The sequence below is a fragment of the Schistocerca piceifrons genome, chromosome 4 (assembly GCF_021461385.2).
Source record: "Schistocerca piceifrons isolate TAMUIC-IGC-003096 chromosome 4, iqSchPice1.1, whole genome shotgun sequence".
Classification (NCBI taxonomy): domain Eukaryota; kingdom Metazoa; phylum Arthropoda; class Insecta; order Orthoptera; family Acrididae; genus Schistocerca; species Schistocerca piceifrons.
In genome coordinates this window covers 295,820,774-295,964,952 of record NC_060141.1, presented here as the reverse complement: position 1 = coordinate 295,964,952, position 144,179 = coordinate 295,820,774, and the positions used below count along the sequence as shown (strand labels likewise).

Sequence of the window (144,179 nt, the reverse complement as noted above, 5' to 3'; positions counted from 1 at the left end):
CTGTGAGAGAGCAGAATGGAGCACTCCGCGGAACTCACGGACTTCGAACGTGGTGATTAGGTGTCACTTGTGCCACACGTCTGTTGTACGTGAGATTTCCACACTCCCAAACATCCCTAGATCCACTGTTTCCGATGTCGTAGTGGAATGGAAACGTGAAGGGACACGTACAGCACAAATGCGTACAGGCGGACCTCGTCTGTTGACTGACAGAGGCCGCCGACAGTTGTAGAGGGTCGTATGTGTAATAAGCAGACATCTATCAAGAGCATCACACAGGAATTCCAAACTGCATCAGGATCCACTGCAACTACTATGACAGTTAGGCGGGAGGTGAGAAAACTTGTATTTAATGGTCGAGCGGCTGCTCGTAAGCCAGTAAATACCAAACGGCGCCTCGCTTGGTGTAAGGAGCGTAAACATTGGACTATTGAACAGCGGAAAACAGTTATGTGGAGTGACGAATCACGGTACACAATGTGGCAATCCGATGGCAAGGTGTAGGTATGGTGAATGCCCGGTGAAATTCATCTGAGAGCGTGTGTAGTGCCAACTGTAAAATTCGGAGGCAGTGGTGTTATGGTGTGGTGGTGTTTTTCATGGAGGGGACTTGCATCCCTTGTTGTCTTGCGTGGCACTATCACAGCACAGTCCTACATTGTTGTTTTAAGCATCTTCTTCCTTCCCACTGTTGAAGAGCAATTTGGGAATGGCGATTGCATTTTTCAACACGATCGAGCACCTGTTCATAATGCACGGCCTGTGGCGTCATGGTTACACAACAATAACATACCTGTAATGGACTGGCCTGCACAGAGTCCTGACCTGAATCCTAGGGAACACCTTTGGGATGTTTTGGAACGCCGACTTCGTGCCAGGCCACACCGACCGACGTCGATACCCCTACTCTGTGCAGCACTCCGTGAAGAACGAGCTGCCATTCCTCAAGAAACCTTCCAGCACCTGATTGAATGTGTGCCTATGAGAGTGGAAGCTGTAATAAAGGCTAAGGGTGGCCAACATCACACTGAATTCTAGCATTACCGATGGAGGGCGCCACGAACTTGTAAGTCGTTTTCAGCCAGGTATCGGGGTACTTTTGATCACATAGTATATATGTATATATAAAGGGGAATTTTCGGATAACTTGTTACTCCAAGCACTTCTACAATGATTGCAACAGTCTGCTTTCGTCGCTTCATAAGTTACTACAGCCGTAAAAATGATATTCAAATACACCTCATTATGACAAGGAAGTTATTACAGAATTAGAAAACAAGGGACTGAGAGTACATGGAAATAATGTAGATTGAGTCATTTCCCCGTCATTGCACTCTCGAAAGAATGGTTGCCATTCAATTGATAAATTGATAAGGGTTTTGTGATGGAATACCATTCTTGCTATTTATATCTGATATGTTCGGAAATGGTCTATGACCGAAACTAGTAGCATTGTGCAAAATAAAAGACAGATAAAGGTTTTCACAATGAATTTCAATGGTTTTGTGGGTTTGGATCGTAAAATGCCTCTTTCGATTCTTAAATATGTATGTGATTAGCCTTACAAAAATTATACGCTGTTGAAATTAAGTCTGTGTAAGGAAAGCAAACCGTAAAAGAAAAACAGAAGTGAAATGCAGAAACTTGTTCCGACCTGAATGTATGTTTGTACTACGGAGGACACTTGAGCGGCTGGCCCGCCCATTGTTTGGAAAAGCGGTTTCCTGCAAACGGTTCGCCGACAGCAGCGGGCAGCGACCTCGGCCTTGCCACTGTGTGTCCAGCGGCGGCCCTTCCGGAGTCGATATCCGCCGCCTTCCGCCGCTGCCGTGCTGACTAAGCTGATAGCGCGGCCAAGGCCGGCTGCCGCGACGGGCGCCGCCGTCTCGCTTCTGTGCGTGCGACACGACAAATGGAGCCGCGCCTTCTCACCTGAGGTTCTCTACAGTACCGTGGCAACAAATGGAAAGAAATCCGAAAGCCTTGTATAGTACGTCTTTGGAGCGCCGAGCAAGGATCTGTGAATCTAGAAAATTCCCACCCTGATTCGATAGCCTTGCCAGAAAGATGCTACGAAATCAGTGAGAACTTCACAAATTTAGGCGAAGTTCAAGCCGATTTGAAAAACAAAAGCTCAAAGAAATCAAAACGAGCATAAGGTGAGAATCCGAGAAGAGCTTAGCAAAACTGAGACTAAAATTTTGCCAATCAATGAGATGACAAATACTGAGGAGTTCTCGTCTTATAAGAGACGATCAAAAAGTTTCCGTTCGAAGGCTGTACAGTCCAGAGTCGGTATGCCGATCAGGCAAAATCGCCGTGAGCACCAGGTTGAAGATACCCGTTTTATACAACACCGTGTCCTGCTGCGTGGAGAATTCCGTAACTGCATGTCGCCCGTATTTGTCCGACAGGATTCGTCGATTATTCGAGGAGTTTCTTAACGGTCCGAAGGCGTGATAATCGCATGGGGACAGATCAGGAGTGTAGGGCGGGTATACGAGTGTCTCCTACTAAGCGTAACCTCTGCTGGCCTCGCAGATCGACCATCGCGAGGCCCACGAGAAAGAGATCCCGTGGTGCATACGTCACAGTAAGTGGCACTACATGTCCACCAGGGAGCGAGTCACTATATCAGACGAGTTTAATAACTGTTGACTGCGTGTTTAAGGGCATGCTGGATCTCGACAGCACACGAAAAAATTAAGATCTTTAGTGAGTACCTTTTGAATTAAATATTGAATTAAATATTGATTTCCCGTTAGCCTTGCACGGAGCCAAACGTTCGCGAAGTGTGGCGGGTAAACCAATTAGTGCAACGTGACAAGTTCGTTGCAAGGCCCGTATACTTCGTTGGTCCCGACCGGCGTCTTGTGACATCACGATCAGCATTGAACTTGGAACACTATTCCTCAACGGTTTTCGGCAGACATGTAGTATTAGCTCTCACCCTCTGCAGTTTGCCCAAAGAGTGCAGGATTCCATGCACATTTTAAGCAAAACCCCGTGTATCTATTTATCTACTTCTACATCTACATCTATACTTCGCAAGTCATCTTACGGCGTGTGCTAGAGTGTACTTTGTGTACTCATCTCACTTTCCTCTTTTCCTAATTCAGACGCGAATGGTCTGCGGGATGAACGATTGCTGGTAAGCCTGCTTGTGGAATCGTATCTCTCTCATTTTATTTTCATGGTCTTTTCGCGAGATACGCGTAGGAGAAAGCAATACACAGGTTGACTTTTCTGGAACGTGCGTTCTCGGAACTTTAACTGTAAACACATCGGGATGTAGAACGTCTCTCTTGCAGCGTCTGCCACTAATTGGCAAAGTATCTCCATGACGCCTCCGCTCTCACTAAATGAACCTGTAAGAAAATGTGTTGCTCTTGTTTGTACCTGTTGTATTTCCGCTATCAAACCTATCCGGTACGGATTGCAGACTGAAGAGCAATGGTCAAGTAATGGTCAAACAATGGTTTTGTAAGCTACCTCCTTTGTTAATGAACTACATTTACGATGGATCTCAGTCTGGCATCTGCCTTTTCTCCGATTACTTTTATGTCACGGTTGTGCTTCAGATCGCTCCGTGCGCATACTCGTAAGTGTATTATGGAAGTAATGGAAGTAACTCATCCCAGTGTTTGTTATAAGGACGAGTAATCATGTAATAATGGGTACTTGTGTCAACGTATAATCAGTACGTTACATTTTGTAAGACGTATGTCGTTTTCGTACCTCTTTCACCTATTCTACAATCAGTTTATTTAATTTAGAAGCGTAACGTGTTTTTGCCTGTTTTCAGCGTGTCGAGGAATATCGATGCCCAGTGTCCGCTTAAATTGCGTTTTATTTTCTGATCAGCAAACTCCAAATCTGTGCCCGTTCAGTGATGTGCATGACAGTGTGAGTTTACTTGATTTTTAGGAAGGACTGCTTCTCTGCCTTGGTGAGGGAGCACCGGGAAGTTCCATTAGGTTTCGTAGCACAACAGCGGGATGGTCACGCTGAAAAAGAGAAAGAGTACCTCAACGATGCATTCCTGTGCGGCTTACGTGACGAGAGGCGGACAACCGCGTTACCTTTGAGGCACGAAGGGTACAATCGAGAGCGACTTGTGAGTTGGTGAAAAAGAGAAAGAGTACCTCAACGATGCATTCCTGTGCGGCTTACGTGACGAGAGGCGGACAACTGCGTTACCTTTGGAGTCACGAAGGGTACAATCGAGAGCGACTTGTGAGTTGGTGAAAGTGCAGTCAGATATTAGTCTAATTGTATAGAGTTTAGTCAAATTATGTTTGGAATATACAGGTTGAAAGTTCAAACCCACGTCCAGCCATCCTGATTTACGTTGTCAGTGTTTTCTCGAAATCCTTCAGGCAGATGCCGGGATGGTTCCTTTGAACGGACACGGCCGACTTCCTTCCCCATCCTTCCCTAATCCGATGGGACCGACGACCTCGGTGTTTCGTTTCCTCCCCCAAATCAACCAACCAACTAGTCTGATTCCCTTATGTTGAGTGCAACTCTGTGCACCGATTTCCCACGCCGCAAGCTGTTTGAGCAGGTGTCCGTGTTTATGTTTACTGAGTCGTCATGAACGATTTATTTTTTGGCGCTGTGATTCTAGGTCTAGTGTATTGCCCTGTCTGCTCTGTGTGATTCTGGGCAATTGGTGTTAGCCCACTGGCCAGCGTTCTCTTCCAAAATGTGTGCCATAGTTAATGTTGTTACGCTTATATAATGTATCCAACTGTCACGCATAGCTGCATCAGGGGCCTACGCCTTATCTAGTTTTTTTTATTGTGTGTGTTTTGAAATTCTCATGCAATATTTTTCTGAATATTAATATTTGCTTTCACGATGTTTTAGAAACTGGTGAGCTCCCTAGTATCACTATTATCAAACCCTTTAAACATGTTGTGAGCTCCAGCTAATAGTTAGACCATAATGAGTTGTTATTTATATTCCTTCCCGAAAAAAATTACAGCTCCATTTCATTAGCGGATCTTATTTCCTAGGGAGTATCAGATTATTGGAAAGGCTCTGTAAGTGTAATCATGGTTAAACCCCATCTTCTAGTAAACCCCAACTTCTAGTATAATCCATTCAGACACCTTTCTTATTTGTCAACAGCTCTTACTTTGTGGGAGAGTGCTCCGTGTCGTCGGCTTCTTGCCGCTTGAGCCTGGCTTACTTGAGGCCGTGTGGACGGCTCTCGAGAATTTCCTAGCGCGGCTTGCTATTTGTTTGCAGTCGCGCGTCCTGACTGCGCTCAAGCTGAGTTCCTTATGTTATCTTACACTGTAAACGAAATTTTCCTGTCGGCCAAGAAGCCTTTGATTAACTTACTTCGCACTGAAAATTTTCTCTTTATTGTTCAATACATATTGTACTCTTGTTCTAAGTTTTATTGTAAATCTTTTGTTGTAAGTCTTTCGGGTAATTGCTAAATGCCAATTGCTGTCTTTGTTAATATTTATCTTTTGGGAGTCTGCCTAGTATCTCGGATTTGAATTAGCTTTAAGAAATTTATCTGGAACTCTTTTAAGGTGAGTTGAAACGCCCTATCCCGACAATGTTAAATTTAGTGACTTGACTTGCCTGTATTTCAGGAACCACTGTAGCCATTGACATGAAGCTTTTACAGGACATTAAACTGTATGTTCTGAGTCTACCGAACTACAATAATTGCATTTCAGCCACTTCTTTCGGAAATAATTTTTTTTTAATTACACGGTTAACATTTTGTGTACTCTCTTGTACGTTATCCTAAATAATATTAATTATACATAACATTATGTTCTTCTTTTAGTTCAATACACTCAGGATATGTATGTTATTACTCCCTGAAAATTTGAATACTCTACTCGAAGTGGTTTCTGAGATTTAGAGAAAAGTGCAGCAGAAAATGTAAATTTTCAGTAAGGGCTTCTAAAGTTTCAAAAGACTGTAACTCACTTAATATATGCTTGATTTCTTTTTATTTTTAGTCACTCACAAGCACCCTGCACCATCCTGTATATCATCCTCTTAATCTTTTCCGAAGTGTTTTCTTCTTTCCTTCTTTCTGGACTCCTTAGGGGCCAACTGTGCTGCATACTCTGCTTTAACAATGTGAACCTTGCCCATCCGTTCAAGTTCTCTGATGCAGTTTGCTTCAGGATTAATTCCCATATGCTGTAGCACTTTAACCCTACCAATGTTGCCATCATTAAAAGCAATAACAGCATCCCTGACACCCCACTTTAGTGTCTTCATTCCAACAAAAACATTTTTTGGCAAGCGAGTCCGCATAAGGTTATTGAACGACTCACTGGGATTTTGAGTCTGACCATGCAGACACTTCTTCAGTAATTCAGGATTTCCCAGGTCTCCGTAAATAGATTTTATAATATCCATGACTACTGCTGGTATGGAATGTTTATGGCTGTATGAGCTGTTTGAATACTGGGTATTGCGGTAATTGCACCATGAATCAGGCCCATGAGGGCAATGGTGGTGTACTGGTTTTTCATCAACTGACAGTCTGTGGAAGAAGGTAGCCGATACTGCCTGTTTCATTTTCAACAAATCCTCAGTATTATTTCTAATGGCAATCCCATAATACTGCTTTAGTTCAACAATCATTTTGTCCGTCAGCCCGCCTCTTATGGTTTTACCATCAGAAAGTTCTTGTCTCTCAAGCTTTGTTTCAACTTCCTCAACCTGGTGCCCATCCTCTTCTGAACATGACCAACACACTCCCGTTTTGTGATAATCTTCTCACCATGAGGCTGATCGGCTACTACACTGTTATATGCTTTTGAGTCGCCATCACCTAAGAACTTAGTGTAACACACTCCCCTTTCGTTCACAGATCGACTAAAAATTTCAGTAGCTGCAAAGCCCTCCATACCAGCACTTGATCCTTCATAATTTCTGTCTCAGATACGCCATTCTTGATTCCCTGATTTACGCATATAACACTGTTTGGTTACAATCTGGAAATTTACTACCTTTCCAGTATCCAACTGTTCACCGTAGCAATAGAACTCTTAGAACTGTAGCGTCACTTCTGCCAAGTGCCATCAAAAGCTACAGGTATGTCAGTCATACCATCGTTTATTTCAACAGCTTCGTTTGCAACACTCTTCATTGACTCACATACAACAGATTTCACAGCATCTCCAATAAATCCTGCATATTTGTCGAGTTTACAAGGTGGGCGTGGCATATTCATCACAGCACACATTGTTTCTGCTGCAGTGTGTTCTTTGCCAATAGCTCTCAATCCATAAAACTACCTAACATTTACTTCAAAATAATTATCTCTACACTTATCAGAATTCCAAAATGAATGATTATATTTCAATTGGCACAATTAATGTTAAGTTTCGTGGCTAGTCCATTTGCTACCTCATCGTCTTCATATAAACCAACTGGCCCTCCACATATTTCACAATACACACGTTCACCTAACACCCTCGTTAGGATGTGTAAATCTATCGTAATGTAACCTAACATAATACCATTTACATCACTTTCGTTTTGAGAAAACTGTATCACAACGTTTTATTTTAATCTTCGATGCACTAATGGGTGTTTCTCTAGACACTGACGAGTTTGCCTGTATTTCACTGTCTGCAATTTCACACGCCACGTGTTGAACACAATGTTTCCCTTTATTCGAAAATCTGTTACCATGAAACCCACATTTCTTAAAAACACTTCGTTTTGGCGTCATACTTTACTTTTTGAGAGATTTACCAATCTATTAGTCACTTTTCCTCGGGAAAACGTTAACACTTCGATATACAATGCGGTTTATACTATGAAACGATACGGTGCTGTTTTTGACAGTGCTATCAATACAAACACGTAATTAGACCTTTATAACACAGCAATCCACAGCCTTCTATATAAAAAATACCGATTTTATTAGATCTTGAAGTAATGCACGTAAAAATTTTAACATTATCAACCAGTGAAGATTATATTTAAAAAAAATAAAATAGAATACTTCCCATGTGAGTTTATAAGCTATACATATATATATACGAAAATAGCAAATTTTGTAAAGAGATAAAAATCCGAAAATGTGAAGAAATTATTTTCTGTTCTAACTCCCCTTAATTATTTAATTTAAAAATTTTACAAAGGTACAAAGGCGAATACTGTTAAAGTCTTATTTCTTGAATCTGTTTGAGGTTATTATTATTGTAATTCAACAGCTGTCTCACACCTTCATGTCTCTGATGCCAAATTAACATCAATTTTTCTACCTGTTCTTTGAAGAGAATCTGTTTTTACCAAAAAAATATATATAAAAATAAATCCTGTTCTCCAAGGATAAATAATGTTAGATAAAGGAGTCCTGTCCTTCCATGTCATTTACCTGATCTTGATAATTCCTGATTTCATCAGTATTTCATCTTTCCTGTTTTGAAGAATAGTTAAAGAATGGGACAATTTAGAATCACCGTTTCAGTTCGTGTGTGTGTCCGGTTTGTTCTCCCTGAAAGCATTGGTTCCGAAATGATCGATCCTGTTATTAACTACTGAAGCTTTAACTAGCGTAGGTCTAGTTTGCCTCACTCAGTTTGTTTCGTACATGCTCTGCCCCTTTCTTTGCTAAATTATCAGTGTTCACTTTTATATCACTTAGTTTCCTTTAATGGAGCATGTTTCGTGTTTGCATAATTAACATCCCCTACAATGTAGTATCCGTTTCACGGCACAGAGCACGCCCCATGCTGATCTTTCTCCCATTTAATTGTGAACATTTGCGAATGCATACCGGCAATTAGATACAATTTCCCATTCCTCTGTTATCAAATGCCACCTAAAATGGTCAAGAGAATGTTAATAAATATTGTAGTTTACAGTACTTCTTGAAAATTTACCATCTTCCCCGTCTCACTTAGCTGTAATCGGTGGTACAAATCAGAAAGGCACTAATTGTATCTAGGCGCGCAGTCCGGAACCGCGCGACTGCTACGGTCGCAGGTTCGAATCCTGCCTCGGGCATGGATGTGTGTGATGTCCTTAGGTCAGTTAGGTTTAAGTAGTTCTAAGTTCTAGGGGACTGATGACCACAGCTGTTAAGTCTCATAGTGCTCAGAGCCATTTGAACCATTTTTGATCTAATTGTATCCTGAGATCTAGTAATCGTTAGCGTTGTCTGGCAAAGTGTTCGATTAAGATCTCTCTCTTAAATTCTGGCATTAATTGATTCAGTTTTCGCTGGACAGATACAGTACGGCCATTGCACTTGCAGTCGACAAACGATTCGAAATTACAACAGGAAAGATTCGGATGTCGAATCAGGGAAGACACTAATTTACTCATATAGGCCAGGAACGATCAGTTGTTAACTATTCACAACTTTTGTATATTATAACCACCGGACAAATCCAATGATTTACGCTACCATACATCTAATAGGTCGATACTGAGTACTGAGAATCAACTGTCAATCTTTGCACCTAGCACCGATTCTCTGCAGGCCTTTCTGTATTTCGCTAAAATTTTCTAGCATCACCCGCGAAAAAACTCATGAAACTTCTAACGTTATCCACTAGTCATTTACATATACACAGTGAAACATAATGGTCCTACAACATTTCCTTAGGGTACAACTGAAGTTACTTTAACGACCGAACATATCTCTGCATTGAGAATGACTTGCTATATTCTGTTTGCTAGAAACTCTTCAATCCAATCACGCAGTTGGTCCCATAATCCGAACGCCCGTATTCTTTTGATTAGGCTATGCTGTGGAACTGTGCTGAGCGGCTTCTGGAAGTCACACGACACGGCATCAACATGGGCTCCGGTATCTGTTGCTTTCTGGGTCTCGTGGAGAAACAGAGCAAGCTGGGTTTCACACGAACTTCGTTTTCGGAGCCGTTGTTGATTACTTTAGAGATTTTCTGTCTCCATAAATGCCATAATACGTGAGCATAAAATATGTTCGAAATTTCTAGAGAAGACTAATGTCAGAGATACAAGGTTGCAGTTCGTGCGTCTATTCGTTTTTGAAGATGGGAGTGACTTTCCCTTTTTTCCCAATCACTAGGAACGCTTCACTCCTCCTGTTACCTACGATACATCGCTCCAAAAAGATGAGCAAGTTCTTTCACATACTCTATGTAAAATCGTATTGTTATCCCACCATTTCCAGCGGCCTTTCGTCTGTTGAGCGAATTCAATTATTTTTCTATCGCCTGACCACTTATTTCGATGTAAGTCATTTTGACGTTTGCACTAAGGTTTAAAGAGTAATGACAGTACAGTCTTCCTCAGCGAAACAATTTTGGTGCCACGTCGTCATTTTCACCACTCACGCGATTCAGCTTGGTCAATAACGCAACGCGAGTCAAATATAACGCAACGCGTGTCTAATACGTCTTTCGCTGTAACATTTCTGGCGGAAGGTGACTTCGAGGTGGGCTCACTCAGCTGAAAAACTTTTAGGCTCTAGGATGACACGAGTCTTATAAACCAAATTATGAAGTACCACTCCGCTTTGAACGGTGTGGTGACCACTGTCAGTGTGAAGACACGAATCAGTGTGAGTTGGTTTTCTATAAACGGCATGTCCCAACTTACCATCGTAGTTTCTCCTGATGAACACAGCAAGGAAGGTAAGGGAGCCACCGTTTTCTATTTCTGTAACGAGATGAATATTTGAGTGGACTGAAGTCAAATGGTTTAAAATGCTATTTGAATTCTCACTGACATGATGTCAACAAAAATGTCATCTAAAGACTCAAAAAGGGCATCCAGATTTCAATGATATTAACTCCAGGGCACGCTCCTTGGAAACTTTCACAAACAGTCCGGCGTAATAGGTGACAAAAAGTTCCCCATAGCAACTCCAGCTGTCTTTCCATAGAACTGGTCTCTGAAAACCTATGAGCAGAAGGTAATACATGTCGGAATAGGCTAGGTAATTCAACATAAGATCTAACTTCGCACAACCGCGACGAATTGGAGAAACTCAAAATAAACCGAGTACTTTGAAACAAGTGGATAATGGCTGGAAATTATTTTCTACCCTTTCGCTGACATAAAAACATACATGTTATGGCAATCACATAAGTTTGTAACAAGTGTTCAGTCGTCAGTCTCAGTAATGGATAATCCGTTTTCAAAACTGAACGACGGTTTCAAAATCAAGCAATCGTGCGAATTTGTGAGTGAGAGGGCTTCTAGCAGCACGAGTGGAAAACTGTATGAATGGGAGACCGAGAAGTCAATTGTAAGCCAGGGCATGTGTTGGGTAGCGTCAGAAAATACAAGCCTAATTTGTGCTGGTTTCCAAAATGTAAAACGTGACTGAGCCGTGCGGGCTCGTGTACCCGCCAGCATGTATTTTACACCCTGTTTTTAACGTACTTCCACCTCACTACGTTAGTTTAAATTGCTACTGTCACTGAGTTGCTGCTTTGCCTCACCGTGACCGGCACTTGCAGCGCGTATCGATATATCCTCTCTCGTAGTATCTTTGCTCGACTACTATTACTTCCTGGTCGTTGTCTGTCGTAAGCTAGTTCATCGGGTAGCCAGTTGGAACGCGTCTGCAGCGCAGTCCGGACCTGCCACCCGGGAGGTGCAATGCGGCATTAGTGCAGTCGGGTTGGAGCAGTGAGGTCTGCGACGACGTGGCTCGCCCGACCCACGCATCACTTGAGTTGTCCACGTATTTGGTGGATCGTCGGTCGGTCGTCCTAGCGGGCGATGCGTTTTGGCATTCTGCCACAGTCGGTCGGTTGTTGCGGACGAGGGAAGTTATCTCTGCGCGGTGCAGTCGGTTGGGTCCGCTGGCGGTCCCTGCTCAGTGTCAGAGCGTGTGTGGAGCTGTCCGATCGCTACGAGCTTCGTGGTTTACGGACCCAGGACGTCAAAGTTGAGTAGTGGTTTCAACTACCCAAGCCACGTCCATTCATGTTGTGGTGGTTCATTTCGGTGTTTTGCTGTTGGGGAGGTTTTCCTGCGAGCAACACAAAGTGTTCCTACTGCTGAAATTTAGCCACGATGCGGTGCAGTTAACTATTTTGGTTGACTACAATTCGAGTGCACCAGTGGAATTTTCTGCCTAGTGGCCACTAACGCAATTTCAGGCAGCGCTCTTTCGTCACCTGTTGTCGCTGTCCAACATGGTGTGTAATTTTGACAGCTAATACAGACTCCATTGTGGATTATCACGTTTGTAACCTTTTGAGTTTGAGTTCTCATGTACTGATTGATGGGAGGCAAGTCGTTGTATCGGTCGGCCCATGACTGTGCCATGGTTGGGTTCCGACGGATCAAGTGTAGTTGGGCTGACCACCTGTCTCGCCTAAGTGAACGAGGGCAGACCGACCTCCCTGGAGGCTTCTGAGTGCTGTTGTCTTTCTTTCCCACCAGTGTTTAATTATGTTTTCGGCTACTTAAAATTTAAGGCTTGTTATTTTTTCTTTCTTAAAAATTTTTCAAAAGTAATTGCGAGCTTTGTCTGGCAACCTTATTCTTAAAATTATATTTAAAGCTTAAACATTGTGGCCTTCTGCCTTTGAAAGATTATGGTAATCTATTTTAATATTTAGAAACGTAATTGTGGCCTTCAGCCATTGGTATTGCACCTTGCATATGTTTGTTCTATCTGCTTTGCCTTGAGGCTTTCCATTTAGCCGTGATGTTTTTTATTTGCTTTTTTAACTGCATTTTTTATATTGTTGATTTTTAAGGTTTGTTGTTTTTAAACATTGTGGCCTCCTACCGTTAAAAGTCTATGGTAATATATTTTAAAATTTTGAAACTTAATTGTGGCATTCCGCCATTTGTATTTCACCTTACATATATTTGTTCCATCTACTTTGCTTTGAGGCTTTCCACTTAGTTTTCGTAGATTTGTTAAGTTATTTTATTGCTGTTTTATCTGGATTTTTCTTACTGACTTTAAGATTTCTTGGGAGGCCTTCAGCCGTGAAAGAGTTGCATTTGGTAAAGGTTCGGTTATGTGCCACTTTGGTTGTAAATGCGTTATTAAGTTACAATAAATTACAATTAGGTGAAACTGACCCCAACCTTACATGGCCCTTTCCACAACCCTAATTACCTGTTCTGCCCAGCGGGTTTAGCGGGCGTTTCAGTGACTAGTAGTAATTCAGGTCTCCTGCAATAAAGTAAACAAAATAGTAACCATGTTTTTTGAATTAAAGGGAATACTGTGGGAGGACGTGTGCGGCAGGTGTTTCAGAGAAAGTACTGTTAATTAACAGCCTTATGCTGTTAAAGTCAAAGTACATTACGTAAATATATTATTGTATTTGTGTAATATGAGAATGTTGCATGTATAACGTTAACAAAGGTCATGTTTGATATCTCATTTTTTACTTTTTTCAGGTAGGCTATAGCAGAAAGGTGATACAAAATGAATGTGAGTGTGAAACAGGCGTATCGTGACGCTGTAAACATACTGCTGCATTGTGGCGCTTTATTAATAGTTGTAGAGACTTCTCTAAAACAACCGTTTTGCAACAATGGGAAAATCAAAGTCCTTCTCGTTTCCGCTTGTACTAAAAAGACGAAATGGTTGAAGAAATTTTTCATGCAAGAAGTGTTCAGTCTGTAAATTTGCGGCAACTGAACAACAATCTCTTAATGAACAGGTATTTGAAAAATTAGAGCGGTTGAGTGTGCGTTTTCTCATATATCACGTGAAGAATTGGAAGTGAAGGTAAGGCTATATATAGCTCAGTTGAGGAAAAGTTGGTAATCGACGTTATTGAACACTACGGTGTCACGTGCAATTTTGGTACGTATTGTATTGTCACGTTTTCGTGTGGGCACCCCATTAATGAAATAAAGACTACAAACGCGAGAATGTTTTGCACGAGTCGATACCTTACCATCAGCTGTGTTCCTATTCAGTGCGGTGATCCAAGCTTTAAGTCTAGTGACGTGTTGCTTTTCCTATTGCGAGAGGAAACTATTGGGACGGCGTTAGTAGAGATGGTTCTGTGTCAGGAGGCACTCTCCCAGTCCGCTCCTTGCCGGTCTTCCTCGGAAGAATGGTTGTGACTTGTGGTCGCCTGTAGGTGCAGTGAAAAGATTCCGGATTGGTTATTTATTCGCTTAAAAATACAGGTAGTGTCTTGATTCGTAGCTGACATCGTTTGTCAATGCCAGCTGAGGAATCGCGTCGTAAGCGGCCTTCAGCTCGCCCCCAGCAGCTGACACAGCATATTTTGTTCCAGTCGGCTGCTGCACTGGCGATTCGCCACTTAAGTTGGCCCCGGCACCGGCTGTACCGCGACGCCGCGGCAGTGAGTGACGGCGTCTCGTGTATTGAACTGACACACGCCAACTTGGGAGGTGCTCTGGCCCCTCCCGCTCACCACCCTTCTTTGACATCCGTCGTGTAGCCGTGAAGTTCAACGATATTGGCCTGCCGTCCAGGTAGGTGCTATTCAGTCCACCGAAATGTCAGGCATGTAAGTGTCCTGGTCCCAGTGGAAGCAAAGACCTCCAGTTCCTGCAATCTGCGACAGAGGTAGACGGTGGTGTTGAACTCTGCAACTGGTGATTATGGTGACAGACTTGCGCCAGACGTCACTTCGCTGCACTCAGGGAATCGAGTGCGAACGTCATGCTCGCCATCGATCCTTATAAGCTCAGCTGCTGGGGTATTTATGGAGTGAAGGAGTGAGAGCCGTGGTAAAAATTGCTGTTCTGAAGAGCGCGCCGCAGCGCGTTGTGTGAAGCAGTCGCCCTCTGTTTCTGGCGGTGGCGCCGCTGTGGCAATCCCAGCTTTGTTGTCTCCCTCTGGTGGGAAAGGGGAAAGGTTGCCCGTTCACGTGCATTTAAGGGGCGCTATCACCTCGGCGGGGGTCAGTCGGAAGGAGTATGGGTCAGTCACTCGTCACCGGTTGGTGGTCTGTCTCTCGTTCGTATTTGTGCGGCATTCAGTGTCGGTTTGTCGTCCGGTGTTAGTATGTGTTAAGCCGCCAGTCTGCTCGAGTTTGTTCAGGCAATGGGCATTGGCGGTTGGACCGATCGATCGGTTGGTCGGTCGCGCACCTAGATACAAGATGACTTGTCCGCCTTGAGCGTCGGCGCATGTGAGGTCGCCACGGCAGTCCAGAGGGTCGCGCCGTATAGCGAGGGGTAGTGGGGTTCGCGGCCGACACGAGAGCAACAGGAGCCAACCCACGACGTCGATCGGGCCGGTGCGAGCTGCGACGCCGTGAGATGGGAGATCGGCACGCCTTCCCTTCCGGCTGGCAGCGGACGGGTCGGGAGAGCGTTTTGGGGGTGCTGCCCCAGGTCTTAGACAGGCATCGCAGTTTATTAGAAGTTGAGTGATTGGTGATATGTTGTTTCATTTACTTATTAAATCCTACTTGTTTTCTTGGTCAGTCTCTCGCCCCCAGCTTGCTCGTCTGTCTCACGTGCGCATTTGTGAGGCAGTTTCTGTCTGTCTGTCTGCCATCGTTAATAGCTGCCTCTGTCATGTTTGTCGCATTCGGTGTTAACGAATTTATTGCTTCAGGTGGAAACGCCGAATTCCTGAAATATGGTTTTCTTGCCTCATCTTGAGAGGTGGTATATGTGTAATGTAGAGCATGTTTGTACATTTTATGTAAGACTGCATTTCATGGGTTTTTATTTAAATTGTCATTTTAGTATATAAAGTTGCCACCTTTCCACCGTAAGTTTCCTTTTAAAAACAAGTTCTACTTTCGGTGGCAAATTTTAATGTGAGTGTTTTGTACTATTTCCATCCCTCTTACGGAGTTCATAGTTTGTTTGTGAGAGCTGTTAAAATTTTTAAAGTAATCTGGTGTGTTGCAGATTTGCACCAGTGTAGTTTTTCAGAGGTTGTTGTTGAGCGGTCGTGACTACGGTCGTGTTAAAAGGGAGTGGCAAGATCGTTAGCCCGAAAGTTCATACTGTCAAAGAAATTTTTTTTATTTCTGCCTGTGAATAAATTGTAACTTGGTATTTACAGGGTACTTTCTAATTATAATTTTAAATGTCTTTTAAGAAAAGAAAGGGTTTTTAGGAATAAAGTTTCCATTTGTTGAATTCAATTTGTTTTTCATCAGTTACCCACTGGCAACTACTTCCTGGCTCACAGTGTGACAAAAGGTGTTAATATTCTTGATAAATCGCTAGTAAACGAAGTAAATTCTTAAGAAAAGATTTTGAAAGTAAATTCACGGTTCAGAGTGGCTAATGTTTGCCCAACGTCATTCGTCATAACCGTATAGGGCTTGCTATTACGAAGGTATCAGCTGTTTCCCTTCTGCCGTGCTTGCTTAACGAGTTTGTTATAGTAGAGAACTAGTTCGTAAAAGCTCTTGATGCCGTTAGTTGCACTCGTCTTAGCCTTTCTTTCGTCACATAACGAAGCTGATGTGACCCTGTTTGACTACTATGGCCCACTACATTCTATGAAGTCTGCTGTCTGGCTCGCCAGAAAAGCAGCCGATAGGTTACTGTTTTGCCCTCACCCAGTCTCGGTGGCGATATGTTTTCACTGGGGCCGCCTCGTGTTGACATTGCCGTAATGTAGCGGGATAGCTTCCCTCTGCGACTTCGAGAATTTTACCGGTTTACCGCTCTAGACATGGTTGACATGCAACAATATGGAAAGGAGAACTTTTGAGAAGGAGAATTTTCGTATGTGAAGTTACACCCAATGGAAGAAGAAATATGGGTACTCTTTCTAGAACCTGAAGCTCTCAATTCATTAATCTTAACACTTGCACGCTGCTTTATGCCTAACCATTTACTCTCGAAAGGTTGTTGCCAACCTATCGGACGCAGCACAGCACTTGCATTTCGCTTGGTCCCAGTTCTGCCAACAACTTTTTGGCGAGAACCCTGACCTGCTCTCTTTCGCTCGAGTGACCTTATTGACATCGGGTTTTCATCCACGATGAAAATTTCGTCCAATTAGGATGGCACCTGCTGTGAAACATAACTCTGTACATTCGTTCTTCTTCGACAACCAGCTCTGAACTGTGAACAGTACTGAACACAAAGGACGCACCAAAGGTGCCTGTGTATTGTTTTCCAAAGTAGACACCTGGAGCGATTGGGTAGACTTTTAATTGCTACGAAACATTAGCAGTTTTGCAGACACGTGTCTCAAACGCGTTGCTTATTCAAGTCCACATGCCACTCGAAATATTAATTTCCGACTACTGGATTTCAAAGTAGTTTAAAACTCTCCACTGTGAATATAATATACCACCAAATGTTACGGACACCCATTCAACATTCTAGAGTGTATTATTTATTGCGCCTATTGGACCTAAAATACAGGGCTTAATTCGTATTGAATTCGAACATAGTGTACTGTCTTTACGTAATACACCACAACACCTGAATCACCAAAACGAACACGTTCTACAATCTTCCTAGTTGCATTACGTGTTCGTAAATCGCGCCACATGAGGATACGTTCAGCATGAACATATTTTCAAATAATTTCTCGTAGATTCTCGTTGACTCGTATTTCGACTCACCATGGAGATGTCTTTCTTTTATTCACAATAACAGAGAAGTTACTTCTCAGTAGCAGATCCTAACATAATCAACAAATACAATGGAGGTTGGAGGTCCTGCGACTCCTTTCTCTTGTCTCCCTCCCTCCCTCCCACCCCCCCCTTCTCGATCGTTACCGATGCCTGATGTATTTACATGGAACTCACTCCGTTCTTCAAGCGAGGTATTCTGGATGAGTGGTTTCAGGCGAGTGGTCAGTACCCTTTGGGGCAAAGTATACAGCCAGAGTTCACAACACTGATAGCTCCGTAGCTACTGATCTACATCTACATGGCTACTCTGCAATTCACACTTAAGTGCCTGGCGGAGGGTCATCGAATCATTTACATACTACTTCTCTACCATTCCACCCTCGAATGGTGCATGGGAAAAAGGAACACCTAAATCTTTCCGTTCGAGCTCTGATTTCTCTTATTTTAATATGACCATTTCTCCCTTTCTCTTCGAAAGTCTATTCCTTCTCATATTTTCTGATGTTATCAGGCATCTCATTCTATCTGGTGCTGATTCTGCATCATATTTACTACAGCCAACATCCTTAATAAGGTCATATAATTGTAATATATGGCTAATACAATTTTTCCTTTCTATTGTTCCTCCAACAAGGTTGGTGTTGGGATATATGGACGTGATCCAGTAACTTCCCACAACCCATCCCTCAGACACAAAATTGGAGTTAATTCGGGGGAACGAGCAGGCCATTCTATTCGCCAAATATTCTCTTTGAACGAGAGATCCTCTATCTCCGCTGTTCTATGCGTTCGCGCATTGGCATCCATAAAAATGAAGTCAAGGCCAAATGCAGCCCTGAAAAGACGCACATGATGTACAGTATGACAATGTCGATCGATAAGTGTATCGATTTCAAAGATCTGGAGGGCAGTACGCGCATGCAACTTTATGCTTCCACACACCACAAAACCTGGAAAATCAAACCGATCACGTTCGACAGTGTTCCTAGGTTCATTGCGTGTTAGCATTTTCAAGTAACGCTGATAGCTCCGTTTAAGCTTGTTTCTCAAAACTTGTATTAAAGTAATTCCATCTCATTGTTAATGGTTTCAGGAGGCTTGCTAATGAGTCTTTACTTCAGTACTTCATTTCTTCGTTCTCAGTGCAACCGATATTGCGTCTCTCTGGAAGTAAAAATTTTACTTCATTCTGTTAATGTACGCTGGGTGTCCCAAATCTTCAGAGTGAAGTTTTACAGATAGTACGCGAACCTAGATAAGTCGATGGAAGTCTCCTGCAGAAATATTGAGCTATGCTGACTCTCTAGCTGACCATAGTTTCGAAAGTGTTGCCGGTGCAGTATGTTGTACGCGATCTAACACCTAGATTAGGTCCCATCAGTGTTAGATGGGATTCACGTCGGACGATCTGGTTGTCCAAATCATTCACGCTAATTGTCCAGACTGTTCTTCAAACCGATTGCGAACGATTGTGGCACTGTGACATGACATCGTTGTCTAGGAACATGAAGTGGCTGCAGCTGGTCTCCAAGCAGCCGAACATAACCATTTACAATCAATTATCGGTTTGGTTGGACCAACGGACACAGGCCATACAATGTAAACACAGACCATACCAATATGGAGCCACCACCAGCTTGCGCAGTGCCTTATTGTAAACTTAGGTCCTGGCTTCGTGACATCTGCGCCACTCTCGAACCTTACCGTCCTCTGTTATCAACCGAAATCGGAACTCATCTAACCAGGCCACGGTTTTCCAGTCGTCAAGGGGCCGACGGATATGGTTACGAGCTCATGGAGACGCTGCAGGCGATTTCGCGCTGTTAGCAAAGGCTCTCGCTTCGGTCGTATGCTGCCATAGCCGAGTAACTCCAAATTTCGCCGCATTGTCCTAACGTATGCTTTCGATTTACGTTCCACATTGATTGCTACGGTTATTTTACGCAGTGCTGCTTCTATTTTAGCACTGGCAACTCCACTCAAAGGCTGGTGCTCTCGGTCGTTAAGGCCATCGGCCACTGTGTTGTCTGTGGTTGAGAGGTATTTGCCTGAAATTTGATATTCTCCGCTCACTCTTGTCGCTGTGGATCACGGACTATTGAATTCCTTAACGATTTCCGAAATGTATGTCCCATGCGTCTATTCAACTACCATTCCGCGATCAGTCTTTTGAGTCCCGTCGCGCGCCCATATTCAGGTCGGCAGCTTTTTCACATGAATTACAAATGACAGCTCCGGCAATGCACTGCCCTGTTACACGTTGTTTACTCGATATTACTGCCATCTGTGTATGTGCACACCACTGTCACAAGAGTCTTGTCACCTCAGGGTATGAGGAACGTGTTTTAAACCCAGCTTTTTGCAAAACGCTAAGTTTTCCTTTTTTGTTATTGTTTAACCGTATGTTTTTCGACATCTTTGAGTGTCTCGTTTTTATTTCTATAAAATATATGGAATTGTAAGTAAAAAACTGTTTCCGTTGTGATCGGTCAACCTGAAGGTGCTTCATTTAAAGCACGGCCTGCAGCTATACATTTTAAAACCTGGCAACCTATTGTCTGGAAAGTAGTTGGGAAAAGTATTTTTCTTTGATGAACAAGTAATTGTTTTTTCTAAATTTTATTTCCGTGAATATTTGTAATGAATTGCTGTTCTCCGTGATACACGGTCAATAGTGGCTTGGTCGGTTGGTTGGGGGGAGAGGAGCTAACAGTGAGTACGTCGGTCATATCGGATTAGGATACGATGGGAAGGGAGTCGGGCGTGCCTCTCAAAGGAACCATTCTGACATTTGCCTGAAGCAGTTTCGGGCAATTATAGAAAACCCAAGTCAGGATGGCCGGACGTGGGTTTGAACCGTCGTCCTCTCGAATGCAAGGCCAGTGTGGTAACCCCTGCGCCACCTCTCTCGCTATTAGTGGCTTGAACGGAGAAGAAGCTGACCCATCCGTCTCGCAGAATCACAGAATATAGAATATTACAGTAGCAGTCGCAAGTGCTCTTCACACAGTGTATTCTCATTATTGAGCAGTGGGTTCCATAGCAGGCGACCTCCACGTGTTCTCCTGATGACCCAGCGACGTCTTCAGTTAAGATTGCATTGGGCACAGGGTCATAGAGACCGCACAGAGGATCAGCGGTAACGTGTCATCCAGTAGAATTAATGGCTTTCCTAGTTACGCCAGGTCGTTGGTCCCGCACGGATACGTCATCTAGGTGAACGACTGCACGAAACATGCACCGTGTCATAACGTCAGCTGCTAGAGGCATTATTTAGGTTTGGGGAATATTCACTTCAGCTTCCATGGGACATGTGATCGTAATCTAAGACACCGTGATACCTACGTGAACGTTATTTCGGACCACCCGCATCTCTTCACGCTTCATGTCTTCCCGATGCCGATGACATCATACAGCAGGAAAACTGCCAGAATCCTACTACAGTGGTTTGAGGACTGTATTTAACTCATGTTGATGTCGTGGCTATCAGATTCGCCTGATGTAAACACGATTAAACACATCGGCGACGGTATGGGGCGCCAACTCGGCGCCCAAAAACCACCCACCGGTAATTTACGAAAATTGTGTGAACTGAGCGTAGGCACTGGTGCCATATGTCTCCGAAACATACAAGGAACCCCTCGAATCTTTGTTTCGCAGAATCACCGTTGTACTGAGTTGCAATGGGGCACAGGAGCGCTGTTAGTCAGGTGGTCAAGACGTTTTAGCTCACCAGTAAATATATCGCTAATTTACGGGTAAACAATGAAAAAAAGGACATTGTGTATTTTTCGGAAGACAGTTATTTTAAAACTAAACTGTTTCACTAACACAAACGGCAATACGAACTTTTAACATCATGAAGTTTTTCTTTCATACCACATCTTAGTTTGAATCAGTACGCCAGAACTCATTGCAAAATCGTTGTCAACCAACTGGATCGACAGAAATGAGATACAGAACTGTTTTTTTCTCATTGCTGTTTCATTATAGGTTGTGGTTCGTTTTCGCGTAAACTTCATATCGAATGTATCGTACAAGACCATTGCAAGGCTCCGTAAGTTTAACAACAAATGTGTTATGTGTTATGTGTTTCTTGTTACTGTACGTTGCTATTCTCCAGTCCTCTTACAGTAGAGATATTCATTTTCTTTACATATGTTTTTGGATGGAATCGCTCTTTAGCGAAACACGATTTTGTTTTCTATCCCAAACATGTTTAAATGCAGTTGCACCATCTTCTGGGCTTTTATTTTATGGCTGTTAAAGATAATGTTCTTTACTATTTGTATATATATATTTTAGTTTTTAAAATCGTAATTACTGATTTTTGAAGAAACACATAAAATCTCCAACCCAGCTGGGAATCGAACCCAGGCCCTTAAAATTGACATTCCTCGTGCTGACCACTCAGCTACTGTCAGTTTTACTGTTTACCAGCTGTAAAAACAAGATGGCGGACGGTGGAACACTTGTAGGTGAAAAAACAAGATAGCTGACAGTGAAACAGTTGGTGTTTCTAGCGGTTGTTCTGAATCTTTCGTGCGTGTGCGTGTGCGTGTGCGTGTGCGTGTGCGTGTGCGTGTGCGTGTGCGTGTGCGTGTGCGTGTGCGTGTGCGTGTGCGTGTGCGTGTGCGTGTGCGTGTGCGTGTGCGTGTGCGTGTGCGTGTGCGTGTGCGTGTGCGTGTGCGTGTGCGTGTGCGTGTGCGTGTGCGTGTGCGTGTTATGCTAACAGGGGTCAATATTGACTTGAAAATTCTCAAATGCAGCAACAACCCCCCCCCCCCTTCCACAGAAATCTAATAATTGAAGAAAACTGTGTAATACAAAAAGCCATAGTGGAAGGAAAACGAATAATAATGAACACACAGCTCTTTGCAATGGAATTATGTTCGCTGCCCTCAAAGAATTATTACATAACGCCAACCTTTGCCCCCCTCACCCCTTCATCCACAACACAAAAAATGATGAAAAATATCTCTCTCCCCCCTCTCCCTCTTTTCACACACACACACACACACACACACACACACACACACACACACACACACACACACACACACACACACACACCCTTCCACATACAATTAATTAATTTCAGGCATAGCCATAACTATTTTCAAATCGTAATTTTTGCTTAAGTAATTTGTCTAATTTCAGGTGTAAATGATTGAAGATGACAGTGTGAGTCACTGTAAAAACATAATACACCAGGAAAAACACACCATGTGGTAAAAAGCTGATTTCATATTTTTGTGTTTCTTCAAAAATCTGTAATTACGATTTTAAAAGCTAATATTTACATTTATTCAAACAGTAAAAAATATTCTTTATCTTTAAGAACCATAAAATAACAGCCCACTGAAGAAGCTGAAACTGCAGTGAAACATGTCTGAGATCAAAAACAAAATCGTGTTTTCCTAAAGAGTGGACCCCATCCAAAAACTTATGTATCGTTAAAGGAAACTCAAAGGAAAGAGCTTCGACCGAAAGATGATTATATTCATTTTCTCTTGAGCTATTTCTGGACCACTTTTGATTACTTAATGCCTTCCGTCCACGAGAATACTTCAGAAATTTTTATGGTCTACATGTACTTGTCTACCTTAACACAGTAGTTACGTAGTCATTCAGATTTCCCACATCAAACCGCTACAATACATCGGCATAAAGAAGGCAATGTATGCTAATTTAAATTGATTACGTTTCACTGGATACTTTCTCGAGTGGAGACCGAAATGGAAATGCTATGCTTCGTCAATGGAGTCCGTTCCTTTTGCGTGACGAGAAGTGGTCTGCGACTGTTGTATTGCGCGTTGTCCTCCTCATCACAGTTGTCATCTTGATAGCCTCTGAAGACATGTATCGCCATCTCCTGTAACTAAAACAGGCACTACGGTTGTGTGCTGCCAGACCAGGCAGTTCCAAGTAGATCCTCTAAGGAGGTACCATTCCTGTACCATCTCTGATCAAGCTCATGATAGGCAGTGCCTGAATTCCTATACAACGCTGCCTTTTAATTCAGGAACGAAATTACAGCAAAGAAAACTTACTTTAAAGCGTAGAAATCATAACGCACTTCTTATGTTCATAGTGAATTTTTGGGTCAATACACTCGACTTTTTCTGATTTGGTGATTTGCTGATTTGCTGAACAAATGTCAGTCCATTGTCTTTGTAAACATTTAATTTACCACTCCAACAACAAACTTCTCTATTCGTCAAAAAATTTAAAATCAATAAAATGTTTCGGTTCATAAATTTTTCCAATACATCAGCATCTCTCCTTTTCGACTAAGGTGTAAAGGTATCATGTTTCGTATTTATATGTAAAGTCAGTGAGTTTATCGAGGTTGCAAGGTGTAAAGTAACAAGTACAACAGCTCCTAACAGGGAGGCCATAATGATAAAGCATCATCTAGAGATCATTTACATTAATTTCGTGTTCTGAGTGTGTGTAGGATCATTCACGAAGAAGAAACGTTGCTGTGTTGTCGTACACGAAGGTAAAGTTTCACTTGATTGAAAAAAATTTATTTCAATAAAAAATATTTGCCATTATATGTTTTATTACTTTCTTTTATTTTTAGTAAAAATTTTTGTCTTTAAACGTTTAATACTGAGGGTTGTTAAATACCATGAGAAAGATTACTAACATCTATGTAACTTTAACTTGATCGTACTGTGGTTAGAGGGCATCTGTGTAAACATGCCAAACTAGAAGTTGATATTTTCCGTGATGGCAGAGAAGACGATAATAAGCTGCAAATTATATTTCCACCCACTCAAGAACTGATCAACGCTCAGTTACAGTCTATACTTTCGTCTATATTGCTGGCTTCATTAACGTTCCTTATGTAACTGCTAGCAACTTCAGACGCTGATACACGGAATTATCAGTTGTTCTTTTGATACATTTCTTAAGTTGAGATTTTTATAACCATAGAAATTACTAAATTTTATAAGAGACGCACATTCGCTAGTACATGCACCCAAAGTCATTTTGTGCCGTCCATGATTAGGCCTTATTATATATTCGCTTCGTAATGAGGCAAATTCACATAAGAACATAAATGGGAATTTACTGTCGAAATACTTCGTTATGTATTGTGTAGAATACGTTTAACTATGTTGCTGCTTGTTAATAACAATAATTACAGATAGTGGGTAACAACCGCAACCTCGCTTCCGATAGGATTAGTAAAATTAAGGGAATAGAAAAAAGACAACTAGGGTAATATGTCCTAAAATTGATACAGCCAAAACTTTCTAAAACGTGATGCACCCAGTCTCTTTATAAGACCATACCTATCACAAATGTTTCTTAACGTTCTAACGCAGCCATTATTTAGTGATAATTGGTGATAATCTGTTTTTCTATTAGAAACTTCACTTTGGAAGTAAAAAATAATTGTGACAAACAGCAATAGCAGACTGAAAATACACTCCTGGAAATTGAAATAAGAACACCGTGAATTTATTGTCCCAGGAAGGGGAAACTTTATTGACACATTCCTGGGGGTCAGATACATCACATGATCACACTGACAGAACCACAGGCACATAGACACAGGCAACAGAGCATGCACAATGTCGGCACTAGTACAGTGTATATCCACCTTTCGCAGATGCTGGATGTAGTCCTGTGGAACGGCTTGCCATGCCATTTCCACCTGGCGCCTCATTTGGACCAGCGTTCGTGCTGGACGTGCAGACCGCGTGAGACGACGCTTCATCCAGTCCCAAACATGCTCAATGGGGGACAGATCCAGAGATCTTGCTGGCCAGGGTAGTTGCCTTACACCTTCTAGAGCACGTTGGGTGGCACGGGATACATGCGGACGTGCATTGTCCTGTTGGAACAGCAAGTTCCCTTGCCGGTCTAGGAATGGTAGAACGATGGGTTCGATGACGGTTTGGATGTACCGTGCACTATTCAGTGTCCCCTCGACGATCACCAGTGGTGCACGGCCAGTGTAGGAGATCGCTCCCCACACCATGATGCCTGGTGTTGGCCCTGTGTGCCTCGGTCGTATGCAGTCCTGATTGTGGCGCTCACCTGCACGGCGCCAAACACGCATACGACCATCATTGGCACCAAGGCAGAAGCGACTCTCATCGCTGAAGACGACACGTCTCCATTCGTCCCTCCATTCACGCTTGTCGCGACACCACTGGAGGCGGGCTGCACGATGTTGGGGCGTGAGCGGAAGACGGCCTAACGGTGTGCGGGACCGTAGCCCAGCTTCATGGAGACGGTTGCGAATGGTCCTCGCCGATACCCCAGGAGCAACAGTGTCCCTAATTTGCTGGGAAGTGGCGGTGCGGTCCCCTACGGCACTGCGTAGGATCCTACGGTCTTGGCGTGCATCCGTGCGTCGCTGCGGTCCGGTCCCAGGTCGATGGGCACGTGCACCTTCCGCCGACCACTGGCGACAACATCGATGTACTGTGGAGACCTCACGCCCCACGTGTTTGGCCTCCCGCGTGCCCACTATACGCCCTCGCTCAAAGTCCGTCAACTGCACATACGGTTCACGTCCACGCTGTCGCGGCATGCTACCAGTGTTAAAGACTGCGATGGAGCTCCGTATGCCACGGCAAACTATCTGACACTGACTGCGGCGGTGCACAAATGCTGCGCAGCTAGCGCCATTCGTCGGCCAACACCGCGGTTCCTGGTGTGTCCGCTGTGCCGTGCGTGTGATCATTGCTTGTACGGCCCTCTCGTAGTGTCCGGAGCAAGTATGGTGGGTCTGACACACCGGTGTCAATGTGTTCTTTTTTCCATTTCCAGGAGTGTATATGTGCCCAAAGCTATAGAACACTTGTCATACTTAAGCAAGCGTTTGCTATGCATTGACTAAATTTGTTACATACACAGCAAACTATGACATATCTATTGAATTATTCGTTATTTTCACATTTACCATAGGAAGATTATTATGAAGCAGTCAATATAAGCATTAAGTCTGATATGCTCCATTCCAAAATATGATTTTGTTGATTCCCAAACGTGACAGTGTCGCCTACGACCCAGACAGCATATACACAGCGGTGTATTGCGTGTTGCCGCCATTCCCAGGCGTCAGCCACACCACCGCCGGAGACCACATCTCTAGCGGCAAACTCCTTTCTGAAAAATAAAGCCTATCAAACAAAAAATGGGTAGGCCAGAAGCAGGAGGACCAGAAAGCTATGCTGTTACTAAAGCTGCGGCAAGTACACAAAAAGGAACTGAGGAAACTGACACTGATCCCGACATCTCTTTAAGGAGTGACGACAGCGTGGAAGATGTTTGGAGAATCAACACCCGGCCCTTTTGTAATGAATGATCCAGTACATGTAGATGGAAAAGGTCATATCTTGGCTAAATTTAGATGAGGGAAGGAGAATTCGCACTGCGACAGATGTCTGTACCATACAAAAAATACTGGAAAATGGCATAGACATTAAGTTTCTAATGTCTGTGCACAAGGACAAAATAGATTTTTAGTTCAGTGGAAAAGATATCTCTTATTAATAGGAGTGATATGATAGGGAAATTTCTAATTCATGTTGGTACTGGAGTGGGGAGTGGCAAATACGAAACTCTCTCTCTCTCTCTCTCTCTCTCTCTCTCTCTCTCTCTCTCTCTCTCTCTCTCTCTCTCTCATACTCTGCCACCTCAAATATCTGTGGAACAAAAATTGAAAAAGTTTTCACCAGCATGGACGTACGGCAGGGGCTTAGGAAACCAAATACTATGCAAAATTTTAAAACGGAAACAAATACTATTTTCAACACAAACTTGTGTATTGTTAAATTGACATCCCCTATTTCGTAAGCAATCAATAGCATGAAAAATCACAAATTATGGCGTTGGTTGTATCGCAATACGTCAATTACATCCCGAGAAATTGGTAAGCGAAGTTGACGCTTGAAATAAATGAAGCGCACAGCTAGTGCACGTCCTGAGACTGACGTAATACATCAGTGGAGTGTTAGGTGTGGTATTCTATGACAACACATCATTGGCCCATATTTCACTCATAGCACTCCTAGAGGGGAATAGTTTAGCCCCTTCTTGAGCTGTACCTTACTTAAACAGGTTCACCTCTTATGTGTCAATCAATGCGGTATCAGAATTATGGATGTCCTGCACATAATGTTTATTGATGCGAAATGACAACTAGAGGTACAATTAGTGGTAACACAATAGGTTTCACGTTTCTAAACCTAAAGTTCTGAAATATGTGGCTTGTGAAGGATACCAACAGCGTCACAGTTTCCTACGTAATCCCTCACTTGTAGTACTGTGCGCAGAGCAGGGATTGCCAGCACTGTCGCCTGTATTCTTCCGTAAACGTACCAATATTACCACGGCACGCTCTACCTTCAATGTAAAAGTGTCTCCTAATCTGGTCTGCTGAACTGCTCCCATGCTGCAACGTAATTCAGTAAAGTAGTTCACATACGTTACCACATTAAAACTGCTTTCTCGTGGCTTGTTACATTTGCCGTCATCTAGTCGATATGCCGGCTTTCAGTAATGAAGAAAAACTAGATATTTTAATTTATGGTGAATGTCACAGAAATGTAACCGCAGCTGTGACACTGTATGCTGAACGCTACCCAGATCGACGGTGTCCGTCACGTCGAACCATTGGCAGCATCCGCAAGACACTCACGGAAACAGGAAGCTGGGCTCACACACAACGTCGACGTACAAAGCCAGCGACTGGCAATGGAAACGAAAAAGCTGTTCTGGCTGCTGTAGCGCACAATCCTCAGGTGGGTGTACGAGGTGTAGGAATAAGCCACAGTAGTGCATGTAGAATCTTGCATCGGCATCTGTTTCATCCGTTCCATATCTCACTGCACCAAGAACTGTTCGGGAATGACTTTGAATCCCGCATGGCATTCTGTCATTTTGCACTTCAGCAGTTGCAAGGTAATCCAGTATCCCTAAGCAATACGTTGTTTACGGACGAGGCTTCATTTATAAATCATGGTAATGTGAATCTGCGGAACATGCACTACCCGTCCGTGCAAAATCCCACTGGATTCGCCAAGGTGCTCATCAATGACAGTGATGTGTCAATATTTGGTGCGGTATCATTGCTAACTGCATTGTAGGTCCATATTTCTACCATGGAACATTGAATGGACAGCGATATGCATCATTTATTCAACACATTAGCGCTCCTGATGATCTAGGATTGGAAACTCTTCTGTCAATGTGGTTCCAACATGATGGATGTCCCACACACAATGAAAACGTTGCCAGAGACGTTCTAGATGAAACATTTCATAATAGGTGGATGGAACTGGGAGGTACTGTGCGATGGCCAGCATGGTCCCCCGACTTAACGCCATTTGACTTTTCTCTGGGTCGCAGTGAGAGACACAGTGTATCAAGAACCCCGAACGACAGTAGAGGATATGCAATAGCGTATTACTGTGGCATGTGCGGCAATATCTGTAGAAACTCTACAATCTGTGCAACACTCTCTCGTTACCCGTCTGCAAACGTATATGGATGCAAATGGAGGCCGCTTCGAACATGTTGACGTGTCAGTTTCATTGGTCAAGATGTGGGTGTATTTTCTATGCACAACAATACAGTTTCTGTGGGCGACAGGTCACTAGTAAATGTGTTTAGCAAAGTGAATTCAAGTGTTCATCTCTAATTGTAGCTCTAGTTCTCATTTCGCTGGAGTAAACATACATTTACAATTTGAAAAACGTAACTTTGCGTTGGACATGTTATTTATTTTTGTGGATTGTGCATACCTTCCCATTGTTTGAGCCCTTGACACAGACAGCGCGAGGTGCACGCTCGAGTCTCAGGACGTGCGCTAGCTGTGAACTTCATTTATTTCAAGCGTCAACTTCACCTCGCAATTTCTCGGGTTTAACTGACGTATTGCGATGAAACCAACGACTTTATTTTTGTGATTTTTCATGCTATTGATTGCGTACGACATAATAGGGGTACTCATTTAAAATGCACAAGTTTGTGTTGAAAATAGTATTTGTGTAAGTTTTAAAATTTTGCATAGTATTTAGTTTCATAAGCCCCTGCCGTATGTCCATGCTGGTGAAAACCATTGCGTCACTAGCCGGTCGATTCCATCCTTGACGAAGCTAGTAGACTGCTGTCGGATCCAGGCCTGGACCCACTCACACACTTCGTCGTAGTTGCCCACGCTAAGACGCAGTAACCGATGGATCTCGTGCACGGTGATTCTGCGGTTGTCCAAGACTTAATCACTTCCGTAACGATTTCCGATGTGATGACACGATGAGCCTGTCCAGGATGAGCGTTGTCTTCCAGTGACTCGCGCCCCCTCAAGGACTCGTTTGCGACATTCCACAACACTTGAACGACTAAGACTGTACTCACCGTACGTAGCCTTCATCCGTCGATACTTTTTTCGGCCTTCAACTCCCTCCGTCGCCAAAAATCGATCACTCCTCGTCGTTCCTGCTTACTCGCCTGCATAAAGTGGACGATAACTTGTGTGACCACCTTGTCTTCGGCGTGAAACCACACTGGCGCTATGCAGCTTCAAACGGTGCGCACGCGTCAATATCTCTACCAATAAATGGCGCCACCATACTCGCAGTTGCATGGTGCCATGCTATTTGTTAGGCAAAGGTAGACTCACTGACCAGGTATCATTTGAATGAACCTCTTATATCCATATAAGACCGGAACCTCCTACCTTTAATTTTTAATTTACATAACAATATGATACGTGTATCACATTTTGGACGAGTCATATCATATTTAAGGATTTCAGTCCAAAAAAATGAGACTGTTTATTTTTTTTCTAATCTACATTTGAAACTTTAAAGAATTAAATAAATGCAGTGTCATTTTAAAGCAGCTTAAACCCTGCAACATTTACAATTTTTTGATGACAGTCTATATTCTTCTTTCAAAACTGCGGACTGAAGTTCTGCTTTTGTATAATATTTAGGCACCTTACCCTACATCGGTGTTCTTGTGCTAAATCAAGACAATTAATGATAATTTCATATAGCTTCCATATATATCGTTATAAAATGTTATTGCTGAAGAAAGTCACCATTGGGAGCTTTGTGATTCATTGTATGAATCCAACAATAAATTCGTAAACATTATAAACAATTTTAAGTACATTTACAAAATTAGAGAACACTCTACGTAGTGACTGTCAGACCTTTTCAGTATCCGTCTGACCTTCCAGAGGTTCTACATTCACAACTAAGTGAATCTTTTATCATGATAAAAGTACTGTTTCAAAACACAAAGTATTAAGCGCTGTCGTTCAGACAAATAACCTTCGACTGAATAAAACTCTGTAATTTTAGCAACAGTTTTATTGTTCATTGAAATTTACATACCTTTTCTACACAAAGACTTGTACATATGACTTAGTTCGATCATTTACATGTATGTGGTAAATAAAATGTACCAGTTTCGTAATTTTGCCCTAACAGTACATTATAATACAAGGTCTCCGTTATTATGTGATATAACCTATTTAAGAATCAAATAATAACAAAGCAAAATTTACATTTTTCAGTTACAGTACGAGCAGTACTGCTTCTTAAATTTATAATAAACTTCCTGCCATCTGAATTTCCCTAAGTTTGGTGAACTATCCCCACGAACGATTGCCTCGGGTGACACACATTAATAAAATGACGGAATTAGAATCGGGATTTGTTTGCGTGCCTTCTGTTGAACAGTTTTGAAACCGCGTGCCATTTTTCGATGGTGGAGCTGATATCATTTAAAATGCCCTTGTATATCAATATGTAATAACCACATAAGATTAACTGGGCTCAAGTCACAGATTTCTCAAATGCTCCATCGTTTACTTTCATCCCATCGAATTAATTCTAAGCACCACCCAGAGAAATTTAAAAATTTATAACTGCGTAACGAACATGACGTACAAGACAGCTACATAACTTGGGTTAATTTAAATCTGAAACTGCCATTTCTGCTTTTTTACATATCTTTAATGACATGCTAATTTGAGGGCCCTTACTCTAGCAGAACCTGCAGGAACTTCCCCTCCGTCACTGTTGTCAATTTGATGTTAGAACTTTGCTGCTCAGCGAGCAAGTCATTTCTTTTTTAATATACAGTAGATATCTGCAAATATTGAGAGTTTCATCGCATACCTGGATTTTATCCACAATGGAAAAATGATGATTCTTCAAGTAGAACTTTCTAACTGGTGTCTGTTAGTATCGAGATACTTGGATTTTCTGTACTGGCAGACACGTCGATGGGTATCCCACTACTGTTACCATTTATATGATGCTGAGATAACCTCGAGATACCGTTGGCCACGTTGTCGGGGCTTGCTTTCTTTGTCGGTCCGGTCGCTTCGTTGCTACTTGCAGCGTCTGCAGCACGGCTTCCCTGGTCGGCGGGCGCGGACGAGTCGGTTTTGAGGTTTTCATTGTCAGCGTCGGCAGTTTTACCTGGAAGCCCCGCCGCTCCTGGAACGGTTGTCTGGGCGACCCTTCCATCAGGCCGCTTATTTTTGTCACTGTCTTCCAGCATATTATTTATTCTGTTATCTGCAGAAAGAAAAGGAAGAAAAATCGCTTTCAGACACAGTCCTAGAAAATTCATGTTTTTAACCTAGTATACTTTCTTATTGGCTTATGTTTTATTTCTAAGAAGACATCATCGATCAGTAAAACAATTTTTCGCTTTTATTCTGTCGGATAACAACCATATTTCACTATCGACAACACCTTAAAGAAGCAAGGCAGGTAGCGTGTAATTTAAACCAATCAATCGTTATAAAGCTATTCCACCTGGTACGCAAGAGATATGAGACTGACTTCAGGAATTATATAACACTCCTAGTTTCAAACAAGGCATACGCTGACCGATGAAAATATTACTGAACCATCAGTAAAATACAGTACGTCATGGTTGTAAAATACTCGTATTGTTTGCAGGAGAATGGAAAAACTGGTAGAAGCCACCTCCAGAAATAGCACTTTACTTTCCAGAGAAATGTAGAAACACGTGGGGCAATACTCACCCTATGGATTATTTGAGAATTAGAGTGAGGTAAGTAAAAGCTACCTTTACAGTGTTTTTAGATCTAGATAGAACTTTTGACTGTGTTGACTGCAACACACTCCTTGAAATTCTAAATGTAGAAGGAGTAAAATACCGGGAGCGAAAGTTAATTTACAGCTTGCAGATATAACAGTCGGGGAACATGGTATAAAAGCAGTAGTTGAGAAAACAAACAACCTTGTAGCCTATCCCCGCCGTTGTTCAATCTGCACTTCGAGAAGAAACAAAAACTGAGGCGCTAATGAAGAAACTGTGTTGTGCAATTGAACACTGTAAGTATCGGTCGATTTTTACTACTTGCCCAGTAAATGACTGATGATGACAGAGATAAAGAGGATATAAAATACAGACGAGCAATTGCAGGAAAAGTGTTTACAAAAACAAGAAATATTTTAACATCGAAACAAATAAGCTCGGTGGGGTGCAAATCTAGATCGCGTCCGCAGTAAAATATTACAGGTGCATCATGGGTAACGCTAAATGAGCTAGAGCATATCGGCTAGAGCATATCGGCTAGAGCATCTGACTACAAGCATGCAGGCTAAGGTAACCAAACACTAGCAAAAGGTGCTTCTCAGAACCAAATGACTATATAACTGGGACCTTCAGTCCGTGTTTGGCAACTAAATATAGAAGGAATTAGCCGAGCTAAAAGTGATCAGTTGTTAACAGTTCTTTTAGGTAATAATACTGACGTGGTTTTAATCTGGGAAGCCCATTCATCAAACTAAGAAGACCGAAAACGAGGAAGGATATGTGGGTATGACCTTATTGGCGCAACGTACAACATTTATGACGTTGCTAATTACGTTAGAACTGACTTTGTTCATGCACACCTAAGCAAAGCACATACAGCTGATGAAATTGATAATGTATCAACAAAGCTTTAAGAGCTCATTATCCACAACTTGTATAAACCACCTAATGTAGATTGGCGCCAAATGTTTTACCGATTACTGTCCATCCATCAATATACGCTGGTGGTTTTAACAGCCACCATGATCAGTGGAAGTACGCACGGATCGACGACTACGGTAATGCACTTGTTAGGTGGGCTGAAAATAATAACCTTTACCAAATTTTTGACGCCAAGGATTTGGATGCCTTTAGATCACTTGCATGGCAGAAAGGCTATAACCCAGACCTCTCTAATCGTCTCGTTTTACTGTAAAGACCACGCAATTCTTGCATCGAGAAAAGTCTTTCCAAACTTCCCACGTAGTCAACACAGACCTGTTAGTCTCAATAGTGGCTTATCCATCCCATTGGTTAAGTCATTGCCACGACCTAGATCGAATCTTGAAAAGGCAAACTGGCAGGATTTCCAGGACTACCTGGAAAAAAATTTCTTTGATTCCACCAGGACCCCAGACCTAGAACCGTTTTGTTGGAGCTGTTCTTGGATTTGCTTAGAAACATATTCCTAGTGTATATAGAGGATATAACCCGAGATGGAATGAGACAAGAACAATTTAACAGAAGCGGAGAGAGTGACATTGCAGATGAACGTCGTCATAGTTTTGATAATGCAAGGAAAGTGCGCTGGTCTCATATAGTAGGAAACTGGAATTTCACACATTCAAGTGCGAAGGCTTGGTCCTTGCTCCGTAAATTGGACGGTTCCTTTAATAAATCTGATCAGAAGCCTGGTATTTCACTTAATCATACTGTTAAACATAAAGTAAAAATGTTCAGATCGTCCAGAGATAAATAGCATACCTCCAGGATTAAAAAAGAGACAAAAAATCTAAAAGTTCAGTCTCCAAGCGATGCAAAATTCTCTTCCTCATTCACCGTAGATGAAATTTGGATTTACCAGAGGTTAAAAGTGGTAAGGCTCGGGGTTTGATTATTCTTGGGGAAAATGACAAACACGGGCTGACTCGGTTCTTCTGTTACTTTAAAACAGGGACACTTCCCATGGAACTACAAAAATACAAAGTTTATGGCGGTCTTGAAACCTAACAAATCACCGGATCTCCTCCAGAAATTGCCGCCAATTTCCCTGCTTAGGTGCACGTAAAGGCTCTTAGAGTGACATATTTACAAAAGAATTAGTGGGTGTTTTTTAGAACACATTCCAATAGAACAAGCGGGATTTAGGTCTCACCGAAGCTGCAACGACCATACTAGTTCTGACAAATTTCATGGTGGCCAGTTTCCAGGAGACAGCATATGACACCGTCTGGAGGGAAGGTGTGATTTACAAATTACTAAAAATAATTAAATGCCGGACAACAGCATCTCTTATTAACAACATGATAAGTGTTCGATACTTTCAGGTTTGTTTGGGTCAAAATAGAAGCTCAATAAGGAAACCAAATAACGAACGGCCACAAGGCTCAGTTCTCGCATCTCTCCTGTTCAGCCATTATGACCTTCCAAACACATCTTCAAGGAAATTCTGCTATGCAGAAGACATCGCTTTGGCTTGTCAATCAAAAGAGCTTGATGAGTCAGAGGAACACTAACAGAGGAGTTAGTGGCATTTTAACTCATATTTAAGAAATTGTGACCCAGTACCAGTAAAAGCGAGGTTTGTGCCCTTCACCTTAATAACAAAGAAACTAACACTAAGATAAAGGTCCAGTTAGATAGCAACAGTCTCCGTCACAACAAATAGCCCAAGTATCTTGGCACTCGATTGCACTCTGTTTAACAAAAAAACATCTGGAAAACATATCAGCCAATATTAAAACTCGCAACATCATTCAGAGGCTGTGGGGCACAACTTTGGATAGGGGAGGGGGGGGGGGGGGTCATCAATCGAGACGCCGGCCGAAGTGGCCGTGCGGTTCTAGGCGCTGCAGTCTGGAACCGTGAGACCGCTACGGTCGCAGGTTCGAATCCTGCCTCGGGCATGGATGTGTGTGATGTCCTTAGGTTCGTTAGGTTTAACTAGTTCTAAGTTCTAGGGGACTAATGACCTGAGAAGTTTAGTCCATAGTGCTCTGAACCATCAATCGAGACATTGCCTACATCAGTTCTTCCACTGTTTTCTTTTCGGCCACAGAGTATTGTTGTTTGGTATGGTTTAATAGTTGTCACACTAGGTTCATCAATGCGCAGCTCACGATGTGCATGATTATTGATGCAATCAGCCTAACTCCTTTCTACTGGCTTCCTCTGCTAAGCACAGATTCTCGGAACTGAGATCGTGCTTAGAGATTACCACAATATACAAGAGAATAAGGAACTATCCCTTCATTACGACATACCTGTCTTACGAAGAAATAGGCTTCGTTCGAGACACCCGCCACTCCTATACGCTGAACAGCTAGCTACAAGTAACTCCAAAGTAAGAGGTCGCTGGAAGAAGAACTGCCGAAGCATGGGAAACTACCAAGAACGGGAATGGTTCCAGAAATACGACGACGATGATACTGTGGTGTCGAGATCACAGGAAACTGGAGACTGTGGGGCAAATTAAACACAATCCACGCTGCATGTGGTCGGTGCTCTAACTCACTCAGAGTATCCGAGGTTTGACTGTGATGCACTAAAACAATGTATCAGACATATCAAAAGTGGGTGCTTCTTAGACGCTATAAGGGCACATGGATTTTATAAATGGCAATGTCACAGCGGTTAAATGGGTTATAAACCTATATATTAATATTTAGTTGATTTATTTTTGTTTTATTGAATGACATTCATTACTTATTATAAATGTACTGCATTGTGTGAGATACGAATGATGATGATGATGAGTAAACAGGCCAAGTGGACGTAGGTTACTATACATAGGGAGAGACAAAAGAGTCTTTTACAAGATAGGCTAGCGAAGAAACCAGCATCGTAAAAGTCTTCGAACTCAAGCCTCAATTAACAACAATTTAAACTGTTTGTTCTTTAAAAGCTGATGTAAAAGGACAGTGAAAAAGCAAAGAAAAAAGAAATTGTATGCACGTAAAGCTCCACTTTTATCTCGTTGACATTTCGCCTACAAGCGATGGGCTTCACTACCGCCTTTATAACTTTTATGAATTATTTCTCAGTGACGAAGCAAACTCTCTCAAAGTAGTGGATTTGTACGCTTCCTAAACCATCCCCAACTGCACCTTTTAGTTTCAGCATGACGAGTCCTTATTTAATCTTACAACTTAATGTTTCACAAAAAGCATTTACCTGACTAGTGTAATTATTTAAGACATATCAATAATTAAAATCTTGTTCGTCTGCTAGTAAAGTTCGAGTAATTACGAGACACCCAAGATGTAGGCTATACATATATTTACTTGAAACTGATGCAAAGATATATGATGTCACTTATTCCCTCGGAAATTGTTCATTATCAGAATCCCTACAGTCCTATTATGTTTATAGTGCTTGTCAGCCCTCTCCTATTCCATGTTTTTGAGAAAGGCACGAAGATTTTGTTCGAATTTTTCATTCTTAGAACGGGCACCATGGTGGACATTGAGGTGTGGACATCACAGCGCTAGTGACGAGGAAAAAATCTAAAGACCGGTAAGTCCTTCATTTCGAATTATTTATTTTACTTTTGCTTTATCATACTGAGAAGAAAGAATTCCGTCTTATGCAGGTATATGTTTCATTTGAGTCTACCAAGCACGTATCGCCTCTTCATTAGGCATCTTCGGTGATTTTCAACACAGAAGAAAATTATTTAATTGTAAATATTTTGACCAGAGGTTTGTAGTAATTGTTAACGGCTCGTTTAACTATTTCGAACTACATGGTTTTGTGTTTTACATGTACATTCATTTTTACGTCACTACAGAAATCTTGTCAAAATAAGAGAGCTATTTTTTTTCCGGTCCAGTCTGTCGGGAAATTAAAACCACGGTGAAAATATAATTTAGCTTTGGGAAGATGTGTTACGCAGTTTCTCTAGTATGCTCGTCGATAACGGCACGTCCCACTGTTCTGTTCTGAGTGCACGGACAGCACATAAAGATGCCCAGAACAACAGTCTCCCGTCAGTTGTGATATGTATGCTTTCATCCGATTTGTTAATGCTGATGGATTCTGCTGATTTCTAACAGCCCATATAACGTAATTGTCGTGCGTGAGACCAAACTGCGAAAATGATGCCAGAACTTTGGAGCAGGACGTACACGTTCACGGAATGAAGCAAGTGTCAGCTGATAATCTTGTTCAGCGAGTGGATCAATAATTTGAAAAATCGTCTACGAAGGGCTACTCACAACAAGCAGAACGAAGGAAATACCAACAAAGAGGCGTGGAGTACGCAGGAAAAGAAGCCCTCGAAAAAAAGTAGTTCCTCTGAGTGGAGCATCACGTTTTCAAATATTTCATACATAAAATAAACTATCTCAAAATAAAATTTCGTTCCTCTTCTTTGAAACGTCCTAATCCACTTTATTCTTGGCCTATAAACTAAAATCAAGAAAGAAATGTTTTAACGAGTGAGCAAATCACAGAGCAACTGCGCCAGTGGCAACTAGCGGTTGAGGCAGAGGATTGCACACGATAAATACTCATTCAATGGGTTAAAATACAGTAATAGAAGACGATGCGCAGAAGCTTTTATGTTTGCTCAGCATAACCTGGTAAATGAGGTACTCAGAATTCCTCTATTAATGATGGCCACAATTCCGCAGTAAAAACTGCGATACGAAGTTCCGAGGACGTTGAGAGTGATTTGGAGTGAAGGGAATAGTATGTATCGGGTCTGCCCATTGTGAGATTCCACTGTCTGTGAAATTCGCATGATTTATGTAGCCAGGAACCATTCATGTTAGCGAAAAATCATCTTTTAAGAAATCGGGATATAAATTCAAGTATGTAATTTGCCTATGAATTGTCTCATTTTACTTAGCTGCTTATCCATTACACACTTTAAACTAGAAAAAAAAATGGTATCAAACGCCGGTGAAAGCGCGTATCCTTTCAAAAACCTAGATTTTTGAATCCTTGCGTTTATGTGCGCTACGTTATTTTTATTCCTTAAGAGATAATAATTACAGATGTACAGCAATACGCGTCCGGAAGTACTTTTCTTAGCATTCCTTCAAGAACTCCAGCCCCGAGTGTTCCGTACAGTGGCTTTAACGCCTGGATGGGAGGCAACAGCACTGACTTTCCTGCGTTCAAGGTTGCCTATCCATCAGAGACGTAACGACTGTGGCCTGGTATTGCGTTAGAACGGGTTCCGTAGGCCTACGAATATTATGAGCAGAACAACAGCCTTCCTATGGGTCTCAAAAGATGTCAAGCCATTTCTTCAGTCTTAACAAGTCACAGCGTAAGTCCTAACTTCATAATCGTGCCAAACACTATTGCATCTGCCAAGTTGCAAAATTCACCAATAGAGAACGCGCGCTCTGTGCTTCACTCCACACAGTCCTTTCTTCTTAGTCTCTAGAACGCGTATTCAGTTCAACATATGAGTCGAATATACTTGCATTCCAGCGCTAGACAGTTTTTATCCAACGTATTCGCCATGTTTTTTAACAATCCGTAGTGCAGGAAACTTATAGATTGTACACGCAGACGAAAATGTTCAACATTCGTGTACTTTGGAGTGGGTGCTAGGTCCTCTATTTTGTGCTCTGCCCTTCTTGAAAGCATCTGTGTAAACCTTATTTTCTGTTCCGTATGTCTTTCATGGCTTTAGATGCCTTTGACTAGCTAGGTCGCCTTTTCCCGTTTCTGTCTGTCCCTGTCACTGTTTCCGGCTGGTGTTCGGCAAGCTTCTCTTGCGGTGTTCTTTTCTGAACTTCCTCGTTTTTGCTGTGGACGGCTGGCGTAGTAACTTACTTTGAAGTTGCCTTCTGATGGCCGTTCTCACATATAAAGCTACAAACGAATTTTGAGACTGAAGCTTGCATTTTGTACCTTAGCGCAGTATTTGCTTGCAACATTTTCAGATCATTAACGTGCCTTAACTTAAATTTCGTTGGTCAGCGAGGTAGTTATCTGTCGATGTGCATTGTACAGTATCGGCTTTTCATTAATCCATCTGCACATTAAGCATGTTGAATACGTTATATTTTCTAACGTATCTGGAATCATTATTCAGTTCTTCCTTAAGTGGTGGTCCTGTATACCACGTGGTCCAGTAAGGACAATTATACTGTTTCTTGTTCCGCTGATTATGGACCGAGTTGTAGTAATCATACATTTACGTGAAGCTTTTACTATTTATTTCCCATCTCATATCGCTGATGAAAATATGTTTAAAGACACGAAGCTCTACGTGGCTTGGTCTGCACTTTTTTAGTCTGCACTTAATTTCTAGTACGATCTCTAACCCACACTCTGCCTTAAACTGGAATGTTAGTCACTGCGAGGGATAGACGCTATCAGCGTGTTTTTTTTTTTTTTTTTTTTTTTTTTTTTTTTTTTTTCAGCACTGCTCAAAATGGCTCTGAGCACTATGCGATATGCGACTTAACTTCTGAGGTCATCAGTCGCCTAGAACTTAGAAGTAATTAAACCTAAGTAACCTAAGGACATCACATACATCCATGCCCGAGGCAGGATTCGAACCTGCGACCGTAGCGGTCGCTCGGCTCCAGACTGTAGCGCCTAGACCCGCACGGCCACTCCGGCCGGCACAGCACTGCAATCAGCAAGAATCTTTTTCTGTTCTTTGTATGCTTCACAGTTTGGAAGGTAAGCGATGTTATGGAGGTTCCAAAACTGTCTGCTGCATGTCATATTATGTTTCACGTGCTTGCTGTGCATCTCTATATTTCACGATTTGTGTGAAAAGGTGTTAGGTTACTAGATGGAGCCACGCATGTTCACTGCTCATGATTTACCTATAAGGTGGACCATTCACATGTTCTTCAAATCAGATGATGAAACTCCTATAAGTATTTGCGATTCTAAAATCGTTGAAGTATTCATTTACGCCCCCAATTCCCTCCTTTGCGCAAACCAAGCACTGCCTACTCTTTACTGTGTTTTTGAAGTATAGTCATACTGCATTATACGTCATTGGTCAGCAGAACTATACGTAAAAAGGAATACACATTCAGGGCATTTTTTTCTGGAGACGCATTTTCATGTACTCAGGACATTACAAAAGGAAGTGAACGGCTTACAAACTAAAGAGTAATTCCTACATAGACCCATTATCGAGGTTTCCTATGCGATTCATAGTTTTTGGATGATGGGAACGCTCATACAGGTCTGTAGATTTTGAGAATAGGGCCCACTTTTCAAACAGGTTTCGAGCATATACTGAATAGTGTCACTAATCTCAGTTTTTGTTTTAGCAGTGAGGCTTTTAGCAGTTAGAGGCTTTTATACTTAGTACACTTCGTGTTGCACTAGTGACACGGAAGTTTGTAGTTAGCATGTAGCGAAAATTCAAAATTTGTGCCACTCAGAAACTCGAAAGCGGATTTCCTGCATATCTCGGGCGGTTCCGTCAACCACTATGTACCTGATCTCGCCTCTAGGTCGAACTCAAATATTAACTGTCACTGTAATTTCCTCTTTTGATTTTCGAACACTAGCACCAGAGGTATATGCGGATATGAGGGAGTAATCCCACTGGAAAAACGATGCCCATGGATGACAGTAGCGTGTCCCTCAGCCAGAGATATTAATGAAAAGAGTGGAATGCATTGAAGGTTTAGCATATATCAGTAAGTCACACAAATACAATTTGATGTCACTGCGTTTTCATTGATTTTATTCCCATCGATCTATTAATAACATTTAAGAGCACTTAATTCGGTGTAGTTTGTTTTGGCTCAAAATGGCTCTGAGCACTATGGGACTCAACTGCTGTGGTCATAAGTCCCCTAGAACTTAGAACTAATTAAACCTAACTAACCTAAGGACATCACACACATCCATGCCCGAGGCAGGATTCGAACCTGCGACCGTAGCAGCCCCGCGGTTCCGGACTGCGCGCCTAGAACCACTAGACCACCGCGGCCGGCGTAGTTTGTTTTGTATAGGAGAGGATGTAGAGTTACAGTTTGAGACGTGTCAATGATATTTCATTGCATTGCCCACGCTCATTACCGACCCTAATATTATGTAATAAAGTAAGTTCACTTTACTGAATATGCAGTGGGAAATTCTAGATCATTGCTGCAATCCGTGTATAAATCTAACCTATGGTTTGATTTATATGGAGTTTTGAAGACAGCGAAACAGCAGAATTCAAAGATGAACATGGTAGCCATGTTTGCTGATTTCCTGTGAGCGCGAGGGAAAACAAACTGGCGAACAGCAGCGACGATGGCGTGGGCGGAAGCTGTTTGCAGTAGAAGTTCCAACGTGTCTTCTCGAACCTTCTACGACGTTGGCGTAAGCACACAAATTTCCGATGAAAGGAAAAATAGGACGTAATTTGAGTGCAATAGATCCTGAGGAATGGGCTCGTCCATGTCTCTTAAGTGAGGCAAAGAATAGCGAGTCAGTAATTATATTGCTTAGAAGATAAATGTGCGTAGCAAAATTCTCGTCATGGTTGCTCTGAATGATTACGAGCGTTCGTCGGCGCCTGTGCTAACGACAGTATTTTGATTAAATTGCCTAAGGAAATTAATGTATCTGACGCCAGAGACGGGGAAGAGTTTGCTTATAAAGACAGCTCTCCATTATTTTGAGGAGATCGTGCTGAATGTTGGCTTACCAAGGGCTATGTTGCCTGCAGCGATCGAACCTCAGTGGCGAAGTAATTAATTTATATTGCCAAGGGAAATATGCAAAGCCGTATAGGAAGTGACTTTTCAATGGCGAAAAAATGTTTGGTTTGTAATATGACAAACTTTCAGTCTTAAACGTAGTTAGAGAATGGCGAACAAAGCTTAGGGCGAACCACTGCGTCACTGCATGTTGCTGTTTTTGTAAGTAGCGCTACGGTAGATTGTCAGCGCTGTTTAGATCGTTGCTGACAGCTTCATGGTCGGTATCGTATAAACATGGTAGATACGGATCTTTGCCCCATTGGGCCAAGCATAATTTCAGTATTGTGCAATTTAAAAAGTCCCGCATGCAGAATTATCCGAATGGGACGGAAATCGATAGATGTGATGTGTACATGTGCAAACAAATGATTACAATTTCAGAAAAGTTTGATGATTTCAAAACAAAGAACTTCACAAAATGAGTTCACAAAATGAACAAGTCAGTGATGCGTTAGTCAGTTCCGTCCGGGTATGCAAGCAGTTGTGTGGTATCCTCGTGAGGGTTATCATGCCAAATACTGACCAGTTGGAGCGTTATATCGTTAAAATCCTGAACTGGTTGGAATCTTATTTGCTAGCCACCACTGATGAAACCTCTTTTATAAACAGACGTTGTGTATGTACTCTCACACAACCCGTAGAAACCCTGGAAAAATTTGTAAAAAGATGGAACGATACAAATCAATGGAATCTGAATTTTGTATAGTTCGTTACCTAACTTCAGCGTTACAGATTTCTTGATAGGTATTTTTCAGTACGGCAGCCTTTTAGTTCGTAGTATATTCCATTGTATGTACGTAGAACTAATAAGGACTGTGACTGTTGCGTTCAGACGATAGCTGAGTTGGTTTCTATCCGCTCATAGCTTCAGTTAGTACTCATGTAGGTCACGCAATTTGATGCTTTTGCCATAGGCCGTTACTGCCCTGTGCTGCATGCAACCCGACGTAGTAATACAGATGACTTCCTACGTGTTTTTTAAGCGTACACCGACCGATCCACAAATGTGGCCATCTCGGATTTTGCCCGCATTGAGGAGGGTCCTTCACCCATGCATGATTGGGAAGGTCCAGATATGGCAGGCAACCGCGAAAGACTTACGGGGAGCCAGCCGAAGAGCCCCCCTCGTTTGCCTGAGAAACAGTTACCAGTCGTTTACAGTGACTGACACTGATCCTGAGCCGCCTGTGGTTGCCTGCCCTGTTTCGAAGACTTCCTCTCGTCCTGCAAGTCCGGGCATTCAAAAGAGATGAGGTTACTGGTAGTTGAAATGTCCAGTTTAGGTGGTTGGTGGAGCCTATTAAGAATATGAAGCTCAAAGAGAGAAAAAGTATCAGCATGCACTCTGCGTCTTCCACAGCGGGAGTCATCCCAGGTAAGAAACAAGTCTTCCAGAATGCCTTCAAGTAAACGGAACGTAGCCTTTTGCAGTTGAAGGACCACGTCGGTGCCAATGATGTGCATAGTTTCGGATCGGATTAAATTGTTTCTCGTTTCCAGCAGCTAAGATTACCAGACTTTCGGAAAGGAAAAGGCGGAGCTCACCAACTTCAGCGACATTGGACTACCGACTTCTGGTGCAAAACCGATAACAGGGTCTTTGCCAAAAACTGAGACGTTTCTGTGACAATGTGGTATTCGGATATCTTGACTTACTTTATATGGTGTATACATTTCGTGAACCTCTAAGAATGAATTCAATAAATATTGACGGCATCGATACGGGCGGCGGAGGCTGTATGGAGCAGACTGGACTGTGTTTTAGGTTCGAGGATATCGGAAAAGTGTAAACAGTTGTATAGTTTGAAAGGAGGCCGGCTCAACGCAGGACACGGATAGACCAAAGAAACTTTTACTATCAGACAACCGTCGCAGCTATAGTAGAAAAGAGTAAAAACAAAACAAATGACGTTCTTGTCTACTTGCTAGTCTAATGCCTGTTTTATCTGTTTCCTCATTGGCAATCTTTACTACCATGTTCTGTCTTGCGTTAAGTATAAGGTCCCAGAGTGGGATTAAAATTCAGGGTGAAAGGATCTCAATGATAGGATTCGCTGAGGACATTGCTGTCCTCAGATTATGGGTTGAGAGTAAATGAAAGAAATGCAAAAGTAATGAGAAGTAGCAAAAATGAGATCAGCGAGGAACTTAACATCAGAACTGCGGATCACGAAGCGAAGGAATTCTGCTATTTAGGCAGCAAAATAAGCTATGGTGGACGAAGCAAGGACATATGATGCAGGATAGCACTGGAAAAAAGGACATTTCTGGCCAAGAGAAGTCTGCTAGTATCAAATACAGGTATACTAGTATCAAACACGGGACTCAATTTGAAGAAGAAATTTCTGATAATGAACGTTTGGAGCGCAGCACTGTATAGTAGTGAAGCAGAGACTGTGGTGAAACCGGAACAGGAAGGAATCGAAGCATTTGAGATGTGGTGCTGGAGAAGAATGTTGTAAATTAGGTGGACTGATAAGGTAAGGAATGAAGAGATTGTCCGTAGAATCGGCGAGGAAAGGAAAGGAGAACAATGACAAGAAGGGACACGATGATAGAACATTTGTTAAGAGGGAACTGTAGAGGGTAAAAATTGTAGAGGAAGACAGTGATAGGAATACGTCCAGCAAATATTAGGCGACGCAGGTTGCAATTGCTACTCTGAGATGAAAAGATTAGCACAGGGGAACAATTCGTGGCGGGGTGCATCAAACCAGCCTGAAGATTGATGTGTATTCTGTCATTCCATCATACACCAACATCTCTTAAAGTTTTAATAAGGACAATAAATTGAGCGTATGATTATATGGTTTACAAGTGACGTCACCATTATGGCATATAGCTTGCCTCACTATCTAACGTCTCATTACCTGAGAGTTGCAGTATGACGGAATTATCGATGATCACGTACGAGTAATTTGTGACGCACATGTTTCTTTTGTAGCTATCAGTGTGTTTGGGTGACCTTATTTTTGTGTTGGCAACATAGATTTTGGCCATGTTGTTTTTTTCAGTCGATGTCGGTGTCAGCACCTGGTGTATTGTTAAAAATAACACTATCTCAATTTTCTCATTCATTTATGTAAAGGATGAGTCAGACAATAACGGATTTTACTTTATTATATGAGCCTCCAAACGGTAACTTCATTTTTCCATTGCGGCCAAGCCAAGGCCGGCAGTGTTAGCTGCCTCTAAATTCTTTCGTCCCACGGTCTAGTTACAGGAAGTCAGCACCGAGGAAGGGCACCTTGGACACGCACCCCTCTCATGTAACGCCGCCCCAGGCGTCGCTTAGCAGGTAAAGCTCTGGAAAGTTCTATGCCGCCCGCACGGTTTGCTCGGTCCTGACCAATCAGGGCGGAGAAAGCCGCGTGGTGCGTCGAATATACCCGGCCGCCCGTCACCGGGCTCGCTCTCTTGTATTCTTGCTCACCCGCGAGTCGGATGCGCGCCCTGTAGCAGTGAACATCTCCCGCTTCTCCCGGTGTTGCGGCACTGTGGACTTAGTTTTGGCAGACAACCACTTTCGGTAGCTTCGCGAACAATGTTTCACCAAACTCTACACTCTGTCTCACCCTCACCTCCCTAGGCCTGTGTAATCCCTTTCAACATGCTTTCGCCAATAAATGGACTTTATCTAAAAATAATCCTAATCATTCTATAACGCCCACCACCTGCTCACACGCCCATCCTGTACATTTACTTGTTGGTCATACTAACAAAACCAAACTTAAAGCCTTTTCCCATTGAAAAGCGGGATGCGTGGCCCCTGTGGCGTTTGATATGCAAGCAGCATAGGTGTATACCGCTACTCATCAGTCCCATGATTCAGTGTCTATGCATCTACGCTAGCCTCTGCGAGGGGCGTTGAAAAAGGGTGCTCGTTAGGAATGGTGAAGTCTGCACCCTATAATGAAAAAGTACTCGTTCCTACATTTATCGTTAATCTATAGCCTTCACCACACTAACTACTGCTTAGGAGTTTGCCCGCTACGCTCTCGTAATGAGTCGTGTCACCACCGACTGGGAAACTCAGCCTACTTGCCTGAGCCTCCGCTTTCCAGCCTGCTGCGGAACTCACCCGCAGAGCCGTTGTCATCGTCGTCGCCGTCGGCGGCCTGCGTCTGTTCCAGCAGGTCCGAGATGGCGGCCTCCAGCTCGCTGAGCGACGGCGTCATGGAGGAGCGCCTACTGGAGCCTGCTGTTGCTGGAGAGCCCTCTGACAGGCTGGCCGGCACGCCCAGCTGCCGCAGCACCGCCTCTGCCTCCACCTCCGGGCTCCGCAGCGCCTGCGCACCAACGAGGGACGTGTCACCGCAACAGCTGACTCCACTCCACCGGCAACACCACTGCCCATCTTGTCGCTTGTTAAAAGGCATTTCGAAGTTACCCCACCTCGGCTATTTTTCACAAGTATTCAATTTATTAAATCTTACACCACCGGCTAAATTCGGACCTACAGGCCATTTTTAAGTACAGTAGGTGTCGATGAGTTTTACAGTTATTGTGTACAACAACTGTAGTGTACAACACATTGAAACTTAATGCACTTTTAAACGACCAGTCGTTCAAGCTGTAACACAGAGAATACTTGTCAAAAATATCCGAAGTGGAATAACTTCAAGTGTCTTATATATGGATTGGAACAGGAATTAAAGTACAAGGAGATGAAATAAAACCTTTGAGATTTTCCGACGACAGTGTAATTACGACATAGACTGCAAAGAATTTTGAATAGCAATTGAATGGAATGGGCAGCGTCTTGCAGGGAGTGTAGAAGATGAACATCAACAAAAGCGAGAGAAGCGTAATGGAATGTATCAAAAACTTTATTTTAGTGGGGGACCACAGCCTCAAAGTATTCTGAGAATGAAAACATGGTCCAGGTAGGCTGTACTTTTTTTATTATCTATGCGATTAGTCAACTTCAGCCTCTAGTCATTTTCATGTACGTATCTTAAGCTTACAGCATCATTTTCCAGTTGACATGTACCAGCGATATATTATAATGTAATATGAAGTGGTAGCTGAAGATATGAGTTTAAAAATGACAGAAAGTTGAAATTGGTCATTCACATAGATAATCAAAAGAATGCAGCCTACCTATACCATGTTTACATTCTCAAAGAAATGAAATATAGTCGAATTAAATGAGATGATGCTGAGGGAATTAGATAAGGAAGCGGGAGACCAAGTATTAGCTGAGTTATGTTATTCAGGCATCAAAAGAACTTATGATGGCCGATGTAGATAGGATATAAAATGTTGACTGGCAATGGCAAGAAAAGCATTTCTGAAGATGACAGAGCTGTCGACATCGAACATAGATTTAAGTTTCAGGAAGTATTTTCTGAGAGGAAGTATGGAACCAAAACTTGAAAGATAAAGAGTGTAGACAAGAAAAGAACAGAGTCTTTGAAATGTGGTGCTACAGAAGAATGCTGAAGGTTAGATGGGTACGTCACGTAACTGATGAGGAGGTATTGAATAGATTTCGGAAGAAAATTAATTTATGGCACAACCTGACTAGAAGAAGCGATCGGTTGACAGGACACATTCTGACGCATCATGGGATTACAAATTTAGTACTGGTGGTAAGTGCCAGAGGTAAAAGTAATAGAGGGAGACCAGGTCATGAATACAGTAAGCACATTAAAAAGGACGTAAAATTGCAGTAGTTATTCATAGATGGAGAGGCTTGCACAGGATTGAGCAGCATGGAGAGCAGCATCAGACCAACCTTGGGGCTAAAGACCACAACATCAACACGGCTGGTGTACCCCAATGAAGAATATTACTATCGTTTATTTAATTTAAGTATGCAATCTTCGAGGCAAATAAAGTTAGGCGCCCAGAAGACATGTATTTCAATGTAACTTCTTACATGTACAAACCTTCGGTTGGCATTACAGTTGTCACACTATTTTAGGGGTAGAAAGGCCACCAGAGTGCATTAGTGTTGCTCCTGTTTAGTGTCGTTACCACGTCCAGCAGGGTAAATGACATGCCTGAACAACTTCAAGTATTTAGTGAACACTGTGAAGGAAACGGAGATCCCACGTACTCGTTTCAAATTCAGATGGCTCTAAGCATTATGGGACTTAACATCTGATTTAGAACTACCTAAACCTAACTAACCTAAGGACATCACACACATCCATGCCCGAGGCAGGATCCGAACCTGCGACCGTAGCAGCCGCGTGGTTCCGGACTGAAGCGCGTAGAACCGCTCGGTCACAGCAGCCGGCCGTACTCGTTTGAGACCACGCTGTCAGCAGCTGCCAGAGATTGAAAAAGCCTCATTGTGGGTCTCTATTTGGCTGGCTGGTGAAATAGTGCAGTGTCTAGCTTTGTGACAGTGACCAGACTTTGGACAGCCTGGAAACACGAGGCAAGCATCCTCGTCGTCAAGGTTCTGGCCTTACCATCTTAATGGAGGATCACTGTATTGTGCACCAAGCAAGTTCCATCCCCGTTCGCCGGCCATGGTGGCCGAGCGGTTCCACGCGCTTAAGTCTGGAGCTATGTGACCGCTACGGTCGCAGGTTCGAATCCTGCCTCAGGCATGGATGTGTGTGATGTCCTAAGGTTAGTTAGGTTTAAGTAATTCTAAGTTCTAGGGGACTGATGACCTCCGATGTTAAGTCCCAAAGAGCTCAGAGCCATTTGAACCATCCCCGTTCGTATATGCATCTGCCATCCGAGAACGTATAATGATCTCCCTGGAACGTTTGTATCATTCTGTACCATTGGACGGAGACTAGAAACAACCAGACAATTTCATTACTGCCCCACGCGTTAGCTGCCGTTAACAGCACAACACAAACGGCTTCGTTTAGACTGTTGCCGCGACGGGGAAGCTTGGAATGCTGGTGAATGATGTCGCTTTGTGGTCAGCGATGAATCGCGGTTCTGCACTACCTCGGACTGTCGTTGTCAGCTAGTATGGAGGTGGCCTGGGAAGAGGTCCTATTCTTCCAAAGTTTTGGACAGGCGCAGCAATGTTAATCTTCGCGCCATGGTGTTGGAAGCCAGATGGCTTCAGGTCACGGTTGGTACTGACTTAGGGAACTTTGACGGCGCAACGCTATGTCACGAACATCCTGCATTCTAGTGTATTACCTCTCATGGTATTATCGTGGTACCATTTTTCTACAAGACAATGTTCGTCCACACATCGCACGCGGCTCTATGTATTGTCTGCGTGATTCTGAGCTAGATCTCCACATCTGCCCCCGATAGAATATGTGTACAACCATCTTGGGCATCAACTCCATCCCAGTGCCAGTACCCACGATACCAAGGACAATTTACAACAGCTGTACGCCAGGTCATCAGATGAGATGATACATCTTCTTGTTTTTTAGACCATCGCATTCATCCAGGTCAAAGGGGGTGCAACATCGTACTGGTAAGTGGGCTCATACTGCCAAGTTCTTTGTAAATTTGCCTCGATACCTTAATTACTAAAATGCTATCACATACCTCTCAACTCGTGAATTTTCATTTCGTTCTCGTCTCCTTTTCTGGGTGCTTCATCCTTTTATCAGACAGTGTATTTTAAATTGTTTGCAGCATCTGACTCAAAAATATGACAGTTGCTAACTTTCACGATAATAAACGTAACATATCACATCTCCTACTAATTATCGAACTGAATTTCAATTAATCATAACCAAGCGTTGTGGCGCAGTGGACTCGCATATGGGAAGATGAGGTTCAAAGCCGCGTCCGGTTATCCTGATCTAGGTTTTTCGTGATTACCCTAAATTGCTTGAGCCAAATGCCGTGATGGTTCCTTGAAAGGGCACGACCGGTTTACTACACTATCCTTCCCTCATCCGATGGGATCGATAACCTTACTGTTTGGTCCCCTCCCCCGAATCAACCAACCAACCAATTAATCATAGGCACAATGGTTTTTAGGCCCTGGAGTGAATGGATAAGACGCGGCTGTTAACTTTAAAGTAATTGGATTCGTACTTATAGTACTCATCCATCCATTGAACTTGAGAGTGCAGTCTGTATAAACTGTAAATCTACAAACATGCTCTGAAAAGTATGCTACAATATGAAACTTCTGTGAATACACAATAAAATTTCATAACAAGCTGTCAGATTATTATTCAGACAATTGTGCTACACGTGGTTGCTGAATATTCCGCACGTCTGACTTACCTTACGAGGCTGGAAATAACATGTTATCAAAGAATCAGGGACCCAGTTGCGAGTGCAAATGTCTTATAGAGGAAATCACAGTTAAAATGGGTCAGGAGCTTAGTATTTCCTGTTACAGGCTATTATAAAAATTGGATATATGGCGATAGTAAACGAAGTAAATCTCGGAATGCCGGTCGTTGTGGCCGATCGGTTCTAGGCGCTACAGTCTGGAACCGCGCGACCGCTACCGTCGCAGGTTCGAATCCTGCCTCGGGCATGGATGTGTGTGATGTCCTTAGGTTAGTTACGTTTAAGTAGTTCTAAGTTCTAGGGGACTGATGACCTCAGAAGTTAAGTCCCATAGTGCTCAGAGCCATTTGAACCATTTTGAACCAAATCTCGGAATACAGCATTTAAATTTCAACAAGAGCTATTTAACATTCTATACATATATAAATTAATGCCCTCCGCTACGTTTCTCTGTTTGTAAAGACTAATCACAGAAACTGCTGTAGAGATTTTGATATGGTTTTCGCAACAGCCTGTTTCACAAGGAGAGTTTGTGTGCATAATCTGTTACTGCTATGCCAGACAGTGATATTGCGTGGTATTACTTTAGCAGCGCAGTGAAATCAGGTGAAACAGCGGCCCCGTTTCAAACTCACCACGTAATATACCTATATCGATATCTATATTCCGCAAGCCACCTTAAGGGGTGTGGGAGACGGTACTTCTAGTAACGCTATCATTTGCAGCCTTTCCTCTTCCGACCTCAAATCATGGTAGGCAAGGACGCCCGACAGTAAACCTCCGTATGGGTTAAAATGTCTCTGATTTCCTCGTCGTCTTTATGTAGCAAAATCTATGAAAGAGGAAGTAATGTTCTACGTGACTCTCTAATTCAGTCACAGGCAATTACCAGTTTCAGTCTTAAGCTTTGTTTCAGGCTTCATAAATCTGCAGCTGAAACCCACCGCATTTTAAGGAAGGTTTTTGGTGAGCAATCTTTGAGTAAGACAAGAACATGTGACTGGTTCAAGCGATTTAAATATGGCGGGAATACGTGGAAGATAACGAAAATTCGAGCCAAACATCATCAAGCATAATTCTGAATTGTAGGCAGACGATCCATGATGTTTGTGGAAACCGTAGAATTTCGAAGGGACATGTCAGTGCGTTACAGCTGATGAACTGAACATGAGGAATTGTAGCTATGTTCACTCCTCAGCGTTTTAACACCGACCAGCGAACAGGTGTGCGAGCGTGTAGGCGCGCGTGGAACTGCAGACAACAGTTCGAGATGATCCAGATTTGCTATCAAAGATCATAACTGTCAACGGATTATGCATGTCCAGCTATGACCGTGAAAGAAATCAGCCATCTTCTCATTGGAAGACACCATCCTCTCCGCCGGCCAAAAAAGCGCCCCAAGTTGGGCCAAAAATAAACATAACTGTCCCCATCGACCCTATTCTTTTGATCTAGCACTTCGCGCTTGCTCTTCTCGAAAATACAGGCCTTTCTGATTAAGGTGTATCACTAAATAACGCACTAAACTAATCTACCATTCACTTACCGTGGCTGAGGCGATGACCTTGTCGTAGCCGTTCAGTATCTTTGAGACGACCGCAGTGCGAGTGTTGACCTCGCCATTCTTGATAGGCTCCTCTTCGTGGTCAGTCAGCTCTGGCGACGGGGGAGGGGTGATGCTTTTGATCGATATCTTCTTCTTGCGCTCCTGAGTGATGGGCTTGGTGGGCAGTATCTCCATGTCGGTCCTGGACTTGTTCTCCTTGCTGCCGTACACGTTGAAGTCGTAGACGATGGACTGCAGCTCCTTCCTGACCTCCCGCAGGCCGGACTCGGTGTCGGACTCCTCGGGGCGGCGGTCGTTGTCCGCGAAGAAGGCGGACGGCGAGTCGGAGGCCTCCCTCGGCTCGCGCTGGCTGTGGAACCACGGCTGCTCCTCGGACGGCAGCGAGCCCCGGGGCAGCGCCACGCCCAGCCGGCGCCGCTTTCCGCTGAGCCGGTGCGTCGGCGACAGCGGCGGGCCCTCGCCCGGCCTCACCGGGTTGTCGACGCCGCCCATGTCCCACGAGTCGTCGCTCTCCTCGTCCGACGACGACGCCGGCGAGTGCGACGGCGAGTGCGAGCGGCTCTGCGCCGCCAGCCGCTCCACCAGCTCCTCCGTGTTCACCGAGCCGAAGCTGCGGCACCGGCGCAGGTACGTCTCCAGACGCTCCACCTGCAGGGCGCAGAGTCCTTAAGAACACTGTCACCTCTAACAAGGAGACGGCACGACCGTGGGGTCGGGGATTTGTCCGCAATTTTGTGTGGTGAAAGAGGACCCCTAACACATCACGTGGTTAAAATATTAGGACGCACTACCCGGAAAAACCCGGGAAAAATAGATCCAAAGTTTTTTAGGTGCCTTATGAGTATAAAATGTTAGTACACTTCCGAGCCGCCGTCTGGCCTAGGTGTTTAGGGCTAGGATTCTCAGGCCACAGGTCTCGTGTTCGATTCCTCCTCTGGCACTTTTTTTTTCTTCTGTTTCATTTTCTTTGGTTATGCCACCAATTATTCAGAAAGTTTCCCAAACCTACATTATCTTTAACAAAGTAGTTTCATTATTGAATAAAAATTATTTTCTTTTTGTCCAACAACACAATTCATGGCGGTGGGTTTTCCATTTTTCATTGTAAAGTGTACTAGGAGAAACATTGCCTTTTTAATCAGAATAACAAAGTCGACTGGAAAACATTCAATTTTTATACATATAATAATTATAAACAAGAACCGCAGTGGTAATTATCGTAAAAACAAACAAAGCAATAATTTTTGCGACATCTTGCGCAACATATAAAAGCGGATTTTTTACAATCACAGGGCGTTTGCAATAAATCTGTACAAAAACATGGCCCATTAACATTTACGAAAATGTTTCGAGTTTCTGACAATTTTGAGGCAAACCAGGCATATTGAATCATGTCTCAGAATACTGGTGACGATAATTGATGGTGAATTATAGAATTAATTTTTGTACAATCTTCCTGTAACAATGCCCTGCAATTTTGCAAGCAACAGAAGAAAAGAAAGTAAGTGCCAGAGGAGGAATCGAACACGAGACCTTTGGCGTAAGGGTCCGAGCGCTAAACATGTAGGCCCGGCGGCAGCTCAGCAGTGGACTAACATTTTACATTCATAAGGCACCTAGGAAACTTTGGATCGATTTTTCTCGGGATTTACCGAGTAGTGCGTCCTAATACTTTAACCACGTGAGGTGTTAGGGGTCCTCTTTCACCACACAAAATTACGGACAAATCCCCGACCCCACGGTCGCGCCGTCCCCTTGTAAGTAAACAGCGGCTGTATTACACAAAGGACGTACCACGAAGGTGTTATGTATATTGGCAAAATATTGATATTAAAACTTCTAAACTTTGGCAGCCGTTGGGTGAAGGCGTGACGCTGCAGCGAGGTTTCGCTACGCAGTTGGCAAGGACGGTAAACAGGGGGCATGTTGTTACCAGGAAATTAAAAGTTTTGTGAATTTTTTTCCGTGCATTCAGCTGGGCAGTAACTATGCCCCACAGACAGGTACGCGAACAATATGCGTTGATGTCAGCATTTGAGACAGGACGTGTAGTTGGGCTCAAAGAAGCCGATTGTAGCAATCAGCGATTCGATCGACATTTGAATAGGAATGAAGCCACTTTTAGGTCATGTTTCCATTAACTGGTGAACTATGATCAAAGACAATGTCAAGAAGGAAGCGGTTGACCTACAGAGGCGACAGAACACAAGCGGCTCGTAGTGAAATTGCATGCTTCTGAATATCCTCTCAGTTATGTGACTGGATTTGTTATTTCCTGTCAGAGAGGTCACAGTTCGTAGTAATTGATGGAAAGTCATCGAGTAAAACAGAAGTGATTTCTGGCGTTCCCCAAGGTAGTGTTATAGGCCCTCTGTTGTTCCTTATCTTTATAAATGATTTTGGAGACAATCTGAGCAGCCGTCTTCGGTTGTTTGCAAATGACGCTGTCGTTTATCGACTAACAAAGTCTTCGGAAGATCAAAACAAACTACAAAACAATTTAGAAAAGATATCTGAATGGTGCGAAAAGTGGCAGTTGAACCTAAATAACGAAAAGAGTGAGGTCATCCACATGGGTGCTAAAAGGAACTCGTTAAACTTCGATTATACGATAAATCAGTCTAATCTAAAAGCCATAAATTCAACTAAATACCTAGGTATTACAATTACGAACAACTTAAATTGGAAGGAACACATATAAAATGTAGTGGGGAAGGCTAACCAAAGACTGCGTTTTATTGGCAGGACACTTAGAAAATGTAACAGATATACTACGGTGACTGCCTACACTATGCTTGTCTGTCCTCTTCTAGAATACTGCTGCGCGGTGTGGAATCCTTACCAGATGGGACTGACGGAGTACACCGAAAAAGTTCAAAGAAAGGCAGCACGTTCTGTATTATCGCGAAATATGGGAGAGAGTGTCAGAGAAATGATACAGGATCTGGGCTGGAAATCATTAAAGCGTTCTTCGTTGCGACGGAATCTTCCCACGAAATTCCAATCACCAACTTTCTCCTCCGAATGCGAAAATATTTTGTTGAGACCGACCTACATAGGGAGAAACGATCACAACGATAAAATAAGGGAAATCAGATCTCGTACGGAAAGATATAGGTGTTCATTCTTTCCACGTGCTATCCGATATTGGAATAATAGAGAATTGTGAAGGTGGTTCGATGAACCCTCTGCCAGGCACTTAAATGTGACTTGCAGAGTATCCATATAGATGTAGATGTAGATAAACGAGAGGACCGAGAAAACGTCAGAGAGGCACTCAAAGCCCTGGATTCATCACTATGGTCGATCTGACGTGCGACTGGTGCTTCAGTGACTACAAGGACAGTTAATAGGCGCCTCGCAGACAGAGGCCCGAGCTCACGGCGCATCTTGCGCCAACTACCATCGACCTCTCTACACTTACAAGTCGGTATGCTGTGGTGTCTGGCAGATGCCTGACACATTTGGCATGGAATTTCATGGACTGACGAAGAACTATTTTCAGTGATGAATCTCGCTTCGAATTGAACCCTGGTGACCAGCGAAGAGTTGTCTGGAGACGCTCCGGACAGCGTTGAGATACCAACCTGACTGCCGCGGGTCATACGGCTTGCCAACCAAGAGTGATGGTCTGGGATGCCACTTCATTTCATAGTAGGACCCCTTTTGTCGTTATCCGCGTCATCGTTACAGCTCAGTGGTACGTCTGCGATATTCTACACCCCGTTTTGTTGCCTCTGATGGTTTACATTTCAGAAAGATAATGTCCGCCCGCTCTCCGTAAGAGTTTCTGCTGCTTGTCTTTGTGCTTGCCAAACCCACCTTGGCCATCAAGGTTTCCAAATTTCTCAGCAACTGAGAACTTCTGGAGCATGATGAGCAGCTCTCCCCTATGAGCTTACAATATTGATTTTATAACGTGCCACTTCGATATAATTTGGCACGATATCTCTCAGAAGGACATCCAACAATCAATGCCAAACCGAATAGCTGCTTGCATAAGGACCAGAACTGAACCAAAGCGTTACTGACTTGCTCGATTTGTAAAGCTATTTTTCTTCATTAAATTACCCATTTTTTCCGAAATTGTAATCATTTGTTTGCCTTCACATGTACGTCACATCTATCGATTTCCATCTCATTCCTTCGTGGTGTGTCTTTTCTTTTCCTTTGTTTTAGAGTGTACTAAGGCAAATGATGGTTTGCAGTTTTTTTGCGAATAAAGCCGTCTAGAAAGCTACGAGATGAATATAATATTTACAACGACGCTCCGCCTACTGCCACCACCAAATCAAAATCCAACACTCGCGAAACGAAGTTCAGCAACAGTGGCAGCAAAACATTAGCCTAAGAGGGGCGTCAACTACAAACTCTATTTCAAGGGCATAGGCAAACACACTCTAAGTTACACGTTGGCTTGCATTTGGTACACTAGGGAGGAGGGTTTTGAGACCTCTTTCTCCTAACGGCGGTGTTGCATTATTGCATTTTGATAAAGTTCCACACACGTTAAGTCGTAGAAGACTCTCTCCCAAACGCACAGAAAACGATAAGGGGTTCCATCGGAAACGGATCGGAGTCATAATTCGGAAACTATAAAATTTAAGACGTCAGACAATTCACTATACCGTCCGTTGTAGCCTACTACAAACTGCTACTTGATAATTTACATCTTTTGGATATAGCTGGGGTTGCATGTCTTTATATAAGACGTAACTGAGGATGTTAGGCGTTGCTCTTACTCTGAGGCGAAAAGACTGAAATGAGAGAGAAAATGCAGCTAATTACATCAATGCCGCCTGGAGACTGATGCAAAGGAGTAAAAGATAGTGTTCCTCAAACCGCACGGGTAGCTGCTACGTAGTTTTCTGACATCGAGAATCTAGACTAAACGCCGATCTACCATTCGCTCGAACGTCTATCGCATGCAGCTGATAGGGGAAACACTACAATAACCACTCCGTACTTAGGCACAGATTTTACTCCTATTTACTTCTGCTGTCACTGAACTGTGTTTACGAGATCCAAGTATTGGTCTGCGATGGCAGCAGCCGAAACGTCGTTATAAACAAAATAATGAATTACACAGCCTATCCGGTTCTATTTGCAAGAAAATCAGGCAGCGACCAATAATAATATAATAGTTACGGGTGCAGTTTCATAGTTTGCAGTGAAAGAATCACAAACTCAGACTGAAACACATTATGAGTTCCTCTTGCAGCTGGCGGTAATTTTGCAGTAAAAGCCATTGAAAATGCTGGAATTTAAAATGGCGCAAAGTGCCATAATATTTCCGAGATGATGCTTATAACAAAGAGAAAGAACTCGATAGCATCCGATTACAAGATTGGTTATGAATTTCTTCAGCAAGTCACGCCATATAATTAAGCCATATAAAATTGGGTCACACGTTAAAGTATTATCGAAGGAGAATACAAGAATAGCATTAAATTCCTTACAAGGAATCTGAGAAAATGACTGCATCTGTAAAGGAAAGAGCATAAAAGAAGCTGTTGCGACCAATACTACAGTATAGTACCAATCCTGAAGGTATCAGGGATAAAATACAGGAAGAAAAAGATTGTCTAAAAATTTAATAGAAATCACATTGTAGCTGTAAGAGTAGGACTCGAAAAAAGAATGGAGGGAGGTAGGGTTATATCCTGTCCCCGATATTATTCAAAATGTGCGTACAGCATGCTGTAAAGGAACACGAGAAAATTTGAAAAGGGAACTAACGATAAAAAAACCAAAATTTTGCTGTTCGCCGATGACATTGTAATAGTCAGAGAAGGCAACGGACTTTAAAGATTACTTGAGTGAAATGGACAGCGCCTTGAAAAGAGATTGCCAGATAAACATGAAGTGAAATAAACGTAATGGAATGTAGATGAACTAAATTAGGTTATACTGAGGAAACTAGATTAGGTACTCAGATATTGTAAGTATTAGATGAGTTTTGGTGTTTAGGCAGCAATTTAACTGACAATGGCCAAAGTAGAGGGGACGTAAAATACATACTGGTAGCAGCAAAAAGAATTTTCCTGAAAAAGAAAAAATTATTAGCTTCAGATACAAATTTAAATAAGTCCTTCCTCAAGGTATTTGTTTCGAACGTAACCTGATACGAATGTGAAACTTCAACGATAAGCAGTTCAGACATGACAAGCATACAAGCTGTTAATAGTGACGCTACAGAAGAATGTCTAAGATTATAGGCAACTAAATCGAATTGCGAGAAATATATGTATCACAACTTTACTACATCACAACATTACTAAAGGAAAAGATAGGTGACGGGACACATTCTGAGGTACTGAGAATCGTCAGTCTGGCAGTGCAGAAGAGAGTAAGCAGGTTCACATGCGCTACCTAATAAAAACCTGATGTACGCAGAAGACATGGTCGGTTGTCAATGTAACTTCGTACACGTACGGACCATTGGCTGGTATGTAAATGATAAAGAGTCACAATTCTCTGTGATAGGTAGAATGTCCCTCAGAGTGCATGAGTGTTGTTCGTATTCAGTGTTGTTACCATGCCTATTAACGTACATAAGGGGCTTGAATTTTGTCAGATGTTGAGTGATCATAGTGAATGCCGTAGATATGTACCATACTCGTGTGAGACAGCCTTATCAACACCTGACAGCGTTTGAAAATGGTCTTGTTATGAGTCTCCACTTGACCAGTTGGTAGAATCAGCAACAATGAAATTTTTGGTGCATTCGAATGTCACATTGGCCCAGTGCAAGAATACATGAGAAGTCGAAGGCAGGCATACTATTAATCAAAATTCCGGTCGAACACGTCTGACCACCACAACAGAGGATAGCCGTATTCCTACACCTTCACATCAGCACGTGCCATCCGAGAACAAGTAATGGAATCCTTGCAACCATTCTGTGCCATCCGACACCATCGGTCAGAGGCCACGAGCTACAAGATTAGGAAATAACCGTCCCATTCATAGCCTGCCGTTAATACAACACAAAAGCCTGCGTTTGGAATGGTGAAGTGACCGTGAAACACCAAACTGCATTCAGCGACAAATCACGGTTCCGCATTATCTCATATGTCCATCATCGATGAGTATGGTGGAGACCTCGGGAAATGCCCCAGTCTTCCAACGATTTTAAGAGGCACAGCGGTGTTACACCTGGTGTCAAGAGGTGGGGAGTCACTGGGTACGACTTCAGGTCATGGCTGGTAGTGACGACACAACGGTACGTCACGGACATCCTGCGTCCTCACGTGTTGCCTCTCACGCGACAGTATCGTGGTGCCGTTTTCCAACAGGAGAATGCCCGTCCAGACCTGGCACATGTCTCTATAAACTTTCTGCGTAATGCTTATTCCAGTGCCAGAAGGATCCTCAGATCTGTCCACGATAGAACATGTGTGAGACCATTTCCGGTGTCAGTACCAACGTCCAGGATACAAATGCCCAGTTACAACAGTCTTAGATCAGCTTGTCTCAGGACAGGATGAAGGCTCTATGAAATCCTTCTCAACCGTATGGGTGCAAGCATCCAAGCCTAGGGGGTGCTACATCATTCTGATGAGTGAGCCCAAACTGCCAAGTTCCTTGTAAATATGACTCGATCTTGTAACTACTCCAATTACATCACGTAGCCTCTCAACCCGAGAAATTTCATTTCGTTTCCTCCTCTCCGTCTACATGCTTCACATTTCACATTTTTGGACAGGAAAGGGGATATAAGCCAAGCAGTTATAAAGAGATGAACAGTTTGCCAGGTAATTAAGAAACAGTGGAAATTAGTGGTAGTAAAATAGTTCTATAGCAGCTTTTTGGGGTATTCAGTAAGTAATGCAACACATTTTTTCCTCGGCCAATTGCGAAAGAAAAATTGCAGAATTTGCTGTGGAACATCATGGAATAATTATGCTTCGGCCCCTATAGTTTCATGAAAATCCGATAGGTGGCGGTGCTATACGTAGCCTTCAAAATGGCGTCTGTAACAGATGTCCGTTCCCAACAGAGCGCTGTCATTGAGTTTCTGTTGGCAGAAAACCAGAGAACCGCAGATACTGATACGGACTTGCAGAATGTCTACAAAGACCTGACAGTGAACAAAAGTACTGTCAGTCGTTGGACATCTGTCATCATCGCAACAAGGTCGCGCAAATCTGTGAGATCTTCCGCGCGCCGGCCAGCCGCACACAGCAATGTCTACTGCGGTGTTGGAATGTGCGGACACTCTCTTTCTAGGTGACCGATGGATGACAATCGACACCTCGCTGGTCAAATGGACGTCCCTGTTGGTAATGCGGATGTACATGTCCACCAATCCAAAGTCGACTACCAAAGTCGTATCATGCGGGCATATAGGTCCTCCAAGTGAGGTGGCGTAAGGCCGTCGCATTGAAAAATACACTGTTGTAGCTAAAAGAGCTGGTAATAATACGGTGTATTGAAACACTGAATAAAACCAACCCGATTTCAGAAAAATAATGTGTTGCGTTACTTATTGAACGCTGCTAGTAAAAATACCGGCTGATCAAAAACTCAGTATAAATTTGAAAACTTAATAAACCACGGAATAATGTAGATCAGGCTCGTCCAAACTGTGCCCCTGGGGCGCTAGCGCCCGCGGCCAGCGCCCCGGGCGATTTCGTATGTTGCTGCAGTGGCCGAGCCGTGCCACTTAGCTGTCCGTGCGGACCGCCCGAACGCCAGCCGATAGATATACAGGGTGAGTCACCTAACTTTACCGCTCGATATATTTCGTAAACCACATCAAATATTGACGAATCGATTCCACAGACCGAACGTGAGGAGAGGAGCTAGTGTAATTGGTTAATATAAACCATACAAAAATGCACGGAAGTATGTTTTTTAACACAAACCTACGTTTTTTTAAATTGAATCCCGTTAGTTATGTTAGCACATCTGAACATACAAACAAATACGTAATCAGTGCCATTTGTTGCATTGTAAAACGTTAATAACATCCGGAGATATTGTAACCTAAAGTTGACGCTTGAGTACCACTCCTCCGCTGTTCGATCGTGTGTATCGGAGAGCACCGAATTACGTAGGGATCCAAAGGAAACGGTGGTGGACCTTAGGTACAGAAGAGACTGGAACAGCACATTACGTCCACATGCTAACACCTTTTTATTGGTCTTTTTCACTGCCGCACATGTACGTTACCATGAGGGGTGAGGTACACGTACACACGTGGTTTCCGTTTTCAATTACGGAGTGGAATAGAGTGTGTCCCGACATGTCAGGCCAATTGATGTTCAATGTGGTGGCCATCATTTGCTGCACACAATTGCAATCTCTGGCGTAATGAATGTCGTACACGCCGCAGTACATCTGGTGTAATGTCGCCGCAGGCTGTCACAATACGATGTTTCATATCCTCTGGGGTTGTAGGCACATCATGGTACACATTCTCCTTTAACGTACCCCACAGAAAGAAGTCCAGAGATGTAAGATCAGGAGAACGGGCTGGCCAATTTATGCTTCCTCCACGTCCTATGAAACGCCCGTCGAACATCCTGTCAAGGGTCAGCCTAGTGTTAATTGCGGAATGTGCAGGTGCACCGTCATGCTGATACCACATACGTCGACGCGTTTCCAGCGGGACATTTTCGAGCAACGTTGGGAGATCATTCTGTAGAAACGCGATGTATGTTGCAGCTGTATGGGTCCCTGCAATGAAGTGAGGACCAATGAGGTGGTCGCCAATGATTCCGCACCATACATTTACAGTCCACGGTCGCTGTCGCTCTACCTGTCTGAGCCAGCGAGGATTGTCCACGGACCAGTAATGCATATTCCGTAGATTCACTGCCCCGTGGTTTGTGAAACCCGCTTCATCGGTAAACAGGTAGAACTGCAACGCATTCTCTGTTAATGCCCATTGACAGAATTGCACTCGATGATTAAACTCATCACCATGTAATTGCTGATGTAGCGACGCATGAAACGGGTGAAAGAGGTGACGATGCAGTATGGGCATGACACTACTTTGACTCAGTCCACCGGCTCTCGCAATGTCCCGTGTACTCATGTGTGGGTTCATGGCAACAGCAGCTAACACACCAACTGCACCGGCGTCTCCTGTGACGGGCCTGTTACGGACCCGTTTGCGTGCTACGACCATACCTGTTGCACACAGTTGGCGGTAGATGTTTTGCAATGTGCGACACGTTGGATGCTCTCTGTCCGGGTACCGTTCTGCATACACCCTGCAGGCTTTAGCTGCATTTCGTCGACACTCGCCATCGATGAGTATCATCTCCGCCTTTTCAGAGTTCGAATACACCATGGTCACAGTTCCTACAACACTACACTATCACAGACGTCTGGTAACACGGTGTACTACAGTTGGTCTGCGTGCGGAGACGAATGCAGAATAACAATAGCAGTAACCGCTACATGCGGACACTGCGACAGCTAGACCAAACCACAACAGTGCACTTCAGCCACACTCGTAATCACGGTCGTCATCGTAAACATGTCCCTGCAGATGCTGCTCGCCGACCGTGGCCCGTGTTTGTTACAACACGCAAGTGAACGTCGGAGGTTTCAAGCGTCAACTTTAGGTTACAATATCTCCGGATGTAATTAACATTTTGTAATGCAACAAACGGCACTGATTACGTATTTGCTTATATGTTCAGATGTGCTAACAAAACTAACGTGGTTCCATTTAAAAAAACGTAGGTTTGTGTTAAAACACATAGTTCTGTGCATTTTTGTATGGTTTGTATTAAACAATTACACTAGTCCGTCTCCTCAAGTTCGGTCTGTGGAATCGATTCGTCAGTATTTGATGTGGTTTACGAAATATATCCAGCGGTAAAGTTAGGTGACTCGCCCTGTATTTGTTCGCCCGTTTTCCCTTCGGGCTGAGGACGTTTCACAAGTGCTTCAACTAGAGCTGATTGACCTATAGTGCCGTACCCGCCTGAAGGACCGCTTTCTTATGTGTAACTTCCTAAAACTAAGAACCGTTCATTCCTTGGCGATAAAAATTTAACCAATTATTTTAGGTTAGCAGTTTCACGGAGTATTGTACCAAGCCTAGACAAAATCGTTTCCTCGAAAAAGAAAAACGCGTAAAATGTTAATTGTCTTCTTTAACAATGTTGACTGTAAGAATAGAAGAGCTTTATAACTTAATTCTATTTTAATAAGTTTTCAAACTTTGGCAGTTAAAATTATTACGTACAAAACAGCAAACTAAGGATCCGATTTCTAAACTCTGAAAAGGGATGCAAAAAATTGTAGCACGAAGTATAACAAAAAATACTTACTTGTAACTACTAACAGTAAGAATGATACTCTATGTCCCTTATACAAAATTAATTCTAAAGTAGAATATTTTGTTTACGTTAAATCTGACCGCGGGACAGTCCAGCGCAGAGCAGTGCTGTGCGGTCTCTCTCTCTCTCTCTCGCTCGCTCGCTCGCTCGCTCTCTCTCTCTCTCTCTCTCTCTCTCTCTCTCTCGCTCCTATGGCGACAGTAGCGACAAACGGTCGCGGACAGGGCGCTGAACTACACTGTATTGCGCCCGCGGGGGGCGGGTGCGCCCGCCGGGCGCAATTCTTGGATGAGCCTGATGTAGATAGAGAGGTAAAAATAGACGCACATGCTTGGAATGACATGGGGTTTTATTAGAACAAAAAAAAAACGAAGTTCACAAAATGTCTGATAGATGGCGCTCGACAGCAAAACGTCAGTGACTGAGCATGAGAATCGTGTATAAAAGGAGCTGCAATGAGAGAGAGAATCAGATGCGCCAGCAGTCGCAGCATGTTGACGTTACCTGAAAAGCCACTTTTAGTGAAGCTGTATTATCAGAATGGGGAATATGCTAGTTCAGCATTATGATCCTATCGCCATAGGAAGGGGATTCGAACGGGTAAAGGTCCGTTGACAGATGCAGCTGTGGCGAGAATGATTTCGAAGTTCGAAGCCACGGGTTGTTTGGACACTAGACCCCGTAGTGGCCGACCGAGCACAAGGCCTAATGCTGCTGAGACACTTCAGGAATAAATGGAGACTGTAGCGGGTTCGTCTATGCACGGGGAAGTCAGCGCTCGTGCAGTCGCACGTCGCACGGGCGTTCCATACACCACTGTTTGGTTGGCACTTAGACGTACTCTCCGATGCTATCCGTTTAAAATACATCGGCATCATGAACTGTTACCTGGCGATTTAGTGAAGCGGAGGACATATGAGGTGTGGGCGTTTCAAAAGGTGGCGGAAGACGACGATTGGTTGAGTAACGTGTAGTGGACCGACGAAGCTCATTTCACGATCCGAGGGTTTGTCAACGCTCACAACTGCAGAACTTGGGCTACCGAAAATCCTAGAACTTCGTGGAAACTCCATTCCACGACGAGAAAGTCAAAGTATGGGTTGGATTTGCCACGTCTACCGTTATCGGGCCTTTTTTCTTCGAGATAATGCGTGACTCTGATTTTGTAACTGCTACAGTGACGGGTGAGAGGTACGCCGATATGTTACAGAATCGCATCATCCCCAGCCTGGGTGATAAACAACTGCTGGAACGTACCATGTTTATGCAGGATGGCGCTCCGCCCCATACTGCACATGCGAGAACGATTTCTTGCGCGCGTCGTTTGGTGATGATCGTGTGCTCAGCCGCCACTTTCGTCATGCTTGGCCTCCCAGGTCCCCAGACCTCAGTCGTGCGATTATTGGCTTTGGGGTTACCTGAAGTCGCAAGTGTATCGTGATCGACCGACATCTCTAGGGATGCTGAAAGACAGCATCCGACGCCAATGCCTCACCATAACTCCGGACATGTGCTGTTCACAACATTATTCCTCGACTACAGTTATTGTTGAGGAATGATGGTGGACATATTGAGCATTTCCTGTAAAGAACATCATCTTTGCTTTGTCTTACTTTGTTATGCTAATTATTGCTATTCTGATCAGATGAAGCGCCACCTCTCGTACATTTTTTGAACTTTTGTGTTTTTTTGGTTCTGGTAAAACCCCATGTCATTCCAAGCACGTGTGTCAATTTGTACCTCTCTATCTACATTATTCCGTGATTTATTCAGTTTTCAAATTTATACAGACTTTTTGATCACCCGGTATATTTTGCCAAAGCTGTTGAGCATAAAACACACAAGACTTCTGTAGATAAACTCAAATTCTGTTTGAAGAACAAAGACTCACCGTGGCCTCTGAGATGGAGCTGAGACTGCTGGCCATGCCGCTGCCGGTGCCTGGGCTCAGGTGGTTTTTGTCCACTGCCTTGAGTTTCGCCTGGTCCAGCTGCTGGTAGTCAGGCAGCGATACCGTGGACAGCTTCTGGACGCGGATGTCGCCGTCATCCTGCAACACGGGGAGGCAAGTCTGCCAGTGTTACGCACCGGGACATAATCGAGCACGACAAAGCACCTGGTAGGACCGTACGAGACAAAAGGTCAAAACTGCATTCGGGTGAAACAGTTAATATGCAAAACTGATGAAACTATTTTCCATCGAATTTTGAAATACCTTGCTGTATTATTACAAATACAAAAATGAAATGGTTTATGTAGTATCCGCTATCTGTCAATAATACTCATTGAGCGGTATTAGATCCGCAGGACGTTCATATGTGTTGATTCTTACGTACCTACAAGCAGAATAATAAAGACCACAACAGTAGATATGCGGATCATACATCATATCCGTAATTCTGACATTCTGGTTAATGTAATATTCTGGAAACTGTTTGAACGCTTTGTACAAGACTTGTATTCACATACCATATGTGATTTTCTACTTTTTTATTTCGTTTTTAGTGCTACAGTACTGTTCACATTCTTTAAAAGAAATTTTAGTTTATAACGCTCAACTATTTACTTAAAGTAAGTGTAACTGCAACTTTGTTTCAGTACATTTGTGAACGAGTATAGCTGTACGTAGTTTTTCTAACAGGGTTTTTATTTGGTGGGTAAATTGAAGACGATCTTAAAATTGGCCAAAATCAATTCCTAGAAAGCAGTAAGAATAGCTACGTAATCATACTATGAAGTTTCTTAAACATACGCCTACACACAAAACATCACTTTCTAAAAAACCTGGACAAGGTATGTCCGATTTTCTTTTGCTCCACAATGTAATACTGCTCTGGTTTAAAAGTATTTTACTTAAGTTAGACGGCTACGTAATTATTTTCTCATTCTTTCATATTTTCCTTCTCAGTTGAGAGCCTTAGACTAAATCTTTATTAACATATATCTGACTCCACAACTGGCAGACATATAGTCCCTGCATATTAAAAAGCGCGCAAAATTCTTGGAACTCAGATTCGTAAAATAAAGCCACAGCGAACTAGGTAGGGCGCAGAATTCTTTCCCTGCCAGATTTCATAACAGGGCATGAATATTTTTGAGAATTACATAGATAAACCTGCAAATAAAGGCGTAATTATCCACAAAAATGGCGGTGTAGTAATAACAGCGAAATAAAGCAAGACAAATTTGTGTTAAGACGTCGTGGTATAAGATCTCGCATTTATTGCTGTCTTCAAAGCCTCTGAAATATTGAAGAGAGCGAAAATTTCTCGAAAAAATAAAAGTTTGCTGCGAATTAAGGGGCTCCGGAAAGATTCAAAAGCATGAAATGTTCAATTTTTACTTTTATACATTTTTTAAAATCTACAGACGTTCCCCTTTCAATTCATACGTAATTTATTCACTTCAAAGGACAACAACTATTTTAAAGATATTTTTGAAATATCTTCTGTGTGGGCTTCACCTACTGTGGCGAAGTTAAACTGCTGTCAAATGGTGTACTCATGAATCTACATTCTCATCATGTACATTTTAGTGATGTGAGAGAAAATAAGTGTTACAAAATAAGTGTTGCGGCTAACCTCTGATAGTTCGATATCCGTCGCTCGCTCGATTGTCACGTGTTTCATGTTTATTTAATCTTTTGTAGTCCTGAAAATATTCATTTAAGTCTTTTTGGTTGAAGGATAATCATGGGCAAACGAAAAGTGACCAGAAATCCCCTAAGACTTTTAAGTAAAGAATAATTGTTGGAAAGCCAAAGGTATGTCTTATTACCATAACAGTAAAGACGATAACCAATTGTGTAAATTTAATCTTGCAGGTACATCCGCCCATTGCAATGAAAGTGAGAAAAAAAGTAATTCGCAGCGGAAGCTTGGTTCCGTTAGTGAAAAGTATGAATGTTTCATGGGCGAATCGGTTATGGATGAAATATTTGATATGTCAGTTCTCAACAGAATTTTTGCAACTGTGTAAGATGTATTCAGTGTAGTGGGTCGGACTGGAATTTTGTATAAAAATCACTTAGGACTCGCCAGTAAAATGGATCTAAAGTGTGGTAAGTGTTCCACATGACCACCATTTGCAACAGTGTTGCAGTAACTATAAATGAAGAAAAGCGTAGCAAAATCTATGAACACAACATTAGATTTGCTTACGCCTTGTGTACCATTGGTAAGGGTGCTATTGCAGATGCAGTTTTCTGTGGCATGATGAATCTTCCAAATCCCCCAACCAAGTTTATGAATTATAATAGATTTATAGTGCCTAAAGTAGAAGATGTCTGTAAAAGAATCTATGAAGAAAGCTGTGGAAGAGGCAGTAATGGAAATCAGTGGTAACGGACACTTGCCTGCAGCACTCGTTGGTACCTGACATAAACGGAGACACACATCTCTTCATGGTGTATTATCTACCACCAGTATAAATACAGGGAAAGTTTTAGATGTAGCAGTAACATCCAAATATTATAGGTGTCCACAAAAAATAAAGGTATCCATGAAAATATTCCACAACTAACTATAGAGGCAGTAATGGAGGATTGGAAGTGACTGGTGTTGCTAGTATATTTCAATGTTTTGTTGCGTGTGGTGAAGCACGATATGTGAATCCCCTTGGTGATGGTGATTCTAAAAAGTTTCAAACATGTTAAGGATCTGAAGCCCTATGGCGATGATATTGTAGTGTAGAACACACACAGATTTGATGGGATGAAGAAAGCTGTTTGGGCTCTTTTTCATACTTTTTCAGCCAATGAAATTCCCCATCATTTCTTGTGTCCCAATGGAGAAAACCTTTGGTGTACGAACAACAAGGGATTGCTAATTCATGAAGTACACAGATAAACATAGTCTGCCTGATGCGGTAATGGAGGTGAGAGTTAGCAGCAACTGTTGAAAAAGTGTGTTCATGGAAAAACTCAAAATCTCAAAGAAAGTGTAATTAGTGTTACATGGTCAAGAATCCACAAGACTGTGTTTGCTAGAACAGAAATACTTCACTTTGGTGTGTATGATGCTGTTGCTACTTTCAATGATGCCAACGTTGAAGGTGCAAAGTATTTCGAAATATGGCAATGAAGATAGTTTTCAACAAGGTACGAACGATGCCTGCTTTAGACAAGGAAAATCTTCGGGCTGCTGACAGGGTTGTAAATAGTCTAGAAACAGAAGCAAGAGTAAACAGGAGGAGGACAATGAGGAAGTTGGAGGAGGAGTTTGCAGAAGATGAAGATAATCCATCCTATGAACCAGTCCTGTACTAAAAAGGCAATACAAACATTGTCGCTCGATTCCATAAAGTTTTTCTCACACAAATTAGATGTTTCCTCCAGGGTCTACCAAAGCAATTAAACCAATTTGTTTCAAATTTTCAGTAAATGTTACAGTCTCTTCCGCTTAACTTAACACAGCCTTTCATAAAAAATCTGTATACTGTTGAATCTATAAACAAAAAATGCCACAAAAAGTAGTGAATTTTCATTACAATAGAAAAAATTAATCACTAGCAACTGAATTCAAATTTTTGAAAATCCGCATTTTAAATTGTAGCCAATACTCCAATAAATAACCTGTAAAAATTTCAACTTCCTAACTCAAATACTTTCTGAAAAAGCATGGAAGATAGAGCTTTCGGGAGTTATCATCTGAGGGTGAACAGGTAAGACTGAGGAGGAATGAACTGTACAGAGTACAAATTCCGGAGTTCTGGTTTAAGAAAAATTAAGGAAATACAAGCGTAATCAAGGATATTACGAACGATAGCATCAACATATTATCAAATTTTGAAAAGCCTAAGTAAAGAAGGAAGTATTTAGCTCCACAGGGAACTATTTTATTCTAAACGCCTTAGTCAATTAAGTTGGAAGACGATGATTGGTGCCGACGAAAGAGCCTTTCATCACCAAAAGAGGAGCGCTTCTATCAAATATTCACACAGAATCGAAGAAGGTTTTATGGAACTCTGCTTCATGAACACAGAATTGAAGGCGCGAGAAGATCTGCGAAGAAACAATTTCATTCATTGTGTTACAAAACAATTTTAATAATTACACAGTATAAAAAATACGATGAAGTCTAACGAAGACCATTACCAGAAGGGAGAGGTTAATTTTACCTTTAATAACGCATCCAGGAGTACTTCACGCCAGACAAGAAATTAAAGGGAAAGACAGTAGTTATATTTATGTCAAGTAGTCTGCGGTCTTGGGTGTAATGGGACAGTAGAGATGAAAACATTAAATTAATTCCGAAGCACTTTTTTCTCCATCTCTTACGGAGCTCCTTTAAATAGATTTTAAATAATATTGGGACCATAGAGCATCACCGTCACAGTCTTTGAGCGCCACAGTCTCTGAAGACTCGTAGTGGCCGGGAAACTAATTTTTCTACTGTAACCCTATGAGTAGAGCCTCCACAACTTGCATGTGTGCGATGCGCCAGCAATTACCATTCTGCTCCAGTCTATTTCGTGGTACAGTCTTTTGGAGTTCCACAGATATTAAATAATTCTGTGCGCTATTACGTAGTAGTTACTCCACAAAATTCTGTAAATACCCCATCTAAAATATCTCATGCGAAACCATCCCAAGTGCAAATCTGTTATAATCTTCTAATTATTGAAGTCACAAAGACTTCTCGATAGTTGTTACAGTCCTGTCTTTCAATCTGTTTTTATAAACAGAACTGACTATAACTTCATTCTATGCGTCTGTAACTGAATGTCCTAAGTTTAAGTTGTAGATTCTCGTCAAGACCTCACATAGCACCACCACTGCTTCGTTTACTAGCTCGAAATAAAGGGTGCAACAGATATAAGTTCAGATACTTCTACTGGTAATAAGGGCGGTGTACTGGACAACATTACAGCCGTTTTACGTCATTTGCAGACTAATAATTATAGCCATTACAGATCATACGGTTTTAGGTTGGTTTGTAACTGTAAGTACATGTGGCAAGAGCAAGTGATTAATGCTTAATTTGACCTGCGCAGTAGTTGAAGTGTGGGCGCGTGGAAGCAAAACAGTTTGCATGTACTGACAGGCGTAGCGTACTTAGTGATGCAGTACGACCGTGCAGAAAACATCAAGTCATATAATTTGTGACGTGTTGTGGGAAGATTGTTTCGACGCAGAGAAAAACAATCAGAAGATTGATGTGTGTATATATTAACGTACCACATATAAAAATAACTGCACTTGTACCCGTAACACATTGTTTAAGGGTTATTTGTAAGTACCTATTACAAGTCAGACATTTTAGACACATATCAGTGCATAGAGCATATTCCCAAGTTTCTAACTGATATCACATGTGCTCAGTGTGGGCGCCCTTTGTGATTTGGGAAACATCAACATGTGTGTGCAATTCATTAAAGTCATTTACACGAATTACCTGGGAAGACGCGATAACAGCCCTCTTTGTCCATAGGGAAACGAAATAGATGCGATAATACAGAACTGTCCCCATCTTCTAAAATGCTTGTCCCCTAGTGCAACTACGCCACGGCACTTATTACGTAAATAAACTTAGAGAGATATTCTGTCCGCTAATATGTGTCATTTTTCTGTGCATTTGTAGTTTTTGAAACCTCAGAAACACGTCAATAATGCTATCTATATATACAAGGCGAGCTCAATAAATAATGCTACGCACTTTTTCCTTGGCCAGTTTTGGTTGAAAAAATGCAGCATTCAGCCCCTACAGTTTCGTAAAGTCCCGATTGGTGGTGTGGCTATACGTAGCCTTCAAAATGGCGTCTGTAACGGAATTCCATTCAAAGCAGAGAGATGGCATTGAGATTCCTTTGGAGGAAAACCAGCGCGTCACAGATATTCATAGGCGCTTGCAGAACGTCTATGGAGACCTGTCAGTGAAGAGAAGCACATTGAGTCGTTGAGCGAGGCATCTGTCATCATCGCAACAACGTCACGCAAACCTGCCCGATTTCCAGTGTGCCGGACATGACTCCTGCAGTTTAGGCGAGCCGTGCCGGTTCACATCAATCACTCGATCGCTACATGTGAGTAAAGGGATACGATCTTTGGTGGCTCTCCGTGCGAGGAGCTTTGGCTGGCACGAAGATAGACAGAATTTGCGGGCCGAAGTGGAACGAGCACTTGCTGGGCGCGAGGCCGGTTTACCTTCGCCATCTGGAGCCGATAGTCAACAACTTTTGCACAGCACAGTCCTCATCCTGCCAAGACGGTGTTTTGGGTTGGCTGTGGTGGCGATGGGACTCTGCAAATTTGCCTGTGCCTAGCGTGCGGAGATTTTGAGTGCCACTTTGCTACCCATTCATCAAATATTTTGGTGAGACTCTTTCCGTGGCTTACGAGCCATGTTTCTTAAAATCGTAGCACTGCGACTAATTTCTCCTTCCCGGACGGTCTACTGTGTTTACTGCTTGTGGGGGCCAGAAGTGCTACCTTAATGCAAGCAGTTGTGTTTCATTACAGACGTTAGTCGCAATTGTTTGTGAAATATATGGATGTTGCGTGGCGTATGTTACAGAGCTAGTTGGATTAAATTAATCAGAACGGCCTTCTTTAATTGGTCATATTTCAAGGGGCTGACCGTGGATCATGTTGAGGGCTGAACTATGCGTTGTTTTTTAACTGAAATTGCTTTAATAAAGCATTTGCAAAACATCTTAGTTTGGTTAGTCTAATTTAATAGGAGTGTCTTTCACTGTAATCATGTTAGTTAAGCATTTGTAAAACATTTTGGTGGGGCTTTTAATCGACCCACCCTGAGAATTTCCATGGTAAATTCTGCTAAAACTAGAACGTGCTTTTTCCTTTTAGTTGGTATTGGTAGCCTGGTAAACAAAGTTTGACAAATGGGATTCATTTGCTGAACTATTTGAAGTAGTGGATTTTACGTTAGTAAGAACTGCCCGATACGTTACTTATGGCTAGTGTCTTACTGCAAAGCATGTTAAAAGTCAGCAAATTTGATTTTTATTCCATTTTAAAATAGTTTTAAGCACAGTTCCTGCTGCGTAATTAGTACAAGTAACTGTTTGTCGAATAATTTTTGGGGCACGTAAGCTTTATGGAATGAACGCACCACCATTTGATTACGATCCAGGTTTCAGCCTTTTATGCCTTTTACAAGTGATAGAGTTCATGTAATTAACATATATTGCAGGACATCAATTTTAATCGCATGAATTGAATCACTTAAAAATAGCATGAAAGGCCGAAACATGGAGCCGAAATTAAATAAACAACAATGCAGTCAAATGACCGTGTGTTCATTTAAAAATTATTGTTTGACTGTTGCTCAGTAACATTAAAAACTGCTTAGGCTTTATTTGGTTTCTCATTTCTGTAATAGCAGTGCTACCCAGCTGTTAAGTGCTTAATTGCTTATCACCATATTCGCTGATTGGGCAGATGCTTGTTATTTATTTATTCATGTTTGGCTCTTGAATGCTAACATAATTAAATAAGTGCAGCTCTTCATGAAGTAGTGCGCTGTTTTCTAAGGTTAGTTCTTAGTCTGTTGTAGTTTACGTATTATCGGACCTGCCTAGTGCACCAGCACCCCAGCCCCAAAGGGTGGCGAGTTCACACCGCCCACTGACCGTCGGGTTATCTCGCCTGTCACGGGGCTGAAACGTATCTGTATACCTTCTCCTGGTTCTGAGCTTACGTCACTAACGGACGTGACGCATCGCGTGGGTGGCTCCTGTGGCTGCCGAGTCTGCAGCAATCATTTGAGATTTTATATTTAAAAGCTAATTGAAAAATGTTAAGGTTTGATTATTAATATGCAGCTTGGCTGACTTCAGATACCTGTTAATGATTGACAAATTGCTTAGTTTCTTAATTGTTTAAAATATGTTTTGCTAACGTCAATTGCAAATCTCATTTTCTCTTTACTGTTCTATAAGTTTTTTAATTTCTCACTTGTTTTTAAAAGCTATTTAAAGAGGTCACGAGGTTGTTGACTTTTTATTTAAATAAAAGATTGCCGGCCGGGGTGGCCGAGCGGCTCTAGGCGCTACAGTCTGCAACCGCACGACCGCTACGGTCGCATGTTCGAATGCTGCCTCGGCATGGATGTTTGTGATGTCCTTAGGTTAGTTAGGTTTAAGTAGTTCTAAGTTCTAGGGGACTGATGACCTCTGAAGTTAAGTCCCATAGTGCTCAGGGCCATTTGAACCATTTTTTTTAAATAAAAGATTACGCATATTTTCAACTGTGAATGCTGCTTTCGTGCCTTCTGGTCTAGCCCTACCGCTCAACAGCCTATTAGCCTAACTACATCCAGTTCAGTTGGAACGTACAGGTACTCTCTTTCTAGGTGCTCGACGGTTCACAATCACACACGTCGTTGCTGAACTGGAAGTCTCTGTTGGTAGTGATGACACTCGTCCACCAGCTGGGGTACTCAAAGATGTGTGTGTGTGTGTGTGTGTGTGTGTGTGTGTGTGTGTGTGTGTGTGTGTGCCCGCTGGATTCCTCCCTGCCTGACAGAAGACCATCTTCGAGGAATTGCTTGCGCGTTACAGGGCTGATCATGGTATTTTCTGTGGAACGTCCTCACTTCGAATCAGAAACAATACGAAATCCACACCACCTCTCCTCAGAAGACAAAGTTCAGAGTCGCACCCTCAGCCGCCAAAGACATGGTGACAGTCTTCTGAGAGTTTCAACGTGTTACTCTGTTTGATTTACATCCTGATGGTGCAACGATAAACTCTGATTTTTACTGTGCTACCCTCAAGAAATTGAAGAAACAACTTAAGATTTTCGTCGCCACAAAAATGCAAACAAACTTCTCCTTTGACAACGAAAGGCCTCACACAAGTCTGCACACCTGAGAGGAGCTCTGGAAACTTCTTTGGAATGTTCTTCCTCGTCCAGCCTACAGCCCGGATCTCGCACCTTCCGACTTCCATCTGTTTAGGCCAATGAAGGATGCACTCCGCGGGAGGCAGTACGTGGGTGTAGGGTATGGTATTGACGCAGCAAGGCGTTGGCTGTGACGTCGACCAGCAGAGAGGTACCATGCGAGGTACCACGCTGACATACAGGTTCTTCCGGTAAGCTGACGTAAGGCCGTAGCATTGCACGGAGATAATCTTGAAAAATAGGGTTTTGTAGACAAAACCGTGGGAAATAATATGGTATATTGGAATCCTAAATAAAACCAACCTGCTTTCAAAAAAATGTGTTGTGTTACTTATTGAACACCCCACTTGTTACCAGCGCCTGGTGCTTTACTATTCTTCTTATACATCAAGTTTTTAAAGATTTGATCAGGTGTTTTTGGTGGGGTACTCTGCTTTCTCCAGTCTTAATGCACTGCTGATTGTAGAAAAAAAGACAAGTTCTCTCTTTTATAAACAACCAACATCGGTGCTTCGTACATTTTTAAATACTTATCGGACTAACCGCAGTGTTGTCTATATTTTGCATTCTCGCTGTATCGAAGGCATTCCACTCTTTGTTTGCAGAGGAATTTCCCATGTTCTTACTTGTTCCCTCCCCACTTTAGAACAGTTAAGAGGATGTCCCTTATTTTGGGGCACGTTGATGGATAATCGAAGCCCTGAAAAAAAAGACATGGATCAATTTTTTCAGTCCAGGATGCCATTTAAGTGATGATTTGAGCGCTCCTTTTCAGCTGATTGGGGACAGTGGTAGGATGTGGGGTGTTCGAGGACATGGCTCAGTAAATCTGTTTGTGGACTGCGTTTGGTGGGGTGATGCCTGTCTGTGAAGGCCTTCGTGACACCTACAGCATACGGCGGAAAGGAATTGTCGTCACTGCAGATACGTCGTCCGCAAGCTGTCAGGCAGTACATGAGGGATGGCAGCTGTAAGATCTTACTTCTTTAGTGTCATAGGCCGTCTTGAGTGAAAACCGAATGTCCCACTGACTTCATTTTCTCTGGGATGGCGACATTCAGTTGTCTCCAGACGACATAACATTGTTGTCATTTTCTATTAAACGTCTATGGAAAATTCAGTTAGTGCTGCAATATTTTTTCTAACGCCCTGATTTCCGAATGAGGAGGTTACTGACCGTCCGTATGGTGGGTGGCACGATGGTGGAGACGCTGCGCTGCTGCAGGCGCTGGGCCTTGGGCGGCCCCGCCAGCCCGGCAGCCGCCGCCGCCGCCTCCGCCTGCGCAGCCGCGACGCGCGCCGCCGCCCCCGCCGTGGCCGCACTGGAGCGCGCGCGCCGCTTCTTGCGCGGAGGCGGCACCGGTGTGGGCCCGATAGACTCGCAGTCCTCCGAAGTGGTGTCCTGCTGGCGTTGGGGCGGCACCTCCAGGTCGGCCGACTGCCAACCGGAGACGGTCACGGCGCCGCCCCCGTTCAGCCTCCGAGGCGTGTGCACCGCCGGCAGCGGCACCGACCTGAGAACACGGCCAGCACAGCTCGAGTAAGCGACGTACGTCGGCACTGAGACCCCTTTTAGCAAAATGATGAAAGACAACACTGCTTGTGTTACTTTTTTATCTTTTTCTTGCTGGTTTGGACGCTCGCCACAAGTCTTCTTCAGGTCCAAATCTAACGATTGCGAACCGTATTTCGTCGTCAGGACAAGGCACATTTTTAGCTGAAGATGACTTGTGGTAGGGTTCGGTAGTGCCAATAGGAAAAATAATAAACGTAACGCAGTCCCTGTCTGTCTTTCTAAATGAACAGTAACAGCTCCAGTACCGACTGCTATCGCTTTACACTTGCTACACCTGTTATTTACTGTTTGCTTGAACCCATAGTCCTGCAGTATCCTGTGTCTGTTTCACCTATTCAGCGCGATAGTGATTCAGACTTACGTCATTTTCAAGCGATAGATCATTATGAAGTGTCGTTGTATCTAACTTATTAACTCCTGTCCTCGAACCAACAATGTTTATATATTCCATGTGTGTAATAAGACATTTGAGAAATGTCACAAATTATGGACTCGTGGTGGAAATTACGTGCGCAGCCTATATGAATACCACAGCAACTATTACGTTCTCTGGTATTACTGACGAAGACTCCATGCAATAGATAAACATAGTTCGCAAGAGGACACTGTCATTTTAAGAGGAACAATATTCAAACTGTGTTGGACACCACTGGTAATTGTTCTGTTCAGCTACCGAAATCGAACTTAATACAAATCAACAACGCGGTATGAGAATATGCTCTCATCATCAGGCTGTCTGTCGAAACGGGTTGTTGAATTGCATTAAATAAGATTAATGTGTTTGAATGCTAGTAGTTATTTCAAATAAAAAATTACCACAATACCTGAAAAGCGAAGATGGATTATGTGAAACTATTTTAGACATGATTCTGAATGACGAAGCATAACTAATTTGTTTACTTTACTCCAGAGGTACTAATTCAGACGGGTAAACAGAACACTTCTGATGAATTTGACGGAGACGAAAGTAGACACTGTTAGACTAAACCCCTCAATCGGGTTCCAACACGTCCCCTGTCCACTCCCCTCCTCTCTCCCTCCAATGCACAACACTTCCGACCCCTGTTTTTATATATATATATATATATATATATATATATATAAGCTTGACTTCTTGACTTACTTCAACTCTGACTATTCGCGGTTTACCACCAAAGAGAATTCACACGCCAGCAGCACATTTTCAGATCGTGTGCCTTGCACGTTTATTCTTACTGTAACTATTATTTATTTTAAAAGTAATGAATACATGAGCTGAAATAAAACCATCTGTACCTATTACAGGCATTGTTGTTGAGCAAAAATACAAATATTCTCCCTAGTAAACGTAAAGTTTACACACACTGACGGAAATGGCCATTCACTAATAGGTTTTCTACGGAGATAGCCATTTCTTAGCTTTCTACCCTGAAATTATATTTAAAAAGTTGTTGATCAGAGTCACGTTACCAAACAAACAAACAAATCGTGTAAAGACTTGGATAGGGCAAGAAGGCTGCTCCCCACAGCGGTGTGCCACACGGTAATAAACTCTACTGCTTGCATTTACTAAGCCGAATCGATCAGTTCGTAGCTCTGATTACCACATGTTTACAGCAGCCCAGCCAAAACAGATCTTCTCCGTTTTATTGCCAGCAAGACGCCTTCTATTGTTGCCTTCGGATTATTTAATGGCCTATTAATCGTCTTCTCCGTGCCACGAAGAATAATCGATTGTCTATTAACAATGTGCGAATTTGTTCAAATGGCTCTGAGCACTATGGGACTTAACATCTGTGGTCATCAGTCCCCTAGAACTTAGAACAATTTAAACCTAACTGACCTAAGGACATCACACACATCCATCCCCGAGGCAGGATTCGAGCCTGCGACCGTAGCGGTCACGCTGTTCCAGACTGAAGCGCCTAGAACCGCACGGCCACACCGGCCTGCGAGTTTGTGCAAACACCTCAATATTATGTGTGGACAGTGAGATTAAGGGTAACATTCGACATCACGATCGATATCTATACGACTGAAACGGGCTGAGATGAGTTAGTAGCTGACAACCAAATGCCGGAACATCGAGTTCAAACCTAGCACATAACTTTTATTACAGCAGATACTCCGCTGCAGAATGTAATTATAGACGATCACGAAGCTTTGTTGGGTGTGGTATAAGCACTTAGTTTTCACAACTTGATTCCTATCATACAATGATGATCCAAAACACTATGACTACCACCCATCCCTAAACGTAATACCGCCTGGTGGCGTTACGGCCGCGTATGCGGTAAGGTAAGTAAACTGTGCAACACATTTAAAAGGTCATTGCAATGGAGAAGTTTCAGATTTGCTTAAAAGGTGCTTAAACCTTCTTCTGTAATGGTGCAAAAACGTGGAGATCTGCGATGTCACCCTCGTGCTGGCGACGCTTCAAACAGAATAGTGTCGACACGTGCAAGAAAAAAGCCAGAGCTCATAAATTGAATCCCATGCATTTCCGGGTCGTAAACGACAAATCGCAGTGTTATGAGAGACAGAACAACCTTCATGATAACCTTTAACACTCCTGACACCACCCATACAATTTAACCTATCTTTAAGGAAAGGGTGGGCTTGCAACCGCACTGAGCACTCTAGCACCCTTTACAGTTTTTGCTATGGTGTACAGGGTAGAATCACAAAGGACCGTTAAAAACCATTCGACAAAATTTGAATGTGATCTTGAAACAACGAAGGAAGCTAATGCTTTTTCACCTTTACTATTTCGTTTCCTCCGGTGGCGTGTCCACGATGGAAAAGCGGAGGGGGGGGGGGGGGGAGGGGGGACGATACTGTCACATGCATGAATAAAATGGCAGAGGGTCCCTCTAAGATTCTAAGATCTCGCAGGTCGGCAACACGGCAACACGCTCGCTGCCCACTCCCATTCCTTTGTTGAGCACTTTGTAAACGTACCTGTACAGAGACAACAGATGATGGAGTCTTAGGTTCGTACAGGCATACTAGGCTGCTGCTCTATCCCGAAGACAGACTTAAGGCTATATGGAATGCAGTAAACGAGCGACAGGACAACCAGCCAGAGAAAAGACAACTTTTTTACTGAACGGAATGGAAGGGCTATAAATGATGAATGACATGTAACAAATCCATTCAACGATCATTTCTTAAATATAGTAGAAAGCATAGGGTCAAACGGTTCACGAGCAGAATCACAACATTAACTTTGTAACTATCACAAAATTCAGTCATACGAATGTATCCTTTTGAAATTAAGGAAACAATGCGTTCTCTCCAAAATGAAAGCTCATCTGGTTTTCAATAGAGTACTCAAAATTTGCTCCCATGTAACAAGCCCAGTCTTATCTGAAATATGTAATGCATCAGTAACTCAAGGCATTTTTCCAGAGAGACTGAAATGTGCAACTGTTAACCCCTCTTTAAGAAAGGTGATGAGAGAGGTGTCAATAACTGTAGACCTGTTTCAGTGCTGACTTCATTTTTCAAAATTTTTAGGTGATTCACTCCAGAATAGTATCTCACCTTAGAAAAAATAGTACGCTTAGCAAATCACAGTTTGTGTTTCAGAAGCGCTATTCTACTGAGAATGCACGTTCAGTCACCAGATTTTACAAGGATTGAATAATAAAATAGCGCCGGTTGGTATATTCTGCGACCTCTCTAAGCAACTCACTGAGTGAGTCACAGCCTTCCTCTAGTTATATGTAAATTCTCTCCCGTTAGTACACAACAAGCAGAATTATTCTTTTTGCAGACGATACTATTATTGTAATCAATCCAAGCAAACGTACAGAAACAGAAGAAACGATAAACAAATTTCGTAAAAGTATCATTGGATGGTTTTCTGCGAATGGACTCACCCTCAGTTTTGAAAAGAGCCAACATATCCACTTCTGCACATCTAGAGGTACTACACCAATGATAAGTGTTGCAAATGGTGAATAAATAATAAATATGGTGGAAACTTCAAAACTCTTAGGGATCGATATTCATGAGAATTTAAATTGGAAAAAAGACATTTTGGAACTTCTAATACAACTTTGTTGAGCCACGTTTGCGCTTAGAATCATAGAAAATTTTGTACGAATAATATATGATGCTCATCCACTGTCATCTTGTAGATATCTGTTTAAGGAGTTGGGCTTTACAGCATATTTATTCTGTTATAAAGTTTGTTATAAATAACCCACTACAGGTCAAAAGGAGCTATCAGGTACGTAATTACAATACCGGAAGCAAATATGATATTATTACTCCACATTAAGGTTGTCTTTAGCACAAAAAGGTGTGCACAATGCTTCAACAAAAATTTTTGATCACTTACCCAGTGATGTAAAATGTCTGACACACAGCAAAGTAAAATTTGATTACAAACTGAGAAAGTTTCTCCTTGGCAACTCTTTATAGCTTCTTTCTTATTAAAAAAAATGCGTACTCAGAGAGGTGTTAGGGGTTTCCTGCGTGCAGGCGCCTAGGAATCGGTTTGTCTCCGTACTGTCACATTTTTAAAGTGCACAACAAACGTGTCAGGTGGCATCGAGAGCGTTGCGAAACTGGGTGTTCTTAAAGGAATCCTTTACCATATTATTCACACATGCGTCACACATTCAAATTCCGTCGAATAGTTCTGAACGGTCTCTAGTGGTTGCACCCTGTATACCAGAGCAAAAACTGCAGTCGCACTACACTCCAGAGGGCTGCGATCACGTTCAGTGCGGTTGCAGGCCCACAATTTCCTCAGAGAGAACAGTTGAATCGTCTGGCGGCGGGGGAGAGGGGTGGGATGGGGGTGTCAGCAGTGTCAAAGATTGTGAAGAACGTCGCCCTGTTGTTCAATATCATGAGAACTACCGTTTTGGACCGGGAAATACGTGGGATTCAACGCTCGAAGCAAAGAGGTGCTTTCATTGACGTCCTTTGCGCTGCCCCCTGAGGCCTTTATACCCCTTACTCTGCCACTCATAAGAAACCCGTGCGGTTTCAACGCTTGGTGTCGCGGTCCTGACCTCAAACGGAGAGAGGTCAAAGGAAGGGATGAAACGTGGATAAGAGGGGGTGTGATGACCTTCCCCTCATGTGACACGACCACGGTGGCGTTGGGCAGAATTGTGCTCAAATTTAGTGCCAACGTGACATCGTTAAGCTATCTTACACTTCGCCTGACGTTGTGAACTCTGGCTTTCTCGTCTCGTGTGGACACCTTGACGTTTGAAGCCCAAGTGTGACGTTGGAGGGCGCCACGGTTTTGCACCATTATAGAGGAACGTTGTAGGCACCTTTCATCCAACGGTGAACTTCGACGGCGTAATGGAGATGATTACAGTGGTTTCGAAGAAGTGACCCTTTAATTGTGTCGGGCAATATATATAAGTGGAGCAGAGAAGAAAGGGGAATGATTCTAGCTGTGGTACGAGCAGCAGATGAGGAAATCCCCCGACATAAGTTATTCTGTCGAAGTGCGGGATGTTATCGCCTGGTGTCTGGAAACAAGCAACTCGGGAACGGCGAACTGAACGACGGTCGGCATGCTAGTGTTTTGCATTTGTGCAAAGTGGTTGGAGGACGGGGAAACCATGAGTACGCGGTAACATGATGGACGCGCGCGCTTCATCACGTGGAGGTTGGAGGTTTGATCGCTCTGTAAAATAGTAGAAGCGGCGATATGTGACAGATCCGGCTGTGGAGTATAATGCTCGTACAGGCACAAGCGTTTCCTAGCACACTGTTCAGTGCACAGTGTTGAACACGGGGCTCCACAGCAGACAACTCCTGCATACTCCCATGTTAACCCAACGACATCGTCAATTACCATTACATTGCTCAGATGAATCATGTCACGGAGGGTCGATGATCGCCTCCGGATTCACCGTCCTGCAAGATAAGTGTCCATGTTCCAAGGCCAGAATCGTGCCACAGAGACTTGACGATCACATAGTGAACTCACGTTTATCTCTTGGGCATCAAATTCGCTTGATCTTTAACCGATGGAACACCTATGGGACGCTATCCTGCATCAGCATCGCACCCACAGACCTCAGGCTTACGATTTGTGGGAATTGCCTGACCTGTGCGTGGACATCTTGTGCCACATACCTCTCGAAACTTCGCAAGGACTTGTCAAATGCAGCTGCGGGGAGGGGGGGGGGGGACATCTTCAACGACAGGCCGAGGGGAGAAAACTACATTTCATTGTGGAGAAAGGTGGTTTCACCATTTTAATAAATAATGTATTATTATGAGTTTGGCTCAAATGGTTCTGAGCACTATGGGACTTAACTTCTAAGGTCATCAGTCCCCTTTAACTTAGAACTAATTAAACCTAACTAACCTAAGGACATCACACACATCCATGCCGAAGGCAGGATTCGAACCACCGACCGGAGCGGTCGCGTGGTTCCAGACTGTAGCGCCCAGAAGACTCGGCCACCCTGGCCGGCTATTATGTGTTTATTACGACATCAAAATTATACATTGCTCTTGTTTCAAGGAGTGGGGGAGGGGGGGCGGGAGGGAGATACAGAGTTTCCTCCGCAGCGAAATGAAATGACTGGTTCCTCGAAGAAATTCATTCGAATAAGGCACGATGACGCTGAACATTACAGTAAGTGCGGCTATCTCTTTGAAACTGTATATACGAGAGGACTTCAAAAAGTAAGTCACACATATTGTTCCATAAAAACACGGGAGAACTGCCGGATATCAGTAAGTTCCTGCCACGATATTTCGGCGCAGAGTCTTCTGGCCATCTTCAGGTGAATGCCACTGTAGTAGTACTGGCGAGTACGCGCTGAGCTCCGCTATTTAAAGCCTTCTGAGGTGACATTGCGCATGCGCTGCTCAGCGTGCGCGTTCATAACGGCTCCGTGCGCTGCGCCTCGCGCCCTCCACTGTGAAAGCCTGGCGTATCGGTATCAGGTCGATTTCCATCTTTATGCAGATAACTACGTCGACTACGAAGTTTCTCTATAACAGGATTCCAAGCAGAGTTCAGCTGATAACCGCTATCTCGATTGGTGAGTCTCGTTGTCAGACAATGTTATTTCCACAGATTCATTGATAATCGAGCTCCAAAAGTTTGATGTATGAGCCAAAATTTTCGTGTCGTTGTAATTCATGGAATGGTCTGTGGAAATACAATGTTCGGCGATTGCGGACTTGGTGGGTTGGAGAAGGCGAGTATGCCGTTGGTGTTCCACAAGGCGTTCCTGCACAGTTCGTGTTGTTTGCCCTATATATGATTTGCCGCATTCACACTTGGTTTACGCAGGCCCAGGTCGTCTTTAACAGATCCCACCAGTGATGAAATTTTGGAAGGAGGGCGAAAGATGACTCTCACTTGATACTTTCTCAATATTCTGCCTATCTGTCAAGAAATATTCCCAATAAATGGTAGATAAACAGTCGACCTGAAGGCCTCTTCCTCTTCCTTGTTCCGTCGTTTGTAGGTCTTCATCACTCTGTTCACTTGCCTAGGTGAAAAGCCATTCTTCAAAGATACTTTTCGCAAGTGTTCCAGTTCCGCTTGAAGACTGTCGGCGTCAGACATAGTATGGGCACGGTGGACCAAGGTTTTGAGAACGCCCATTGTTTGTGCTGGATGGTGGCAACTAGTAGCTTGTAGATACAGGTCTGTATGAGTGGGCTTTCTGTACACCGAGTGACTAAGTGAGCCGTCACTCTTCCGTCGCACCAAGACGTCTAAAAATGGCAGACAACCATCTCTCTCTATCTCCATGGTAAACTTTATGTTTTCATGTATGGAGTTCATGTGACGTAAAAATTCTTGGAGACGGTCCAGACCATGAGGCCACACTATATATAGCACTGATATATATAGCACTGATGGTGTCGCCATGGGGAATCCTTTGTCTGCCCTGGTGGCCAATCTTTTTATGGAGGATTTTGAGGAGAGAGCACTCGACTCTGCCACTTTTAAACCGACAGTATTTTGGCGGTACGTTGACGACACTTTTATAGTGTCATCTTTCGCCCTCCTTCAAAAATTTCACCACTGGTGGGATCCGTTAAAGACGACCTGGGCCTGCGTAAATCAGGTGTTTACAAAATTCCGTGTGAATGCGGCAAATCATATATAGGGCAAACAACACGAACTGTGCAGGAACGCCTTGTGGAACACCAACGGCATACTCGCCTTCTCCAACCCACCAAGTCCGCAATCGCCGAACATTGTATTTCCACAGACCATTCCATGAATTACAACGACACGAAAATTTTGGCTCATACATCAAACTTTTGGAGCTCGATTATCAATGAATCTGTGGAAATAACATTGTCTGACAACGAGACTCACCAATCGAGATAGCGGTTATCAGCTGAACTCTGCTTGGAATCCTGTTATATAGAAACTTCGTAGTCGACGTAGTTATCTGCATAAAGATGGAAATCGACCTGATACCGATACGGCAGGCTTTCACAGTGGAGGGCGCGAGGCGCAGCGCACGGAGCCGTTATGAACGCGCACGCTGAGCAGCGCATGCGCAATGTCACCTCAGAAGGCTTTAAATAGCGGAGCTCAGCGCGTACTCGCCAGTACCACTACAGTGGCATTCACCTGAAGATGGCCAGAAGACTCTGCGCCGAAATATCGTGGCAGGAACTTACTGATATCCGGCAGTTCTCCCGTGTTTTCATGGAACAATCAGTACGCCGGGAAAGCTTTAAACATCACAACAAGTCACACATATTGTTTCGCGCTAGGACTATTGAGTTACAAAAGTAACGCTTTGTCAGAAGAGAGTACATGTTCTCGATTTCCTGCAGACTGTCTTCTGCTTCAGTATGGATAACAGGTCTATCACAATATAGGTATGAAATGATGCGGCAATTGGAAACGTTGTCCAGAGTTGAAGTACACGGTACAGTACGATTCATGGGGACAAAGCATCTACATTGCACATAGGTTCACCGTGAAATTCTGGCAGCATATGGATCAAATGCAGTATCGCGTCCAGCCATAGTGGAACAGTGCCAGCTGCTTGACGAATCCCACACAGACGTGAGTGATGTTCATCGGGAAGGAAGGCCACATTTATCGACTGGAGGCGACAGTGTCCAGGCACGAGGAACTCATTCAATCGCCAATATATCTACGCCTTGGTATGGTATAATGCCTTTCTGCGGGATTATCAGTGCGCATGTGTAGCCAGTTGACATGTAGCAGTTGACATGACTGCAGAAACACGTCGCCTCCACGTCAGTTTGCTCTTTGCATCGACGAGATATTAAATCTGGAGAGGAATTCCGCCTTATGAAAGACATTGTTTTACAGTTTTGTTTTACCCAGACATGTTTCAGCACATTATGTGCTTTCGTCAGTGCACTGTTTTGTTTATTTTCTTTCTGAGAAATTATTGTCACATGATAACCTCTTGTGTTGGTTATATTAATTTTGTCTCAATAGTATTTACAGTTTGCGAAAGGAGCGATCATTTTACAGCTACATCCAAAAGATGATAATAAACCTATCACTAATAATCGCCGCGCGGGATTAGCCGAGCGGTCTAGGGCGCTAGAGTCATGGACTGTGCGGCTGGTCCCGACGGAGGTTCGAGTCCTCCCTCGGGCACCGGTGTTTATGTTTGTCCTTAGGATAATTTAGGTTAAGTAATGTGTAAGCTTATGTACTGATGACATTAGCAGTTAAGTCCCATAAGATTTCACACACATTTGAACATTTTTTGAACTAATAATAAAAAATCTGCTGAACAGCGTAATTTATATTATACTGTTTCCAGATATATATAGTTATCTTCATTTTCAGTTAAATCATCCACATTCGCATTAAGGCAGAACTGTACCAAAACAGTAATATTTATATGGACGTCGGATAACTGTGTCAATAATTAATTCAATGTTTCATTTTCCTTGGGCTCATTCTGGCAGTGACTGCTAATTTGGAGTTGACTATGCCACCATACAGAAATTCCCCATAATAGGAATGACTCATTGTCCTTTGTTTTACGTGGTTTCCTATCGTCGCACAGACTTCAGCATCTGCCTCCTGCGCGCTACTTGGCGGTATGCGCTGTCATCGGTATCAGCACGAACAATCATCTTTTGGATCGGTACTGCACACTCACGTGATGTTGTAAGTCCTCTGGCAGTGCTCGCCGTCCAGGGGAATCACTGCTGCCGTGGGCGACTTGGGCTGCGGGTACACCTGCAACAAGGAAAACACCTCTAAGAGTCACGTAAGCACTAGTCTGACCTGCAGTTACTAGCGGGAACACAGAGTACTAACATGATTACCATAACTCATTCCGTCATGTTTCATTTGAACAACACAAATCATGTATCATCAGTTACGTTACTAATTAGAAATCTGAGCGTATTTGACAATTTCATCTACGGTATTGAATCTACGTTGTAACCAATTACTACAAGACATGTTAGTAACAAAACGAGTTCTAGGAATATAGCCAGAGAACAGTTTCCTTTGCTAAACAGTCTTTTCTTCATTTAAAATGGCTTCTTAACATTTTATTTTCGATGTATCCAGAAATTTACTATACACAGATAACATAAATTTACTAGCACAAAACAGTATGAGGCAAGGCTGACAAATGACTTCCGAGAAAAATGTGTTGTAGGTATTTGTAGTCTATATCATCTAAAGCTTTCACAGTTTTATTCCATGAACGATTCAAAATATTGAAACGTCACGATTTTGTTATCTAACACATTCAAACTTAGGTTAGTCTTATGTCCGCCTTTGTTACAAATATACATAAACGATTTTCCGTCTACTTGTGATTCTTGAGTTTCTCCCGGCGTATTTGATAGTCAAAATATCCACGGGTGTGCTGCCGGTCTATAGTGTCCAACGGGCACGATATTTCGGCGATCATACATGTCGCCATCATCAGGTGAACTGACGGACTGAGCTCCTGTGAACGCGCCGGCACGGAGATCCGTACGCTATGGCTGCTCAGAGGGAACTGGGTTCGGTGGCGGCGGCGGCCGATTTAAATACCCTCCGCCCGCGGCACGCTCCCTCCGCTGTCCGCGCCCCGCGCCACGGTCGCGCGGTGGAACAGATTGCGACGGCGTCTGAGATGACGTCGGAGTGATGGCTCTGTCCGCCGTGGTCGTCACAACTATACGTTTGCTCGATTTACTCTTGATTAACCCGATCGCTGGTTCCCAAGCAATCGAGCAAACGTATAGTTGTGACGACCACGGCGGACAGAGCCATCACTCCGACGTCATCTCAGACGCCGTCGCAATCTGTTCCACCGCGTGACCGTGGCGCGGGGCGCGGACGGCGGAGGGAGCGCGCCGCGGGCGGAGAGTATTTAAATCGGCCGCCGTCGCCACCGAACCCAGTTCCCCCTGAGCAGCCATAGCGTACGGATCTCCGTGCCGGCACGTTCACAGGACCTCAGTCCGTCAGTTCACCTGATGATGGCGACATGTATGATCGCCGAAATATCGTGCCCGTTGGACACTATAGACCGGCAGCACACCCGTGGATATTTTGACTATCAAATACGCCGGGAGAAACTCAAGAATCACATCATACACCTTTACGGGGAGGAGATGTATCGCAGCATGAAGAAATTTGAAAAGTTGCGCCACCGTAGATGTCGTTTGCTAAGTACTCTTGCCTTTCTAAAGAGATGTCGTGCCGAGAATGTTGTTCCAAAATTTTGCTAAGGTTATGCATCACATCGATTCTGCAGCAGCTAAGAGAATCAAGAAACGAGCCAGCCTCGCATTGGTACGTGAGAGAGTGCAATTCACCCGCCGGAGCCTTGAGTTTATCTCACAGGAATTACTCAAACTACATTTGCAACTGGCTAGTAAGTTTACTTCTTGTTCCTGGGATTGGATTGATGGTGTCACCTGAGTGTCAGCTGATTCCGCCCATAAGAAGGCTACGGGACGTCAAACAGCTAAGTTCTCACGTCTCCTTGACAAACCATCTCTGTAGGTTCCGTGCAAGACTGTCATCAATTTGAGTGGCATGGTGTTGAGTGATGATGCAGTCTCGGTTTTGCAGAAAGGTCTCAACTTCGCTCCCACCCCCAAGTTCACTCCAGTCGCAGAAATTGTTAGTGCTGTTGAACAGGTTGCAGCTCGACTTCCGCCAGAATCAGCCGAGGAAATACGTCGTGAAACTTGTCGTGCGTTGACGAAATCCAAGCCGATGAAGTCAAATATCAGCAGTAAAGAGAGGGCGGCCATTCGTGATCTGAGGGAGCGCTCTGAAATTGTTGTCTTACCGGCTGAAAAAGGCAATGCTACAGTTGTTGTCTCCCATAAGGACTACACTGATAAGATGCAGAGCCTGCTAAATGACGATTCCTACCGGAAGATCAGCGTTGACCCTACAAAGAAGGTGGAGAACAAGACGAGGGCGCTTCTCAAGGACGCAGATTTACCGGAGAGTGACGCTAAGAAATTGTTACCCCAAGGTCCGGTACCGCCTAGACTATATGGACTCCCCAAGGTTCACAAAGAGGGGAAACCATTACGCCCCATTGTCAGCAACATCAGGGCACCTACATATTTGTTGGCCAAATACCTGACGGGAATATTAAGTCCTTATGTGGGTAAATGCCCTCATCACATCCGTAATTCCGTGGATTTTGTTAAACGCCTTGACAGCTTCAGGTTGGATGAGTCAGATATCATGGTGAGTTTTGACGTCGTTTCCTTGTTTACGAGGGTACCCCTGCGAGAGTCACTAGAATTGATTAGTCAGAAGTTTGACGAGAAGACCACTGAACTTTTTAGGCATGTCTTGACTTCGACGTATTTTCTTTTTAATGGAGAATACTACGAACAAACGGAGGGAGTCGCCATGGGTAGCCCACTCTCACCGGTGGTAGCGAATTTGTACATGGAGAACTTCGAGGAGGAAGCCCTGTCGTCATCCGTATGGAAACCTACTTGCTTTTTCCGTTACGTGGACGACACGTTCGTCATCTGGCCACATGGTATGGATAAACTCCTTGACTTCCTTACACATCTAAACTCCATACACCCCAATATCAAATTCACTATGGAGACTGAAACGGAGGGTAAATTACCTTTCCTTGACGTCTTGGTCAAGAGAAGGGCTGACGGCACCCTAGGTCATGGGGTGTATCGGAAGACTATGCACACTGATCTGTATTTGCACGCAGACAGCTGCCACCACCCTTCACAGAGGAATGGGGTACTTAAAACTCTAGTACATAGGGCGCGCACTATCTCTGACGCAGAGAGTCTACCCCAGGAATTGGAACATCTGAGAACTGTATTTCGAAAAAATGGGTACTCAGAGTGGCAGATTCAACGTGCTCTCCGCCCAACCACTGCAGCACAACCTCTTGAGATGGATGAAGTCACGAGGGAGGAGGTAGGCACTGCATTTATTCCATACACAGGCGCACTCTCGGGGAAAATCGCTCGCATTCTGAAGAAACACCGGGTCGGAACTGTGTTTTGTCCTCCAAATAAAACTCGTGCACTGGTGGGGGGCGCCAAAGATGACCTCGGTTTGAGGAAGGCCGGCGTGTACCAGATTCCGTGTCAATGTGGCAAGTCGTATATTGGTCAGACGATGCGTACCGTCGAGGATCGATGCCGTGAACACCAGAGGCACACTCGCCTGATGTATCCGAGCAAGTCGGCGGTCGCTGAACATTGTTTGTCGGAAAATCACGCCATGGAATATGACCGCACGAGGATTCTGGTACAGACGTCGAGATACTGGGACAGCGTTGTTAGAGAGGCCATCGAAATTCGCACCAATGACGACCTCATAAACCGTGACTGTGGCTATAATCTTAGCAAGGCTTGGGAACCAGCGATCGGGTTAATCAAGAGTAAATCGAGCAAACGTATAGTTGTGACGACCACGGCGGCAGAGCCATCACTCCGACGTCATCTCAGACGCCGTCGCAATCTGTTCCACCGCGCGACCGTGGCGCGGGGCGCGGACGGCGGAGGGAGCGCGCCGCGGGCGGAGGGTATTTAAATCGGCCGCTGCCGCCACCGAACCCAGTTCCCTCTGAGCAGCCATAGCGTACGGATCTCCGTGCCGGCACGTTCACAGGAGCTCAGTCCGTCAGTTCACCTGATGATGGCGACATGTATGATCGCCGAAATATCGTGCCCGTTGGACACTATAGACCGGCAGCACACCCGTGGATATTTTGATTTTCCGTCTAATATACAACAAGCAGAAAATGTTCTATTTCCGGATGACATCAGTATTGTAATCAAGCCAAGTATGCACACGACAACAGAATAAATGGCAAACAATGTTCCTAACAGTGTCATTGACTGGTTTCTTCCGAACGGTCTCTCTCAATTTTAAGAAGACACAATACATTAATTTTTTTACATATAGAGGTACTACACCAATGATACGTCTAAAACAAGGCGAGGAAATAATAATACCGTGGAAACTGCAAAATTTTTAGGTAATCATATTAATGAGAATTTAAACTGGAAAAACCAAATTTTAGATCCCCTAAAACAACTGACTTCAGCAACATTTTCGCTTGGAATCACGGCAGATCTTGAGGAGAGGTAAATCAATAAACTGACATATTTTGCATATTTTAATTCAATTCACATGGAATAACGTTCTAGGATAAGTTATAATTAAGAAAGGACGTCTTCACTGTTAAAAAAACGTGCTGTCTGACAGGCAACCAAGCAAAATTAGAAAACAAACTGAAAAATTTTCTCCCTGGTAACTCTATTTCATAGAAGCACTTCTATTATTGTTATGTGTAAAGGGTGGTGGGCAGGAATTACTAACTCACATTGTATGGGTTTAATAGTAATAATAATAATAAAGCAAAAAGAAGAAAACAAAGGAAACTTACAACTGTTCACCATGTATCCATATTTACATGTGAATTTGTGATGTGGATGTGAAGTTAATCGTTTCACATCATTACGATTTATCGTGAAAATGATCCTTGAAGCATAAAACTAATTTAACTCTTACATGAAACGAGATACTGAAGCAAGTACGGTTTCCCTGTGGTAGAATGAAGTACTTTTTAATGGCATTCCAAAGTTCTCGAAAACACGAGTACAGCGATATAACACCTGCTGGTCTTATCGTTAGAACTAATTGCGAAAATATGAAAATTGTGCAAAAAATTAATGGCAAGGCTGCCAGTATCGTCTGCTGGGAGTAAACATCGCCAAAGGGGCTATCTTGACAGACTCCATCGTCATATCAACCTTTTCGACTGTTAACTACTTTACATAAAATCTGTTCACTTAAACACATGCATCCACATTTTTAAAGCTCTCTAAGCCCTTCTCATACGCTATATGTAAGCACATGAATCTATTTAGAACATCGACGCTTGATCTGTTAGTACCTACGTCGTATAACGTAGAGCCAAGAGGAAATATATTTTACCTTGGTAGAGTACACTTATTTTCATGCTGCAAATAGCAACTCCAAGCATGAGAGTCCTACTTATACTGCAATAGCAGATTGCTGAGGCCTTGCCTTTCAACTGTAGCACACTCCTCAGAGACTTTAGTGAAAAGTTTTAACAGCAGTATCAACATGGGTTATATCACTGCGCTTATCTTTTCAAGAGCCTTCGAACACCCTTCAAAGAAAAGTACGCCGTTCCATTCAAAAGCCATACTTTCCGCAATGTCTCGATTGATACAAGCGTTATAAGTATTCCCGATACTACGTACGCGCTCGTACGTGCAAAGTGCTGCATCACCCCGATATGTCGTGCAGACGTGTGGCTATTGTGAACGTTCCTGTACTGATCCGAAGCTCACCACTGAGGTTGGTTGTAACACACATACAGTTACCATTAGCCCTACCTATGGATAGAACGCCGCACTCAAATGGACTGCAGCATTTAAGCTGAAAATAAAGCACCGGTAGAGGCGCACTAGAGACATCCTTCATGCCACGAAAGGCAATCGCGACACATGATCGGGTCTGCGTCACGTTATGAGCAGAAGCCTTGTTAACCAGGGAAGTAACTCGACGTATGCACCGGAGTCAAAGTGTTGTGGTGCGGACATGATATTAGTTCCAATTGACAGGTAGTGCTGAGGAATTACACCGCACATGCCGCTCACATTCGACAGATACAAAGGATAATCGATAATTACGACTTTTAAGTCAAAGAAATCGTGAGCTCAGAGTTCCAGAACTGAAACCGGCGTTTTAAGACGTCACAGGGCGTCAAGAATCGCATCAAACTGTTAGGAGACGATTGCATGATGCGAATATTCATTCCCGACGACCGTATCGAGCACCACGTAATATACCACAACACAATAGACTCCATTACAGAGCGGAAAGAAATCAGGCAGAATGGACGCCCCAGGATTGGTGTCGGATGTTTTTAAGGACGAAACTCTGATCTGTTTATATCTGATAGTCACAGACAAAGAGTTTGGAAATAATCCGATTATACTGAACGCCTCCAGCATAGGATCCCACATGTGGGACAAGTCGGTGGTGGAGTGGTATTCTGGCATGGCATTACTCGGGGTCACCGTACACCTCTCGTGCTTTTTAAGAACAGTCGCTATGGTACAGAGACGAGATTCTGCGACCATTAACGGGACTGTATCGCCAAGAGTTTGGTGACAATTTCATCACGATGAATGATAGCTCGCGTGCTCTCCGTGCTGCTCTCGTGAAAACGTTCCTTCAACATGCTACGATAACCAGAATGAAGCGGTTCGCCTGATCGACGGACATGAATCCAGTAGAGCAGACGTGGAATCGAATAAAATGAACTCGTTTTGGACGTCGATAACGATTTTGTACTCTGTGTGACTTACGCAGAATTGCCATTGAAGAGTGGGACATATCGGACAAGTACGATATGCCAATGTCTGTATTGTTCGGAAGAACGATGCAGTATTCCTTTGGACATGCATGCAAATGTTCATTGTCATTCCATCACACAGCTGATGGCTGTCAATATTCTCAACTGTCGCCGTAGACTGCCCCCTCTCTGGAAGAGACGATTTTCTGTTACCAAACTGCCTGTTTTCGATGATCGGGACAGATAGTAAATGAAAAATTACGCCTGCCTCAGAGCCTGTTTTGGATTCCACAAGCTCTCAAACACTGTGTCGCTGAATTATTCAGTGTTATCACGTCAAGCTTCTTCTTCCTACATCGCTCAACAGAACATCGGATATCGACATAATCAACGACGCCTCAAGTAATTTTTCTTCAACCCGCTTGATTTTTGCATCTTGCATTTAGCACAGTCTAACATATACAGTGGAATATAGAAATTATCAGCAACCAGCTGCATACAAGAAATTTTATTTCCTTAACCGGAAATAAAATAAGAGCCCATCTTCAGAAGGTTATAACTATCGTATTATTAGCGTCAGCAGTAAGATCCATGCAGAATACTGATGTGGTCATGTGCCTGAACGAAAACAGTACAAAGAAGCCAAATGACAAGTGCAGACATCATGCCAGAACCATATTTTTAAAGGCACTATGAACCACACGACCACAGAATTATGTTGCTTACATCTTATTGTTGACGCAAATAACGTGACAGTTATAACCGTCTGAAGAAAGGCACTACTTGTCTGAAACCAGTTAAGGAAATAACTTTTATGTAACTGGTTGCTAATTATTTTGATAAATACAACTACAGTTTCTTAAGAAGAATAAGATACTATGTATACAGAGGTGACGTTCACTCCTTGGGAGTTGCTACCGTCTGACAACTGAACACACAATAGAACCCCTAGTGGCAAGAAAGCATTTCGTCAGTTAACCGCATATGTGTCAGTAGATTAATGTTTCGTTTCAATTCTTTTTCTAGTTAGTCTGTGGAAAAGTTATTATATTTTTGTTTCCTAAGCGTTATTAAAGTATTAAGCGGCATGAATAATCGTTCAATAAATGTAAACATAGCCAAAACTCAAGACGAAAATGACCTGATCTACAACGTTTCCATGAAGAAATACTGTCGAAATTGCATATAATTGCAGCTTACTCCACAAAAGCGAGAGAATACAAACACAGCATTTTATCCACAAGAGGCATTTATTCCGGTTGCTGATTGCTCTTATAATTGGCACTGCAAAGATTTTGTTATAGTTACACTTCACCTGACTTCCCAAATGACGAATATTTGTTAAACGTAATTACTTCTTCAAAAGACTATTGTTTTGGCGAATACTGACGACAGTAGATCTGCCGTAGCAACAATATTGAGAGATTGGTTTCCTCTGAATCGGAAAAGAGTTTTATTGCTTTTGTTGTTTTATTATCATGCCTATATGGTATTTTTCTCTTCAGCTCCAATTATGGCAGCTTGTCTGGTTATTTAAATGTCATAAGTACTGCTTTTCATACGAGTTTCTTGTTTTACGCATGCCTACTCAGGTTTGTTTCTAAGTGAACCTAGCGAACAAAACGTCACGTTATTACGCAGGTTTACGACGTCTTCGTGGAAACCGCCATGTATTCTACTGTTTACTCTCTGACTCTTGTTCTTAAAAATAAATGTTATTCTCTAGTAAATGTCTGTAAGTTACACGAAAATTGTAACTGTACAGTCACATAATGTGCTGTTTCATTCGTCTTGTGGTGCTTAGGAAATCTGTAGGATGACATATTTGGAGTCTTCCTTTTTTTATCGCTACAATTTATTGCGCTACGTACGCTCCATTTTGCACAAACCATGTTACAAATCAATGTAAAGGATGCTATTTCGCGTTCATCGGATATGGTATTCCACATTGTACCTTACTGTCCGCTTTAGCGTGCTGCTGTCCCACAGTATAACAAGTATGTAGTAGTAGTAGTAGTAGTAGTAGTGGCTTTATTCATCCGTAAATCTCTTTTTACAAGGATATAGGACATGTCAAAGTATTTACAAATTTTGACCAATTTCAGGTAAGCTAATTCGTATACACGTATATTTACTGACTTCTAGTTAGAGAGCTGGAGTGTCGCGACTGTATATGTTACACCGAGCATTTAGTTCTCCCCACAGGTCACCTCACACAGTAGGCAGTCTAATCTATCGGGGAAGCTGTTATTATCGATAAATTTTCAGTTGACGTCCGCTTTCTGATACTGGGAATTTTCATTATTAATTCATTCACTCGATTCCTTTTTAGCCAACATTTACAAGCCAACATTTACAAGAATAAGAGTGTCATTTCAAAGCAGCAAATATTGCGGATCTGGTTCCGTTACTGAAGTAGCAATTGCATATCTCCACAACTATATTTAAACGTATAAAAATTATTGCTGTTAGTTGCTTGGTCTAACTAAGAAAGTCAAAGTTATTTCAGTCGCTAACAACCATCAGCGGTATAAACTACAATTTTGATAAAGCGATAACTGGGAAAGACGATACCAGTTCCCAGCCATGCTGGAATCTTAGAAAAAATTAACAGCCTAGTGGTCATCATAAGCACCACATACTTACGTTGGCAATGCAACGAGGACGTTACATTACAGCCGAGAGCATGTGCTTGATGATAATCACCGGCTGGTCGAAACATTAATGCATTATGAAATACTTTTCTGATTGTTGCAATAATAAAATAAGAAAAGTTATAGGACTTTACATCAATGTGAGATCCTTATACAGCAGTAATCTGTTTTACACAATGACAACGGAATTACTAATATTCTGTGTGGGAGAAATGTAAGTTGGGGCGACATAGCCTGTGAATTTTGGATATTATACATTTGAAGATAAGTATAAACAGAGTGAACGAAGGCTGTTACCGAGCACCAAATGACGAACAGGTAATCTTAGCAAATGTAATGTGAACAGCTAAAGATCTTGCTTGCGTCGACAAGAGTATTGTCACGTGCAATCGAACGTGCAGCTACCGACTTGCGAATGTCGTAATGATCGCAACAGAAAAATTACAAAAATGTGTGCTCGTTCAGAGGATTACACAAAGTTGTTCTTCGTGTGAGCCAATTCACAGTGGTACAGCAGGGAAACTAACAATAGTAGTACACAAATCGCATAAAAATGACGCTGTAGGTGCAAAACTGTACATATTTCAGTTGTCTTATTTGTATTTTCATACAGCATATCACCATTTGGTACCGTGTCATAACTGATCTCCTCGTTATTTTATCTTCATTTTCTCGATAGGAAACAACTAGGAAGGAAAGGGGGAAAACAAGAGAAGCGCGTCATGTTGTCCAACACCTCATAACAAATATTAATGCTATTATCTGTAGTTGGTTTACTCGTACCTTGGGGTAGCGTTTTTAATTAGTAATCAGAACATCCAGAGTCCCGATTTCGAACGCTGCTACAGTTAAATATTGAACAAAAGTCGTCATCAACTGCGGACAATGAGTTTTCCTGTAAAGAATCATCTTCGTCCTGCCCACGGTCTTGTCGAAGAGGATGGAGGAGCAGACAAAGTTTATGTAGCCTCTTACCCTTCAGGTGGGAAACCGCCCGTTATCAGTGGAAATCACTGAATTAAAAACACAGATGTATCCACAGGCCATATAGTCTGTAATTAAACAAGTGGCATTAAGATCTCTCCATTGATAAAAGATTCTGGACAGTTCCCCCATTCAGGTCTCCGGGAGGGGCTGGTAACTACAAGAGAAAGACTGAATGACAAACGAAAAATTAACATTCATCAAGTCACTTTCACTTTATTTGCAACCTAGAAAACGCTTTCCACAATGTAAAATGGTGCAAGATTTTTGAAAACCTTAGAAAAGTAAGAGTAACCTATTGGTAAATACCGGTAATATTTACAAAAACCAAGAGAGAGCAATAGGAATAGAAAACAAAGCACAAAGTGCTCAGATTAAAAGTGGTATAATATGGGGATGCCGTCTTTTGCCCCTACTATTCAGTCTATGCGTCTAAGAAATAATGATGGAAAAAAGAAAGATTCAGAAGTAGAATTCAGGGTGAAAGGACATCAGTGATTAGATTCGCTGAGGACACGGCTATCCTCAGTAAAGATGGAGAAGAATTACTGGATGTACTGAATAGAAGGAATAGCATAATGTGTGCAGGCCAGCCCGGTTGGCCGTGCAGTCTAACGCACGACTTTCCAGAGTGGGAAGGAGCGCCCGGTCCCTGTCACGAATCCGCCCAGCGGACTTGTGTCGAGGTCTGGTGAGCCCGCCAGTCTGTGGATGGTTTTTAGGCGGTTTTTCATCTGCCTCGGCGAGTGCGGGCTGGTTCCCCTTATTCCGCCTCAGCTATTGCGATTGCTCGGTAAACAAGTTCTCCACGTACGCGTACACCACCATTACTCTACCACGCAAACATTGGGGTTACACTCGTCTGGTGTGACACGTTCCCTGGGTGGGGGGGTCCACCGGGGGCCGAACCGTACATTAACCCTGAAAGAGTGGTTCTGTGTGGGACGGTGGAGGGGTGAAGTGGACTGCGGTAGCCGTCGTGGGGGTTGTGAGCCACTGCGGCTGCGGCGGGGACGGAGCCTCTCAGTCGTTTCTAGGCCCCCGGTTAACATACAGTACAATACAATACTGTGCGCAGAATATGAATTGAGAGTAAAACGAAGAAAGGCAAAAGTGATGAGGAATAGCAGGAATGAGATTGCCAGTAAAGAGATTAGCAATAAAATCATCATAAAAATTGGAGAACACGAAATAAACGAAATTAAGCACGATAATAGATGGCGACCGAAGCAAGATGACACAAAAAGCAGATTAGCACAGGCAAAGAGAGCATTCCTGGGTAAAAGGCACCTGCTATTTTCAAACTTAGGCCTTAATTTCAGGAAGAAACTTGTGAGACTCTATGTTTGGAGCACAGCATTGCACGGTAGTGAATCATAGACCGTGAGAACACCGTATAAGAATAGAAGCGAAGCGTCTGAGATGTGTTGCTACGGAAGGATACTGAAAGTTAGGTGAACTGATAAGGGATGAGGGGGCTGTCCGCAGAACCAACTAAAGAAAGGAGATCCCCCAAAATTTGTTGTTACCGCCCAGTTCTAGCAGGCCGCTAAACGATTGAGTCGTGCGGGTAGCTTTCATCTTCGGCGATCGCAGTACGTGCTGTGTGATTGCTTTACTTTTATCGTGAGGTTCAGATCAGGTACAAAAATGTTTCAAACCACATCGTTGATTTCTTTACTCTATTAAACAACATGCTTCTGATGTTACAAATGCAGTGTGTGCTTGCATGTACAAGAAATCCTGCATGTAAATTCAAGTTCTTCCATGTTACTAGAAACAATATATGGCTTCGACGGTAGTTATTATTGCACGTGAGAAAGATGTGAACTGTTCAGCTATCATTTAACTCTCCAGAGGTGCTTGTCAACATAGAATTTGCTCCATCATTGATTAGTAGATTAATGATGATGAAGTCCCATACTCCTTGACAGAGCGTAGGGGACGATGCGGGAGACCCGCACCGCTGTACTAGGCAAGGTCCTAGCGGAGGTGGTTTGCCATTGCCTTCCTCCGACTGTAACGGGGATGAATGATGATGATGAAGACGAGACAACAACACCCAGTCATCTCGAGGCAGGTGAAAATCCCTGACCCCGTCGGGAATCGAACCCGGGACCCCGTGCTCGGGGAGCGAGAACGCTACCGCGAGACCACGAGCTGCGGACATTAGTAGATTAGAAAGAGGATGAAGACAGAACGAAACACAGTTCATACTTGTTTAGCACTTAACAGGAAGATCAGAATCGATATCTACATGTAAGGTCTCCATAGCGGAACGTGCTGGGAATAATGAGCATGCTACGTGATAAACCACACAGTCTTGTAAATGTTACATCCCATTTAGCAACACCTTCACGGTACAAAAATTAGCATTAGCAAACAGGGCTTAAATAGATGTAAAACTCCGATGAAGTTTGGCTACACAGGTGATTTTCGGTCACCTATTCTAAGCATGTAGGGGAAGGCAGAATCCAAACCGTGATTTGTTGGAAGAGCTCCTAGAACGTGTATTTCAAAATAATAAGAGATACCTTTCAAAAGTCACATTCCATCAATTATGCAAACGTAAACGTTTGGCTACCGGTAGACATCGTGATTCAATTGCTAGTATCACCTAACGTGTAAAATATTCTTATAATTTACATCGGAAACTGCTTGTGGAAGTTTCTTGAGTGAACTGGGATCGCTAACGGTATGTTAGTTTGTTCAGATTATTATACCTTTCTCTTGTTTAGATTGTTGTATCTTTGTACCACTGGCCTGTAAACTGAACCGACACGTTTTATACTATCAGATCGGACAATAACTTGGCTACTAGTCCTTACATAGAAAGATCAAACCAGCGAATGATAGTTCGATATCTGTAAGACTCAGCAGCAGGAATCTCTAAGTGCTTAATTTTATCTGGATCGCAGTTTATTAAATATTATGTGATTTACCTCCCTAGTGTATTCAGTTATTTACATTTCACTCAGTGTCATTTTTTGATTTTACCCCATTACCGATTAGGTCAAAAGATTTCCGAAACACCTTCAACTGGAGTAACTAATTTCCTGGGATGACAAAATGCACGACCTCTACTACAATGAAGAGCCAAAGAAACTGGTACACCTGCCTAATAAAGTGTAGGGCCCCGCGAGCACGCGAAAGTGCCGCTACACGACGTGGCAGGACTCGTATAATGTCTGAGTTAGTGCTGGAGGGAACTGATACCACGAATTCTGCAGAGCTGTCCATAAATCCGCAAGAGTACATCTACATTTACGTGATTACTCTGCTATGCACAATAAAGTGCCTCGCACAGGGTTCAATGAACCACCTTCAAGCTGTCTCTCTACCGTTCCACCCTGAACAGCATGCGGGAAAAACGAGGACTTCAATTTTTCTGTGCGAGCCCTGATTTCTCTTATTTTATCTTCCTATGTAGGTGGGTGACAAGAGAATGATTTCGCAATCGGAGGAGAAAATTGGTGGTTGAAATTTCATGAGAAGATCCCGTCGAAACGAAAAACGCCTTTGTTTTAATGATGGCCAATTCACGTATCATGTCTGTGACACTATCTCCCCTATTTCGCGCTAATACAAAACGAGCTGCCCTTCTTTGTACTTTTTCGATGTGATCCGTCAATCCCACGTGATACTCCAGAATAGGGCGGACAAGCGTGGTGCAAGCAGTCTCTTTTGTAGACCTGTTGCACCTTATAAGTGTTCTGCCAATGAATCGCAGTCTTTGGTTTGCTCTACCCACAATACTATCTATGTGATCGTTCCAATTTAGGTTATTTGTAATTGTAATCCCTAAGTATTTATTGGAATTTACAGCCTTCATATTTGTGTGACTTACCGCGCAATCGAAATTTAGCTGATTTCTTTTAGAACCCATGTGAATAACTTCACACTTTTCCTTATTCACGGTCAATTGCCATTTTTCACACCATACAGATATCTTAGCTGAATCATTTTGTAAGTCGTTTTGATCATCTGATGACTCTACAAGACGGTAAATGACAGCATCGTCTGTAAACAATCTAAGACGGCTACTCAGATTGCCTCCTATGTCGTTAATATAGATCAAGAACCAATAGAGGGCCTATAACACTTCCTCGGTGAACGCCGGATATTACTTCTGTTTTTCTCGATGGCTTTCGGTCTATTACTACGAACTGTGACCTTTCTGACAGGAAACCACGAATCCAGTCGCACAACTGAGGCGATACTCCGTTGGTACACAGTTTGGTTAGAAGACGCTTGTGAGGAACGGTGTCGAAAGCCTTCTGTAAATCTAAAAATATGGACTCAAATTGACATCCCCTGTCGATAGAACATATTACTTCATGAGTATAAAGAGCTAGCTGTGTTTCACAAGAACGATATTTTCTGAAACCGTGCTATGTGTCAATAATTCGTTTCCTTCGAGGTATTTCATAATGTATGAATACAGTATATGTTCCAAAACCCTACTGCAAATCGACGTTAGTGACATAGGCCTGTAATTCAGCGGATTACTCCTACTTCCCTGTTTGGGTATTGGTGTGACTTGAGCAATTTTCCAGTCTTTAGGTACGGATCTTTCTGTGAGCGAGTGGTTGTATATAACTGCCAAGTATGGAGCTATTTTATCAGCATACTCTGAGAGGAACCTGACTGGTATACAATCTGGACCGGAGGGCTTGCCTTTATTAAGTGATTTAATCTGCTTCGTTACACCGAGGATATCTACCTGTGGGGGTGTGAATCTCTTCTGAACAGCACGTACACTCAGTAATGTTCTGTCAGGGGAGTTTGGTGGCCAGCGGAAGTGTTTAAACTCAGGGAAGTGTTCCTGCAGTCACACTGCAGCAATTCTGTAAGTCATCAACAGTTCAAAGTCGGTGTTGTCGGGCCCAGGCGAGGTGAAAAGCTTTGTGTCGTGCAGTCATTAGGGGTACACGAGTGGGCCTTCGCACGCTGACACTTTGAAATCTGCAGCAATTTGCGGAAGGGTTGCACTTCTGTCAAGTTGAACGATTCTCTTGAATCGTCGTTGGTCCCGTTCTTGCAGGAGTTTCTTCCGCCCGCAGCGATGTCGGAGGTTTGATGTTTAGTCAGATTCCTGATATTCACGGTACACTCGTGAAATGGTCGTACGGGAAAATCCCCATTCCATCGCTACCTCAGAGATGCTGTGTCCCATCGCTCGTGCGCCGACTATAACACCACGTTCAAACTCACTTAAATCTTATTAATCTGCCATTACAGCAGCAGTAACCGATCTCACAACTGCGCCAGATACTTGTCTCACATAGGCGTTGCCGATCGCAGCGTTGTATTCTGCCTGTTTATATATCTCTGTCTTTGAATAGACATGTTTATACCTGTGTCATTGGCGCTTCGGTGTAGGAAAAGTCGGCCATTACAGTTCCAACAGTTAAAAAGCGGATTGCAAGAAAAGTGAAAATCGCAGGAAGTGTACCATAAGCTCGAACATGTAAATAATCAGTACCTCACCGAATCGCACAAAGTAAGTAAGGAAAGAGCCTTATGCAGGGGGTGGACAAAAATATGGAAAAACAAAAAACAGAACACATTACCATGACTAATACGGCGAAGGAAAACCGTTGGCTGTCGTCTAGGAATGGATAAATACAGGTCCTGCATGGTTTTCAAGAGAATCTTATACGTTTAATCCTGCGAAATAGTCGCAAAAGGAAGTAACGACGACGGAGTTGGATAGCGATCACACACCCTTCTCCCAAAAAGCTCAATAATATTGAGATCTAGTGACTGTGGTGGTTTGGGGAGATGCACCTCAAGGACCTGTACCGTCAAGACTTTATGGACCCCTTGAAGTCCACAAAGAAGAGGTGCCGTTACGCCCAATTGTCAGCAACAATAGGGCACCTATATATTTGCTGGCCAAATACCTGGCAGGATTACTAATCCCTTATGTGGGTAAATGCCCATATCACGTTCGTAAAACGTCTCGACAACTTCAAGCTGAAAGACTCCGATATCCTGGTGAGTTTTGACGTTGTTTCACATTCACCAGAGTGCCTCTTCGAGAGTCATTTGAGCTTATTGCACAAAAATTTGACGAGAAGACAACCGATCTTTTCAAGCACGTTCTGAGCTCCACGTATTTTCTCTTTAATGTAGAATACCATGAACAAACAGAAGGAATCGCAATGGGGAGCCCACTCTCGCCTGTGGTCGCGAATTTCTATATGGAGTACTTCGAGGAGGAAGCTTTGGCGTCATCCAAATAGAAATCTACTTGTTTTCTACGTTATGTGGATGACACGTTCGTGATCTGGCCCCATGGAAGGGACAAGCTCCTAGACTTCCTTACACACCTGAACTCCGTGAATCCGATCATCAAATTCACTATCGAGACCGAAGCAGAAGGAAGAATACCATTCCTGGACGTCATGGTCAAAAGAAGAGCGGATGGCACCCTGGGACATGGGGTATACAGGAAGAAAACGCACACCGAACTGTATTTGCATCCGGATAGCTGCCACCACCCTGCGCAGAGGAATGGGGTGCTAAAAACACTGGTGCACAGGGCGCGCACCATCTCTGATGCAGAGAGTCTGCCCCAAAAGCTGGAACACCTCAGAACTGTATTCCGGAAAAACGGGTACTCGAAATGGCAGATAAGACTCGCTCTCTGCCCCACCTCTACAGTACAGCGTGTGGAGACGGAAGAATTCACGGAGAAAGATAGCCTCTGCCTATATACCGTATATTGGCGCACTATCGGGAAAAATAGGACGAATATTGAGGAAACACCGAGTAGGAACTGTCTGTAGCCCACAAAATAAAACACAAGCATTATTGGGAAGTGTCAAAGACAATCTCTGTTTGCGGAAGGCCGGCATATACCAGATTCCGTGTCAATGTGGGAGGACTTATATTGGACAGACAGCGCGCACCATCGAAGATCGTTGCCGAGAACATCAGAGGCAAACTCGACTTGGGTAGCCCAACAAGTCAGCTGTCGCAGAGCACTGTTTGTCCGAAAATCAGGAAATGGACTACCAATATACCAGGGTCTTGGTACAGACATCTAAATACTAGGATAGCCTCGTTAGAGAGGCTGTCGAAATTCATACCTACGGCTACAACTTCATCAGGGCATGGGAACCAGCATTGAATCTACTTAAAAAGACGTTCAGCAAAGGAAACGAACGGGCGACTACGGCGGACGAGGCAATTACACCGAAGCCACCATAGACGCCGACGCCAACATCTCAGCGACCGCTGACGTGCGGGCGCGGACCGCGGAGAGAACGCCTCGCGAGGGGATTTAATACGACCGCCCGCCCTAATGAGCTCAGCCCCCCCCCCCCCAAAATCACAGTGTGTCTTTCTCTTTTTCAGGCTCCACCAGCAAGGACAAATCAACAGTATTGGTAAGATCTATTCTTTCCCCCACAGGAACGCCGGAATGACAAATTTTGTCCAAACTGCACCATCTCGAGCCAAGGATAGGCTCGTCTTTCCAGCGTCAGCGTCCTCAGGAGCTCAGTTCGTTAGCGCACCTGACGATGGAGACATGTCTGATCCCCGAAATATTGTGCCCGTTGGACACTATGGACCGGCAGTACACCCGTGGACTGTTCGAGCAAGAAATACACCGGGAGAAACTGAAGAATCACAAATGTTCATAAGTTCAGAAAAACTGGATAATTTATTCAAGAGAAAGATCTTCACAATTTGAGCAAGTCAATAACGCGATTGTCCACCTCTGGACCTTTGCAAGCAGTTATTCGGCTCGGCATTTATTGACAGTTGTTAGATGCCCTTCTGATGAACATCGTGCCAAATTCTGGCCAATAGATCGTCAAAATCCAGAGCTGGTTGGAGGGCCCTGCCCATAATGCTCCAAACGTTCTCGGTTTGGGAGAGAACCGGCGACCATGTTGGCCAAGGCACGGTGTGGTAAGCACCAACACAAGCAGTAGTAACTGTCATCGTGTGCGAACGGGTATTATCATGCTGAAATATAAGTCCAGGTTGGCTTACCATGAATGGCAACAAAACGGAGCGTCGAATATCATCGACGTACCACTGTTCGGTAACAGGGCCGCAGACGACAACCAAAGCTGTCCTTTTGTGCAAAGAAATGGCGCCCAAGACCATCACTGCTGGCTGTCGAGCCGTATGGAAGGCGACAGTCAGGTCTGTACCCCACTGCTGTTCTTAGCGTCTCCAGACACGTCTTCGCTGGCCATCGGAGCTCAGTTCGCAGCAGGACTCGTCACTGAAAATTCCACTCCATTCAATGAAATTCCAGCCGAAGACGTTTCTACTGCTTGCTGTCCAAACCCTCCCTTATCCAGAAAACTCGCGGTATCTCTGCCCAATTGAAAACGTTTCGAGCGTTACGGACAGGGTCGTCTAACCAGCTCAGGATATGGACCATTTGACGCTCCATTTGAACAAAATTTGGCACGATATTCCTCAGGAGAATATCCAACAACTGTGTGAATCAATGCCAAGCCGAGTAACTGCTTGCATGGACCAACGCGTTACTGACTTTCTGAAATTGTGAAAGGCTTTCTTTTGAATAAATCAAACAATTTTTCTGAAATTGTGATCATTTGTTCGTCTACGTATGTACATCATACCTACTGATTTCCGTCACATTCGGATTATCCCTTAGTGGCATGTCTTGTTTTTCTTTTCTCAGTGTGGAATCAAGAATACACGTTCTCTATACTATGTCGCATACAAACAAACTGACTTCAAGAAAAATATAATAATTCCAATCCCAAAGAAAGCAGGTGTTGACAGATGTGAAAATTACAAAACCATCAGTTTAATAAGCCACGGCTGCAAAATACTAACGCGAATTCTTTACAGACTAACGGAAAAACTGGTAGAAGCCGACCTCGGGGAAGATCAGTTTGGATTCCGTAGAAATGTTGGAACACGTGAGGCAATACTGACCCTACGACTTATCTTAGAAAATAGATTAAGGAAACGCAAACCTACGTTTCTAGCATTTGTAGACTTAAAGGAAGATTTTGACAATGTTGACTGGAATACTCTCTTTCAAATTCTGAAGGTGGCAGGGGTAAAATACAGGGAGCGAAAGGCTATTTACAGTCTGTACAGAAACCAGACTGCATTAATGAGAGTCGAGGGGCATGAAAGGGAAGCAGTGGTTGGGAAGGGAGTGAGACAGGGTTGTAGCCTCTCCCCGATGTTCTTCAATCTGTATATTGAGCAAGCACTAAAGGAATCAAAAGAAAAATTCGGAGTAGGAATTAAAATCCATGGAGAAGAAATAGAAACTTTGAGGTTCTCTGATGACATTGTAATTCTGTCAGAGACAGCAAAGGACCTGGAAGAGCAGCTGAATGGAATGGACAGGGTCTTGAAAGGAGGATATAGGATGAACATCAACAAAAGCAAAACGAGGATATTGGAATGTAGTCGAATTAAATCGGCTGCGAGAATTAGATTAGGAAATGAGACGCTTAAAGTAGTAAATGAGTTTTACTATCTGGGGAGCAAAATAATTGAGAATGGTTGAAGTAGAGAGGATATAAAATGTAGACTGGCAATGGCAAGGAAAACATTTCTGACGAAGAGAAATTTGTTAACACCGAGTATAGATTTATGTGTCAGGAAGTCGTTTCTGAAAGTATTTGTGTGGAGTGTAGCCATGTATGGAAGTGAAACGTGGACGATAAATAGTTTAGACAAGAATAGAATAGAAGCTTTCGAAATGTGGTGCTACAGAAGAATGCTGGAGATTAGATGGGTAGATCACATAACTAATGAGGTGGTATTGAATAGAATTGGAGAGAAGAGAAATTTGTGGCACAACTTGACTAGAAGAAGGGATAGGTTGGTAGGGAATATTTTGAGGCATCAAGGGATCACCAATTTAGTATTGGAGGGCAGCGTGGAGGGTAAAAATCGCAGAGGGAGACCAAGAGATGAATACACTAAACAGATTCAGAAGGATGTAGGTTGCAGAAGTACTGGGAGATGAAGAAGCTTGCACAGGATAGAGTAGCATGGAGAGATACATCAAACCAGTCTCTGGACTGAAGACCACAACAACAACATACAAACAATAAGTAAAATTTCGTTATTTGCCGGCCAGTGTGGCCGAGTGGTTCTAGGCGCTACAGTCTGGAACCGAGCGACCGCTACGGTCGCAGGTTCGAATCCTGCCTCGGGCATGGACGTGTGTGATGTCCTTAGGTTAGTAAGGTTTAAGTAGTTCTAAGTTCTAGGAGACTGATGACCTCAGCAGTTTAGTCCCATAGTGCTCAGAGCCATTTGAACCATTTCGTTATTCGATATTTCCTGATCTACATTTTTAATAACCAGCAGGATATAATTCAGTTGGCGTCTCATCATTTTAAAAACCTTGTTAACAGAGAATATCAATCAACCGCATTATCCTTTGTTTATGTTTTCCTAAACTTTTGTGGTTTCATTCGTTCCAAAAACAACGATGTCAGCTTGCCGAAAAAAAAAGTCTTATTCGAAGGATGAGTACATTTTCACTGTGCTTGTTTAACGTGTTATTTAGCCTACTCTATGAATGGGCTTTTAACTGTGGATGCGTAACATCTTTCATCTCACGCAACGACAACATCTCGTTCGCAGCTATTGCCCTCCAGGAGCAACGTTTACTGAATATTACATTCCATAGGGCCTGCAGCTTTCTATAAGTTTGCATGAGACATATCTATAAGACTCGCTGCTGTGAGATATTATTTCTTTTCCTTTCACAACGGATCTGTTTCGGCTAAATGTGATTATCGAATGACGTATATATTGTCTAGATGGACTGTCTGTCATACACATAACGTCGTTGCTAACTGTATTTTGGCTGTCGTTATATATTTGCTGAATTAGAAAGGCAATAAATTAGTTATGACAGTAATCTGACAGTAATTTGACAGTTTTATAGTTAGTACTTCATATGTTTAAAGCAGTGTTTAGTTAACGAATACTAATTCAGAATGGTTAAGAACGCGCTGACGGGTATGTAATGTTGTCACTAACAATTAACACTACTTTCGGTTCGAATGCAAAAAGAACATTGATGTGCTACTTGTGGCTCAAACTAGTTCTCTCTCATTTCTAAATACACATATTTTTCGCAATTTGTTCGTCGTTACTGATCATTCGAAACATGAATACAAAAGGGTGTTGTTGTATATAGCCCGCAGCTCGTGGTCTCGCGGTAGCGTTCTTGCTTCCCGAGCACGAGGTCCCGGGTTCGATTCCCGTTGGATTCAGGGATTTTTCACCTGCCCCGAGATGAACGGGGGTTGTTGTGTCGTCATCATCATCATCATTCATCCTCATTGCGGTCGGAGGAGGACAACGGCAAACCACCTCCATTAGGATCTTGCCCAGTACGGCGGTGCTCTATCAAGAAGCATGGTATTTCATAGATATAAGATTATTGCAGAGAAGTGAATGCTAATTCCGTGGATGAATGTTTTATTAATAGTTTGTTAATAACAAACCATTCCAAAAAAACAACGACTCAAACATTTGAGAATTACGCAACATTGCCACCGGGCTACAAATCGAAATTAAGAAAAAACACACGACAGATTTTGTGTTGCACTTCCACATCCGCTATTCTTGAATGTACAGGATACCTCAGAAAACTTGCGATAGCTTCAAGAGGTTGTAGAGGGCGTCTTGAGGAACAAATCGAGGACAGGAACCTATGTCCGGAAACGGCGCCACAGAGCGTGGAAGTTATAGGCGCCTGCCCTTCAGCAGCAAACGAGACTTTGTACGCTGATGGACCTTAGGTGGAACGTCTCGCAATGTTGTATGTTATTTAATGATGGAAACTGATTCTCACGATCGCCAATGAAGAAGATGGAACTAGCTGGTGCATAGAAAGGTAGTGGATGACGATTTCGGACACGGGTTTCCATCCGCAGTTTTCCGTTACACGTAGACAATGTCCTGAAACAATGTACAACTACACTAAACATAAATTAATTAATAAAGAATCAACAGCGTGGGCCGGGGTAGATGGTTCTCCTCATAGGCATAAGATAGGAACACGATGGAAAAGCGCCAGTACGACAGTTTGTAGGGGCGCGGGGGCTAGATCTGGGGTATCGAGTATTTTTTGTTTTAGAAGACGAATGGAGACTTCTAAGTAGCTGCAAAAAGTTGCACTTCTGACCATGTTTAAAACTTGCGTAAAATTGACTTATAACTCATTTCCTTGAAATAAAAACGCCTGACTACACGATTTTTTTTTTCCTTTCCTGAACTATGTGGCTGGGGGGATGAGGAGGCGCCCAACCGCCCTTTGTCCCTGAATATGAGCGCCATTTGGTAGGAGAACTCGAGTACCACTTTCTGTTAATTGTTGAACCGTTTGTCTCTCTTTGTATTCCTTTTTCTTGGTTTGTTTTTGCGGCTCCTCTTCCGTGCCTGTGTCCTTGACGAAAGACTATCTAGCCAACTCCTCGGTTGCTCCTGCACATTTATTACTGAACTCATGCGACCAAGCATGGAACTAACTCGTAAGGGGGTCTTTGCTAAGTAAAGTATCTGACGACATGTAAACATAGCGTTTGTCAACGCGGTAAGGAACTCAACAGTTGCCTCGAAAACCTAGGTCAAAAATTTTCCACGTACAAAAAATGACACTGGCCACCAGTCCATCAACACAGTGCCTAACGATTCTTTCAATAGACTCGTCTCGTTAGCGTCCGCAGGTTGTTACATAATAGCGCCAAGTTTCGACACTCGCTTCGTCGTCGTCACTAGAGACTGTCGCCGACTGTTTACCGGAAAAGTTAGCGATGGGAGGTGGGCATGGTCAGGTGGTGGGGATGTTGGAAAGGGGGGCAGGTTGTGTGGTGGGGAGGTGGGCATGGTCAGGTGGTGGGGATGTTGGAAAGGGGGGCAGGTTGTGTGGTGGGGAGGGAGAGGGGAGAGGTGAGACAACTCGCACGCGGCTCCCCAGCTCCCGCGCGGCGTTTGCTCTCGCGTTATGCGGCATTAGCACCAAGGACGGCCTATTTGCGCGTCGCCAGAAGGCGGCAGTCCGTAACACAGGCAGCGTGCTGGTCACACTGCAGAACTCAGCAACGTGCGCTGACTATTGCCGGCATAAACAACTTTTTTGACACGTGCACCGCTCTGAAAAATATGTATGCTCGCGTCTCCGACTCATTTCTAAATTTAAGCGTATCGAACGTCCCCTGGTAAAACATAATCTTTTACTTCTTTCGCCGTAACTAAAGACGAAGGGAAAGAAAGCTACATTGGGCAGACCATTCGAACATTTAAAGCTACTTCAATGATCGTACTCTTACACAAGTGAAACTGCACAAGGTCCGAATCTACGAGCATATAAACATAAAACTGCTGAATAGACGGTAAACCGAGATTTTGTATGAGCTAACAAGAGGCGGTACTTTTATGTGCTTGAAGAACTGTGAAGTTATACCTCCAAAGGAAAAGAACATGACGAGAATCTTAACAAACAACATTAATTCTGTTGCAGCACTAGGTATGAATAATTTGATGTTAAGAAGAATTCCGTTGACAGTTGGTAAAATTGTTTCATTGATATACAGTCGGTTCCGCGGCCTGAAGCCGCATCAACAGGTACAATGTTTCATCAGATGATGCGGTTTCATGCTCCGGAACCTTTTACGTATCAATAAAACTACACTTTACCAGCTGTCAGTGGGATCCTTTTTACCATCATGCCCTCCAACAGCTGTGACTGCCAAAAATATTAAGTGCTTTGTGAGGTATGAATAGCTTTGATGTTTTAATGTTATCTGCAGTACCATTGACGGTATCATTTATAGCGTTACGAGTATATAACTTTTTTATATTGTTGTGGCTCATTTTTCTTCGTACCGGCTTAGATCTGAAGATTATTTGCCAGTCAGATCGAAACCGGTTATCATTAATTCAAAAAATAGACTGTGTTTCCATCATTACACCAGTGGAGATACCGACAATTATTAAAGACTGCTTAGCTGCACAGGTCACATCAAACACAAGAGAGGAAACAGAAGTAATTCGCTGAATTATAGAAACACATCACCGGCATCTCTTTGAAGTAGATTCTGAAACATGTACCTGTGTTCGAACATTACGAAATACCTCGAAGAAAATTATCTATAGACAAATGACCGGGAGGGATTCAGAAAATATAGTCCTTGTGAAACTCAAGTGGTTCTTTATTCACACAAAATGACCTAGTAGATGGTGTCGGAAGTTCCATGCAGCTTTTCGCGGATGATGCTGTAGTATACAGAGAAGTTGCAGCTTTAGGAAATTGTAGCGAACTGCAGGAAGATCTACAGCGGATAGGCACTTGGTGCAGGGAGTGGCAACTGACCCTTAACATAGGCAGATGTAATGTATTGCGAATACATTGAAAGAAGGATCTTTATTGTATGATTATATGATAGCGGAACAAACACTGGTAGCTGTTACTTCTGTAAAATATCTGGGACTATGCGTGCGGAACGATTTGAAGTGGAATGATCATATAAAATTAATTGTTGGTAAGGCGGGTGCCAGGTTGCGATTCATTGAGAGAGTCCTTAGAAAATGTAGTCCATCAACAAAGGAGGTGGCTTACAAAACACTCGTTCGACCTATACTTGAGTATTGCTCATCAGTGTGGGATCCGTACCAGATCGGGTTGACAGAGGAGATAGAGAAGAACCAAAGAAGAGCGGCGCGTTTCGTCACAGGGTTATTTGGTAACCGTGATAGCGTTACGGAGATGTAACAAACTCAAGTGGCAGACTCTGCAAGAGAGGCGCTCTGCATCGCGGTGTAGCTTGCTCGCCAGGTTTCGAGAGGGTGCGTTTCTGGATGAGGTATCGAATATATTGCTTCCCCCTTCTTATACCTCCCGAGGAGATCACGAACGTAAAATTAGAGAGATTCGAGCGCGTACGGAGGCTTTCAGACAGTCGTTCTTCCCGCGAACCATACGCGACTGGAACAGAAAAGGGAGGTAATGACCGTGGCACGTAAAGTGCCCTCCGCCACACACCGTTGGGTGGCTTGCGGAGTATGAATGTAAATGTAGATGTAGATGTAGAAGTATGAGTGCTACCGACAAAGGATCTTGATTCCATGTAGATTTCCGGAAAATTTCTGACACTGCTCCTCATGAGAGTATTCTAAGCAAATGGGGTTCTTATACGGCGTCGTATCATCTATAGGCCTGCATTTAACTGTAATTACGGAAAGTGAACTATAATTTTGGTGATATTCACAGAAAGAGACAGAGGAAGGAGAAGAATTGGCCAGTAGAATCCAGAATCCTCTGCAAAAGGAAAAAATCGGTTTCCAAGTTGAAGGTCACCTTCAAACGGCGGTATCACTATCACGAGAGTTTTCTTGTTCTTTACAACATACTACAGTGAGATGTCGAATTAAGCTCAAGATACTGCCTATATTTACTGATTAATATGTCGCTCCTTCTTTTTGCTTTAGTTAAATATTAGGACATGAATCGGATCGGGATCTACGATGACCGTCGCAGCTATCAGGCTGCTAGTTCCAGTTAAGACAATACGAGTTCTAAAACTTATACGCCTTGCATATGGAGCAGCGGTTCATAAACTTATTTGTTTCATCTGTGCCTGTCGGTAGAAGTGAAAAAATAAGACAATAAGAGAATATCGCTTTACTAAGAATGCAAACCACGAAACGAAGATCTCTATAGCCTGACTTAAAAGCGTTGGTATTTCACTGTTTTCGACTAAGCGTTGTGCCTATCTGTTCTCAAGATGTAAACTTTTCAGGTCGCGAAAATATCGTCGAATTCAAGAACAACGTAATTTCAGCCCCGATTAAAATGAAGAACAGATTTCTGACATGTTTACGCACTCTATAGAAACCAATACTAAAACTAGGTTTAATAATTTTGCCTGGTTTTCGTAGAAAGCTGGATGGTACGTTGAGACATGCCGTTTATAGGATGCCTGTTCCCACCGACTTTTACCTGCAGGCCGACAGTTGTCACCATCCGGCTCAACATGAAGGAGTACTTCGTACCTTGGTTCACAGGGCCCATGTCATCTCGAGCCCTGAGAATTTGTCAGCTGTGTAGCCCACCTCGAAGTCACTTTCGTCACAATGGTTATAGTGACAGTCAGATCAGGTGTGCATTGCACAATCGACCAACTTTGCGCCGAGTGAGTGATGGTAATATCAACGTGCACCAAAGTCAACTGTGCTTTTACCTTACGCAGGATTCATTTCGAACGGGATTGGCCACATTTTGCGGAAATATGATATGAAGAATGTTTTTAGACCACCATCTTAGATCAGGATCCTTTTAGATTCCGTAAAGGATGATCTTGGTTTGCGTAAGGTGGGTATCTATCGTATTTCTTGCAGTTTTGACAGCTCATACGTTAGTGAAGCTATCAGGACTGTGAGGGACCAGTGTACTGAGCATAAGAGGCACACACGTTTGAAGGCGAGCAAATCGGTCATTACAGAACATTGTCTTGGCACCTGTCGTTCTATGGTATATAAGAAAACGGAGATTCTGACATGCACTTACAACTATTGGGATAGTGCTACTGATGAAGTTGTTGAGGTTAAATTACTAAGTAACCTTACAGAAAGAGATGGTGGTCTTTGTTTAAATTTTGTATGGAATCCTGCTCTGCCACTTGCCATAAAACGGAAGGAGAGAATTTATGCTACCTCACCCGTACGTCGAGCTTTGGTTTGTGATAGTGCCATTTTTTATTGTGTGTGTGAGCGCGCTCGCGCTCGCGCGCGCGTATGTGTGTGTGTGTGTGTGTGTGTGTGTGTGTGTGTGTCTGTGTCTGTGTTTTATCTTCTCTGAAAACCGAGATTCCAGATTCGCTTGCACAGCGCTTACTTAGTGCAGCTGAAAATGTCGAAATATCGGCGGTTATGGACGGCGTCACCCGATGCATTCCCGTAAGTTATTTAGTCCATTATCTTGTTTCTTAAATATATTGACGTGTTTTTTGTTTGTATTTTTCTAATTTTTAGATCTACTGATTGCTAAAATGTTCAAACCATTCATTAACTTTCATAAACAAATATGTGCACAGATACGGATCTCTTTAATTCAATTCGTTGCAAAAGTCGGTGGCAACGGCCTTGCCGCAGTGGATTCACAGGTTCCCGTGAGATCACCGAAGTAAAGCGCTGTCGGGCGTGGCCGGCACGTGGATGGGTGACCATCCAGGCACCCATGTGCTGTTGTCATTTTTTGGGGTGCACTCAGCCTCGTGATGCCAATTAAGGAACTACTCGACCAATTATAGCGGCTTCGGTCAAGAATACCATCATAACGACCGGGTAGCGGTGTGCTGACCCCACGCCCATCCTATCCGCATCCTCCACTGAGAATGACACGGCGGTCGGATGGTCCGTTAGGCCACTCGTAGCCTGAAGACGGAGTGCTTGCGAAAGTCACCGGTCTCCTTTGTAAGACCAGGCCACCTCATTTCGCGAGTAGGAGTACACCACATCGATATGTTTGAGATACTGAGCCACTATCATGAGACACAAAACACTGAAGATCGGCCTCATGATGGTAGCCGACGGTGAATCTCTCCCGCTGACGACCGCTACCTACAAATTATAGCTCGAGGAGAACGCCACCAAAGTACGCGCTACATGTTTGGAGGCAACTCAGAGGTCTCTGTCGACACAGACGGAACGTAACCGCGTCCATGACATCGGTTTGGCCTCTGAAAGTCCACTGGGAGCAACAGTACAAACCTAAGGCAAAGTAACACCTAGAATGAAACAAGGGGCAATGATGTCACATTCCCCCTCTCCCTGAATCTAATCCCACACATGTTCGTTGATATGCTGATGGTCCAGATTTTTTCCAGTGGGTTATATTATGTAAGCTGCGGATGGTTATAGATTTTTAAATCACGACCTGGAGGGTTCACACATTTGTGTAGGCAGTAATTATTTCCACAGCAGTTGTTTTTTTTCTCTCATTTTGGATTATCATTGTCATAAGCTCTTTGTAAAAGTCTGAGATTTTGACAACATCTGCTTCATTATTATTTAAAAGTTCCATCAGTGTATGACACGGCGCTTTCTGTCTTCCGGTTTTATTAGAGAGAAACATTAATAGAAGAAAATATCGCGAAACAACGACAATGGAAAGTGTCACCGACAATATAATAGGAAGCTATAATTTCCCCTCCGCTAGCAGTTGTTAATCTACATTTATACCTACATCTACGACTATACTCCGCAAACCACTGTATAGTACATGGCAGAGGGTACGTCTCATTGCACCAGTTGTAAGGAAATTTTCCCATTTCATTCACAGATGACGCGCGAAAAGAATGATAGCTTAAATGCCTCCGTGCGTTCTGCGATTTGTCTAATCTTGTCTGCGTGATTCCTACGGGAGTGATACGTAGGGGACTGTAACACATTCCTAGATTTGTCGCTTGAAATTGGTTTTAGAAACTGTATAAGTAGGTTTCCTCGGTATAGTTTGTGTCTATCCTCAAGTGTGCCGCTTGAGTCCTTTCAGCATCTACGTGACATTGTCCCATAGGTCGGATAAACCAGTGACCATATGTACTCGTTCCTCATCTGCTGTCAGTCCTACTTGGTACGGGTCCCAAACACGTGAGAAATATTCTAGGATGGGTCGCACCAATGTGTAGCGGTACCGTTCTCGTATTACCTCACAGTCTGTGTCGTTTCGCTTTCTTTCTTTTTTTCTACTGATTTACCTTTTCCTCGATTTCTATCAATCTCTTTAGCCAAAGTTCGTAAATAAAGGTACCTTTGATGTTCTCCTCTGCCCCAGTTCATCTGAGATACATTCTACATCCAGTATGAGACTGCTACCAAATTTCCTTTGATTACTCTTCTTGCTTCATTGTTATCTAGATAAGTTCCCTTTTATCGATGCGTATCTCGTTTACGGCTGATAAGTAAAAGCTTGTATCTAATAAAAGTTACGCCTGGTTTACTCACTTATCATGGTTGCCTAACAATAAACCCGATCTTTTTTCTTCACTAGAGCGTAGCACATATTTCATTACCCGAGTTTTTTTTACCTAATAATACAATAAAAACTGTTTTGATTTGTTTAGGTACTAGGTTCTCATTATAAGGCGTGGTTATGTATTGTTGTCACTCTAGACACAACCATTGTAGCTGTAACAATATTTTTTTGAAAAAAGAATCAGTTACAATAATCGACATTTTATTAAATTTCCGTCAGTTAATGAAAAGATATGAACATAATCGACAGAATAAAAAAATGGCAAAAAGCTTACAAATGACTGCTTACAAACGATCAACGACCTTTGGTGACAAAATGAGAGAATTAAATGTCGGAAACAGGGTAACTGAGCCGAAAAAAGTGTGAAACACAGCTAGTTATTTTAAGCAGAAGTGTAATTCACCTCACCACAAAGGGAATCGATGTGCATACAACAGTATTAGCTCAGTGAAAGTAAATTTGTATTCGACATTGAAATAGCTTGGAAAAGCCTGTAGAATGCAGAACGCTTAAAACAAAAGCTTTGCCAACCTTTACTGCATACATGACCCTTTCAGCGTCACCGCTCGATCGTCCTGCAGAGCGAACGGTCTCCATTTTTTTACACCACCAAAAAGCTGCTTTTAAATCAAAACTTACTTTGCTGCAACTCGTTACGACTTTTCTAGATCATCTGACATACTTTACGGTCTTAAGTGACACAAACCATGTCTCCATTATTACAATGTATGTTTCCAAACTACAGAAAAGGGCCACAGGAATAATGACCAAAAATAGTAATGGACCTCATTGTGAAGATCTATTAAGAAAATTGGGAACAATAAACATAAAACTCAAAGCAGTGTTTCCTAAAACTAAACTCAGTGCGAACAGGCCATGGAAGCTCCAACGGCGCCGACCGGCCGCCGTGTCATCCTCAGCCCACGGGCGTCACTGGATGCGGATATGGGGGGGCATGTCACCAGCACACCGCTCTCCCGGCGGTATGTCAGTTTACGAGACCTGAGCCGCTAGTTCTCAATCAAGTAGCTCCTCAGTTTGCCTCACAAGGGCTGAGTGCACCCCGCTTGCCAGCAGCACTCGGCAGACCTGATGGTCACCCATCCAAGTGCTAGCCCAGCCCCACAGCGCTCAACTTCGGTGATCTGACGGGAACCGGCAAGGTCGTTGGCAAAACAGTGTCTTCTACCTAAGAATAAAATTGTACAATAAATTTCCCAAGGAGATTAACAAGGTTACTGAAACAAATTTATTTAAAAAGGCAGTTAAAAGTACGTGTTAATCAATCCACTTCATTCAGTGAATGATTAGGTAACACAGAGTTCCGGTTTGGTGAAAATTGTAACACTTATAAGTAATAATAACGATAACAAAACGTTTATCATTTCACTTATCACTTACACACTATTCTTTCCTTCACTGGAAACTTTCTCCCAAAAACTATGCACTACATGATATTAATACCTTACTTTCTGTCTAATCTCACCACCTCGCCCATTACAGAGGGATGCTGACTCAGTTTTTCACGCTATCAAATGGCAGGCTGCGGTATCCAAAATGGAAACGGATATCGCAGCTAGAGCCTTTACATGAGCCGATAGTATGTGTAGTGTAATGGTATGATAAAAGTGAATATAGTGCGTGTAGTGTGTGCAGTGAAGGGAGTTAGAACTGAATGCACAGGGTAGCGCTTGCATTTTACATTATTACATTACTTCTCCCTAAAATAGTACTGTACATTATAGATTAACAGAATGAGGTACAACTGTTTTTAACAGACAGGCCTTATATCCTGGAGGGTGGAGGTTCCAATCTTCATCAAGCCATTCTGATTTACGCTTTTCATGCTTTCATAAAGTACTTAAAGCAAATGCCGTGATGGTTCCTACTATAAGAACACGAACGATTACCCGTTCCATTCTTGTCAAACTTGACGAGAAAGTATGTTAGTATCTGTGTTAATCAATAACGTTGTTTCTGTTTCCGCAATACCAAGACCCGTCCATATCCCTGTAAGTGATCTACTGATGAATAAAATTACTACTACTACCACTACGACTACTACTACGTTTAAACATACGAGTACATGTAGAGTAAATATTGCAATGCTGGACGAATGGATTTTTTTCTTTTGTTTACTGTAAGCTGTAAAATCTGACAAATGTTGCCGAAAAGTTAAAACCAGAGACAGAGAAATGCTTCTCTAACGGAACTTTCAAGTACTACATATAAAAAATATTTTTATTGAAGTTTAAGTGTCTCAAAGGTCTAACGATCTGCGCTTTAACAACCTGGGGAACTGCAAGTTGTAGTTTGAGTTGCCAATTAGGTATCGCAGTATAGCAAAGTTAGCGACTGCCATCTGGTCAGTACCGTGATGGTTTAGAGAAAATTTTATCTGTTATCAAATCGCTTTCATAACGTCTGCAATTTCTTTCCTATTCGTCAAAAATATGTAGTTCATCCTTAACAGTTTTCTTTGTATCAGATGAATTCGACAACTGTAACCTAAAAACACAACATTTCCTGTCCTCGTTCGGACAATTTTCCAACATTTTTATTCGAATTATGCATCCCAACGCTTTTTCCCAAACATCAATATCGGCCGCATCCTCTCTGCGTTTATTGTGCATCTCACACGAAACTCCTCACCGTTGAAGCTGTTTTCTGCGCGAGCTCGCCTTCAAAACAGACTTTTCCTTTATTTCTCAAATATTTGAGAGCACTCTATATAATGAACGTAAAAGCAAGGAAGTCAACGGCTTTGCAAGTGAGCAAGCAACGACTGTGCTGGGTTCAGAGCCGCTAGTAACATTTCTCCTGTCAGCTCAACTCGTACACAAAAGGATGCTCTTCATACGGCCGTGTCATATACGCTCTGTTTCCCAAGGACAAAAAAATAACTCCTGGCGACACATGTGGCGCATTCTCTCTAGTTTTTAACTTCGGACTACGTCAGGTAAGAGGCGAACTGATAGGTACAAGCTGACACTAATGAAACCACAAGTACTTTCTGTGCTCGCGACTTGCTGTCCTATTTAGCAGAGTGTGGAATTCGGTGGTAAGCGGAACGTGGTGAAAAGACACTGCTGCCTGCACACAAGGAACAATATATCCCATGTAACATACGCTGTAGAAATGACACCACTGGTCAGAATGACGCCAGATTGCAACGGAATATTATCGCAGATGGCGGGGAACGTATGGCAGAAGAAAAAATATATTGTAAAAATTGATCAACAGATGGCTCTGTATGTGTCAGAATACGTAAATGAAAACATCCGCACGACCCATTGAAGTTGGTATAAACACGCCAGGTACGCGGCTTTTCCTCGTTTCGCGACTGCGACGTTCGCCATGACTCTCTCAATGCAGGATCGCGCTCTGCTTGTAAATCTGTATTACAAGAATGCCGAAAAGACGGGGTCTTTTGATGTGTAACCTGGTAGAGGGAGGAAACGAATTGATTAGACGTCAGTGGAAGCAGTGGCCACAGCAATGCAGGAGGAGACGAGTGGTGGTGTGCAAACGTGTAGCACACGGAGAACTGCCCGGACATTGGTTCAAATGGCTCTGAGCACTATGGGATTTAATATCTATGGTCATCAGTCCCCTAGAATTTAGAACCACTTAAACCTAACTAATCTAAGGACAACACACAACACCCAGTCATCACGAGGCAGAGAAAATCCCTGACCCCGCCGGGAATCGAACCCGGGAACCCGGCAACCCGGGCGCGGGAAGCGAGAACGCTACCGCACGACCACGAGCTGCGGACCCCGGACATTGGACATACCCGTCAGCACGGTGCATAAAATCCTACAAAACATCCTTCTTTGCCATCCATTCAAAATTACCCATGTGCATGACTTGCTTCCTGTTGACCTGCCAGCCAGAGAGACCTTTACTTAGAATTTCTTGCTCGCATGGAATTGGACAATGATTAGCCGTGGAAGATTTTGTGGACAGACGATGCCCACTTCCATTTGACAGGATATGTCAATACACAGAATTATCGAATATGAGCAACGGAAAATCAACACGTAAATCAACCAGTACCACTTCATCCTGAAAAGGTCACTGTGTGTGTGGATTTAAGGCATTATTTATCAGAGGGTCATATTTTTTCGAAGCGAAAGCTGCTTCCGGTCCTGTTACCTGTACCGTCACTGGTAAGCGCTATGGGCGTCTTTTGCGCAACCACATCATTCCGGCTCTCCAACAGATGGATGTGTGGATGGGATCATTTTTATACAAGATGGCGCACCTACGCACTTTTCAAATCCATTGAAGCAGCTGCTGCAACGCCATTTCGGAAATACTAGAACTATCAGCCGCCATTTCCCTACAGCCTGGCCGTCCCGATCACCTGATCTTAATCCGTGTGACTTCTGGCTGTGGGGTCATCTGAAAAATGTTTTGTTCAGTGTTCTGATTGCTAACTTAGCTACATTGAAGGCACGCATTGCGCAACACATTCTCAACGTGACCGCGGAAAATCTTCGATCAGTTGAGGAACATGCTGTTTAACGATTTCAACTTGTTTCAGAAAACGGTGGAGAGCACACTGAACATGTTTTGCGCCAGCCACACGGAAAATAATAATGCGATTTGATTTCCCCGGATGCTTTTTTACGGTTTTTGGCCTCAGGAAAATTAGACACCGGTTTTCCCATCCGATGTAATAATGCCTTGCTGTGACGGATAGACCTGCGTAACTAATAGTATGACAACTGTACAGCCATGCACAACGTCAAACGTACGTCTTAGGCAATGTTGTATGTTTCATTTGTCATTTGTAGTCGATGTAGTAGTAAGTTATGATGCTTACAGCGCCAACAATTGCTACACTTTGTAACTATTTATTTTTCTTCTGCTATAAGTTTTCCCCCTTCTCCGAGAATATTCCGCTGCAATTTGACGTCATTCTGACCCGTTGTGTTATTTCTACAGCGGTTCGAAAGTTTCATTATAACCACCCTGTACTTTGCTAGGCGTATAACAGTCTCAATCTAAAAGAACAGAGATATAAGATAAAATGTTTACAGGAAAGCAGATACACGTTCATTCACGTAACACCCTACTCTGCCTCCTTTGAGAACAGAAGTAACTTGTTATATGATCAGAGGCCCACCCTGATTAACTATCAAATGTGAAACTGACGCATCATGTCCACGGTTATCACGCACCCATTAATCGTTCAGCGTTACAGATACCTGAAAAACAGTACTTCTGTAGTCAGCAAAAAGAAGCAAACAGTGCCTTTAATGATTTCCCTGCACACCGCTACATAATGATTAATTATAGAAGTTACAACAGCAATCTATCAATCGAACATCATTCTTCGCGTATAATCACAGCATGACGAAAAAATTGGAACTAGATGTTAAAGATAATCTCCCAGAGATAAATGTGTATTGACTAACCGTTCCAGTCTACCGTACCCTAAACATAATTTACTGTCCAAAATAAAGTTTGGATGCGAAATTAGAGGGTCAGCTATTGAACGTTAGAGAGAAGTCGCTTTTTATCTGTTCGCAGTTTGTTTGCACTCGTGTCAGTTCTAGTTAAAGTCTCAAGATCCACACTCCGATAAGCAACAAATGATCTAATTGCCTTTTATTTCCCCATAAACACTTAATCTTTATCACTTACCCTTGTTTATTCTCTCTTACTACTTATGGGAAATCCCTGCGCCCACATTGATTCGCACATGTAATATATTACTACTCCATAATGCATTCATTCAACTTCTCTTTACTGGTACGTAACTTAGGATTAACACTTCTGTCATATCTTCCGTTTCAGTCGTCCGAGTCACGATTTGACACTATGTAATTCATTGCCGCCTGCTTACTGGCCCGTTGCCCAACGCCGTCGACGATGTGCTAACATAAATGACGTATACTCATGCACACAACTGCATTAGAAATCCATTTTCTGCAACTTAGAGGAAATCAAAGATCGCAATTGGACTCTAAAGGCATAGTAAGTCTCCAGCGTTTATAAAGGACAGACACAAAACCAGTGTGTCTTCATTAACACTTTCATCGTTTGGTTTACTCAGCTGAAACAGCGTTCCTGAGATCAGATGAAGGCCACCGACAAAAGATTGCATTTGGAAGTAAGATATGTAAGAATAACTCTAGAAGAATCCATTAATTAAGTAGAAGATCATACAACGAAAGATGACTCTAGAAAACAGAATATTAAAAAATAACTATAGTCGAACTATCAAGTAGGCCCATGTATCAAGACACACTTAAACGTTCACCCAAGTGTGGCTCATGGATAAGTGCACAATACTCAAAGTCTAATGGAGACTCAAGCAACAAAACGGATGTATTCTTTCCAGACAGTAATAATCGTCAGAACCCATACTTTGAATGCTCTACTTTTTATTCTTATAAAGTGATTATTAGACGATAATGAACGTTCTGTGAGACAATGCTTTTCCTGTGAATCGCATACACTGTAGCTATTTTGTCTTTGATGATATAGAATCGTGCAGCTGCGACTACATACACACACACACACACACACACACACACACACAAAGAAGCAAAGAAGAGTAATAAAAGATCAACGCCCCTTATTTGTCCCATTCCAAATTTATCACCTTAGCCGTAGTTGGAAGCATACTGCAAGTCCTTCTACATCTTCATCTGCATCTACATTTATACCCCGCAAGCCACCCAACGGTGTGTGGCGGAGGGCACTTTACGTGCCACTCTCATTACCTCCCTTTCCTGTTCCAGTCGTGTATGGTTCGCGGGAAGAACGACTGTCTGAAAGCCTCCGTGCGCGCTCTAATCTCTCTAATTTTACATTCGTGATCTCCTCGGGAGGTACAAGTAGGGGGAAGCAATATATTCGATACCTCATCCAGAAACGCACCCTCTCGAAACATGGCGAGCAAGTTACACCGCGATGCAGAGCGCCTCTCTTGCAGAGTCTGCCACTTGAGTTTGCTACATCTCCGTAACGCTATCACGGTTACCAAATAACCCTGTGACGAAACGCGCCGTTCTTCTTTGGATCTTCTCTATCTCCTCCGTCAACCCGATCTGGTACGGATCCCACACTGATGAGCAATTCTCAAGTATAGGTCGAACGAGTGTTTTGTAAGCCACCTCCTTTGTTGATGGACTACATTTCCTAAGGACTATCCCAATGAATCTCAACCCGGTACCCACCTTACCAACAATTAATTTTATATGATCATTCCACTTCAAATCGTTCCGCACGCATACTCCCAGATATTTTACAGAAGTAACAGCTACCAGTGTTTGTTCCGCTATCATATAATCACACAATAAAGGATCCTTCTTTCTATGTATTCGCAATACATTACATTTGTCTATGTTAAGGGTCAGTTGCCACTCCCTGCACCAAGTGTCTATCCGCTGCAGATCTTCCTGCATTTCGCTACAATTTTCTAATGCTGCAACTTCTCTGTATACTACAGCATCATCCGCGAAAAGCCGCATGGAACGTCCGACACTATCTACTAGGTCATTTACATATATTGTGAAAAGCAATGGTCCCATAACACTCCCCTGTGGCACGCCAGAGGTTACTTTAACGTCTGTAGACGTCTCTCCATTGATAACAACATGCTGTGTTCTGTTTGCTAAAAACTCTTCAATCCAGCCACACAGCTGGTCTGATATTCCGTAGGCTCTTACTTTGTTTAACAGGCGACATTGCGGAACTGTATCGAACGCCTTCTGGAAGTCAAGAAAAATAGCATCTACCTGGGAGCCTGTATCTAATATTGTCTGGGTCTCATGAACAAATAAAGCGAGTTGGGTCTCACACGATCGCTGTTTCCGGAATCCATGTTGATTCCTACATAGTAGATTCTGGGTTTCCAAAAACGACGTGATACTCGAGCAAAAAACATGTTCTAAAATTCTACAACAGATCGAAGTCAGAGATATAGGTCTATAGTTTTGCGCATCTGCTCGACGACCCTTCTTGAAGACTGGGACTACCTGTGCTCTTTTCCAATCATTTGGAACCTTCCGTTCCTCTAGAGATTTGCGGTCCACGGCTGTTAGAAGGGGGGCAAGTTCTTTCGCGTACTTTGTGTAGAATCGAATTGGTATCCCGTCAGGTCCAGTGGACTTTCCTCTGTTGAGTGATTCCAGTTGCTTTTCTATTCCTTGGACACTTATTTCGATGTCAGCCATTTTTTCGTTTGTGCGAGAATTTAGAGAAGGAACTGCAGTGCGGTCTTCCTCTGTGAAACAGCTTTGGAAAAAGGTGTTTAGTATTTCAGCTTTACGCGTGTCATCCTCTGTTTCGATGCCATCATCATCCCGGAGTGTCTGGATATGCTGTTTCGAGCCACTTACTGATTTAACGTAAGATCAGAACTTCCTAGGATTTTCTGTCAAGTCGGTACATAGAATATTACTTTCGAATTCACTGAACGCTTCACGCATAGCCCTCCTTACGCTAACTTTGACATCGTTTAGCTTCTGTTTGTCTGTGAGGTTTTGGCTGCGTTTAAACTTGGAGTGAAGCTCTCTTTGCTTTCGCAGTAGTTTCCTAACTTTGTTGTTGTACCACGGTGGGTTTTTCCCGTCCCTCACAGTTTTACTCGGCACGTACCTGTCTAAAACGCATTTTACGATTCCCTTGAACTTTTTCCATAAACACTCAACATTGTCAGTGTCGGAACAGAAATTTTCGTTTTGATCTGTTAGGTAGTCTGAAATCTGCCTTCTATTACTCTTGCTAAACAGATAAACCTTCCTCCCTTTTTTTTGTATTCCTATTAACTTCCATATTCAGGGATGCTGCAACGGCCTTATGATCACTGATTCCCTGTTCTGCTCTTACAGAGTCGAAAAGTTCAGGTCTGTTTGTTATCAGCAGGTCCAAGATGTTATCTCCGTGAGTCGGTTCTCTGTTTAATTGCTCGAGGTAATTTTCGGATAGTGCACTCAGTATAGTGTCATTCGATGCTCTGTCCCTACTACCCGTCCTAAACATCTGAGTGTCCCAGTCTATATCTGGTAAATTGAAATCTCCACCTAAGACTATAACATGCTGAGAAAATTTATGTGAAATGTATTCCAAATTTTCTCTCAGTTGTTCTGCCACTAATGCTGCTGAGTCGGGAGGTCGGTAAAAGGAGCCAATTATTAACCCAGCTCGGTTGTTGAGTGTAACCTCCACCCATAATAATTCACAGGAACTATCCACTTCTACTTCACTACAGGATAAACTACTACTAACAGCGACGAACACTCCACCATCGGTTGCATGCAATCCATCCTTTCTAAACACCGTCTGTACCTTTGTAAAAATTTCGGCAGAATTTATCTCTGGCTTCAGCCAGCTTTCTGTACCTATAACGATTTCAGCTTCGGTGCTTTCTATCAGCGCTTGAAGTTCCGGTACTTTACCAACGCAGCTTCGACAGTTTACAATTACAATACCGATTGCTGTTTGGTCCCCGCATGTCCTGACTTTGCCCCACACCCGTTGAGGCTGTTGCCCTTTCTGTACTTGCCCAAGGCCATCTAACCTAAAAAAAACCACCCAGCCCACGCCACACAACCCCTGTTACCCGTGTAGCCACTTGTTGCATGTAGTGGACTCCTGACCTATCCAGCGGAACCCGAAACCCCACCACCCTATGGCGCAAGACGAGGAATCTGCAGCCCACCCGGTCGCAGAACCGTCTCAGCCTCTGATTCAGACCCTCCACTCGGCTCTGTACCAAAGGTCCGCAGTCAGTCCTGTCGACGATGCTGCAGATGGTGAGCTCTGCTTTCATCCTGCTAGCGAGACTGGCAGTCTTCACCAAATCAGATAGCCGCCGGAAGCCAGAGAGTATTTCCTCCGATCCATAGCGACACACATCATTGGTGCCGACATGAGCGACCACCTGCAGATGGGTGCACCCTGTACCCTTCATGGCATCCGGAAGGACCATTTCCACATCTGGAATGACTCCCCCCGGTATGCACACGGAGTGCACATTGGTTTTCTTCCCCACTCTTGCTGCCATGTCCCTACGGGGCCCCATTACGCGCCTGACATTGGAGCTCCCAACTACCAGTAAGCCCACCCTCTGCGACCGCCCGGATCTTACAGACTGAGGGGCAACCTCTGGAACAGGACGAGCAGCCATGTCAGGCCGAAGATCAGTAACAGCCTGAGACAGAGCCTGAAACCGGTTCGTCAGACAAACTGGAGAGGCCTTCCGTTCAGCCCTCCGGAATGTCTTTCGCCCCCTGCCACACCTTGAGACGACCTCCCACTCTACCACAGGTGAGGGATCAGCCTCAATGCGGGCAGTATCCCGGGCAACCACAGTCGTAGTCCGATCGGGGGATGCGTGGGACGAGCTGGCCGTCCCCGACAAACCTCCATCCGGACCCCCACAGCCTCAAGCTGTGTGACCGAAGCCAACACTGCCTGAAGCTGGGAGCGAAGGGATGCCAACTCAGCCTGCATCCGAACACAGCAGTTGCAGTCCCTATCCATGCTAAAAACTGTTGTGCAAAGAACGTCTGAACTAATCTACAGAGGGCGCAAAAAACGACACAAAATTTAAACGGTTATTAAAATACAAGATTGCTAGTAAATGCAGTAATGCTGCTACTTGCGCACTGCTGACACACTGCTCGGCGGGGGAAGGAGACTACACGATTTTACACTATTCAGGTACTAAAACGCGATGCTACAGCTCTCAAATACTATAATACGCCCGAAATTTATGAATTAAACAATGCAAGTACCAAAAACACGCAAAGAAATTAAAAATTAAACTATGTAACAAATGAGTGAGCTAGGAGTATACGACTTGCTGCTGCAGCTGCTTATCCAACGGCGGCAGGGAGCACACTGACTGTGACCAACCGACACTGGCCGTTCAAAACAAAAACAAAAGACAAATGACTACGCGAATTTACACTATCCAGGTACTAAAACGCGGTGCTACAGCTCTCAAATACTATAATAAGCCCGAAATTTATGAATTAAACAATGAAAGTACCAAAAACACGCAAAGAAATTAAGAATTAAACTATGTAACAAATGAGTGAGCTAGGAGTATACGACTTGCTGCTGCAGCTGCTTATCCAACGGCGGCAGGGAGCCATTGAACTCCAATCATGGTGAATGCTGGAATGGTCCCTTATAAGATACTAGTTGCTTTCCCTCCCCAATCAGAGCATGTTCTCCATCTCTAATGACATCGACGTCGGCATTATGTTAAACTTGCATCTTCCTTCTTCCAGTACCATATTTCACCGGGACTCCAAATGGCTCTGAGCACTATGGGACTTAACTTCTGTGGTCATCAGTTCCCTAGAACTTAGAACTACTTAAACCTAACTAACCTAAGGACATCACACACATCCATGTCCGCGGCAGGATTCGAACCTGCGACAGCAACGGTCGCGCGGTTCCAGACTGTAGCGCCTAGAACCGCTCTGCCACCTGGGCCGGCGGGACTCCATCGATCGAGCAATCTATAGTTCAGCGTTTCCTGGAATTTTACTAACGGGAGATTAATGATTTTTCAAGTGGGATAAACGACAAGACAGCGAACGTGAACCAGAATGTGACTCACGGAAACGGCTGAAGCTTATGTCTTCTGTGTGTTGTATGCATTGTGATCTGTTGATATATACCACCTGATAGTGAGTGACGACACTTGAAACACAATATAAATCTGCTTTGGTTCTTCTACACAGTTCTGTTATAAAACTTTTTTTTCACATACTACCCTACGCTGCAGTAGAAGTTTCTTTTTTGCACCTAGTTTCGAAATTATCGGCATCCTCTTTCGCCAGACTCCGAAGTTCAAAGTTGATACACCAGGTATCTATAATTACAAAGTATGTTAAATACACAGCGCTGAGTATATTTTTAACATGCCTTTTAATTTTGGTCATGTGCTAGCAGCCCAAATAAAGTTTTCTCCAGAAGCATAATAAAAAATATATCAAGCAGACGTTGTTCAGTTACCATGGGGCATCATGCACCTTGATTGCCTTTCTTGTAACTTTGTTCGTTACGAAGAAGCAAACACCAGTGCGCCTTTTTTCTTAAATAACGCCTCGTATTTTAACTACCTCTTCTCAAGACCTATTCATGTGTACAGTGTACTCACAAAAATCTTAAACAGAAGTTGGTTGTGTGACTTTACGTTGTGCATTTCCCTTGTGTTGCCATGTGTACTGCAAGCTCCAGCAAGTGAAGGGTTACTTTATCCAGGTACCTGCACTGTGTGCTACTACAGGAGAGCCAAAGTCAGTTTTGTGTTATGTTTTCGTAAATGGTAAAGTGTGACTCGTTTTTGATTAGGTCTTGAGAAGAGGAAGTGAATCTGCGAATAAAAATGTGGGGTACATTTTAATAAAGACGAGCGCTGCTGATCACATCTACGTAAGGAAACAAATTACAGGAAAGGAAATCATGCTGTTTAATACGCCCTTGATAGCTAAACTTAATCTTCATACATTTTTTGTTTTACTTCTGGACAAGAAGTTACTTGGGTGGTCGAGATAAATTAGGCATACTATATCCTACGAAGGACATCCAATAAGCAACACAGCACTTTTCTTTCTCGACTGGTTTCGGCTGAAGAATCGAAGAATTTGTTGTGGGAAAGCATGGAATATTCCTGCTTCAGCATCTATAGTTTCAAGAACTTCCGGTAGGTGGCAGCGTTATATGTAGCCTTCAAAATGGCGTCTGTTACGGAGGCACGCTCCTAGCAGAGAACTGTTATTGAGTTTCTTTTGGCGGAAAACAAGAGCATCGCAGATATTCATAGGCGCTTGCAGAATATCTCTGGAGATCGGACAGTGAGTAAAAGCACGATGAGTCGTTGGGCGACGCGCCTATCAACAGCGCAACAAGGTAGCGCAAACCTGTTCAACATCGCACGCGCCGACCTGCCGCACACAGCTGTGACTCCAATGTTGGAACGTGCGGACACTATTATTCGAGTTAGTCGACGAATCTCAATAAAACATCTCGATTCTCAACTGGATGTCTCTGTTGCCAGTTCTGGCACACTCGTCCACCAGTTGGGGTACTCAAAGGTGTCTGCCTTCTGGGTTCCTCGTCTCCTAACAGGAGATCATAAAAACCAATGAAGGATCATCTGTGCGGAATCGCTTGCTCGTGACAATTTTTTGTCGTACATCTTCACAGGCGAACATGGGTTCATCACTTCAGACAGAAAACATAACAACAGTCCATGCAATGGACTTCCATCTACGTGGCCCAATGAAGGTCGTGCACCGCGGGAAGCAGTACGTAAACGGTGTGAGGTTACTAATGCAGCAAGACGTTGGCCTAGACGTCGACCAGAAGAGTGGTACCATGTGGTCAAACTCCTCCTCCTCCCCCCCCCCCTCCCAGTAAGGTGGCTTAAGGCAGTCGAATTACACGGAGATTATGTTCAATAAAGGATTTTGCAGCTAAAAGAGTGGGGAATAATATGGTGTATTGAAATCCTGAATAAAAATAATCAGCTTTCAGGAAAATAAGTGTTGCATTGCTTATTGAACGCCCCTCGTATGTTGATAATATATGTCTGCCAGTTGACGAAAGAGCGTGAACTTGTTGCGGCAAAATAAAGCTCTATAGCAGCTTTGTGTGGTAGGCCTACGTATATAAAAAAAACAATATTTTGAAAGCAAGATGATGATTATCTAGGAGGTTCCGGTTTTCAAGAGAAATTCGCTGGGTTGTTGGTGAATATTTTCTTTGAACGACTCCATTCATGCGATACAACGAGAAATAGTCATAGTGATTGCCGCGCGGGATTAGCCGAGCGGTCAGAGGCGCTACAGTCATGGGCTGTGCGAATGGTCCTGGAGGAAGTTCGAGTCCTCCCATGGACTTGGGTTTGTGTGTTTGTCCTTAGGATAATTTAGGTTAAGTAGTGTGTAAGCTTAGGGATTGATGACCTTAGCAGTTAAGTCCCATAAGATTTCACACAAATTTGACCATTTGAACATAGTGATTGATAAATGGCAATGCGGAATCTTCATGATGAGTACGGCCACAAATATTAGTGACACCTAGTGACACTCAGGCAAAGTGAAAATTACTGGAGAACTTTCTAGATACACAATTATCAAGATTTTCGATTGATTCACAGTTAATGATTTCTTAAAAACTAATGTTCTCTCTGTTTCGAAAATATATATTTTTCAGTTTTGGCTAAAATGGCTCTGAGGACTATGGGACCTAAAATCTGAGGTCATCAGTACCCTAGAACTTAGAACTATTAAACCTGACTAATCTAAGGACATCACACACATCCATGCCCGAGACAGGATTTGAACCAGTGACGTAGCGGTCGTACGGTTCCAGACTGTAGCGCCTAGAACCGCTCGGCCACATAGGCCGGCTTTCAATTTATCAAGTTTCGTCTATCTCCATTCATTTTGACTGTGATGATGGCGGTAGTCGAAGCTAGTAAAACTGAAAAACCGTACGAAATAAATGTCGAGTGAACGTTGCTTATAAGTACTGAAATGATCGTTACCTCTACCTGCAATTTTTACACTGCACTGTAACAGTCAATTATTGTAAACACCTGCCTGTCAGAAAAAGATGTTTCTGATGGATCGCATATTATCTCAAACGCAGAAAGGCTGGAGAGTAAGTGTGAAATGTGGTCGTTAGAAAATGAGGAAATTAAGAATAACTCGCAGGATAGAAGTATACCGCAGAGCAAAATTATTTATTTTTTCGGGGAAGGGGCACGTGGCAGTTGTGGACTTCAGTGACACGATATTTAATTTCTTATAATGTAAGTAAACTCTACTTGAAGTACTGCAGCATCAAAGACAGTAACACGTAAGATTAAAACTTGATCTGTTGTTTCATTGTGTTAATGAAAAGCGAATTTGCAATTCCTTGCACCTATTTTTCGATAAATAGAAATCTTCCTATTGTAGCCCCCTTGTCATATTTCACCTTGTATGTCTAGAAAAGCTGCAACATTCGCGGATATAAATCAGGTTGGAGTGTAGGTACTAAGGAAAAGTACTTTAAACAATTTAAAGTATGACTGAATTAAATACGTTTTATTTAACATAGTAACAACTCTCGGAATACCCTGATACTTACGTAAGAGTCAAAAATGTATTATTTCATTCGCTGCAGACAGTGTCTTGTAACCTTAAGATTTGGACAGCATATTGTCTGCAACATATTCCATGAAAGTGTACTGAGTATATTTCAAACCTTCTCGTCCTAATAAAATGAGGGTATATTAAGGTTTTTCGTCCGGTCTTCAAAGAGGCCACGTAAGACGGATCGTTATAATTAACAAGCCCTTCTTTAGGTATCTTCATCTCCTCAATCACACTGTCTTTGCAAGGACATTCAACAGCCGACAAATGGTAATGAAGTAGAAGTAGAAGTGATTACCTTCGAAAATTTGCATATCCACAGAATTTTCCCACACATCTGCATTCTAACTCTAGGACAGTACTTTGTAACGATGCACACAGTCGCCGGCCGGAGTGGCCGAGCGGTTCTAGGCGCTACAGTCTGGAACCGCGTGACCGCTACGGTCGCAGGTTCGAATCCTGCCTCGGGCATGGATGTGTGTGATGTTCTTAGGTTAGTTAGGTTTAAGTAGTTCTAAGTTCTAGGGGACTAATGACCTTAGAAGTTAAGTCCCATAGTGCTCAGAGCCATTTGAACCATTTTGAAGCACACGGTCGTTCCATTTCAAAACGCTTCGAATGGCCACTTCCATACTATTGACCAACGACTCTACTCATTCACCATGTAGCCACAATCTACAGAAGAAATTATCATGACGTTTCCTGTGTCTGATAGTATGTTGGATCAATTTGATTTCGTCAACAGAGGATGTGGAAGAATACAAAACGTCTGGCAAGTGCCCCTCTGTCGTCTTTCTGTATATGAAGTCCACCAACACACTACCACCTACGTATCTATTAATTTAGCCTCTGGGCATAAATCTCACTCTTCATTTCAAGCAAAATTAAGTGTTCGTTCTCTTACACATGCGATTTGCATCATCCGCATACTGTAAACTCTGATATGGCCCTAAAAACAGATGTATGCTTTCTTAAGGAAGTTGTGTTTAAGAGCCCAACCTTCTTCCGCATATTCAAGTACATATACCACCGCCCCAGCTGTGTTCTTCAAATTGTTGTGTATTGAATGTTGTTGTCGATCCAGCGTATCACGACAGCAGCTATGTATTAAAATTAACTCACTTACTCACTCTCTCTCCGCCTGAACTGGCCCCGGAACGCCCAACGGTACCGACCGACCGTGGTGTCATCCTCAACCGAAAGGCGTCACTGGATGCAGATATTGACGGGCATGTTGTCAGCACACGGCTCTCGCGACCCTTGCAAGCGTTCGTTCAAAACGGTTCAAATGGCTCTGAGCATTTTGCGACTTAACTTATGAGGTCATCAGTCGCCTACAACTTAGAACTAATTAAACCTAACTAACCTAAGGACATTACACACATCCATGCCCGAGGCAGGATTCGAACCTGCGACCGGAGCGGGCTCTCGGCTCCAGACTGTAGCGCCTAGAACCGCACGGCCACTCGGGCTGGCTCCAGCGTTCGTGACTGGAGCTGCTACTTCTCAAGCGAGTAGCTCCTCAATTGACCTCACAAGGCCAGGATGCACTCCATTTGCCAACAGTGGTCGGCAGATCATAACGATCACCCATTCAAGTGATACCCAAGCCCGACATGGCTTAACTTTATATATATAGTTAGGGTTCACCGGCCATTTGACCATCTTCTTGTGTGCGGATGCACCAACAGCGCCCGAACTCTTATGGGAATCGGCAGAAAAGCCTCTAGTAATGAGTATAATGGGTAGGCGCACTATGAATATAGTGCGGGACGATACGTTGCCAATGTGGGTCTCACGGGATTCGTGCCAGAGATAAGTCCCTGCAGTCGCACTGTTCTGTGTGTTCTCGGTGGTTCAGATGGATAGTGATTGTCATGTAAGTAGGAGAACCCCGGTTCGAGTCCTGATCGGGGCACACATTTTCAACTGTCCCCGTTTACTTATATCAACGCCTGTATGCATCCAGGGGTATTCGTTTCATTGTAATGGCTTAACTTCGTTGATCTGACTGGAACCGGTGTTACCACTGCGATAAGGCCGTTGGCATTTACATGATAGATGTATATATAATAAGTACGCACTTGAAAGTGTTACATCGCCGTAATCAGCTGATAGTTTGAAATAAATGACTACGATCGTTCTACAGCCAGGGTGAAACCGTTAATAAAACTCCATATTCTGGGGGATACCAAGTTATAGAAGTGATTTGCTTCTTTTATGAGGATGTGAAGGCGTGGATTCCTTCCTGTAGTAATCTCAAAATAATATATTCTCTCGTTTAAGCGCTTTTCGTTCTTTAAGGCTAATTCTGAACGAGACGACAATAAGCAGCGATATTTTTCCTCGTGAAATATTTGATTTTATCCTCTGGCATGCTCATTTCCTAATAAGCTGGCTTTTCCATTATTTGTTGTGGTCTTGTAGTAACAGTTTTGTTACGTTAAGCCGAGGACGTAGGATCCCCTTGACGTCTGACATGGCGACAGATTTTACAACGTGCCGTTGTTGGATTTACCCTATGCCGATACAGAATCAAACATTTGTGTGACGAATGTTCAAGAATAAAAAACCATCCTCTAGATAAATTACGTATAGTATGTAGAATGCTTGAGATTGTAACGTCACGTGTCGACTCTGGCTGTGTGAATAAAAATCCAAATGTAAAATTAAAACGTTAGCAGCCACATCATTAAATAGTGACATTTACCACAGAATACCGCTTCAACGTAGTGCCGGTCACCGAAAAGTCATGACTCTGATGAGACAAAATACACATCTACCACAGAATACCGCTTCAACGTAGTGCCGGTCACCGAAAAGACATGACTCTGATGAGACAAAATACATTTAAATGAAACGTAAACAACAAATTTTGGATGCTGCGTTATTACTTCTCAAAGGAAGTTCCAAACGTTAAGTAACAGCCGGCCGCTGTGACTTAGCGGCTGTAGGCGGAATCGCGCTGCTGCTACGGTCGCAGGTTCGAATCCTGCCTCGGGCATGGATGTGTGTGATATCCTTAGGTTAGTTAGGTTCAAGTAGTTCTAAGTCTAGGGTACTGTGACTTCAGATGTTAAGTCCCATAGTGCTTAGAGCCATTTGAACAATTTTGGTTAAGTAACGAAATACGCGCTTGTTGGTGCCCCCATGCGGAGAATGCTTCGTTTGAGAACCCCTTTGCTAACTCACAACACAATATAATTCTAAAGCCTCATATATGGTGTATTGGCTTATCTCACACTATAGATCTGATCAAAATTCGCCGTTGAACACTTCAAAATATAAAATTTCGCCGTATAATACTTCAAAATATCGAAATTCGCCTTATCATAGTTCAATAACCTTTCATACACAGGGTGTTTCAAAAAGACTGTATCTTAAACATCGATGAAGACGTAAACACTGAGTGGATTAGAACTTAAGCATGAGTTTAACGCCGCGCGGGATTAGCTGAGCGGTCTGAGGCGCTGCAGTCATGGACTGTGTGGCTGGTCCTGGTGGAGGCTCGAGTCCTCCCTCAGGCATGGGTGTGTGTGTTTGTCCTCAGGATAATTTAGATTAAGTAGTGCGTAAGCATAGGGACTTATGACCTTCGCAGTTAAGTCCCATAAGATTTCACACACATTTGAACATTTTGAACATGAGTTTACCTAGGCGCCTATTGTAAGTTCCCGGTTCGTGTGGTTGCCGATAGTGGATTTTACAGTGTAGTTAGACGCTAGAGTAGCCACTAGGAGTGAACAGAGAGCTGAAACAAAGAATTGCGTTGCCGGAGGGCCCACCTCAGCTACCCAGTACATCAGAAGACAAATCGGACACATAAACTGGAGTGTATTTGTACTTATTTATTTAGTTGAAAATAATACACCTTTTGTTGTAACTGAAATTAAATTTTGTACGTAGATAAGTATAGTGTGTACATACCAGTTTTATAAAAATTATACTGCTTTTGCTATAATTGCAGTAAATATTGTACATGGATAATTGTCAAAAGCGACAGTTGTCGTTGATATCTATAAACTATTGTTGGTTGTATGATCATGAAACAAAAAGCTAATAAAAAATGAAAGAAAAAATCGTGTAACTATCTACCTAGCTTACTCGCTCATTACGCAGCTACGACAGTGTCCCGAAAATTACTTTTTTCAGCAGAAAGGAGTACCACGACATTGACAAATGCTTACTATTACTAAGAGTGCATGATTAAAAGTTATGATTCCAACATTTTTACGTGAAAACTCTTAAAGCTTTTTAAATAAAACGAATATCATCAACATTTATTCTTCATGTCTACGTATCTGCAGCCCTCTGCCTCTAGAGGGCTCCGAATTGTATCGTGTAACATGGCGGTGAGTAAAGGACTACGTCGGCGCGCGGGAAACAGGGTGCTGTAATCAATTCCGAATACGAAGAGTTCGTCCACACAGGGAGCACCATCTCCTTCAGCATGACAAAGTCAGACCACACACGAGCTCTGCGACATCTGCGACGCCTTGAGTTCACCGTCATCGATCATCCTCCATACAGTCCTGACTTCGACCCATACCATTTTCATGTTTCCAAAACTTAACATCATTGAGGACTTCAGCTTGATAGTGATGAAACAATGCAAACAGTGGTTAGGTTATGATTCCGTGAACAAAGTCGAACATTCTACGGTGATGATATCAACAAAATGCTCTCTCGTTGGGAGAAATGTGTTCGTCGCAACGGTGATTAAAATGAGAAATAAATATCTAGACATGAAGAATAAAGATGTAAAATGTTAATAACGTTTGTTTTGTTTAAAAAGCTGTAACAGCTCTCACACAAAATATTCGGAGGCATTACTTCTCAGCTCGCACTTGTATTAGTATAGCTGTAATGAGATGAGGTACGGATCTCACACTGCAGCACTGGTCTCAAATGCAGCTTGATCTCAAGGTATCATCCGTAAGCCGGCCGGAGTGGCCGAGCGGTTAAAGGCGCTACAGTCTGGAGCCGCACGACCGCTACGGTCGCAGGTTCGAATCCTGCCTCGGGCATGGCTGTGTATGATGTCCTTAGGTTAGTTAGGTTTAAGTAGTCTAAGTTCTAGGGGACTTATGACCACAGCAGTTGAGTCCCATAGTGCTCAGAGCCATTTGAACCATTTTTTTATCATCCGTAAGTCTACGTCCTGTGCAGGATACACTCGCCATTTGTAAAGGTAAATGAAAAGTTCGATCTTAAACGTATTTGTACAGTTTACTCCAAGCCTGTATGTGCATGAATCTTAAGAATATTTGTTTGTAAAGTGTTTTTGTTCTTTTGAAAACAGAAACTTTGTAATCCCAGGCGTAAGTTAAATTCAGCCCAAATGTTTATCGTCACTTGCTTTTCTTCTTTTTTTCTGTGGGACCAAACTGCTGAGGTCATCGGTCGCTAGACCTATACACTACTTAATCAAACTTCAACTGACTTATGTTAAGGACAACACACACACCCATGCCCGATGGAGGATCCGAACCTCCGACGGGGGAAGCCTCTCGAACTGTAACAAGACGCCCTAGACCACGCGGCTACAACAGGAAACTATCTTCATTCGTTTAGATGATATAGTTTTGTGAAATGGGATGAATATTTTTGAAACACCTTGAGCAGCACCAGATTACACGTAATACAACGTGATAACGCACACAGATATATGGCAACCTGTTGCAGCTGGAATTATTCTCAACTTAATCCACAACTGCAGCGTCCAAAGACATCTTTAGTGGGCGACAAACAATTCACGCGTCTTTCATCGATGGTGTGTCGTACACGTCAAACAAAACGACATGTAAACAGAAAAACGACACAGAATCCGGTGAGGAGAGGTGAACAAGCGCCGGTGAGTGGTACAAAGGCCGGGAACTGGCAGAGTCCTTGCTAAGGCTACAGTAATTGCATCGCCTTGCGAAACGCCGGCAGGCAGGTGGGAGGGGGAAGCTGCCGCAGCAAGTGGAAGTCGAGGCGTGCTCACCCACAGCAAGTACGGGACGGCGACGGCAGCATACAAGCAGTAGCCGTGTCTGAGTAGCGGCTGTGTCAGGTTCTCGTTCTTGCAAATGACATCGGGTGGCTAGCACTGCTATACCAGATGCTACCCAAAATTTGGAAGAGTATCCCCGTAAAAATCAGAAAACTAACCGTACCTCTTAATTTCCACAGGCACCTTCGTAGTAGTCGCCTCACGCTTTTATGAAACACTTCCTGTGATTTTCCTACTGCTGGAAGCACTGTTGGTAATCTACTGGGAGTGACGTGCTGTGTGCGACCCAGCTTTGGTCACGCCGTCCATTAGTATTTGTTACGAGGTCTGTTGACACGGCAGTTCTCCGACGTTATTCCGGAGCGTGCATTACTGTAAGCGATGTTGGCCCCGTATGATCCTCGAGCGCCAAAATTTATTTCATTCGTTCGTTTAAGCCATTTTCCTATAATTTGGCGATTCAGTTTGTATGAACTAATGTATGATCAGTCTGGTGTTTCGGAGAATCTGACTCATTAGGTGCTTTGGCCTTTGGATTATGTGATTACCCTGTTGTCCGTCGGCCCAGTGAATTTGGAGGTGGTTAAGCACGCTAGACAGGCTAAATCAGGAGAAAGCGATATAGATGGTGTCTGGGTATCTTGCCTCCCGGTTCTAGACAGGCTCAAGGGGTTACAATGCCTGACATGTGGTTCTAGTAATCGTATTGTTGGTTCTTATGCTCAACAGTAAACGTGACACAGTAAAAATATTTAAAATTGTGAAAATAATTGGTCACTCTTTGCGTGAAGAAATCTCGACTATGCCTGCTAACGGAATCCTTTCCTTACTGAACACCCGGTTACGGCAGAGTGTGAAAGGGGCTACTGGTGTCACAACTTATACGCTCCCTTAGATTGTCCCAGCTGTTGTGACACAGTTGTGGCACACGCAGAGAACACTGAACCCGTTGGCCCCAACAAAGTTCTCTCGTAGATCGTACGCCTGCGTGCATCGGCCGCCGACATCGTCTTCGCCGAACATGCCGCCTATTGCATCACCTCACGCTGCAATAATTGTAATATTTTTGTTTTATTTTCCTTTTTTAAAAAAGAAATATTATCCTATTTCGTGTCCTGATTAATCTGATTTTAAGAGTTTCACCCTGTTGGGTTAATGTTTGGCAGGGCCGTGGTCGACCGTTGGTCATGTTGTTGAAATTTCCTTCAATTTTATTACCAGGCGCTGGCCATGTTTAAATTTTTGAATAGCCAGGATTGACCGTTTCTTAATTCGCAATTTTTTTTAAGATTTCACTAACTGGCGCTGGCCAAGTTCTCTTAATGGAGGGGGGGGGGGGGGGGGGTTTAGATGTAAAGACAATATCCTAATGGGACGCATTTATAACTGACTATCCTTATCACCCACCATGCTCTACGTATCACATTAGACGGGACCCCGTTTGTAGATTTAAATTGTGGCATAAGATTCTATAAGGTCAGCTGGTCCTGTTTATCAGAATAATTACGCCGCATGTTGACGCTGAAAGTTTTTTCCATTTTTTTCCTAAATATATAACTCAAAATGAGAGCTAATTCCGTTATTTTTGGTTCAAGGTTTTTTAATGCCCTATGGGCTTGTTCTTAGATTTTCCATATTTTTTCTTTTTTGATTCAGTCTATTTTAAATTTATTAAGCGACAATAGCTTTTGGCTATATTCAGATAGTTTCCCTGTGGTTAAAATTGTATGTTTGCTCCGTATAATCTTTTGTAATAAAAGTTTTACAAGTCATGAATGGTGCTTACCCGAACCCTGGTCTCCCACGTAATTTATCCTGAACGCCTGGGCGCCATTTCACTAGTCATTTCCCTTCCTATTCCATTTGTGAATGGAGCAAGGAAAGAAAGACTATCTATGCGATTCCGTAACAACCCTAATTTCTCTTGTGTGAAGGAAAATCATATCCAACTAGAGAAACCCTGCGAAATTCAGACACTCCTCTCCTGTTTTCCACACCAAAGCAAGATAATCATACGAGCGAAATCATGTCTCTCCGTGTGCTGGAATCGTACGATTTATGTGTGAACACCGTCGAACATAGACACTAGGACATATGAAGGGCTTATTTCAGTACTGATACAAGTTCATTTTTGTTCATTCTGAGATACGGAGTCCTAAAGTTAAATGAGCTCTGCAGAGTTTTCAGCGCTCATTTAACTTTAGAACCGACGAGAGTGCCTTTGCTGACAGCACATCACCTGCAGCACCCCTCCTGGGCTCGTCACCATATCAGTTGGACCCTAGACGACTGGAAAACCGTGGTGTCAGATGAGTCACAATTTTTATGAGTTGATTGTAGGTTCGAGTGTGATGCGAACCCCACGGAGCCATGAACCCTAGTACTCGACATGGCACTATGCGAGCTGGTGGTGGCCCCATAGATACGGAGTCCTAAAGTTAAATGAGCTCTGCAGAGTTTTCAACGCTCATTTAACTTTAGAACTCTGTATCTCAGAATGAACAAAAATACAAAAATGGACTTGTACCACTATTGAAATAAGCTCTTCATATGGAAGTCTGAGTCTGTCCTGTTGACGTAGTCGGATGCTTCAGGCTGCTAAGGAGACCACTCCTGAGGCACAAATTTTCATGTTCGTAGTAAGTAAGTCGTATGGTCGTTGTACAATCGTACTCGCAAATTGTGAATGAATTTCGTAATGTAATGCGGCTCTCAGTCGTCATCAGTGTCTGCTCCTTTGGACATCAAGCATGTCAGAAGCAACACTACATCGAGCTATACACTGAGGAGATAGCAGTCATCCGATAGCGATATACACGTTTGCAGGTGGCTTTAGTACTGCGTACATGAGGTGTAAAACGGCAGTGCTTTGTCGGAGCTGTCATTTGTACTCAGGTGATTCATGTGGAAAGGTGTGCGATGTGATTATGGCCGCACGATGAGAATTAACGGAGGCGGAATGGTAGTTGGAGCTAGACGCATAGAATATTCCATTTCGAAAATCGGTACGGAATTCAATATTCCGAGATCCAAAGTATCAAGAATTTGCCGATAGTACCAATCAGGCGTTAGCTCTTATCACGGACAACACAATGGCCGAAGACAATCACTTAACGACCGGGAGCAGTGAAGTTGGCTTAGAGTTGTCATTGCTAAGAGATAAGCAACTCTGCTTGAAATAACTGCAGAAATGAATGTGGGGCTTACGAAGAACATAATCCGTTAGGACAGCGTGTCGAAATGCGGCGTTAATGGGCTATGGCAGCAGGCAGCAGACGACCGACGAGAGTGCCTTTGCTGACAGCACATCACCTGCAACACCTCTCCTGGGCTCGTCACCATATCAGTTGGACCCTAGACGACTGGAAAACCGTGGTGTCAGATGAGTCACAATTTTTATGAGTTGATTGTAGGTTCGAGTGTGATGCAAACCCCACGGAGCCATGAACCTTAGTACCCGACATGGCACTATGCGAGCTGGTGGTGGCCCCATAGTGGTTCAAATGGCTCTGAGCACTATGGGACTCAACATCTTAGGTCATAAGTCCCCTAGAACATAGAACTACTTAAACCTAACTAACCTAAGGACATCACACACACCCATGCCCGAGGCAGGATTCGAACCTGCGACCGTAGCAGTCCGGGCCCCATAGTGGTTTGGGCTGTATTTACATGGGATGGACTGGTTCCTCTGGTCCAACTGAACCGGTTATTGACTTGAAATGATTATGTTTATGTTCGGCTGTTTGGAGACCATTTGCAGCCATTCATGGGTTTAATGTTCCCAAACAACAATGGAATTTTTATGAATGACAATGCACCACGTCACCGAGCCACAATTCTTCGCGATTGGTTTGAAGAACATTCTGCACAATTCGGGCGGATAGTTTGGTCACCCACTTCTCCCGACATGGGACATAATGGAGAGGTCAGTTAGTGCAAGAAATCGTGCACTGGCAACATCTTCACAGTCATGGACGCCTATAGAGGTGGCATTGCTCAGTACTTCTGCAAGGGACTTCCAGCGACTTGTTGAGTCGATGCCAAGTCTTGCTGCTGCACTACACAGGGCAAGAGGAGGTCCGAGACGATTTTAGAAGGATCCCACGACTTTTGCCATCTTATTGTACACATACCTACTACAGTCTTAACATGTTCGTTCCATTTCATATGGCGTTGCAATGTTACTCATATATGCTTATTAGACACGTCTTTCTGAAGCAGCACACTAACTGACACTGCATTCAAACTTTAAGGGACTATTTTTCCTCCTCATACGCAGCAAATGACATTTTTCTACATTTCGAGCAAGCTGATATTTATCACACCAAATAGAAATTCCGTCCAAGTCAGACTGTATCTTACTACAGTCAACCAACGACGACACTTTCCCGGACACTACAGCGTCGTTAGCAAACAGTGGCAAACTGCTGCGTACCCCATCAGTCAGGACATTTGTGTTTATAGAGAACAAGCAAGAGCAGTCCTACCGCACTTCTCTGGGATACTCCTGAGGATACACTTGTCTCTAATGAACACCCGCCATCTAGCACAACGTACTGGGTTGTGTTACTTAAAAAGTATGTATTCCTTGTGCTCGGACTCTCGTTACCAGTCTGCACTGGGGCACGATGTGAAACGGCGGAAACGTAGGAATGTACAACCTGACAGTTGCCTTTCATCTGTGCTTCACAGGATACCTCATGAGTCAAGCTTCCTGTATCCTTGCTGATTTGTAGACAGAAGCTCTTGTGTCTCAAAGAAATTTAATCCATGCTGATTTGTGGATACAAGCTTTTCTGTGTCAAAGAAATTTATTATATTTTAACTTAGAGTATGCTCCAGAATCCTGCAGTAAACAGACATTAACGACACATATTTAATTTTGCGACTCGTTCTTTTATGCTTCTTTCATACAGGAGTAACCTGCGCTTGGGCTTTGCGCTCTACAAGAAAATTCTCGATTAAAGTAAGATAAATAAGGGGCAAATGTGTTAGAGAAGACATGCGCACGATGTGGCTAGTCTAGCACGAGGACTCACGCTAGCTGCCGCCTGAGTGCGTGAGTGGTGAGCGCTCGCGGTAAAATGAGAAGTAATTATGTAGCACAGGAAAGTGCGAGCTGTGCGCTGCCTTACAAGGAATGACAATATGTTAAATTCTCCGTAGTTCTAAACGCAAGCATATATACATAGTGAAGCACTACTGAAAACCGAGAGCAGTCTTTTAAAATTGATCAAAACCAGTGTGATGGCCGGGTTAGAAACTTAAAAACGAATATGAGACACAGCAGTACTAATTTATAACACGTCAGTGCAGGATGCCTAGCTGCAGTTAGGATTTACAGACCTGTGATGTAAAAGGTAACTGAATTATAAGATTCATAATAAAATAAGTCTCGGAGACTCATAGAATTTTTTCACAACATAAATTTCCACAACTCCATAAGTTTACAGCGATGATTATGTCGACGTCTGGATCTACATTTCTGTGAGAGCAACTTTTTTCCGGAATAAATAGAACGAAATCCACCCACAGACTTGAATTTAAAAGCATGTCGTCCAACTATTAGCACTCAGATAGTGGTACAGACATTGATATTTTAATGACAAGCAAAATAAGTAGAATACATTGACATGTAATGTTTTATGTTTAACGTGTGACTAAAATAGTTGCGAAACATACGTCGATGTCAATTTAAACTTCCTCCGGAAACGACATTCCTCGTAATGCTGTGTTAATCGTAACTTCGTACTTCTCCGTGTCCTTTGTCTCATCAGTTAATATAAATGCAAGTTTCATTCCATTGCCATTTCTCATCAATGCAACAGTTTTAGGAACTAAATTTGCTACCAGAGGTGTTAGTTAGCGACAATGAAACGATAAATCCCCGTACAACTATTAGCGGTTGTTGAATAGACACATTAACAACACTCCTCGTGCCGCGCTGTCTTGTCATGATTCCTTCCCCCCCACGCCCTCCTCTACCCCTTCCCTTACTCACTCTGAGCCGCGCGGGGTAGTTGTCCGGTCTAGGGCGCCTTGTCACGCTTCACGCGGCTCCCCCGGTCGGAGGTTCAAGTCCTGTCTCGGGTGTGGGTATGTGTGTTGTCCTTAATGGAAATGAGCGTTTGGCGTCATTGGCCGGGAGGCCCCTTACGGGGCATGTCCGGCCGCCTTGGTGCAGGTCTTATTACATTCGACGCCACATTGGGCGACCTGCGCGCCGGATGGGGATGAAATGATGATGAAGACAACACAACAGCTAGTCCCTGCGCGGAGAAAATCCCCGACCCAGCCGGGAATCGAATCCAGGCCTCTTGTTGTACTTAATTTAAGTTAGTTCAGATGTTCAGATGTGTGTGAAATCTTATGGGACTTAACTGCTAAGGTCATCAGTCCCTAAGCTTACACACTACTTAACCTAAATTATCCTAAGGACAAACACACACACACACACACACACACATGCCCGAGAGAGGACTCGAACCTCCTCCGGGACTAGCCGGTAAGTTAGTTTAAGTCAAATTAAGTAGTGCGTAAGCCTAGGGACCGATGACCTGAGCAGTTTGGTCCCACAGTCCTTATCACAAATTTCCAACACCAATCGCTTTGAGCAGGCCGGCTGCTCACTGCTGAGGCGTGAGCGCAAAGCAGCTCGCACGAGCAGATCGGTAAACAGACCTGAGAGTACTCCCTGTAAAACTTGATTGGGACTCCATCCGGGCCACGCGACTTATTTGTTTTCAACTCTTTCAATTGTTTCTTTACGCCTGTGATGCCTATTATTATGCTCTCCATATGGGGCTCTGTACATCAGTCAAACATTGGTATGTCTGTACGATCCTCGTGCGGGAATAATTTTTTAAACACGAAATTTAAAACTTTTCCTTTCCTTTTGGTGTCTTGAACCGCCGTACCAGAACAGTAGGCGAAATATTGGATTGAAACTTTCGACCTACTTAGTAATTTTACTCAGGGCCAGAATTTTCTCTGGTTCTCCGCAAGATCCTTGTCTAAGGTATGACTCTGGAAATTGGTGTCTGCTTTGTGCACTGATTTTTTATAGACGCACGAATTTTTACTAACTCTTAGTTATATAAATTTCTGTATATTTTTTGTGTAACCTCAACGTAACTTCGTACACGTGCACACGATCGTCAGAATGTGAATGATGAGAGTTACAATTTCCTGTGACGGATAGAACGGCCACTAGAGTGCGTTAGATTCGTTCGTAATTAGTGCTGTTACAAGGCATGATAGTATGTACTGGGTGCCCCAAAGAAACACCGACAAACTTTAGGAGCAGGTTCCTTATAAAGAAATAAGTAAAAAGTATCTTGTAAACAAGGGCCTAAAATGCATACCCTAAGAGGCGTGAGAACTTGTTCATCTTCGATGTTATGAAACAGGTCTTTCTAGTATTACATCTGGTCTTAAGATTTTGTATACGCAACACAAGAGTAACGTTCTTAATATCTTGGAACAGCTGGAAATCTTTCGGGCATTAAGAAAAATCTTCTAACCGTACACTTAATTCTCAAATTGAATTGAGGCGTATAGCCATTTTGGGTACCTTTGATTACTTAAATGAATAGCCTGGTTCATCCGCCCTCTCACTTCTTACCTCCTTTTCCTTGGTGCCTATACTAGGGCTATTATCCTTTTTCAAAATTTTGAAAATATTTGTTTAATTTTTTTACTTTTAGAAAATTGTATGATTTCTTAGGATTTTTTTTTAAATTCTGAAAGTTATGTTTATTAATGGCCCACAATAGGCTCTACGCTGTTACCTCTAAGTTTACGAGTTATTGTGTGTGTGTGTGTGTGTGTGTGTGTGTGTGTGTGTGTGAAATCTTATGGGAC

The 144,179-nt window shown here is 43.2% G+C and overlaps 1 protein-coding gene across 1 annotated transcript; it reads right to left on the bottom strand.

Annotated features, from left to right (window-relative positions):
* Positions 1–30,875: 30,875 nt before the first annotated feature.
* LOC124795804 lies at positions 30,876–86,026 on the bottom strand. The gene is made up of 8 exons (XM_047259885.1): positions 86,009–86,026; positions 85,848–85,927; positions 75,490–75,682; positions 75,346–75,447; positions 65,196–65,354; positions 51,981–52,649; positions 46,326–46,533; positions 30,876–32,083 (listed from the first exon to the last, which is right to left on the bottom strand). Exons 1-8 carry the CDS (start codon positions 86,024–86,026, stop codon positions 31,728–31,730), a joined length of 1,785 nt encoding a protein of 594 aa, XP_047115841.1. The 3' UTR covers positions 30,876–31,727.
* Between the last annotated feature and the right edge of the window lie 58,153 nt (positions 86,027–144,179).

Coding starts and splice junctions, on each gene's coding strand:
- LOC124795804 (XM_047259885.1), bottom strand. Junction 75,683..85,847: donor CAGAGGACTTACAACATCAC/GTGAGTGTGCAG, acceptor CCGTGTTCTCAG/GTCGGTGCCGCTGCCGGCGG. Junction 52,650..65,195: donor GCTCCATCTCAGAGGCCACG/GTGAGTCTTTGT, acceptor TGCGCCCTGCAG/GTGGAGCGTCTGGAGACGTA.